Source organism: Cetorhinus maximus, chromosome 16 (genome assembly GCF_964194155.1).
Source record: "Cetorhinus maximus chromosome 16, sCetMax3.hap1.1, whole genome shotgun sequence".
Classification (NCBI taxonomy): Eukaryota; Metazoa; Chordata; class Chondrichthyes; order Lamniformes; family Cetorhinidae; genus Cetorhinus; species Cetorhinus maximus.
In genome coordinates, this window is record NC_135894.1 from 98654941 (window position 1) to 98799119 (window position 144179).

Here is a 144179-nt window from a genome sequence, read left to right on the forward strand (position 1 = left end):
GTGTGCTTTCACTGTCTTGCAGATGATTTTCACAACTTTTTGAAAATTACCTCAGACTTTGCCCATTTTGATCTGATCTTCTCTACAGCATTGGAGCGATGTGCAGCTATACCAGGGAGCCCTGATGAAGAACAAGAGAAGCAGCAACAGCACTCGCAACACCAACAGCACCAGAAACCACAGGAACAGCAACAACACCAACAGCAGCTGCCTTCTCCATGGCCACATGCTGCTCCGCAGGACAGGGGAGATGGAAACAGAGCTCCAGCTCGAAGGAGGTGAGAGCCCCCAGTGCGAACTATGCAGGCAAAGGATCAGCTTCCTTGACATAATGGAACAACAGCACCTCAGGAGGCTCAGGCTTTCATGGCAGGTTGTTGCTGGCATCTGCACCCTACTGGAACAAGACCTCCTTCCAAGAGGGCCAGGTGGACAGGCATTACTAGTGGCCATCAAGGTCGTCACAGCTCCGAATTTCTTCACCTCTGGGTTCTTCCAGGAATCTGCAGGATTTCACAATCAGGTTCACACAACTGATTCTAGGTGACTTCTAGGTGACTGCCACCTAGATTACCTATCAAACTACCAAGGCTCCTTATGTCCACTTTGACACTGATGAGGCCAGTGTGACCCAGGGTGTTTTCACATTTACTGTACTGGTTGGATTCCCATTGGTACAAGAAGTCATTGGCTGCACATATGTGGAAATCCTCTGAGGACCTGGCTGATATCACCTGGGAGCAGCCCTGCAGAGGGTGGAAATGTAAAACTAGAGCCAGCTGAGCATAACAGCAGTCATATAGCAAGCCACTGAATTACTGAACATGTGTTCAAGTGCCTGGGCAGTTCTGGCGTTGCCCTTCATTATGCACCAGCCAGGGTGTGACGACAGTGATGTGCTGTGACTAGCACATGACGCAACAGAGAGGAATGGGGCAGGGGAAAGCAGAATGCCCTGCATCCTCTGAGGGTGAGGAGGAAGTAGAGGTGGAGGCAGGTGTGGATGTGGATGTGGATGTGGAAGTAGCGAGGGAGTCAGGTGTGGCCAGGGTACCTGCAGCCACTCACCTGGGTGCCAGAGAAGCCTGCGATGGGCACATACAGACACGTATCAGATAAACTGAGTTTGTGAAGCCTTATGGCAATCCAGTGTTAAATCCTCTGCCCACCACCACCCCCAATATAAATCATTCCCACAGTCATAAATATTGGAGGTCTTGTGGCGCAGTGGGTAACATTCCTGCCTCTGAGCTAAAAGCTCTGGGTTCAAGTCCCACTCTAGGACTTGCTGGCCAAGGAAGGCATGTTTATAACATGGCCAAACAGGTTGAGTACCAGCTTGTAAATCCTTCCAACAAATGCCAATAGCAGGTGTTAAGAGCAGGAGAGATTTCTGGTCAGCCATGTGATGGAAAGAAATTGAAGCCTACATCATCACTATCCATAGCTCGAGGCTACAGCACGCATGTAAAAGTGTCTGTTGCTACAGCAACCCAGATTCCTTCAGAGGGGGGTGGTGGGTCAGTTGGCGGGATGGCTGGCGTGAATCAGATTGGTGTCAACAGCACAGGGTTTGATGGCGCTCCAGCTGAGGTGGATTTGAAACCTGTCTCCTTTCCCTACCCTTGCCCATGGTGGAGGATGCAGTTGGACCTGCCTTTGGGCAGAGAACTCAAGAAGAAGTCATAAACCCTTCCATCAGATTCACGCCCTTTGCTTGTCACCCACTCTAATCGTCTCCTCTTCAGCAATCGAGTTGGCTTTGACAGTAAGCCACCTTCCTCCAGTTTTCTGCTTCTCCCTGAGTTGTGCACTCCCTTCTCCTGCAAGGAAAGATGGCAGAGACTATGGTAAATAAACTGGGTGAAGAGAATGGAATGACAACATTTGTGGAGGGAAGGTTTATGAGATGGCACTAAGATGAGGCTAACTGTTGGCTGTTTAGATGAGGAGACGCCTGAAGAGAGGAATAAGTGGAGCTGCAAGGTATGTTGTTCTGAGGACTGCTATGGAGGAGAATACTGAGGAAGCCAATGTCGGGGTGGTTGCCTGGAATCTGTGGTACCCACTCACCTTTCCAGCCCTTATGAGGTCATTGAACATCTTGTGGCACTGAATTCAGGTGCAAGGAACCACATATACCTGCTGCTGACTGCCGTCATGCCTTTTTGGTTTGTGTGACTGGCCTCTTTGTCCTGTTTGTGCTGATCTGCAGGTGCTCATCGCCTTCAGCATCACCTACAGGGAAGGATCGGAAAACTGAGAATGGGGAGGAAAGGGATGGGGGAAGGTGGTGGGGGCAGCCCATGTCTTGCTTCCATTGTCTTCCTTGCAGCACCGTCCTGATCCAACACAGGATGCAGCCATTCTGATCCCTGCTGGGGTCCCTCTCATTAACTGGTGCCCCTTCATGCCCCTGCACTGTGATTGGATGAAAAATCCAGAGGTGGGAACGCTAATGCCATGGGCGAGCTAAAGAGCCACAGCACATCCCACTGCAGCAATGAACGGATTTCCTACCCCCTGTCGGCCCTCTGTTATGTACAGGCTGGTTCCCTTAAAATTCCTCCCATAAACTCAGAGGGGGTAAGAGCAGCCAGTTTCCTTCCCTAAAGGGACATTGATGAATCGGATGGGGTTTACATCAATCCAACAGCTCCATGGTCACTTTTATTGAGCTTTTTTATTTTCTGATATTCTAAACTGAATTCAAATTTCCAACTCATGATTTATGAACTGTTAGTTCAGGCCTCTGTTTACTAGTTCGGTCACATAACCATGATACCACGGTTTCCTAGTTAAGCAACTGAAGGTTTTTTTTAAAAAAACTGCTCTTAGGATATGGTTGTGGAAAAGACTGGGTTTTATTGCCTATTCCTAGCTGCCCCTTGGTGGTGTTGAGCCACCTTCTTGAACTGCTGTAGTTCATGTGGTGTAGGTACACTCACAGTGCTGTTAGGGAGGGAGTTCCAGGATTTTGGTTCAATGATGATGAAGGAGCAGAGATATATTTCCAAATCAGGATGGTGTATGACTTGGAGGAGAACCTGAAAGTGGTGGTATTCCCATGCAGCTACTTCTCTTGTCCTTCTAGGAGGTGGAGGTCACAGGTTTGGGAGCTTCTGTCAAAGAAGCCTTGGCATCTTGTAGATGGTACACACGACACCCATAATGTGGTGTTGTTTGAGAGAATTCTCTCGATACAAGTCTACACAAAGGAGTTTGTTGGGCCACTTGAGTTAAGCTACGTACACTCATAGCTCAATGAGTGAAACATTTCCCAGATTAGATGCTTTAGAACTGCAAAAGCAGTAGTGTTAGAGGAGGGTCCCAGTATACATTAATTAATGCTAACAGATTCTGATTCCACAAATAGTGCCCACTTTCATCATCATGTTATCCAACCACTATCTTCTAAAAATATAAAAGGAAAATATATCCTCATTTAAAAAATATATAAAATTGTCCTCAGGATGTCACAAGCCCAAATTTGTTACCCATCAACCACATGAATGTCATTCAAATTAATCAGGACAAGTCGAGCCTATGGACACTATTAGGATTAAATTGGCATTTGTCTATGTTTAGCTAGCGAAACTCACAATGTGGCAGACTGTACCCGGAATAACCATCCAATCCAGCATTCTTTAAGAGACGAGCAAGCTCGCACCTTTCAAAAGTTTTGGTGCTTGCGGTCATGAGGAGGGTGCTCAGAATTAAAAGCGTCTTCATTCTGGTGGTTTTGGCTTTGGTGGGAGTTTCTTAGACAATTCCACTCTTCTTCATTTGGTCACCAGAAACCTTAAACACGATGCTGGGGACTAAACAGAAAGTGACTGATGTTGTAATTTAATAATGATATGAGCCCTGTTTCCCCATCATGATACTACACAGATCTTCAGTGGTTCAGAAGTCCCCTGATTCAATGCCAATTTTGTGCTTTAATTAGCTGATATTCCCCCAATCCCTGCATATGCTTTAATAGGTGAAAACCAGCTTGGTGTGACTCCTTCTAAGAGAGAAAGAAAATATATCCCTGGTTGCTCCTTCCTGCCTTAAACAATGAAGTGGCATTAGGAATCTTTCAGGCTATTAGCACAAATCCTTATTCTAGAAAGCTTTGGAAAATTGGGACAAATACATTAATGATATGCTTACCTACTTCTTTTCGCACCTTGGGGCAAAAACTATTAGGCCCTTGGAAATTTGTCTAACTTAAGTCCCATTATTTTCTCCATTTCCACTTTTAAAACTTATTTTAAATCCGCAAAGTACCTTAACTGATTGTAATGCTGGCATGTTGTCCTCTTCCTTTACAGCGAAAACAGATACAAAGTACTTGTTAACAAGTCTGCCATTTCATTATGATCCATTATGGTCTCAACTTCATGGCAAGGATTTTTCGCTTGGCGTGCGGGCATGTGCCCGAGCATAAAATGGTGCCCAATGACGTTGGGTGAGCGTCCCGCCAAGGCCATTAATGTATTAATTAACCTGGATTTTTTGCTGCACATCCAACATTTCGGCTGGTGGGCGGGTGTGCGAATCGGCCAGGCGGTCTTTGGATTTTTCAGGAAACCTCATCCAAGGCTGGGATGAGGTTTCCGATATTAATTTAAGAAAAATAAAAATGTTTGGGCAGAACTTTTATAATCTATATGTTTTCAGGTGAGTGCGTCTGATGTCTTTTGCAATTTAAAATCTTGATTTGATGGTTTCAAATTCTTCAGCTGCGTGAGGCAGCTCTCTGCCTTCAGGGAGCTTTCATTCCGCGCTCCCCCATCCCCCACCCCCCCACGCTGACTTCAGTGCTCGCCTTCCCCATCCTCCCCCCCCTGGCAGCGCTGATCCTTTCATCGCGTCTTTCACACTGGCTGACCGGTAACTGGCCAGCCAGCGTGAAATCGTGGTCGGGGGCCAATCATGAGCGGCAGGCCATTTCCTAGCCCCCTCCCGGGCTCGTCCACCGTGCCCGCTCGATGACCTCAAAATTCAGCCCCATCTGTTATTCATGGGCCCACATCCCTCTTCACCATCCTCTTTCTTAATATGGTTATGAAGGTTTTTGCTGTTAGCTTTGATATCCTTGGCAAGTTTTTTCTTTAATTCTTTTTTTTTTCTCACCTTTTATTACGTAGAATTACACAGTATTTTTGCTCAGGGCCATGCAGCTCAAAATGTCCACGCCAGGGTTTAAGCTCCTTGTGAGCCTCCTCTCGTCCATCTTCAACTCACCTTCTCAGCATATCCTTCTACTTCTTTCTCCCTCATGTGTTTATTTAGCTTCCCTTAAATACACCTTTGCTATTTGCACCAACCTCTCCGAGTAGGACTGAGTTCCACAACCTAACCGCTCCTGGGTGAAGAAGGTTTTCCTGAGTTTATGATTGGATTTATTAGTGAGCGTCTTGCGAGTTTGGACACCCCCCCAACAAATGGAAAAATTTTCTTTGCATCTGCCCAGAAGAACTCCTTTACCATTTTAATGACCTCTGCTTTCTCTTTTTTTTTAGAGGAAAGTGCTCCAACTCATTCAGAATGTTATAATTGGTATAACTTCTCATCAATTACTTTGTTGCTTTTTACGGCCTTTCTTTATCGGCTGGATTTTTACTTCTTCTTGTTTCTTGTATAAGACTTTTCTTTGACCTTGATACTGTCTCTTATCACATTTGTTCATGGACCAAGGTTCCCTGTGGAACCTGTTTTACAATATCTCTATGAGAAAATACTGCAGTGTTGAGTTTATTGTACTTTATATGACTGACATTACTGCCCTTGCGTCCAAGGGCAGTCTGGACTGGAGAACTAATTAAAATGTGCCACTGTTGGAACTGACCCTTTAATTGTGTTTCAATTTCTGGCAATTTTGTCCTTGTCTCATGACCAGAAGTTTGACCCTTCGAAGGCAGATCTGTCATTCTAATACCTCCAAACCCCCCACCCCCATCCAGTAGAGCTATTCTGCAGGACAAACAATTAGTGCTAGAATTACACTTACACAAGGAGAGCCTTTGTCTTTAGGTGTATGTGCTGGTTTTGTCAAGTATTCCTGATTTGTTTTGTTCTGTTCTGTTCCACCATAGGCTATCCCATTAACAGGACTACCCAGTTTACTTCGGTCAAATAATTTCCCATCTCACTGAGGTTTGCCTTTCTCAAGTTTAAAATTTTGGTGTTTGACTCGCCTTTCTCCATCCCAAACCTAATATCCAATCCAATCATGTTAACAATAATCAATTAATGAGTTACATAGCTTCTAAATTTACTCCCTTGGCTGATGAAGATGGAAGGTACCATTGATTTGCTTTCTGTGTTAATTGTCGGAACTGACAAGTGACCGTACACGGATTCAGGATTCCTGCCATCTGTCCCCCACACTTAAATTTCAGTTACAGCCTTACTGTCCCTTCCTCCTCCATTTTCAAAATGACATTCAGAAATTCCTCACAACTTTGTGACGTTGGTGATTGATGTGTGATCTTCAGCTTGTCCTTCTGAGCATCGTTTTCTGCTCCGAGCAAGTCAACTTACGTTTGACAGTCTCTTTACCAATCTGATTCAGCTTTCCAAGTGCCCTTGAAACTTCAACATATTCACAGAAACTTGTACCCATCACTTCCTCCAGGGTTTTAATTCAATGTTACCAGCCACAAGGTCACGAAGAATAAATCCCTTTTGTTGTGGTTATGTCGCTCGCTCACCATTCCTGATAGGACTGTCTTAACATTATCTGTAATTTGCTATTGAAATAGTTTGGATGCATCAATCCCGTAATTTCAGTTCCTTATATATCCCTTATACATCCCTCAAGAGGTGTTTGATGGGACAGTGTAGAGGGAGCTTTACTCTGTATCTAACCCCGTGCTGTACCTGCCCTGGGAGTGTTTGATGGGGACAGTGTAGGGGGAGCTTTACTCTGTATCTAACCCCTTGCTGTACCTGTCCTGGGAGTGTTTGATGGGGACAGTGTAGAGGGAGCTTTACTCTGTATCTAACCCGGTGCTGTACCTGCCCTGGGAGTGTTTGATGGAGCTTTGCAGAGGCAAGTACAGCATGTATTAGATACAGTGTAAAGCTCCCTCTACACTGTCCCATCAAACTCTCGGGCATGTACAGCACAGGTTTTAGTTGAAGGCCTTAATGAGACTGCACTTGGAACTCTGTGTACAGTTTTGGCCTTCTTAAGAAAGGATATAATTGCTTTAGAGGCTCTTCAGAGAAGGTTCACTTGACTGATTTCTTGGATGAAGGGATTGGGTTATGAGGAATGGGTGAACAGTTTGAGCCTATACCCATTTGAGTTTAGAAGAATGAGAGGTGATTTTATTGAAACATGTAAGATACTGATGGGACTTGAAAGGATGGGTGCTAAGAGAATGTTTCCCCTTGTAGGGGAGTCTAGGGCTAGGAGACACAGTTTAAATATTAAGGATCTCTGATTTAAAATTGAGATGAGGAGAATTATTTTCTCTCAAAGGGTTGTTAGTGTGTGAAATTCTCTTCACCAGAGAGCAGTGGAGAATGTATTCAAGGCTGAGAGAGACAGATATTTAATTGACAAGGGAGTCAAGGGTTATGGGGATGGGGACAGAGGAAAGTGGAGTTGAATCCACAATCAGAACAGCCATAATCTTATTGAATGGCAGAGCGGAATCGAGGGGCCGAATGGCCTACTCCTCCTCCTAGATCTTGTGTTCTTGTGGAGTAAAGCTCGCTCAACACCAGGCTTGCCCAACCCCCAGCCCGCAGGCCACAACCCAACCTGCGAAGGCTCTGTCTCCAGCCCGCGGACTCACTGTTCAAACTACGGGTGACCTCAATGAAAGATCTGCAAGGAGCTACCCCTCAAATCAGTGGTCATTTCGCACCCTTATTTGCTGCTGTTGCACTCGCCAGGCCCACGGTAGCTGGAGTCTCTGACAGGGAGGAGTGAGGAAGTGCAATTCGGCACCATCACAGCCATTGCACTTTCTTACAAAGTGTAGTTGTTTAAGTCTGGTTCATTTTGGGAAATCTAACACCAAACAGCAGCTAGCCCACAGCCTCACCTGAGCATAGACCTTTGGCTGTGTCTCTCTCGTTGTTGTTTGTTTATTTAATTGATCACAGATACATCTTTTTTTTAAAAAAAAACTTAATTAAAGTATCAAAATCTGCAAATACACACCGAGTTGGCTGAGAACATGAGGTGAAATCATGCTTCTTCCTGACAGTGTTGATTGGCTGATTGCTCGGCCGCCGTCCCAAACAAGGGAAACAAGCAACAGCTTGGGAGAGGGGATGTGAGAAGGGTGGCAAGCAGGGAGCAACAAGTGTTCAACAGTCAGGAGGAGGTCGGGAAGGCCTGCGGAGCGGGAAGCAGCGGCATGGTCTGCGGAGCGGGGAGAGGTTGGGAAGGCCCATCAGACAGGAGGAGGCCTGCCACCTGCTGGTTGATTCCTCCAGAGGTAAAGTGCCCAAACTTGGTGGGCTCAGGTGGGGAGTGAGTCTGCATGAGTGAGTGAGTTAGTCTCTGTGAGTAAGTGAGTCTGTGTGAGTGAGTCTGTGTGAGCAAGCGTGTGAGTGAATCTGTCTGACTGAGTAAATTTGCGTAAAAATGAGTGACTCTGTGTGAATGAGTGAGTCTGTGAATGAGTCTGAGTGAGAGAGAGTGAGTCTGTCTGAATGAGTGAGTCTGTGTGAGAGATTGAGTTTATATGAGTGAGTGAGTGAATCTGGGTGAGTGAGTGAGTCTGGGTGAGTGAGTGAGTGAGTCTGTCCGAATGAGTGAGTCTGTGAGTGAATGCGTGTGATAGAGTGAGTGACTGAGTTTGTGTGAGAGAGTGAGTCTGGGCGAGTGAGTGAGTCTGGAAGAGTGAGTGAGTCTGGGTGAGTGAGTGAGTCTGGAAGAGTGAGTGAGTCTGGGTGAGTGAGTGAGTCTGGAAGAGTGAGTGAGTCTGGGTGAGTGAGTGAGTCTGGGTGAGTGAGTGAGTCTGGAAGAGTGAGTGAGTCTGGCTGAGTGAGTATGCGAGAGTGAGAACCTTGAGACTGGGAGTGAGCCGGACGTACACACTCCCTGCCTTCATCCTCCTCCCTCCCCAAAATACTATCCACGAAGCAGGCCAGGAGAAGAGAAAAACCCAAGCTGAAAGGCAACCCACTTATGACCTCGGCTTTCGTATGAATTCCTCCCAGGCCAGCTCGGACTGTGAGCCACTGGAGGCGATTGCAAGGTCAGTGTTAATTAAACACAACTCCTTGGCTCGGCCCCAGACCCACCCCTTCCCTGGTGATCAGGGTTTGGAGCCTAGTCTGTCTCTCTCTAGCTCTGCTTGTTAAGCGAAAAGGCAAAAAAAACACATTTTATTGATTAATTCTGCGGCTTGGCACTTTTTAATGGTCATTTTTATTAATTACCCTTTTTCAAAAATTACCAATTTATTGCTTTGACGCTGTTTTTTAAAAATTCATGTTGAATGTTGTGCCAAACGATATCTTGCTGAAATAAAAACAAAAAACTACTGTGGATGCTGGAAATCCAAAGCAAAAACAGAATTACCTGGAAAAGCTCAGCAGGTCTGGCAGCATCGGCGGAGAAGAAAAGAGTTGACGTTTCGAGTCCTCATGACCCTTCAACAGAAACTTGGTCATCGACCCCTTGAGTGAGAAAAAAAATTCAAATGCGGACAGCCACATGAAAAGGTTGGACAAGCTTGCTCTACACTGTCCCATCAAATACTCTCGGGGTAGATGCAGAGTAGACCTCCCTTTACAGAGAGTCGTAAAGTGTCAAGGAACAAGGGGACATTGGAGTGTATGTCTGCAGGTCCCTGAAGGTAGCAGGACAGGTAGATAAGATATAGATAAGAAACCATATGGGATACTTTCCTTTATTTTCCAAGGCCTAGAGTATAAGAGCAGGAAGATTATTAATTATATAAGACTTTAGTGAAACTGCAGCTAGGGTGGTGAGCACGTGCAGTACTGGTCGCTGCACTACAGGAAGGGGTCACACTAGAGAGAGTACAGAGGAGATTTACAAGGATGTTGCCAGGGCTGGTGAAGTTAAATCGTGAGGAAAGATTAGGTAGGCTGAGATTGTTTTCTTTGAAACAGAGGAGCAGAGGAGGCTGAGGGGAGATTTAATTGAGGTGTATGAAATTATGAGGGGCCTAAATAGCATGGATAGGAAGGAACTAATTTCCCCTTGCAGAGGGGTCAATAACCAGGGGCATAGATGTAAAGTAATTGGTAGAAAGATTAGGGGGGAGTTGACGTGTAAACTTTTCACCCAGAGAGCGCTGAGGACCTGGAACTCAGTGTCTGAAAGGGTGGGTGAGGCAGTAACCTGCATTGCATTTGAGAAAATACTTTGAAGTGCTGTAATCTACAGGGCCTCAGACCAAGAGCCGGAAAGTGAGATGAGACTGGATAGCACTTCCTGGGTCTGCAGTGATTTGAGGGTCCATATGGTCTCCTTCATTGCTGTAAATCTTTCTGTTTTCTTCTATGTTACACTGTTCCATTAAACACACCTGGGATAGGTACAGCGCTATCCCATCAAACACTCTCAGGGCAGGTACAGCACGGGGTAGATACAGAGTAAAGCTCCCTCTACACTGTCCCCATCAAACATGCCCAGGACAGGTACAGCACGGGGTTAGATACAGAGTAAAGCTCCCTCTACACTGTCCCCGTCAAACACTCCCAGGACAGGTACAGCACGGGGTTAGATACAGAGTAAAGTTCCCTCTACACTGTCCCCGTCAAACACTCCCAGGACAGGTACAGCACGGGGTTAGATACAAAGTAAAGCTCCCTCTACACTGTCCCCATCAAACACTCCCAGGACAGGTACAACACGGGGTTAGATACAGAGTAAAGCTCCCTCTACACTCTCCCCATGAAACACTCCCAGGACAGGTACAGCACAGGGTTGGATACAGAGTAAAACTCCCTCACTGTCCCCATCAAACATTCCCAGGACAGGTACAGCATGGGGTTAGATACAGAGAAAAGCTCCCTCTACACTGTCTCCATCAAATACTCTCAGGACAGGGACAGCACAGGTTTGGATGCAGAGTAAAGCTCCCTCTACACTGTCCCCATCAAACACTCCCAGGACAGGTACAGCACAGGGTTAGATACAGAGTAAAGCTCCTTCTACACTGTCCCCATCAAACACTCCCAGGGCAGGTACAGTACAGGGTTAGATACAGAGTAAAGCACCCTCCACACTGTCCCCATCAAACACTCCCAGCGCAGGTACAGCACAGGGTTAGATACAGAGTAAAGCTCCCTCTACACTGTCTCCATCAAACACTCCCAGCGCAGGTACAGCACAGGGTTAGATACAGAGTAAAGCTCCCTCTACACTGTCTCCATCAAACACTCCCAGGTCAGGTACAGCACGGGGTTTGGTACAGAGTAAAGCTCCCTCTACACTGTCCCCCATCAAACACTCCCAGCGCAGGTACAGCACAGGGTTAGATACAGAGTAAAGCTCCCTCTACACTGTCCCCATCAAACATTCCCAGGACAGGTACAGCATGGGGTTACATACAGAGTAAAGCTCCCTCTACACTGTCTCCATCAAATACTCTCAGGACAGGGACAGCACAGGTTTGGATGCAGAGTAAAGCTCCCTCTACACTGTCCCCATCAAACACTCCCAGGACAGGTACAGCACAGGGTTAGATACAGAGTAAAGCTCCTTCTACACTGTCCCCATCAAACACTCCCAGGGCAGGTACAGTACAGGGTTAGATACAGAGTAAAGCACCCTCCACACTGTCCCCATCAAACACTCCCAGCGCAGGTACAGCACGGGGTTTGGTACAGAGTAAAGCTCCCTCTACACTGTCCCCCATCAAACACTCCCAGCGCAGGTACAGCACAGGGTTAGATACAGAGTAAAGTTCCCTCTACACTGTCCCCATCAAACACTCCCAGGACAGGTACAGCACGGGGTTAGATAAAGTTCGCTTTACTCTGTCCAGCAAAGTCCCTTAACTCACAGCAGTAGAACAGCACACATACTGTACCAAAACAGATGATAACTTGGAAAACTCTCTCAAACAGCTTTACCAAAGATTCAAACTGGTATATATGCCCTTCTGCCAATTGAGGCTGGCACTTTCCCCCACACTGATACTCTCCTCTCTTACCTCCTCAGACCAGCTCCTAGCCCCTTCCTGTTTCCATTGCTTTGGCTGACTGAAGAGCCTAATGACCTGATCTCACAGGAATTTCTGCTCACAGTGTACAACTGTCTTTGATAACCTAAAGCAGTGGACTGAGGGGAGGAGTCAAGAAGAGGCACTAAGAGGAGGAGGCGGGGATAGGACTGAGGGGTGGAAACAGGATCGGGAAAGAGGGAGGAGCTGGGGATAGGACTGAGGGGAGAATGGGAGGTGGGATAGAGGAGAGAAGGGAAAAGGATGATTGGGTAGGAGCTAGGAGTGGGACTGAGAAGGGGTGCAGGGAACAAGACTAAGAGAAGGAGGTGGGGAGGGTCCCCGGGAAGAAGCGAAGAGTGCACTGAAACCTGAATTTCAATCAGATAAAAGGCACATTTGTGCATACTCTCTGTTTTCTGCCAGCCAGCCAATCTTCTACCCATACTGATATGTTACCACATACACCATGCACTTTTATTTTCTGTAATATCTCCAGCCTATCCACATAACTTGGTAGGGAGATGACATTGGCATAGTGGTAATTGTAACTAGACTAGTAATCTTGGGGATGTGGGTTCAAATCTCCACCACTGCAGCTGGTGGAATTTAAATTCAATTAATGAAAATCTGGAATACAAAGCTAGTCTCACATCAACCTGGTTCATCATTGCCCTTTAGGGAAGGAAATACAAATGCTAGAACAGAATATTGAGTTCAACAGGCAGGTGCACACGCAAACCAGCTGAGCGTGCAATGACATCAGCAAGCATCCCAACGTCATCGCATAGTCCCACAATATTTTGTTCGGCGTGCACCTGCCGACAATTAAAAGGCCTATTCAGGCCGTTAAAAAGGTAATTAATTTCAAATTTACGTTGCCTGTCCAACCTCACAGTTGGTGGACAGGCAACAACGCCAAGCAGCCTTTGCACTTTTTAGGAAACCTCATCCACGGGCGGGATGAGATTTCCTAAAGAAAATAAAAATAAAATAAAAATTTCACACTTGAATTAAAAACAGGTCCCTGCTCATGTGACAGAGTCACACGAGGGGACATGTTTTATGACATTTTTATTTTCTTCATTAATGTTTTTTAAACAAGGCATTATCTCCCTGAGGCAGCTCCGAACCTCAGGGAGATTGAAGCGCTCTTTCGCGCGCCTGTTCCTCCCCCCGTCCGCACAGGCGGTGCTGAATGCTGCTGCTCGCGTTCCACCCTGGGTGGGCCTTAATTGGCCCGTCTGCATAAAATCGCGGTGCAGTGCCGATCGCGGGCAGCGGTCGGCTTCTCGACCGCCCCCACCCACCAAGCACCTCCGCCAAGAACAAAATTCTGCCCCTGGTCTTGACAGTGACATCCACATCCCACAAAAGAATGAATTTTTAAAAAAAGTCCTGGATCTTCTTACCTCACAACATGCTGGGAGCACCATGACCGCATAGAATGCAGCAATTCAAGAAGGTAACACAATAACACCCCTTTCTGAAAGGAAAATAGGGGTGGACAATAAATGCTGGCCTTACCACACCCAACAATAAATTTTAAAAGCAGGGTCAGGAGTACTTTTAAGACCCAAGGAACCCAATAGATGACCCCCTAGGAAACCAGTGCTACCTTCTCAAGCCTGGTTAATCATCTATCTCCTCAAGAAATCTCAAATAGCAACTGAATGCAAATATTCGGAACAAGCCTAAAATAAAGATTGAACCAATCGGATTTTTTTTATTCATTCACGGGATTTGGGCGTCACTGGTGAGACCAGCATTCATTGGCCATCCTTAATTGCCCTTGAGAAGGTAGTGGTGAGCTGCCTTCTTGAGCCGCTACAGTCCGTGTGGTGTAGGATCTCAGTCTCAGGACGTCACCGCAGGCCCTGGTATCCTCGGCCCAAGCATCTTCAGCTGCTTCATCAATGCCCTTCCATCCATCATGAGGTTAGAAGTGGGGATGCTTGCTGATGATTGAATGAACTGATGCACACTTTAAAAAGAAAGGGTCTACGATTTAAGGTGAAGATGAGGAGACATTTTTTCTCTGAGGGTTGTGAGTCTTTGGAACTCTCTTCCTCAGAGAGCGGTGGAGGCGGGGTCATTGAATTTTTTAAGGCAGAGGTAGATAGATTCTTGACTAACAAGGGAGTCATAGGTCATCGGAGATGGCAGGAATGTGGAGTTGGGGCCACAATCAGATCAGCCACGATCTTATTAAAAGGCGCAGCAGGCTCAAGGGGCCAAATTGCCTACTCCTGCTCCTAATTTGTATGTTCATATTGCAGGATTGGAATCCCGCCAAGTGGGAAATTTATGGAACATAATTTCAAACCCATGGACATGTTTTGATCTCATAGTTGGAACTGTAAATTACGAAAAATAAGCTGCAGTCAGTAGTACAGGGCTTTGCAGCAAGGGGTTAATTCGGACATTTAGTAAAAAAAGTGACCCATCAAAGGCGATTACCTGCCACCAACTAATGCAATCAAAAAGTCAGATTACCCAATACAATGGCACAAAGGACGCATCGTCAATACAACACACTCAAGGAATTATGTAACTAAGGTCTGCACCAATGACAATAGTACTGGAATAGGGTCATTCAAGTCCTCATTAACTTTGGAGCCAGGAGCTGTTACTGTGCCACCCCAAACAGCAGGAGAATTACTCATACAATGAGAACTGATAATACTCGTCTGGATACATCTTCCGTGGATAACTCCATATTGTTTCAACCAGCAGGAGCTGATGACATTTGTCTGGACTGTGTGTGGAATCAAATAAATGGACATTGGAACAATAGGAAATATGTTTTGACATGTCTCAGTTAAACTATTATTATATAAGAGCAGGTCTAAGTATCTGGGCTGCCTTTGGAAGGAGGGTCAGGGCTGGTCGCCTTGACTCAGGCCTACACTCAGCACCGGACAGACCAGCCATGTTGGGGATTGTAAGTGTTTTCAGGCATATCGTAGTGATATTTTCTGAGAGTTTTGTGAAGGTTTGGGGTGAAAACCTGGTGCTTTTTGCTGGTACCTTGTAACTTGTTTCAGCCATATCTTAGTGATATTGGTCTGATGGTTTTGTCCTTAAGGTTTCAGAATAAGGCATGGTGTTTGGCCTGTGTTTTTTGTAAGTTTAAACTGAGTCGTGGTGACTTCATGCCAGGTATTGGGAACGGGTTGTTTTAAATTTTGGGGTTTTGTGTTGTGGGTGATTCAATAATGCAATTGTGAATTATCACAAAAAGTTTATCTCGCTGGTCCTTCAAGCCATGCACTTGTGAATCTGGTGTCACAAACTTGAATGTGGGGGGTCCACTGAGGGAAAAGGAGAGCCCCTACAGTATATTCATATTGCACAATGTTCAGTACTGTTTGAGATTCCTCAGATACTGAAGCAGTCCGTGTCCATATACAGGAAGATCTGGAAAGCATTCAGGCTTATGCTGATAAGTAGCCCCACACACACCTCTCCCCAACCCCTCAGCTGATGAATCAATACTCCTGTGTGTTGAACACCACTTGGAAGAGCAGTGCAGTTGGCAAGAGCGCAGAATGTACTCTGGCTGGGGGGTTTCAAAGTCCATCACCAAGAGTGGCTCAGTAGCACCACTACAGACCGAGCTGGCCGAGTCCGAAATGACATAGCTGCTAGACTGGGTCTGTGGCAGGTGGTGAGGGAACCAACAAGAGGGATAAACATACTTGACCTCATCCTCACTAACATGCCTGCCGCAGATTCATCTGTCCATGACAGTATCGGAAGGAGTAACCACCACACAGTCATTGTGGCAACGTAAGTCTTGTCTTCACATTGAGTATACCCTTTATCATGTTGTGTGGCACTACCACAGTGCTAAGTGGGATAGATTTGGAAAAGATCTAGCAATTCAAGACTGAGCAACCATGAGGCACTGTGGGCCATCATCAGCAGCAGAATTGTACTCAAACGGATCAGATCTAAGCTCTGCAATCCTGCCACATCCAGTCGTGAATGTTGGTGGGCAATTAAACAACTCACTGAAGGAGGAGGCTCCATAAATATCCCCATCCTCAATGAAGGAGGAGCCCAGCACAGCAGTGCAAAAGATAAGGCTGAAACATTCACAACAATCTTCAGCCACAAGTGCCAAATGGATGATCCATCTCCGCCTCCTCCGGAGGTCCCCAGCATCACAGATGCCAGTCTTCAGCCCATTTGATTCACTCCACATGATATTAAGAAATGGCTGAAGGCATTGGATATTGCAACGGCTATGGGCCCTGACAATATTCCAGCAATAGGACTGAAGGCATGTACTCCAGATCTTGCTACGCCTCAAGCCAAGCTGGTCCAGGACAGCTACAAAGCTGGCACTGGCAATGTGGAAAATTGCCCAGGTATGTCACGTACACAAAAAGCAGGACAAATCCAACCAGGCTAATTACCTCTCGATCATCAGTAAAGTGATGGAAGGGGTCATCAACAGTCCTATCAAGTGGCACTTGCTTAGCAATTAACGTGCCCAGTTTGGGTTTTGGCAGGGTCACTCAGATGCTGACCTCATCACAACCTTGCTTCAAACATGGACAAAAAGAGTTAAACTCCAGAGGTGAGGAGATTAGCTGGCTATGATATCAAGGCAGCATTTGACCGAGTGTGGCATCCAAGTGCCCTACCAAAACTGGAGTCAATAGGAATCAGGGGAAAACTCTCCACTAGTTGGATTCATACCTAACACAAAGGAAGGTGGCTGTGGTTGTTGGAGGTCAATTATCTTAGTCCCACGACATCACTGTAGGAGTTCCTCAGGGTAATGTCCCAGGCCCAACCATCTTCAGCTGCTTCATCAATGACCTTCCTTCCATCATAAAGAAGGAAGTTCCAGGATTTTGTTCCTTCACTGTCGCTGGGTCAAGATCTTGGAACTCCCTCCCTAACAGCACTGTGGGTGTACCTATACCACATGGACTAAAGCGGTTCAAGAAGGTAGTTCACCATCACATTCTCAAGGGCAATTAGGGATGGGCAATAAATGCTGGCCTAGCCAACAACGCCCATATCCCATGATTGAATAGAAAATGGTCACAAGAGGGGATGTTCGCTGATGATTGCACAATGTTCAGTACCATCCGCGACACCTCAGATACTGAAGCAGTCCATGTCCAAATGCAGCAAGATCTGGACAATATCCAGGCTTGGGCTAACAAGTCACAAGTATCATTCACACCACACAAGTGCCAGGCAATGTCCATCTCCAACAAGAGAGAATCTAAACATCGCTCCTTGACATTCAATAGCATTACCATTGCTGAATCCCCTACGATCAACATCCTGGGAGTTACTATTGACCAGACACTGAACTGGGCTAGCCATATAAATACTGCGGCTACTAGAGCAGGTCAGAGGCTAGGAATCGTACGGTGAGTAAATCACCTCCTGACTCCCCAGAGCCTGTCCACCATCTACAAGGCACAAGTCAGGAATGTGATGGAATATTCTCCACTTGCCAGCTCCAACAACACTCAAGAGGCTTGACACCATCAAGGACAAAGCAGCCCACTTCATTGGCACTCCATCCACCATCTTAAACATTATCTCCCTCCACCACCGATGCACAGCGGCAGCAGTATGTAGCATCTACAAGATGCACTTCAGGAATCTACCAAGGCTCCATAGGCAGCCCCTTCCAAACCCATGACCACTATCATCTAGAAGGACAAGGGTAGCAGATGTATGGGAACACCGCCGCTTGCAAGATCCCCTCCAAGTCACACAACATCCTGACTTGGAACTATATCGCCGTTCCTTCGCTGTCACTGGGTCAAAATCCTGGAATTACTTCCTAATAGCACTGCAGGTGTACCTACAGCACATGGACTGCAGCGGTTCAAGGAGGTTCATCATTGCCATCTCAAGGGCAAGCTATGAGCAGTAAATGCTGGCCTAGCCAGCAATGCCCACATCTCGTGAAAGAATAAATAAAAGAACATCATTCAGAAAATTATCGATTTGTTATTTCATTAATGTTCTTGGAATCTTGTTAAATGCCTGCCATGTTTCCTTACTTTACACCAGTGACTACAATTTCAAAACTACTTTAATGATTGTAAAGCATTTTGGGACTGCCTGAAGTTGTGGAAGGTGATGTCTTTCTTTCTGTAGTTCTTCTTCTGGAAGCATCCCAGATTGTTCAAATTCCTGGCACATTTGATGATAAGAAAACTCCACGAAAGCAGTGATAACAAATGTAAGATGACATTAATCCAAGAATGAACAAGTACATTGACAACATCTGTTACAATGTCTCTAATATTCAGGGATCCAAAAAATACTTTTTTTCAATTGTTCATCAGATGCAAATGTTACTAGCAAGGCCAGTATTTGTTGCCCATCCTTAACTGCGCACGAGAAGTTGGTGAACTGCTGCTTCAATATCTGAGGAGTTGCAAATGGTGCTGAACATTGTGCAATCATCAGTGAACATCCCCACTTTTGACCTTATTACAGAGGGAAGGTCATCAACGAAGCAGCTGAAGATTGTTCTACTAAGGGCACTACTCTGAGGAACCCCTGCAGCGATGTCCTGGGGCTGAGATGATTGGCCTAATAACCACAACTATCTTTCTTTGTGCTGGGTATGACTCCAACCATTGGATGGTTTTCCCAATTCCCACTGACCAGTTTTGCCAGGGATCCTTGATGCCACACACGTTCAAATGTTGCCTTAATGTAGTCACTTTCACCTTGCCTCTTGAATTCAGCTATTTTGTCCAATTTTGAATCAAGGCTATAATTAAGTCTGTAGACAAGAGCTGGTTATTGCTGAGTGTCGCTTGATACACTAAGAGTGACACCTTCCATCACTTTGCTGATGATTGAGAGTGGACTGGTGGGACAATAATTATCTGAATTGGATTTGTCCTGCATTTTGTGTACAGGACATATCTGAGCAATTTTTCACGTTGTCAGGTAGATGCCAACATTGTAGCTATACTGTAACAGCTTGGCTTGCAGCAAGACTAATTCTGGAGCACAAGTCATCCGTACTACAGCCACAAAGTTGTCAGGGCTCATAGGCATTGCTGTATCCAGTGCCTTCAGCCATTTCTTGGTATCAAGTGGATTAAATGGAATTGTCTTAAAACTGGCATCTTTGATGCTATGGACCTCAAGGGGAAACCGATATGGATCATTCACTCGGCACTCCTGACTGAAGATTGTTGCAAATACTTCAGCCTTGTCTTGTGCACTGATGTGCTGGACTCCCCTATCATTGGGGATGGGGATATTTGTGGAATCTCCTCCTTCAGTTAGTTAATTGTTCATCACCATTCTCAACTGGGTGTGGCAGGACTGCAGACCTTTGATCTGATCTGTTGGTTGTGGGATTGTTTAGTTCTATCTTCTGCTGTTTAGCATGTAGTCCTATGTTATAGTTTCACCAGGTTAGCATCTCAATTTCATGCCTGGTGCTGCTCCTGGCATGTTTTCCTGCACTGTTCATTGAGCCAGGATTGATCACCTGGCTTGATGGCAATGGTAGAGTGAGGGCTATACCAAGCCTTGAGATTACAGGCTGTACTTGAACACAAATCTGTGGATGCACAGCACCTCATGGATGTCCAACTTTTGAGCTTCTAGATCTGTTCTTAATCCATCCCATTTAGCACGGTGCAGGTGCCAAACATGATGGAGTAGCCTCAATGTGAAGACAGAAATTCATCTCCACAAGGACTGTGCAGCAGTCACTCCTACCAATACTGTCATGGACAGATGTATCTGTGACAAGTAGATAGGCAAGGCTGAGATTTTTCCCTTTATTTGGCTCCCTCATCATCTGCCGTAGGCTGAGTCTTGCAGTGGTCCTACCGAGCCACTCTTTGTGCCCTTGTTATCCTGTGTTTCTTCAAAGGAGCATTCAACATAGAAGAGTACTGAGTCACCAGTTGAGGGAGGGTTTTTAAAATTTATTCTTTCACAGGGTATGATTGTCACTGGCTAGGCAGCATTTATTGGCTATCCCTAATTGCCCTTGAGGTGTGGTGGTGAGTTGCCTTCTTGAGCCGCTGCAGTCCATGTGGTGTAGGTACACCCACTGTGCTGAAAGGAAGGAGTTCCAGGATTTTGACCCAGCGACAGTGAAGGAATGGCGATATGGTTCCAAGTTAGGATGGTATGTTGCTTGGAGAGGAACTTGCAGAAGGTGGTGTTCCCATATATCTGCTGCCCTTGTCTTTCTAGGTGGTAGATAGTAATCAGCAGGAGGTTCCAGGAAATGGTAATAGAAGAGTCTGGGACTTTGAGTGTAAGGTACGATTCAGTGAGTGTGACTATGTCACATTGATTAGTCTGTGGGTCAGCTCTCCCAATTTTGGTACAAGTTCCCAGATAGTAGTGTGGAGGACTTTGCAGGGTGGACTGGACAGGGTGTGCCTTTGTCACTTTTGGTGCCTAGGTTGATGCAGGGTGGTCTATCCCGTTTTATTCCTCCTGCTGAGGTTACAATATCTCTAATACAGTGCGACTCAAGGAATCTTTCCCACTCTGGTTACAATGTCTCTAAGAGGCGTTCAACGTATACAACAAAATAACTTTTCAAGGTGAGTACGGAACTGTGTGCAAAAGCATTTAATTTGCTGAAGAGACAAAAAGTTAGCCAACAATGAATTTATTGGTATTCTCATATTCACAGCGAGAATCCACAGTTGCAGGCAGTGTGAATCAGAGACAGGCCTAGAACACTGCCAAACCATTTAACCCACACCACCTTCAAACGCAGTTCCCTGCTGATGGCAAATTGTTGGGTGGTTTACCATAGTTTCCCTAAGTGCAAGTTAATTACATATCATTCAGTCATATTAGTTACACAGAAACCAATGAAGTATAAAGTGGCGCAATGCACTACTATTAACTCATCAACTCAAATTGCTCCCATTTGTGCTACCACCCGAGAGAAGTGAGCAGAAATTTACTCCAATTGCAGTCAGTTCTGGAGCTTCTCTCAAGATGCATCCCAAGTTTGGAGTGGCGTTAAATATATTTCACAGTACGGGTGGATGGGCATGAAATGTTTTAGACATCCATCAATAAATACTTGACTAAATCCCCTGCGATTACACTATCACCATTAATCCGTGTGAGACGGATTACAACACTCTCAAAGCCATACCCTCCACCTTCCTAATTTTAGATCAGACATGTGGATTTGAGCATCCAATCCAATTGCCACCTGAAAATTTGTCAGGGTATCTGTTTCCTGTTTAATGTAAGTGTATAGTAAACTGGTCTGATTTCTCTCAAGTCTTTCACACATCTTTCTCAGAGGGCAAAATGTTAGAACCTCTACATTTGGCTCACTCAAAGCCCTCCCCTCCTCCTCCTCCCCCACCCCCCCCATCAGTATTTCTTCTTTTTGGATTTGTGCTTTTTGTACTGGCGCTCCTGCTGTTTGCTGGTGGTCTGAAGTTTCTCCCGGCTTCTGCTGTCGCTGTCGCTGTCTGACTCCTTCGCCTGCCCTCCGCCGCCACTGCTGCTGCAGCAGTTTCCATGGAGTGGGTCCCTCTGTTGCCAATTATCCCAGGCAGGCTCATACGGCCTGGCCATAAAGTCCGGCATTGGACTGAAATGAGGAGCCTGAGCCGTGAGTCCCACCTGCTGTGCCATTGCCTGGTAATATTGCTGCTGCTGCTGCTGAACCATCTGCGAATTGATGTGGTACTGCTGCAGCGCGTAAGTGTTCATCTGAAAAGAAAAGCAAACCACCTTAAGAATGGTGAAACACCTGAAGATTTCTGCACCCATCCACCTCCCCAGCACCCCCACACCATGTTTTCCCTTCCTCACTGCAGGCGCTGAATCCTGCCAGAGTCCGGTTCTGCAGGCACCTTTGCCGTGGGACTGAGGCTGCTGTTCTTCCAGCGAGCATCAACCAGCTGTCCAACAGTGGAGGGTGTCACACAGTCCAGGCCCTCTGCTCGGTGGTATTCCCAATGTCAGCACAAAGTGCAGTGGTGGTGAAAGTGGTAAACATGATTGTGGAATGGAAGCTGGGGAGACAAGAACACAAGGTGCAGGGAGGGTTAATTTTACATGTGCAAAACGCAGGCACACAACCAACCCTCAGGTACAGTACTGAACTGTGTTAGAGGGCTTTGAAAGGTAAGCAATGAAGTACAAGGCAAGCTGATTAATGGGACTGCACACCCAATGCCGTGAGGAACGAAAAAGAAAAGACTTGCATTTATATAGCGGCTTGCACAAGCTCGGGATGTCCCAAAGCGTTCTACAGCGAGTGAAGTGTAATCCCTGTTGTAATATAGGAAATGCAGGTATATAACTGCAGCACAGGTGCACTAGAATAATACTGAATCTAAAAGGGTTAAATTTTGAAGTAAGGTTGCACAAATTAAATTAAATCAGTAAAGATTTAGAGATAATCTAATTGAGCTGCTTTAAATAATTTAAAGGATGGGTAGGATCGATGGAGAGGAACTATTTCCTGCAGTGGAGAGGATTCACAGCAAGGGGGCATAACCATAAAATTAGGCCATTCAGGGGTGATGTCAAGAAGCACTTCTCCTCCCAAAGGCTAATGGAAATCCAGAACTCTCTCCCCCAGAAAAGCTGCTGAGGTTGGGGAGTCAATTGAAAATTACAAACCAAGTTAGATTTTGTTATGGAAGGGTATAAACAATCACTGAACAAGGCGAGTACACTCAACTGCTTCCTGGGATGAAGGGCTTGTCCAATGAGGAAAGGTTGGGCAGGTTGGGCCTGTATCCATTGGAGTTTAGAAGAATGAGGGGTGATCTTATAAGACATAAGATCACATATAAGATCCTGAGGGAACTTGACAGGCTGGATGCTGGATGCTGAAAGGATAGTCTCTCCCCTTGTGGGAGAGACTAGAACTAGGGGACACAGTTTAAAAATAAGGGGTTTCCCATTTATCACAGAGGTGAAGAGTTTTTTTTTTCTCTCAGATGGTCGTGTGTCTGTGGAACACTCTTCCCCAGAGAGCAGTGGAGGCAGGGTCTTTGAATGTTTTTATGGCTGAGTTTGATAAATTCTTGATTGACAAGGGAGGCAAAAGGTATAGGGGGTAGGCAGGAGAGTGGAGTTGAGGCCCCAATCAGATGAGGCATGATCTTATCGAATGGCGGAGCAGGCTCGAGAGGCCAAATGGCCTGCTCCTAATTCGTACGTTTGCATGGATGAGTCAGTGGAGTTAGGATACAGATCAGTCATGATCTAACTGAATGGTGAAACAGGTTTGAGGGGATGAATGGCCTTCTCCCTCCTATGTTCCTTTCTAGATCAGAACACAGAGGAGAACTCCCCTGCTCTTCATCAAATGATGCCACATGGTCTTTACAGGGTCTCAGTATAAAGTCTCACCTGAAAGCTGCACCTCCAACAGTGCAACACTCCTTCAGTACTGGAGTGTCAGCCTAGATTTTGTGATCAAGCATCCAATGACTATAGATACTTGGGGGAAAAATAGGTGCGCTTGAGTCATTTAACAAGTTAAGGACAACGGGTAGCAGGATCCCACAGAGATACTCAATACATAGTCCAGCTTTCCACTTCCTCCGCCCCAACCCTATGCCAGTGTGACTGAAATCCTCATCCATGCTTTGGGTCACCATGAAACTCCACGTCTCCAATGCCTTCCATCATAGACAAATACCAACTTGCCCAACAATAAACTACACGTGTTCATCATATCGGCTCTTGCTGGGAATCTCTGGCTGCCTAAACCCATCGCTTAATGCACTGGATTTGAAACTTACCCTCTCCTCGGCCTTGCATCCATCCTAACTCTGCGTACCACATTCTTGGGTCCACCAGCACTGATCTCAATTGCCTCCTCTCTCCTACCATCAGCCATCTTATTTCCCATTACACTTTAGGTGCCAGGCTCAAGATGTCAATGCAAATTTCTATGTAAATTTTTAAAAAGGCTTAAAAAAACCCCAAAAGCTATCATTTTAAATATTGAAGCCATCCTGCAATAAAATACTGTTCTACTTCAATGACCTGTTTATGAGTTCACCATGTTTACTTAACAACAATTTGATTTTATTGCCTTAAAGAAACATGCTTCAGCAACAGAACCATGTTGTGCTTACAGCTTTTAATGTTCCTATCCTTTTAAAATTGTGTAGCCTCTAATAAGTGTGCTCCTCCAATAAAACAGTGAAAGCCTCTGACATAACGGTGATAAAATAAGTGTACCCCCTGGCCTGATGGTGTAACCCCTGGCCTGATGGTGTACCCCCTGGCCTGATGATGTACCCCCTTAATATGTGTACCCTCTGATAAAATAAGTGTACCCTCTGATAAAATAAGTGTACCCTCTTATAAAATAAGTGTACCCTCTTATAAAATAAGTGTACCCTCTGATAAAATAAGTGTACCCTCTCAGTGTACCCTGAAACGGTGCACCCTCTGATAAAATAGTGTACCCACTGACTTACCAATAGCAGCATCACGGAGGGTTTTCTAGTATATGTAAAAATGGTACATGTGCGTGCATTTTGTCCATCATACTCCAGATGTCACACTTTGTTACAGGTGCAAAACAAGCTTTAAAAAAGAGAAAGAAAGCCAGTCACCTAATGGTTCTGACCTAGGGCCTGAAACTGATGAGCATTTTCCAATCTTCACTGTTCCCTCACGCAACAATTAAACTCAAATTGATCTTCCAACCTGCATTTACTTAACAATAATTAAACTTTGTGGCCTTCACTGGTTGAACTTAGCAGCACAATAATACATTTGAGTATCACAGTCTGGTCTTCATAAAACAGCATTTTGTCATTGAGTATTATTCAGCAAAAGAAAAGTCTTAAGGCTCTCATTTGTCATTTATTTCAATCTTAGCTTTGGTTTCTTTTCACTAGCTCACTTTACTTCTGCTTCCAGGCCTTGGTTAGTGCTGCTGGTGGATCACCTGTGGGTTTTTTTTAAGATTCAGAGGCTAAAGGTGAGGTAAATTAAGAAAATCATGTTTAGGTAATGTTACGTTGCGTTTTTGAAAACCAATGAAAGGAGGTAGATTTAGGAGGTAAATTCCTAGGAACAAAAGAAAGAGTAAGGAAACTCTATGTTGGGAAGGTGGAGTATTTCAGCACCATTGCATTTTAAACATCCGGAGGGTTACTATTGACCAGAAACTGAACTGGTCCAGCCATATAAATACTGTGACTGCATGGGCTGGTCAGAGGCTGAGAATTTTGCAGTGAGTAACTCACCTCCTGACTCGCCAAAGCCTGTCCACCATCTACAAAGTACAAGTCAGGAGTATGAAGGAATACTCTCCACTTGCTTGGATGAGTGCAGCTTCAACACTCAAAAAGCTCAACACCATCCAAGACAAAGCATACTGCTTGACTGGCACCCCATCCATCACCTTCAACATCCACTCCCTCCACCAGTGGCAGCTGTGCGTACCATCTACAAGATGCACTGCAGCAGCTGACCAAGGCTCCTTTGACAACACCTTCCGAACCCATGACCTCCACCATCTCGAAGGACAAGGGCAGCAGATGCTTGGGAACGCTACCACTTGCAAATTCCCTTCCAAGCCACAGACCATCTGGGCTTGGGACTATATTGCTGTCCCTTCACTGTCGCTGGTCAAAATCCTGGAACTCCCTTCCTAACAGCGCTGTGAGTGCACTTACACCACATGGACCACGGGAGTTCAAGAAGGTGGCTCATCGCCACCTTCTCAAGGGCAGTTAGGGATGGGCAAAATTGCCAGCATAGCCAGCGAGGCCCAGACCCCATGAACAAATAAATTTTAAAAAATCTCTGGAGTGGTGACTGACTCAGATTTGACAGGGTCAAGGATCCACAGCTGGGCCACAGTCTGCATGTTTCTCCAAGACTGACAGACCAACCTGCTCTGCATTTTCTGTTTTTTGCCTAATGCTGTCCAGCATCCCGACTGCTTGGAAAGCACGTGTCTGGACCCTCACTACTGATTCCACCCTCAGCAATTTGCTCAGGCTGAACCAGGCTGCTTGCAATATTGCACCCTGTTCAAATCGAGATTACAACCCCAGATTCTCATCACAAAAATCACCTCCTTGCGCTGCCTTCCCCCACCTCAGCACAGCTGCTACTGCAACTCTCATCCATGCCTGTCACCTTCAGATAATACTATTCCAGCAGACTCTACTCCCTTGGCAGGCCTCCCATTGTCCAACTTTCATGAACTTCAGCTCACCTGGAACTCTGTCACCCATAATCCTAACTTGCAACAAGTCCCGTTCATCTTGTGCTCCCTTGCCTGCCACTGGCTCTTGGTCCAATGCTTCCATTTTAAAATTCCCATTCTTGAGTTAATATTTCCTCATGTCCTCACCCTTCCTACTCTTTGTAACCTTGGCTGGCTCGAGAACAATCCCCACAAAATTCTCCACGTTCTGCCTCTTTGTGCACATCAAACCCTTTGCCCCACCAGTGAGGCTCTTTAGACCTCAAGCTCTGAAACTCCTCTTTAAACCTCTCTTTCCTCCTTTAAAGATCCTCCTTCCAACCAACTTCTTTGAACAAGCTTTTGATCGCCCACCCTAACAGCTCCTTCTTTGTCTCAACCAATTTGGCCTGATTATGCCTGTGCAAAGCGCCTAGGCATGTTTCTCTACATTAACGTCGCTATATAAATGCAAGTTACTGTTGTAGGAAACACTTTCTGCATCCTTGGAAGTGGCTGGTTACCTACTGAACGAGGCTTTAGGCCTGACAGACCTCGAGTTTCCAATCCACAGGGCTTCATAACTTCATACTCACTATAGCTTGCCAGTAGTAAGGGTCAGGGCTGCTGAAGTTGTTGTTCATGGTGTATGGTGGAGTCAGACACAGCGAAGAACTTGGTCTATCTTGGAATGGAGTGTTCCTAAAACAACATACAGTGAATATATTAACAGGAGACTGAGGGAGGCAAGGGCAGACTTGTGCATCATCCTCTGTGCACTGTATTACAATGCCTCCAAGATTTAAAAATATTCATCCAGTGTTTTCAAATCCCTCCATGATCTCACCATTCCCTTTCTCTGTAATGTTCTCCAAGATATCTGTCCTCCTCCAATTCTGGCCTATAGCACAGCCCTGATTGTCATTGCTCCATCACTGGCAGTCATGCCTTCAGCTGTTGGGTCCCAAGGTCTGGAATTCTCTCTCCAAACCTCTCTGCCCCTCTTTCTTCTTTCAAGATGCTCCTTAAAACCTATCTCTTTGACCAAGCTTCTGGACACCTGGCCTCATATCAACTTTACCATGTTAAAGGTGCTACATAAATGAAAGTTGCTTGACATATATAGAATTACATTAGAATGTACAGCGCAGAAACAGGCCATTTGGCCAAACTACTTTATGCTGGTGTTTAAACTCCAGATAATTTCCTCATCGCAGCCTTTCACAATATCTTCCTATGCCTTTTTTTCTTAGCAATCATCCAGATTCCTTTTGAAAGCATCCAAGCTATTTGCCTGAATGATTCCTGTGGTGATTAAGTTCCACAGTCTAAGTAGTGAGTAAGGAAATTGCTCCTTATTTCCCTGACTCAGAAGTCAGCAACCTGCAGCTCCAGAGCCGCAGGCAGCTTGTTAACAGCCTATTTGTGGCTCTCAGCCTTTTCCAGCTGAATTGAAAAACACCTTTAAAAAAGTTAGTCAAGAAAGGTAAGAGCAGCGTTTTTATTGTAGGGATAAGAGGCTAATCATTATGTAGCGCTTTATGATTTTAAATCATTTTAACAAAAACATTACTGTGCTCTAAGTAAACCAGTTTGAGTGCTGTAGCCAAACCATGGTTCTAGATAATGCCTCTGGTTCCAGGAACAGGTTTTATGGTTGCAACCATTATTGTTTTTAATACAGCCAAGAATAAAAATTATTCTGAATATGCTAACAGAAGCTATTTGTTCGTCATGAGCATCAATAGCCAAAAAATTGCCTTAATTCTATGCATCTTAAGTAAAAGTTTATTTTAAAGATCATTTTACTGGCAACATTATAGTTAAAAAGTCAAACAATGCAATAATTAAGAAGTAGGTCTAGTTTAATTTTGATATTTTTCTATTTATTATATATGCAACCTATGCACTCTACCGGAGACACTTGGCAATTTGCCAAGGATTTGGTATAGTAACGGCGAATAATGCTTTTATTTTAGGCATTTTTTTTAAAAAGCTCTTCAGGTAAAATAGGCTATCAATCTATTCTCTGCCCTCTTGGATTTATTAGTAACTATCTTGTCCCAATGAACCCTAGTTTTGGATTGGCTATGGGCCTAGTGCTGGAAAATGAGATTAGAATAGTTAGGCACTTGTTTGACCGGCGCAGGCTCAATGGGCCTCTATGACGCCTCCTGTACCAACCTGGGCAGTATCAGCAGGTTATAGGGACAGTGGGAGGCCCCTTACCCAATAATCTCTAGCACATGCAGAAATACCTCCCCTTTCTTTGTACCAATGGAAAAGGTTCATACTATACCTGCTATCTTGTGTCGCTCGGCATTGAGTGTTGTCCACTCCCGGCTGTGTCATGCTTAGGTCCACTGTATGAGAGCTCCCTGGAACACAAGCAAACACAGCTGTCCTGTTACCTTCACAAAACACCTCCTCGCTCAGCTCATAAAAGGTGGTATCAGTTACAATGTGCTGTCAAAAAAACTATTAGCTACTATGTTTTAGCTTTGTACAACGCTCTTCATGTGTTATACACTTAATTTACCCACTCAGATTGTCCAACCGCTAATATAAACAAGTCAGGATTCCTTGTTCCATTTATGTAAAGATTGGACTCTATTTGTGCTCAAATCTGTTTGCTCCCTGAACTTAATTAACATCCTTTGATCGAAAAGAACAAGTTTTACTGTAACACATAATACCCATAGGAGAGAGAGTTCCAGACTTCCATCACCCTTAATGCAAAGAAGTGCTTTTTGACATCACCCTGAATGCCCTAGGTGAATTTTAAGGTTATGACCCCTTGTTCTGATCACCTCCCTCCCTTCACTGCATCCCCCACCAGAGGAAATAGCTTCTATTTACCCTGTCAATTCCTAATAATCACCTTAAACATCTCAACTTAGTCATCCCTTAAATTCCTTCACTGTCACTGGGTCAAAACCCTCCCTAACAGCACTGTAGGTGTACCTACACCACATGGACTGCAACGGTTCAAGTAGGCAGCTCACCACCACCGTCTCAAGGGCAGTTAGGAATGGGTAACAAATGCTGGCCTAGCCAGTGACGCTCACATCGCATCAATGAAATCAAAAATACATATTTAACACAAAATCTGTACTAGTTGTGGGGGTTAACAACAGAGCTTTCAGTCTTGGAGTGCTGAAACAAGAGGAATGGTGCCAGCTAGTTTGGGTAGAGAAGGGGAGTGTGAGGGATGAATAGCTCTCTTTGTAATAAATATCGAAGAAAGATAGGTCAGTGCAGGCCATGTCAGAGAGGTGCGATGAGTCACGTAGAAAGAACAATGAACAAAGGGTGGCGTTGCATGCGTGCTCACTTGGGCAACGAGAGCAATAACATAACTTAACGCAAAGAACACACTGATATAGTAACTTGAGATTAGGGAAATGTAAATTAAGCACAATCAACCCTACAAAGACACAATGCACCAAAGCCCTAAGGGACCTTTAACTTGTTTGCTTAGACTAGCACGAGCACTCAAGATGACATGATTTTAGGTCTCAAAGTGTCCATTGTTCATGACTATTTCTTGGTACCAATTTTACTGATACTGCACACAATGGCTTATATCAACAAAGGATATGATTCAGACAACAACAGAATTACCTGGAAAAACTCAGCAGGTCTGGCAGCATCGGCGGAGAAGAAAAGAGTTGACGTTTCGAGTCCTCATGACCCTTCAACAGAACTGAGTAAAATTAGGAGAGGGGTGAAATATAAACTGGTTTAAGGTGGGGGGGGTGTGGTTGTAGGGAGAAGCAAGCAGTGATAGGAGCAGATAATCAAAAGATGTCACAGACAAAGGAACAAAGAGGTGTTAAAGGTGGTGATATTATCTAAGAGAATGTGCTAATTAAGAATTCAGACATCTCAGTATTCCCTGCTCCATTAACTTGTATTCAAGGGAAATGTTACATGACAATATCTGATAAAACTACCTATCAACCTACCACGCTCTCAGGGGATTAATGGAAATATTGATTTTCACATCCAAACCTCACTTCAACACATAATCATAATGACATTTAAGTGCAGGACTGAAGGAGTGCTGCATTGTTGGAGATGCTGTCTTTCAGATGAGACGTTAAACTGAGGTCCGATTGATCAGATGGATTTAAAAGATTGCCTGGCACTTTTCAAAGAAGGTTCTCCCAGCATTTTGGCCTGCAACTGTCCCTCAACAAACACTAACAAAACACACTAACTAGCCATTTGCTTTTTACTAGCTATTTGTTGTTTCTGGGACACTGCTGTGAACAAGAAGGCTCTTGTGGTTGTCTACTTAACAACAGTGACGATATTTGGTTGTAAATTGCTTTCACACTTGATCTAAAATATAATCAGTTACATATAGGTCAGGATCAAATGCGTCAGCTGAATTTTATCCTCTCAAAATTGAGGCAATTGAGATCAATGGAAGTCCCTAGTGAGCAGCACTCTCACCCCTGAGTCAGAAGGTCGATGGTTTAAGTCCCCCTCCAGAGACTTGAGCACCCGAACTTGGCCATCACTGCAGGCCACTATTGAGGAAGCGTTGTACAATCAGAGGTGTGGTTTTCTGGTGACATGTTAAACTGAGGCTCCCTGTCAGGTGGGTACCATTTCGAAGGAGAGCATGGGAGTTCTCTCTGGTGCACTCGGCCCCTCAACCAAGATCACTAAAACAGGTTATCTGGTCATTATCAGATTCTTATTTGTGGGAGCTTGCTGTGCACAAATTAGCTGCCATATTTCCTACATTACAACAGTAACCACACTTCCAAAGTACTTTATAGGCCGTAAAGTGCTTTGTAATGTCGTCAGGTGGTGAAAGAAGCTATATAAATGCAAGGCTTTCTTTTCTATCTGCCTGCTTTATGGTGGCACAGTCTACATTGGCACTGTCACTCGGCAGGGGAGGAAAGTATGTTTTCTAGTCACAAGAGAACAACTTAAATCTCCTTCCCGACTTCTAGATTTCCTCAAGATACAGAGTATTGACTGATTGCAAAGGCCTCTTGCTCTCTGATTAATGGGGTGCTCTGGCAGAGCTAGGGCACCCTAACACTGAGCTCCTTCCGATACAACAGACATCAGGACCTTGAGAAATCACTGACACAAACCCAGTAGGCCAGCAAATGCTAAAATGCAGAACCAGGCGACATACCAGAGCGATACTGCAGATTCAGCGGTCTACCATATAATCTGATTCCGTTTAGCAAGGTGATGGCATATGGAACGGACTCTGTGTGCTTGAAGCAGACGAACCCATAGGTCTTCTGTCTGCCATCCTTGTCTTTAGCTATGTGCACCTTGGTCAATGGTCCAGCCTGCAATCACACAAGAGCGCCAGTCATAAGGTTACTGACATGTTAGCATCATAAAATCTTGCAGCAAAGGAGGCCATTTGGCCCATCGTGCCTTTGCTGGCTCCTGACCAAAGAGATTTGGTCAAGAACTTTAAAGGGGAAGAATTTGCAGGGCTATGGGTAAAGAACAGAAATAACTGAATAGCTCTACCAAAGAGGCGGCACGAGCACAATGGGCTGAATGGCCTCCTTCTGTACTATATCGCTCCACGATTCTAAGGAATTAGTTAAGTTCCTGTCAGTAAATGGGATTTGGAATTATTAGAAATACACTTGTGGATAGGTGCGATAGATGGGTCGAATGCCTTCTGCCTGAAACTGTTACCACATGCAGTGGATTGTAGTCCCAGTAGGTGAGAGAATGCTAATTTCACAGGTGTTTACTAAAATCTTGAGTCACAGCGCTAGTCTCACAGCACCTTCCTGGGGCCAACAGAGGGGAGGCCAACAGAGGGGAGCTGCCTATCAGAAGCTTTCGAAAGGAAAGAATAATTTTATTTAAAATTATTAAAATACATTATTAAATTATTACAGCAGCACAGAAATCGGTGATTTGGCACAACAGGTTTGAGCTGTAGTTTTTGTACCACACTAGCCTTCTTCCACCTCTCTTTAACTAACCCCATCAACACAATTGCTATTTCTTTCCCCCTAGTGTGTTTGTCTAGTCTCTCCTAAAAAAAACATCTCTGCTGTTCACCTCAGCCACACCCTGTGGTCTCGAGTGCCACGTTCATGTCAGTCTCTGGGCAAAGATACTTCTTTTAAATGCAGAGTACTACAGATGTGAGATGTGAAATAAAAAAAAACAGAAAATGCCGGAAAGACTCAGCAGGTCTGGCAGCATGTGTGGAGAGAGAAACAGAGTTAACGTTTCAAGTCCAATATGATTCCAAAGAAATCAGGGTCTGAAGAAGAGTCATTTTGGACTCGAAACGTTAACTCTGTTTCTCTCTCCACAGGTGCCACCAGACCTCCTGAGTTTTTCTAGCACTTGCTGCTTTTATTACGCTTCACAGACTCACAGGATTGTTACGGTGTAGAAGGAGGCTATTCGGCCCATTGTGTCTGCACCGGCTCTGAGCATTTTAACTTAATGCCAATCTCCCGCCTTTTCCCTGTAACCCTGCACATTGTTTCTATTTAGCTAATCATCTAATGCCCTCTTGAATGCCTCAATGGAACTTGCCTCCACCACGCATTCCAAACCCTAACCGCTCGCTGTGTTTTTTCTCACCTCGGATTTGCTTCTTTTGCAAAACACTTTAAAACTGCCTTCTCTGGTTCTCGATACGTTTACGAGCGGGAAGAGTTTCTCCCCATCTACTCTGTCCAGATCCCTCATGATTTTGAAAACTTCTATCAAGTCTTCTCTTCGATTCTCCTCTCCGAGGAAAACAGTCCCAACTTCTCCAATCTTCCCTCACAACTGAAGTGTCTCATCCCTGGAACCATTCGCGTAAACCTCTTCTGCACTCTCTCCAATGCGTTCACATCCTTCCTATAGTTCCTTCTCGCACCTGTCACCGACCATCCCATATCTATGATCCCATTTCGATCATATATTTAGGGGGCAGCCCCTCTCACAGGTTACTGTCCATTGTTCTCCACCCAGAGTTCAAATGGACACTGAGATTTAAAAAGGAGGGTGCAAGAGAATTTCCAAAACAGGTGTTGAAAGACTGGTTTACTCTCCTCTGTCTTAGTTACTCGGACCACCTCTTTATTCTCAGCAGCATCAAAGCAAACAGCAGAGTTGAAGCTGTAACCGCCCCCCACCTTGCATTTGGACTTATCAAATTCTGCCATGCCCAGAGTGCACACTGGGCAGATACTGGCAAGTAAGTGACTTGTCATGATGTCTATCTGACAGCAAAGCCAACCAGAGAAGTGGAGGTGAAGGGGTGGGTGGGGACTATCTCTTAAAAGACGAGGAAGATTCTCCCTTCTTTAAGTCCCCTGATGGGTACCCCCTCCTATCTCCTCCAGCTGTAAACCCTTCACCTCTATGTCCCTCCAATTCCGGCCCCTTGAGCATCCCAGAATCCCTTCACTTCAACAATGGTAACTCCATGCACACTCTGCTATAATATCTCGCAACCACCCTGCCTCTCTCCTCCTTAAAGAAACCTCTTTGATCAAGATTTTAGCCATCCCCAACGACCTCCTAATCTCCTCCTCTGGTTCAGCACCAAAGTTTTTTCTCGGGGGGTGGATCTGGGAGGTATTTAAAGGGAAGAGGTCAACTTCAAGGGTTTCTCTTCCCCCCCACCCCCCACCCCGGGTTTGGGGATATTTTAAGGGGTATATTGGTATATTTTTTTGGGGGTGAGGTTTTTCTTGGGTATATTTTCCAGGAGTGTTCCAGGGCGGGTTCACAGCGGCTTTGAGGATAAATAGAGTGCAGCGGTTTTACAGGGGCAATCTCTGGGGTAGATTATGTGGGGTAGGTTTATGGGGAACATGTCAGGGATGGGGGCAGCGGGTTTGGGGGTATTCCCAGGGGTATATATTTGAGTGGGAGGATTTTTTTGGGAGGTATATTTTCTTAGGGGTGGGGGGGTAGATTTTCAGCAGCTGATTTTACAGGAATATTTCAGGTTGGGTTCTCCAGGAAAGAATGGGTTTCAGGGGTATTTTCAGGAGGTATATTTGGGAGGAAGGTTTTTCAGGGAGTGGAGTTTCAGGGGTAGGTTTTGAAGGGCAGATTTTCAGGGGTAAATATTCAGGGGTAAATTTTCAGAGGGTATTCGGGGTTGTGCTCTCAGGGGAAGTGAGTTTGACGGGTATTTTGAGGATAAAGCGGGGCTTTCTCCGCGGAATTTTAGGATTATTTACCCACCGTCGCTCCACTGTCTGTCTATTTATTTATTGATTTGGCCTTTTACCTGCAGGAAGAGCTCGAACAGGATCTCCTCCCGGGTGCTGCTGTCCAGGTTCCCCACAAATATCGTCCTGTCCGCCTCGTCCTGTTTACTCATGGCCCCGGGCCCCCTCTCTCTCACTCCGGCTCACCATCAATCCAGGGCCCGAGGCCGCGCTGCCATCCCTCCTCCCCGCCCCCGACCGCTGCAGAGCCCAGATCCGGGAACCCTCCCAGCCACAGGGGGCGCAGGAGCCGGAGGACCGGCTCTCAATGGGCGGTGTGGAGTACTCCCAGCCACAGAGGGCGCAGGAGCCGGAGGACCGGCTCTCAATGGGCGGTGTGGAGTACTCCCAGCCACAGAGGGCGCCGGGGGTGGAGGAACCAGCTCACAGTGAGCGGGGCGGAGTACTCCCAGCCACGGGGGGCGCGGGAGCCGGAGGAACCAGCTAACAGTGAGCGGTGTGTAGTACTCCCAGCCACAGAGGGCGCCGGAGGTGGAGGAATAAGCTCACAGTGAGCGGAGTGGAGTACCCCCAGCCAGTAGGAAGCACTGTCACCGGAGGACTCAGAGCGCCGTTAGCGGGGTGAAGTATTCCTGGTTGATAGGGGCCGAACTATAGGCCAATAGACTGATCGGGGCGCTCCGTTATCAAATTGAATAACTGCCAGCCGGCAGAGGCGCTACAGAGGGAGATCCCACCGCACCGTTTGCTGGGTGACTACTCCCAGCCGCGAGGGGGTGCGACAGCAGGAGGACCAAGCGCACCAGCTGTGGAGTGAGGTACTCCCAGTCAACAGGGAGCGCTGTAGCTGGAGGACTCAGCGCAGCGACAGCAGGGAGAAGCAGCGCTGGTCAGCTGGGGGCGCAATAGCGAGCGTACTCAGCACACCATCGGGTCGGGTCGGTGTGAGGTGAAGTACTCACGCCCAGTGGATGACGCTCTTGCCGGAAGGCTCAACACACCATTAGCAAGATGAAGAACCTCATGGCCAGCAGGGGGTGTTGTAGTGGGAGGTCTCAGCGTACCGTTAGCGAGATTAAGAACCTCCTGACCAGCAGGCGGTGCTGTAGTGGGAGGACTCAGCGCACCGTTAGCGGGGTGGAGTCCGCCAGATTGGCAGGGGGATCTGGAGCCGGACGACTCAGCGCACCGTTAGCGGGGTGAGGCACTCCTGACCGGCACCAAGAGGGGTAGGCGGAGCACTCTGCCAATTGCTTACAGTGGAGGCCGGTGTTGAAGGCCTCCCAGCCGACAGGCGGTCGGTATTGTGGCGGTGAAGCCGGTGCGTTAGGTCCTCCCAGCCCGCAGGGGGCACTGTGCGGCGGAGGACCTTTAAACATGGGTGATGGGCACAAGAGTGGGGGAGTGGGGACAGGGACTCAGATTTAAGGTTTGGGAGAAAAGTTGCAGGGGAAAATGTGAGGAAGAACTTTCTTACACAGTGAGTGATAATGACCTGGAACTCGCATCCTTGGCTGGCAGAGGCAGAGACGATGAATGAGCCCAAAAGGAATTTGAGGGGGAAAAAAACAACTTGTAAGGTTATGGGGATAGAATTGGGATTGATTGGATTGGTTTGACAGAGAGCCGGCATGCACTCGATGGGCTGAGTGGCCTTTCCGGCCTGTTAGTGGGTGAAGCTGGTGCTGAGGTCCTCCAGGCCAGCAGGGGGTGCTGTTGTGGGATGAGTTTGTCAGCTGTCCCTCAATTGGAGAATGACATCAACCCAGAGTCGGCCGTATTTGCCATGGACCTTCATGTGACTGAACAGATCAATTCTTGACCTGTAGATCCTTGGGTACATGGGGCAGGGCCTCCCACAAAGTGATGGGATGTGGGGTGCAGGATTTGCCTCTTTATCGTTCCTTCTCTGCTGCTGCCCTGCTTCATCATTAATTGCTTTTATCATCATTAATGTGTTTGGGCACAAAGCGTGGTGCAGCTTGTTGGAGAAGTTGCCACCATTTTGGAACGATTGGCAGCAAGCTCCTCCCAGTCATTAATGTCAATGCTGCCACGCTTCAAGGAGAGCTTCAGAGTATCTTTGTAGCATTTTCTTCTCCCCCTCCCCCCGGACCATTGGCCTTTTGAGAGTTGAGAAAACAGGACCTGTTAGGGGAACAAAAACAAAAATAGCTGGAAAAACTCAGCAGGTCTGACAGCATCTGTGGAGAGGAACACAGTTAATGTTTCGAGTCCGTATGACTCTTCAACAGAACTAAGGAAGAGGTGAAATATAAGCTGGTTTAAGGGAGGGTGGGACAGGTAGAGCTGGATAGAGGGCCAATGATAGGTGGAGGCAAAGAAGAGATTGCCAAAGATGTCGTAGACAAAAGGACAAAGGGGTGTTGACGGTGGTGATATTACCTAAGGAATGTGCTAATGGTGACATTAAGGTTAGAAAGCAGGACAAATAAGTGGCAGATGGCCCTGGTGGGGTGGGGGGGAAGGAATCGAAATGGGCTAAAAGGTGGAGATAAAACGATAGATTTAAAAATAGGTGGGAAAAGAAAAATATATTTTAAAAATATACATTATTGGAAAAAGGGGGATCGGAAAGGGGGTGGGGATGGAGGAGAGAGTTCATGATCTGAAGTTGTTGAACTCAATGTTAAGTCCGGAAGGCTGTAAAGTACCTAGTCGGAAGATGAGGTGCTGTTCCTCCAGTTAGCATTGAGCTTCACTGGAACATTGCAGCAGGCCAAGGACGGGCATGAGAGCAGGGTGGTGTGTTAAAATGGCAAGCGACAGGGAGGTCTGGGTCATGCTTGCGGGCAGACTGAAGGTGTTCCACAAAGCAGTCACCCAGTCTGCGTTTGGTCTCTCCAAAAATCTTCCTGTTGGGGGAAGATGCTTTTCGTCCATCTGGACACCGTGTCCAGTCCATCAAAGTTGATTTTGGAGGAGTTTTGCCTGAATGCTTGTGGAGCTGCTCCAGGAAGGACACTAGCATTTGTTCATTGGTCCTCCCATTGAATGCGGCAGAGGCATCGTTGGTGGAATTTCACGAGTGCTGTTTTTGTGTGGCTGATACACAGTGTCACAGCAGGACAGGAGTGTGGTGATGACAACCGCCCTGCACACTGTGACTTTTGTTGACTTGAAGCCTTTGTTGTTGTATGTTTTGCTGGCCTTGTGTCCCACACATTGACCCGCCCTTTTAATTGCTGAGGAACTTTCTAAGGATTTCCATTGTTCTCAATTTTTGACTGATTTTCAGTGATTAGCTGTTTCATTTCTGGCCAGTTAGATTCTGCCATCAGCAAATACCCAGTAATCTAGCAGTGAGGCCCTCCCAGCACCAGGGGTACTATTCAGATAAGCACAGGCATGATGGGCTGATTGGCCTTTTTCTGTGCCCATTATTCAATGGCTTGTGCTGCCTCTCAACATTGGTGTGGAAAAGCATGTGAGAACAGAGAAGGTGTGCTGAAAGGTATGCCACCTCATTCGGCCTGGGCTACATGAGAGCAACATCAATATTACAAAACAAACACAGGCTGGTCAGTGTGACTTGTTTCACATCATCCTCACAAGCAGCATGGGCTAAATTCTGGCATCAGCTTGAACATTGCCAGAATTTGGCCCAGGCAGTGGATGCCTTTTTGTCAGCTGACACTACTATTTGGGTAAGCTGAGCAAGATGGAGGACTACCCCAACCCAACAGGGCGTGTTATCTGGAGAGGACTGGCAGGCATTTACTCCCAACAACAGGGTGCGCTGTCTGGGGAGGATTGGAAGGCATGAAGATTTCCCCACCAACATTGGTGGGTACCGCAGGGAACTGCTGACAGTATTAACATCCCTTTTCGGATGCTGACTGGCCCTGTGTGTATCTCCAGAAATTACTCAGATAATTTGCTGAATTACAGCATAGAAGGAGATCATTCGGCCCATCAAGCCTTTGCTGTCTCTCTGCAAGAGCAATTGAACGAAGTCGCACTCCGCTGCCTTCTCCTCATAGCCCTGCAATTTTTTTCTTAAGTTCTTATTCAATTCGCTTTTTAAAAAGCACAATTGAATCTGCCTCCACCACACACTCAATTATTCATAGGCTCGTATTGATTTGTTTGTACAACAAATTGGACTCTGTGTTGACAGACTGAGTTAGGCAGATTTTGGATAGACGAGAGAGTCGAGGGTTATGGTGGGGAGGCAGATAGGAAAGACCACAATCAGGTCAGTCATGACCTTATTGAATGGCAGAGTAGGCTTGAAGGGCTGAATGGCCCACTCCTGCTCCTAAGTCCTGTGTTTCTATCACTGCCCTCCAATTCTGGCCTCTTGTGCATCCCCAATTTTCATCGCTCCACCACTGGTGGCCATGCCCTCAGCTTTCTGAGCCTCCAGCTCTGAAATTCCCCCCCTGAGTCTCAGTCATCGAGTTTGTTCAAGACAGAGATCGATAGATTTCTAATTATTAAAAATATCAAGAGATATGGGGATAGTGTGGGAAAGTAGCTTTTGAGGTGGAAGATCAGCCATGATCGTGTTTAAAGGTGGAGCAGGCTTGAGGGGTCGAATGGCTTTCTGGTCCTATTCCCTACGTTCCTAAACCTCTCTGCCCTCTTTCATCTTTTAAGACCCTTCTTGAAATCTGTCTCTTTGGCCAGGCTTGAGGTCACCTGATCGAATGTCACCTGTGTCTCAGTGCCAAATTTTGCTCGATAACACTCCCGCAAAATACCTGGGGTGTTTTTTTTTCTACACTAAAAGGGTGACATAAATGCAAGTTGTTGTTGAAACACATGCGATAGATTTACCTCAGGAGCTGTCCTCCCCTGACAACTTTATTCTAGAATAGTACCCCCCCCACCCCACCTTCCTTACTTTGTTAACTCTGCTCCCGCCAAGAAACGTGTCCAGTTAGTGACGAACAGATAGGATAATTAGACCGGCTGAGGAGAAGAATGGAAGATGCCTGAGATTAAATGTTAAATACTGCACACGGCAAAACTAATGGAAACTCAAGGATGCGGAACAATAATTGCAGTTATTTATTTAATAGATTATTTCAGAGAGTGAGTGAAGTGCCATTTATTTTCTGCAATGGCACAGCTAAGTTGAACCATATTGTAAAAGAGTGAGGACCTTTTAGCTTTATGTGGTTCGAGATGCTGCTTTAAACCTGGGAAGTACAATCATTTAAAACTATATTCAAATGGCAGATACAACTTGAGTTGCCACCTCTGGTTGGAAATATCCCTGGGAATTTTGTCATGTGATCTCCTTTCATCAATCCTGCCGACCTTTCCATCCATTTTTATTTTTACTTCTGTAAGGGATCACAGAAAATGGAAAAGAAATGATCCAATTTTTTTATTTTTTAACTGCTCCCCGTGATTCCTCTCCCTGGGCGTTTTGGTCACAGCAGCGTACTGGAGCTTAGTCGAAGGGTCATGAGGACTCGAAACGTCAACTGTTTTCTTCTCCACCGATGCTGCCAGACCTGCTGAGTTTTTCCAGGTAATTCTGTTTTTGTGCTGGAGATTAGTCTTTCATTCCTGGAAGTTCCAGGACAATCCTGGAGAGGTTGCAAATATCACCTGCTTGTTACTGACTGGATTGAATATTACACCATCGTCCAGAGAAGTGTCAGTTCTTTTTTCTTTCCGGGAGTGGGACATGAACCCACAACCTTCTGACTCAAAGGCGAGGGTGCTATGAACTGAGCCACAGCTGACACCTCCCTTGTTACTGACTGGCGCTATTTTTATCGACTCTGGTGGGACTCGAACCTACAACCTTTGAATCTCTTATACAACAGCAGCTAGAAATCCAACACGCTATCCGTTGCGCCACAGAGGCCAACCCCGCCCCAAAGAATTCTCCGCCTCTTTCAGCTTCAGTAACAACACAGGAAAGTGCAGAAGGACATGATATCTGATACACCAATAGCCCAAAGTAACACTCTCTCTCTCTCTCAAATATTTATCCAACTGATCCTTAAATTGTCCCACACCACTATTCTCCCTGTGCAGTCAATCTCCATGTAATGTAAATTTAAAGTGGTGTCAAGATTTCTGACAGTTTTGAACATACCACCAGGGCTCAACATTTGCATAGATTACACAGAATTTACATTTTGCCACACTCTCTTTCTCAAAAGGTGGTGGAAACAGAGCCTTTGAATATTTTTAAGGCAGAGCTGGATAGATTCTTGATTAACGAGGGACTGAAAGGTTATCGGGGGTAGGCAGGAATGTGGGGTTGAGGTTACAATCAGATCAGCCATGATCTTATTGAATGGCGGAGCAGGCTCGATGCCGAGTGGCCTACTCCTCCTAATTCGTATGTAACCACTATTTATGCTCCACACGAACCTGCTCCCACTCCACTCCTTTTCACCTTGTGAGTGTAATTATATTGACATAATGGCAGTAGACATTTGCAAGGCACTGAAAACAGCCACGTTAGACACGAGATTCACAGAGGGTTATTGAGCGTCCGTTGAGAATTTCCAGGCTGACTGTGAAATTCTGGCCTGAATCTTCTGATGTCAGGAGCAGTGAAATCTGGACTTAAGCCTGTGTCGTGCTTCGGGAACCTGTGAAAGCCCCGGCGTGTGGACATGCGCTGAAATTGCCCGGGAAGCTTAAACTTCCGATGGGCTGATCTGCATTGCGCATTCCGCAAAAATCTCCGACACTGATTCCTGTCTCAGAAACTTGGGCCAGTCACGTGGAACTTAGCTGGCTACTTCCCCTGGAAATGTTACGCTGGTTAATTTCTGACCTAACTAGTGACTCACCAGTGTAACTGAACTAAGTACCACAACTGATGCAGCCCCCATCACCCCACCAAACCAGCCCACAATCACCCTGCCGACCTGACCCGACTACCCTCCCAAACTGACTACCCCCAACCTAAACCAACTACAGCCCTGACACCTACTACTCCCCCAACTCGACCCAACTATCCCTCCCCACCCGACTAACACCCCCAGACCCGAACTGGCTACCCAACCCCCGACAATCCTGTGAACGCAACTACTCACGACCCGATTACAACCCTCCCCCAGCCAGCCCCCCCATATGACTATCCCCTGATCCAACCCAATGGCCCAGCTAACCTAACTATCCCCCAACCTGACTATCCTCCAACCCGATTACCCCCCAAACCAACCTCACTACCCACATGACCCAACCCAACCCAACTATCCCATCCCAACCTGACTACACTGACACTGACTAGTCTGACCCAACTACCTCCCCAGATCTGTCTACCCCACCTCAAGACCCGACTACCCCCAAGACCCAAATAACCCCCGACCCAACTACGCCCCCAGACCTGACTACCCCCCAGCCCAACCTGACTGCGCACACAACCTGACCAGATTCAACTATCCCCCGCCCCAACAACCCTCCAACCCGATTACCCCCCATCCCAACCCCACTACCCGATCCAACCCAACTATACCCCCCACCACAACCCAACTACCCTCCAATCCGACTATCCCCCAACCCATCATCACTACCCAAATAACCCCCATCCCAACTGCATTACCCAACCCACCCAACTACCCCCTCCCCCCCCCCCCCCCCCACACCCTCCTGACCTGACTACCCACACGACCTGAACCGACCAAGCTATCCCACCCCAATCTGACCCAATTACTCCGCGCCCCCCCCCACCCCTTCTTTCTGGCTGATCTTGTATTTAAACAGAGGGCAGAGGCCCATTTAAGAAGCTCTTGGCACTGAGCACACGAAAGTTCATGTAACCCATATTATGCTCCAATTGCTCAGTGCCTTGGCAACCCTCACAAACCTATTGAAGGCAGAGGCATGCCTAGCTGTGCCTTGCCTTCGTCCAGCCCAGTGTGTGTTAAATAGTATATTGACTGCTGCTGGTGTGTTTCAGGGCGTTACCAGGATTTGAGTCTCAAGCGGGCAGCATCAGGAGGGAACTTCAACATGGAATTGAGCGAAAGGAAACTTGGTGCAGCGAGAGTCGAGGAGGCCTCAAAAGCAGAGCACAGCCCCAGAGGTAACGAGAATACAAATAATAAATGCAACAACAGGCGTGTCTGCGTCTCTCTCTCGCTCTCTCTTTCTCTTTCTCTCTCCCCCTCCCTCCCTCCCTTTTCCTCTCCCATTGCTGATTGCAATGTGTCTCATTTTAACAATCTGCCTTTCTCTGCAGGGTTTGGATGTTTTGGTTGGATTCTCATCATCTTCTCATTCATCTTTATTTTTGCAACGTTCCCCCTCTCAATCTGGTTTTGCTTGAAGGTAATTTTACTCATTTTTATTCTGCTGCAGGTTTTGGAATTATTTAGGAACACCCAGCTTCTCTCCCCAGTTAATCCTCAACAAAACTCACTGCTAACTGAGAAAGTTCACTGTTGTTTTGCACTGGCTTGCAACAGGCTTGGTGAAGCTTAACTCTGTTTTCATATTTTTTTTAAAAAATCCTCAAAAGCATGTGCTGTCAGGTTAATCTATTGAACCATCTGGATTAAAGAAAGCTGTTTATGTGCTGGTGCGTGAGTGGGGTTTGGGTGTCAGTTGCCAGCAATGGTACAGTTCTGAAGGGTGTGCATGTTCAAAGAAAGTGGGGGTGTATGTGCACAAATCTCTGAAGATGAAGGGACAAGTTGAGAAGGCTTTGTTTAAAAAAAAAGATAGGATTGTTGCCTCTATCAATGAAGGAATAAAGCACACAAGCGAGGAGGTTCTACGAAATCTTTGTAAGACACTGCTTTAGGCCTCAGCTGGTGTGTTCAATACTTGACACCACGCTTTAGGAAGGGTGGCGAGGCACTGTGTGCAGAGATTTACTAGAACGGCACCAGTTGTGAGAGGCTTCAGTTGTGCGGAGAGACTGGAGAGGCCGAGATTGTTCTCCTTAAAGTAGGGAAGGTTAAGAGATGTGGAAATCGCATGTGTTAGGGGTGTTGAAAATCATTGAGTCAGTCTGATTGAGTAAATCAGGAGAAACTAGCTGCTTCCTCCGGCAATCAGATATAAAAGCAAAATGACTGCGGCTGCTGTAAATCTGAATCAAAAACAAAAAAAAATGCTGCAAATACTCAGCAGGTCGGGAGGCACCTGTGGAAAGAGAAACAAAGTTGACGTTTCGAGTGATCACCTTCCGTCAGAACGGGAAGAAGTCACAGGTGTAACAGGATTTAAGCAAGTACAGAGGCAGGAAAAGAGGGGACGAAAGGAGGTCTGTGATATGGGTGGGCATAGATTTAAGGCTGTTGGCAAAAGAGCCAGAGGTGGCATGGGTTAACATTTCCTTAAGCAGCGAGTTGATCTGGAGTGCACTGCCTGAAAGGGTGGTGGAAGTTCAAAATTTGAAGGGAACTAGGCCATTGGGAAAGAGCAGGGATGTGGGATTAATTGGATGGCTCTTCCAAAGAGCTGACAGGCACGATGGACCGAATGACCTCCTGTGGTATATTATTCCTCGACTAAGCTGTGTGGCACATACCATGTAGTTGAATAGTCCCGCCAGTGGTCACGGTATCAAGCTCATAATTGGGCAACATTCCAGAGGACAACATTTGTTCACACATGGAGAGGATGCAGGGGAGAATATCAAACAACACACTGACAAAGGCAGAAAAAGATATGAAGCCAAGGCAGATGGATGGAATTGAGATACAGATCAGCCTGATCTCATTAAATATATGGAACATGCTTGTGGGGCTGAATGGCCTCCTCCTGTTCTGAGATTCCTAAAAGATAACAGCCTTGAGTTTAAGTTTGTGACCTGCCTCATTCAATTTGATCAATATCAAACATTATCACTAAAACAGATTGGTCATTTCTCACATTACTGATTGTGGAAGCTTGCTGTACACAAACTGACAGCTGTGTTTCCTGCATTACGACAGTGACTAGATTCCAAGGGAAGGTGTAGCTGAGTAGGAAATCTTGACTGTGGCTCGTACTCCTATTTGTTCAAAAAGTGCTTCATTGGCTGTGAACTGCTTTGGGAGGTCTTGAGATCGTGAAAAGCACACTAGAGACCAAAGTTCTACCTTTATGAAGCACGGGCATAGGAGACCTACTCATGATCAATTAAATTGCAACGAGAGTTTTCCCTAGTGACTGACAAGTAACTGTATTAGTCAGTTTGTAAACTGAACCATAAGAGCTAAAATCAAGGTTCACTCACTGATCTGCTGTAGATAATTTGGTCTTATCTGTGATCACATTGGAGACACTGCAGTTGGTTGTGGGGGGTGCGGTTGATTACGTGATGAGGGTTAAAGTCCTGCCCAGTTCCTGTCCACTGACCCTTGCTCGAAGGTTTGTAGGTAAGGTCAGTGTCGGCCTCAGCTCTCTTGCCGATTAATTTCCCAACCATCAGTCACTGGGCTTACAAAAAGAATACGTGCATTTATACAGTGTCTTTTATGACTTCAGGATGTCCCAAATCATGTTATAACAAATAGAAGTACCGTGTTTCTGAAGCATAATCACTGCTGCAATGTTGGAAAGGTGGCATGGCATTTATACACAGCAAGTTCCCACAAGCAATAACGTGATATTGGCCAGATCATCTGCTTTTAGGTTTTGGTTGAGGGATGAATATTGGCTAAGACACTGGAAAGAACTGCCCTGCTCCTCTTTAAAATAATGCCATTGGATCGTTTTGGTCCACCTGAAAGAGTAGCCATGGCCTGGGTTTAATGTCTTCTGTGAAGATAGGGCTTCTGACAGTGCAGCTGTCCCTCAGTACTGGCACCAGCTGTGCCAGACACTCCAGTATCTGGAGTAGGACTCAAACCCACAACCTTCTGACTCAGCGGCAAGAGCTTGGGTTATAGCACCAAAGTGCATTAATACAGCACTGCCCTTGGTCATGGACCCTTGCAGAAAGTCGAGATAAATGGGAAACTGTGTTATAGGGAGTGGTGATTGTTAAGAGGAGATATTGTCAGACTTAGCTTAGTTGGTAACCTCTGAGTCAAAAGTCTGTGGGTCCCAGGCCTGCCCTAGAGGCTTGAATGCAAAATCTAGGAAGGCACTGCAGTTCAGTACTGTGGAAGTGCTACATTGTCAGAGATGCCACCTTTTGATTGGAACGTTAAACAGAGGTCTCCATCTGACCTCTCGGGTGGATGTAAAAGATATTGATGGCAAAATTTCAAAGAAGAGCAGGAGAGTTCTCCATTGTGTCCTGGCCAATATTTATCCCCCCAACATTACTAAAACAAATTATCTTATCATTTATCCCAGTGCTGTTTGTGGGAGCTTACCACGTTTTCCACATTACAACAGTGATTCAAAGTGTACTTGATTGGTTGTAAAAAACATGGTCCTGTCCTGAGTTCATGAAAGGTGCTATAAAAATGTAGGTCTTCCTTCCTTAAATTGTTTTCAAATTAGCTAGTTTGCTGGTTGGGAGGTTAAGCTGTGAAATAATTGCTTTTGTACTTGTTTTTAAAAAAAAAAGTACCTTGAACTAATGTAACTCAGCAGGAATTCAGTTCACCAGACACACTGGCTTCAAGCCAACCCAGAAAGAAAAATTGTTTACCTGATTAATTTTCAATGTATGTAATCAGAATACATCCTGTGAACACAACATATGATTCATGCCCCTCCACATTCTATTCCACTGGGATCAGTGCTGCGGCCTCAACTTTTTACAATTTATATAAATGACTTGGATGAAGGGACCGAAGGGACGGTTGCTAAATTTGCTGACGACACAAAGATAGACGGGAAAGTAAATTGTGAGGGGGACGTAAGGAGGCTACAAGGTGACATAGACAGGTTAAGTGAGTGGGCAAAAATCTGGCAAGTGGAGTATAATGTGGGAAAATGTGAAATCATTCATTTTGGCAGGAAGAATAAAAAAGGAGCAGATCATCTAAATGGTGAGAGATTACAGAGCTCTGAGATTCATAGGGACCTGGGTGTCCTAGTGCATGAATCACAAGAGGTTAGTATGCAGGTACAGCAGGTAATTAGGAAAGCTAATAGAATGTTATCGTTTATTATGAAGGGAATTGATTACAAAAGTAGGGAGGTTATGCTTCAGTTGTACAGGGCGTATATGAGACCACATCTGGATATTGTATACAGTACTGGTCTCCTTATTTAAAGAAAGATGTAAATGCGTAAGAAGCAGTTCGGAGAAGTTTTACTAGACTAGTACCAGGAATATAAAAGCAAAAAACTGCGGATGCTGGAAATCCAAAACAAAAATAAAAATACCTGGAAAAACTCAGCAGGTCTGGCAGCATCTGCGGAGAGGAACACAGTTAACGTTTCCAGTCCGTATGACTCTTCAACAGAACTAAGTAAAAATAGAAAAGAAGTGAAATATAAACTGGTTTAATGAGAGGGGGGAGGGGTGGGACAGGTAGAGCTGGATAGAGGGAGTGATAGGTAGAGATAACCAAAAAATGTCATAGACAAAAGGACAAAGAGGTGTTGAAGCTGGTGATATTATCTAAGGAATGTGATAATAGGTGACATTAAGGGTAGAAAGCAGGACAAGCAAGGTACAGATAGCCCTAGTGGGGATGGGGTGAAGGGAAGGGATCGAAATAGGCTAAAAGGTAGAGATAAAACAATGGATGGAAATACATTTTAAAATAATAGAAATAGGTGGGAAAAGAAAAATCTATATAAATTATTGGGGAAAGAAAAGGAGGATCGGAAAGGGGGTGGGGATGGAGGAGAGAGTTCATGATCTAAAATTGTTGAACTCAATATTCAGTCCGGAAGGCTGTAAAGTGCCTAGTCGGAAGATGAGGTGCTGTTCATCCAGTTTGCGTTGAGCTTCACTGGAACAATGCAGCAGGCCATGGACGGACATGTGGGCATGAGAGCAGGGTGGAGTGTTGAAATGGCAAGCGACAGGGAGGTCTGGATCATGCTTGTGGACAGACCAAAGATATTCTGCAAAGCAGTCACCCAGTCTGCGTTTGGCCTCTCCAATGTAGAGGAAACCGCATTGGGAGCAACGAATGCAGTAGACTAAATTGAGGAAAGTGCAAGTGAAATGCTGCTTCACTTGAAAGGAGTGTTTGGGCCCTTGGACGGTGAGGAGGGAGGAAGTGAAGGGGCAGGTGTTGCATCTTCTGCGTGGGCATAGGGAGATGCCATAGGTGGGGGTTGAGGAGTAGGGGGTGATGGAGGAGTGGACCAGGGTGTCCCGGAGGGAACGATCCCTGCGGAATGCCGCCGGGGGGATGAAGGGAAGATGTGTTTGGTGGTGGCATCATGCTGGAGTTGGCGGAAATGGCGGAGGATGATTCTTTGAATGCGGAGGCTGGTGGGGTGGTAAGTGAGGACAAGGGGGACCCTAACATGGTTCTGGGAGGGAGAGGAAGGTGTGAGGGCGGATGCACGGGAGATGGGCCGGACACGGTTGAGGGCCCTGTCAACCACCATGGGTGGAAAACCTCGGTTAAGGAAGAAGGAAGACATGTCAGAGGAACTGTTTTTGAAAGTAGCATCATCAGAACAGATGCGACGGAGGCGAAGGAACTGAGAGAATGGGATGGAGTCCTTACATGAAGCGGGGTGTGAGGAGCTGTAGTTGAGGTAGCTGTGGGAGTCAGTAGGCTTGTAATGAATATTGGTGGACAGTCTATCACCAGAAATTGAGACAGAGAGGTCAAGGAAAGGAAGGGAAGTGTCAGAGATGGACCATGTGAAAATGATGGAGGGGTGGAAATTGGAAGCAAAATTAATAAATTTTTCAGGTCCAGGAATAGGTGGGTTGTCTTATAAGGAAAGGCTGGACAGGTTAGGCTTGTATCCACTGGAATTTAGAAGAGTAAGACGCGACTTAATTGAAACCTTTAAGATCCTGACGGGTCTTGACAGGGTGGATGTTTTTTTTATGCATTCACAGCATGTGGGCTTCTCTGGCTGGGTCAGCATTTATTGCCCATCCCTAGTTGCCCTTGAGAAGATTATGGTGAGTGGTTTGATACAAGTGAGTGGCACGCTAGACCATTTCAGAGGGCATTTAAGAGTCAACCACATTGCTGTGGGTCTGGAGTCACATGTAGGCCAGACCAGGTAAGAATGGCGGATTTCCTTCCCAGGTACCAGGGCCAGATGGATTGTTTCCGAGGCTGCTGAAGGAAGTCAGGGAGGAGATAGCAGATGCTCTGAGGACGATTTTCCAATCTTCACTATATACAAGGGAGGTACCGGAGGACTGGAGAAATGCAAACGTAGTTCCATTGTTTAAAAAGGGATCAAAGGAAATGCCAAACAATTATAGGCCAGTTAGTCTTACATCGGTGGTGAGCAAATTAGTAGAATCAATCCTGAGAGATAGGATTAACTGTCATGTGGAAAGGCATGGACTGGTCAGGGATGGTTAGCATGGATTTGTTAAAGGAAGGTCTTGCCTCACAAATTTGATTGAATTCTTTGAGGAAGTGACAAGAGGGGTTGATGAAGTTAGTGCAGTGGATGTTGTGTACATGGATTTTAGCAAGGCATTTAACAAGGTCCCACATGACAGATTGGTCAGGAAAGTAAAAGCCCATGGGATTCAGGGTAATGTGGCAAACTGGATAAAAGGTTGGCTTTGTAACAGGAAACAAAGGGTAATGATTGATGGATGCCCTTGCGAATGGAAAGTTGTCTCAAGTTGTGTTCCACAGGGCTCGGTGTTGGGACCTTGCTGTTTGTATTATATATTAACGATTTGGACGTGAACGTGGGGGCCATGATTGGGAAATTTGCAGATGACACAAAGATTGGCCGAGTAGTGGATAGTGTAGAGGATAGCCATAATCTCCAAAACGATATAGATGGGTTGGTGGAGTGGGCGGTAAAGTGGCAGGTGGATTATAACATAGAGAAATGTGAGGTCATACATTAAGGGAGGTCAAAGAGTTACAGGGATTACACAATAAATGGGAATATACTAAGAGGGGTAGATGAAGTGAGAGATCTTGGTGTACAAGTGCACAGGTCCCTGAAGGCAGCAGTTCAAGTAGACAAGGTTGTAAAGAAGGCATATGGAATGCTCTCCTACATTGGCAGAGGTATAGAATATAAAAGCAAGGATATAATGTTGGAATTGTATAAAACACTTGTGAGGCCACAACTGGAGTATTGTGTGCAGTTCTGGTCACCACATTACAGGAAGGACGTAATAGCTCTGGAGAGAGTGCAGAGGAGGTTTACAAGAATGTTGCCAAGGTTAGAAAAGTGTAGCTATGAGGAGAGATTGGATAGGTTGGGGTTATTTTCCTTCGAACAAAGAAGGCTGAGAGGTGACCTGATTGAGGTGTACAAAATGATGAGGGGAATAGATAGAGTGGACAGGATAAAATTGTTTCCCTTGGTGGAGAATTCTAGAACCAGGGGACAGATTCAAAATAAGTGGCAGAAGGTGTAGGGGGGACATGAGGAAGAACTTTTTTACGCAGAGGGTAGTGGGTGCCTGGAATTTGCTGCCCAAGTTGGTGGTAGAGGCAGAAACTCTAAACTCTTTTAACAAGTACCTGGATCTGCACCTTAAGTGCTGTAAGCTGCAGGGCTATGGGCCGGGTGCAGGAAGGTGGGATTAGAAAGGGCACCTGGGTGTCCTTGGGCTGGCATGGACAAGATGGGCCAAATGGCCTCCTCCTGTGCCATAACTTTCCTATGGTTCTATGGACAGTGAAGCTGGGTTTAAAATGGGTACAAGTGGGAGGTTATGTTTCCTGTTTACTGTATAACTTAGTGCTGTGTCTTTTTTAATGTCGGAAAAGATAAATGCCCCCTCCAACATTCTTCTACCATTAAAAGTAGTCACCAGGGGAGCATAAATCTACCAAATGAGAAGGATTCAGAGCAAGATGCAGGCTACAGTCGAAGTTGCCTATGGTGTTTTACACGTTAGGCTAATAGAGACGCCTGTGGTACAATGTATCTCCAGACTTACCTTTAGAAGAGATTTTGTGTTACATGAATTTGAGGTTGAGCTCACATCATAAGATCAAACGAAATAGGAGCAAAGTAGGCCCCCCGGCCCATCAAGCCCGCTCCGCCACTTAAGACCATGTCCGATCCAACCGCGGCCCTAACTCCACCTCCCCGCCCGGCCCCCCCCAACGACCCCTGGTTCCCTCCGTCTAACTCAGCCCCGAACACATTCAACGACCCAGCCACCACCGCCCTCCAGAAAAGAGAATTCCAAACACCGACGACCCTCCGAGAGAAGAAACTCCCCCCCCGCATCTCAGCCCCAAATAGGAAAAACCCCCATCTTTAAACCATGCCTCGTAGTTCCAGACCCCCCCAACCCACAAGGGGAAACCTCCTCCCAGCCTCCACCCTATCAAGCTCCCTTCATCACCAGATTGCTGGAAACACTAACATGTGCATAAAATTACACACAATATATAGCACAGAAACAGGCCATTCGACCCAACAGTCCATACTGTTGTTCATGTTCCATTCGAGCATCCTCTTATCCTTACTTATCTAATTCTATCTGCATAACCCTCTATTTTATTCTCCCTCACATGCTTATCTAGTTTCCTCTTAAATCCATCTACACTATTCACTTCAGCTACTCCCTGTGGTAGTGAGTTCCACATTTTCACCATCCTGAATAAAGAAGTTTCTTCTCAATTGTTTAATTGATTTCTTGATGACTATCTTATATTGATTGCCTATTTTTCCCCCCCCCCCCCCCGATAAATATTCATAAAATGTTGAGAGAAAAACAATATTGACGTTTCAGGTCAATGGCCTTCGATGTGGAGAGGATGTTTCCTCTTGTGGGAGGATCTAGAACTAGGGGTCACTGTTTAAACAGAAGGGGTCACTCATTTAAGACAGAGATGAGAAATGTTTTCTCTGAGTGTTTGGAACTCTCTTGCTCAAAAGGCGGTGGAAGCAGAGCCTTTGAATATTTTTAAGACAGAGCTAGATAGATTCTTGATTAACAAGGGGGTGAAAGGTTATCAGGGGTAGACATGAATGTGGGATTGAGGTTACAATCAGATCAGCCACTATCTTATTGAATGGTGGAGTAGGCTCAAGGGGCCGAGTGACCTCCTCCTGCTCCTAACTCGTATGTTCACTTGTAGTTTCACCTCTCGTATATTATCGAGGCATCTCGATCTTGTGTCATCTCGACTATGTGAAGGTCTCTTTCATGCTCGAGGCATTAACTATGTCAACATTCGAGATTAGGTAGGTGGATGAAGGTGACAAAGGGAGACTTGGACCATGCAGGGTGGGTAAATAGGATTAGGGCTATATGCTTTCATGGAGGCTAAATGCCAACATGGACACGATGGGCTGAATGGACTGCTTCTGTATTGTAATGTCAGTATAGAATCATACTGCACAGGCGGAAGCCTTTCGGCCCATCATGCCTGTACTGGCTCTTTGAAAGCACTATCGAATTAGTTATATTCCCCTGCTCTTTCCCCACAGCCCAGCAATTTTTACTTCTCAAATTTATATCCACTTTCCTTTTGAAAGTTACTATTGAATCTGCTTTGACCGCCCTTTCAGGCTCCTCCACTGACTCCTTTGCAAATGATCTTAAATCTGTGATCTCTGGTTACTGACCCTCCTGCCCACGGGAATGTTTTCTCTTATTTACGCTGTGAGGTAGTGCGTATGCAGGTACAGTGTCCCGAAACAGGCACCCCGGGACTGAGTCGGTGCCGGTTTTTGGATCTGGCTGGTTTTCGGGTCGGGTGGTTTGGGCCGGGTCCGATTGGTCAGATCAGGCCGAGCCAGGTTGGGTGGGGCCAAGGGTAGCTCAGACCACTCGGAACGCAGGAAAAGCCCCGCCCGCAAAGCCGATAACTAGTCTGTGCCAATGCAGCACCTAGCCGATGAAGTCAGTCAGTTATTTTACTCATGTAACAAGAATAAAAATTCACACTTGGCAGCTTATAAACATGTCCAGTTTTCAGATAGCCAGATTTGAGCCACTGCACCTGTATAACCTCTCAACTATGGTATTATCATTATAAATGTTTGTAGCTTTTCCAGTGCTTGTATGATATGGAGACCAATCATTCACAAATCCCTCTCTATATAAGTTTAACATAACTTCACACAATAAAAAAACAAAATACTGTAGATACTGGAAAGCAGAAATAAAAACAGAACATGTTAGAAATATTCATCAGGTCAGGCAGCATCTGTGGAGAGATAAACAGAGTTAATGGCTGGGATTTTGCGACCCTGCCAGTCAAGTGACTTTTGGCCGCTCTCCAAATTTTCCCGACCGACCTGCCCGCCCGCCCTTGATGATGACGCCCACCGCTGTCGGGGCCGGAAAATCCCACCCAACGTTTCAGGTCAATGACCCTTCTATTTTTATTATTTTTATTTTAACATAACTTCTCTGCTTTTCAATTCTGTCTCTCTAGAAACGAACTTCACTTCTGGGTTTTGCTTTTTTTTAAGCCCTCATGAATCTATTGCTGCTTTTAATGATTTGTCTATCTGTACCCTTTGCTCCTCTAATGGATGTAGATTCCAATTTTCCAAGGATTTTTGACCTCATTATCCTTTCCACCAAAATACACCGCCTCACACTTAACTGTATTAAAATTAATGTATGTGAAGGGTGTTGTGATGTTTGACACATAAGGAGCTCATTGTCAAAATACATGTCTTTCTTATAAATACAAGTCTTACTGACCATGCAAATGTCATTTTGCTGTCTTGACACAAGGGGCTCATTCATTTCTCATCTAGCTGAGCTTGAGCTGTAAGCAAGAACATTGAAACCACAATTCAGTCAGTGGGTCATTTCTTTTCTTTATTCTTTCATGTGGTTTTGCTGGCAAGGCCATCCTTAATTGCCCTTGAACTGAGTGGCTTGCAAGGCCATTTCAGAGGGCAGCTAAGAGTCAACCACATTGCTGTGGGTCTGGAGTCACATGTAGGCCAGACCACGTAAGGATGGCAGATTTCCTTTTCTAAAGGACATTAGTGAACCAGATGGGTTACATGAATCAAAGGTAGTTGTCATGGTCACCCTTACTGAAGCTAGCTTTCAATCCGAATTTATTAATTGAATTTAAATTCCACTAGCTGCCGTGGTGGGATTTGAACCCATGACCCACAGAGCATTAGTCTGGGCCCCTGGATTATTAGGCCAGTGACATTTCCACTACACCATCCCACATTTCCATTCTCAATCATTTCCCAATGATTAATTCTAAACCCTCCCGCTTTAGAGGGAAGAAAAATATTTGGACAACAATTTAGTTTAGCATTTTCTTAATCATGCAGTCATAGAATGGATACTGCAAAGAATAAAGCCATTTGGCCCATCGTCTCTGTGCCGGCCCTCTGAAGGAGCGATTCACCTAGTACCACTCCCCCTTGCCTTGCCTGTTTTTCCTTTTCATCAATCATGAAAGAGGGAAGGCCCTGACTCAGGGAATTCCCCCTCGCCGGGGGCGACGATTGGGTTCGCGCACACCGCCGCCTGCCCCCACACAACCCCCCCAATGGGGGAAAATTCAGCCCAGTCTCTTAGTATCTACTCTGTCCAGACCCCTCATGATTCTGAACACTTCTATCAAATCTCCTCTCAACTTTCACTGCTCCAAGGAAAAGAGTCCCATCTTCTCCAATCTGTCAACATACCTGAAGTTCCTAATTCCTGGAACCATTCTTGTCAATCATTTCTGCACTCTTTCTAATGCCTTCTCATCTTTCCTTAAAAGCCAATTTTATGAGTTTCTGGTATTCGCAACAGGTCCATGCCTGTGTTGCTGCACCACAGAAGCCTCTTCCCACTATCTAACTCCATCGATGTATCTTTCTATTCCCTTCTGCCTAATGTACTTCCCTAGTTTCCCTAGGAGTGCATCATATAAAAAGCTGAGTCAGTAAAAGTGGCCATGAAGCTGTTGAATTTTCGAAAAAATTCAATCAGCTCACTAACATCTGAGAGATGGAAGCAAATGAACATAGGAGCAGGAGGAGGCCATTCGGCCCCTTGAATCTAATGTTCAACTATCCAGTTAAGTCACGGCTGAGCTGTATATTAACTCTATTTATTCCCCCCCCCACCGCCGCCCCCCCAAGGTTCTGTATCCCTTAATACCCTTTCCGAACAAAAATCTATCAGTCTCAGTTTTGAAATGTTCAGTTGACCCTCAGCCTCAACTGTTCTTTGGAGAAGAGAGCCCCAGATTTCCACGACCTTTTTGTGTGAAGGAGTGCTTCCTGGCATCACCCCTGAATGGCCTAGTTCTAATTTACCCCTTGTTCTGGCCTCCCACAGAATCACAGAATTTTTACAGTTTAGAAGGAAGCCATTCAGCCCATTGTGTCTGTTCCGGCTCTCCAAATGAGCAGTTCATTTAGTGCCTTTCACCCGCCTATACCTGCACGTTCTTCATTTTCAAATAACAGGCTAATTCCCTTTTCAATACCTCCACAAAAGGAAATGATTCCCCTCCATCTATCCTGGGAAATCTGCCATCCTTATCCAGTCCGCTCTAATATGTGACTCTAGTTAACAACAAAGTGGTTGGCCGCAGTTTTGATTTAAGATGATGCTAGACATAGGAACATTGGACTTAAGGAGCAAGAGTAGGCCATTCAGTCCTTCAAACCTGCTCCTCCATTCAATAAGATCATGAATGATCTGGTTGTGGTCTCAACTCCACTTCGCTATCTGTCCCCTATAACCCTTGACTCCCTTATCTATCAAAAATCTGTCTAACTCTGTCTTGAATAAGTACAATGACCCAGCCTCCACTACTTTCTGGGGAAGAGAATTCCACATACTAACAACCTTCTGAGAGAAAAAAAGGTTCTCCTCATCTCTGTCCTAAACGGTAGACCTCTTACTCTTAAACTCTGTCCCCCTGGTTCTAGTCTCTCCCACAAGTGGAAACCTTCTCCAGTTATCTACCCTATCAAATCCCCTCAGGATCTTATATGTTTCAGTAAGATTACCTCTCATTCTTCTAAACTCCAATGGGTATAGGCCCAACCTGTTCAACCTTTCTTCAAAAGATAAGCCCCTCACCCCAGAATGACTAGTGAGTCAGCAGCCCATTTTCACAATTCCCCTGATTTCAGTGTGCGTTGACGTTATATTGCACGAAGTCAAGATTACTCCCATTGACTGTGAATTTCCCTCAGAAGTGGCCCAGCAAGTCATTTAGCATTTTGTCACTTAATCCCTCCTGCCTTTCATCCGATCCACAGACTTTCCCTTTTGTTCTCCCCCATCCCAACCCCCAAACTTGCGCTGCCTAGGTATTTGCTAAAAACATCATAGCGGGTCCCACATTCTCGCCACTCGCTGCGAAAGGAAATATCTCCCATATTCTTCACTCGATCTGTTAGTACAAGAATTCTGTACACTTAGTGCCTTGGCTGTTACAATGTCTGAATTATCTGTATCTTTTTGCAGGTGCTAAACTGCATTCCACAAAGCAAGGCTGTAAAAATTGAACAGAAGCCTGCCCTTTTTCCCCGAATGGGGTTAAAGTTTCATATCCCATTACTCACTCTGAAGAGATTTGGCAATTTCATCCTTTTTAAAAAAAAAACATTCTTGGGATGTGGGCATCGCTGGCAAGGCTGACATTTATTGCCCATTCCCTGGCTGCAGCCTGGAGAAGGTGTGGGGGCGGGGGGGTGCTGTAAAGGGCCACCTTCTTGAACCGCTGATTGAAGATGTTTGATCTGACTGAGGGGCTTGCTAGGTCACTTTGGAGGGCATTTAAGTGTCATCCACGTTCCTCCTAAACCTGCTGCATATTCCCAGTGTCCTCCGCTTTTATTTCAGATTTCCAGCATCCACAGTATTTTGCTTTTGTATTTTTTTGTTTGGGTCTGGAGTCACGTGTATGGCCAAACCAGATCAGGACGGCAGGTTTCCTTCCATATAGCTTGCTAGGAATTGTTGAGGCAAATAGCTTAGGCACATTTGATGCAGGGCTTCCCAAACTGTGGACCGTGACCCCACTGAAATTCCTGGGGTCGCGAGCTCGAAGCAGAACAGATGCTTCTGTGAATAGGTTAGTGTTTGTTTGTTTTTTTTGGAGAAACCTTACCTTTTCGTCAACTCCCCCCATGCTCAGATAGACCAATTGAACCAAATGGCCTATTTTTCGTAACACTAATAAGAACAAAGTGAACCGGTTGGGCTTATATGAGAATCGTTGTGGCTTTTACTGATACCAACTTTTTATATCCAGATTTTTTTTAAACTGAATTCAATTTTAGCATTCTCTGGATTTCTTGTCCAATATCCAGGTGCTTAATACTGCAATTTAAAAATGCTGGTGAACCATTGTCAGCGGTTCTAATTTTGTGACACCCCATAACACTGAAAAATTTCTCCGACAAGGAACATACAGGCCAGGGGGCACTGAGTTATCAACTAGACAGTTTCCATTCCAGTTAAGACGAAGGCTGTTATTAAAATTGACAAGCCTACAAGCACTGACAGCACAATTGGGCAGTGATCCAACAAGAAACTTAATAAATCAATGCCACGATCTTGGCTCATCAACAACTTATATTTATAAAGTGCCTTTAACATAATAAAATATCCCAAGGCACTTATCGGAACATTGTAATGCAAAATTTGTCACTAAACCAAATTAGGATCAATGACCAAAAACCTGGTCAAAGAGGTAGGGTTCAAGGAAGTCTTCAAGGAGGAAAGTGGAGTACAGGCAAAGAGGTTTAGGGAAGGATTTCCGGAGAGTGGGGCCTAGGCAGCTAATGGCACGGCCACCAATAGCGGAGCGATTAAAATCGGGAATGCTCAAGAGGCCAGAATTACTGAGGCAGGTCACTAAATGTTCATGGGGGTGGGGGAGGTGGGAGGGTCGTGGTGGAGTTCTGGAATTGGGTGGTGGGAGCATAACCTTAAAATGAGCAATTCTTAACACTAAGGGTAGTGAAAATCTGGAACACTCTCCCCGATAAAGGTGTTGAGACTGAGGATCTACTGAAAATTTCAAAACTGGGATTGGTAGAGTTCTGTTAGACAAGCGTATTGAAGGTTGTAAAACCAGGGCGAGTGGATGGAGTTAAGGTACATGTCAGCCATGATCTCATTAAATGATGGAACGGGCTCAAGGGGCTGGAATGGCCTCCTCCTATTCCTATGTTCTTATGCTTGGTCAAAGAAAGTTTTAAGCAGCATTTTATACGAGGTGAGATAGGTGGAGAGAATTAGGGAGAGAATTAAGTTAAAAGTGGTGGCTTAAGCCCCACACCTGGATTTCTGTTGAGTGCTCCAATAGTTCATACCCGGAGACTGGGAAGCATTTCACTAGAGGCAATGCGAAAGTTAATTATTAGCATCAAATTAGGTCAGGGTAGATGAGTTAAGCGTGGGTGAGCAGCTCGGGGGTAATTAGCTCAATATAATGAGGGTTAGGGTCCAGTTGGAAGGGGAAAAGTTAGAACAGTGATCGGAACATGAGATTGGAATAGGGACAAAGTTGAGGATTGAGCCACCTGATGTGAGGTGGAAAGAGAAATGAGCACACCACACTGTAGATCAACCATTTAGATATTTTTAAAACAGAGGTTGCGACATTTTAGAATAATTATTTACCGTTAAATCAAATTTCAGATTTCCATGGATAAATCAAGCGGTTAGACACAAACTAAAATTGAAGAAGGCGGCATATAGAGCCTAACGATATGATTAGAAAGAAGAGAGAATATGGGAAAACAAGAGAAGAGATTAAGAAAGGGATAAGAAAAGCAAGAAGGGTGTATAACTCTGCCATTTTTAAAATATTTATTCACAGACAGTATATGGGCATCACTAGTAAGGCCAGCATTCATTGCCAATCCATAAGTGTCCTTCAGAAAGTGGCCGTTGTTGTATTTTCAGTAGGTCTCGTGAAGAGGTTCTGAGTCTTATATGGTTGAACATTAAGTGTTTATTAATAACTCAGAACTTTGTACATAAATATAGAGCATAGCCCAAGCTAGGAGTGGACTCCATGCCTGCTTCTACACAGATCTCTGTCCAGTCCACAACACTCTCTAGTCTCAGGCATGTGTCTGTCTACATCACACTGTGGGCAGCACTGTTTCCCAGTCTCACAATTCTGTGTCAGACTACATCAAAAACAGAAAATCCTGGAAAAACTCAGCAGCAAGTAGAACGAGACTTAGAGAAACTAGAAAGTTTTTTCCTTCCATTCCCGCTTAGTGTAAACATTGTAGAGATGTCCATTGACTCTGCAAACAAGTGAGAGGTTGTTCGTGAATGCTGAAGTGTTGATATTCATATAATCATATAACTTTCCTTTCAGATTGTTAAAGAATATGAAAGAGCTGTGATATTTCGATTAGGTCGTATTGTTCGTGGTGGAGCCAAAGGCCCAGGTATGTTTTAAAATTCATTGCAAAGAATTTACAGCACAGAAACAGGCCATTCAGCTCAACTGGGCAATGCCGGTGTTTATATTCCTCCCACATGAAACTCCTTCCACATTGTCTGTGTTTGCTGAACTACACTGACTCCACTTTGACATCATCTCAGCTGTAAAATGCTCATCCTTGTTATTAAATCCCTCCGTAGCCTCCCTCCTCCCTATCCCTGTTATCTCCCTCAATCCTACACCTTCCAAGATCTCTGTGCTCCTCTAATTCTGGCCTTTTGCGCGTCCTTGGTTTTCATCATTCAACCTTTGACCCTATATGACTCACCACCTAGGCCTTAAGCTCTGGAATTACATCCATAAATCTCTTCATCTCTCTACCTCTCTCTCCTCCTTTAAGACACTCCTTCAAGCCTAGCTCTTTGACCAAGCTTTTGGTCACCTATCCTTAAGTGACCTTGTGTCAAATTTTATTTGATTATCGCTTCTGTGAAGCGTCTTGGGACATTTACTACATTAAAGTGCTATATAAATGCAAGCTGTTGTTGACTTAAAAACCTAACAATATTTATTCCTAACTTTAGGTATTTTCTGGATGATACCTTGTACTGATTCATTTAGCCTTGTTGATTTGAGGACAGTCTCATTCTCTGTACCACCACAAGAGGTAGGTCTCACCAGTTGATTGGTATTGGGTAATTCATCAGTGTGAAATGTTTCCCCTGTCATAAGGTGTTCATGCAGCTCTAGTTATCAACTGTAAGTAGAGTTGCCCTCCAGGACTGATCTGGTACCTCCAGCACAATCTACCTGCAAGTAAAATCCAGGAGAAAAATTGTCAGGGCATTTAATAAATGCATTTTCATTTTTGTTGAATGCTGTCTTTTATGTAGAGCTAAAACAATGGAGATGGGAGGTTCCACTCCAAGTTACACACCATCCTGACTTGGAACTGTATAGCCGTTCCTTCACTGTCGCTGGATCAAAATCCTGGAACTCCCTCCCTAACCGCGGGTGTATCTACACCCATGGACTGCAGCGGGTCACCACCACCTTCTCAAGGGCAATTAGGGATGGGCAGCAAATGGGACCCTCCATGAATGTCTCCAAGTTAGAGTCGGAGACTTCGGACAGTTCCGCGGTAATTACCTGTGCCATGCACAGTACGGGGATAAAGATACTTACACGTTTTGAAGCTATATTTTTAAAAAGTGGACACCAAAAGCTGTTTGAGATAGTTGTAGCATATCATGTGACTTGGCAATTAACAGCTCCAGACAGTACTAAAGCTCAAGCAAATAACTAATTGCTTCTGGACAATCACAGCCACTTGTGAAATTCACACATCCCTTTTAAGGATGGACTGTCAACAGAAAGGACCACGGACAATAGAGATATTGAAACTCAATGGGTGCTAGACGAATATGAATCGATCTCATTGACCTTTCATTGTATTGTAATGGCTCTTCATCCCAAACAGAAGGACCTTGGTTGTCTAAAACTGTGTGTGTGTGAAAAGCCACAACACAGGATCTTTGTTACCTGCTTTTAAAAATAACAGCAGAAGCCGTTCTGGAACAGATACCACCAGAAAGGCCATCTGAAGAGGCACTGGACCAGCAGATATATGTTGAAAATGGGAGAAGCACTTTTCCCCCAACTGTACCAACCTCAAGTTCATCTGAAAGCTGACTTTCTGACAATTCAACTACAAGAAGCCTCACAGCTTACTGAGAATCCTCTGATTTTATAAGACTTTCACTCCAGCTAAAACATCAATTCATCCAAGAAACAACAGGCTTGCTATGAAAGAGACTGAAATAATTCCATGTTGTAATCTTTTTTTTTTCTTCATCTGCATCTAATCTTTGAATGTGTGGTAGTATGTGTGAGACATTGCATTTTCAACCTCGAGGGCAGGTATGCAATAATAAATAATCTTTTTTATTTTTATATTCACAAAAGCTTGCTGCTGGAAATCATTTAAATTGGGACAAATCACTCTGAGAATAAGAAAACACAGTAACCTTACACATTAAAACACTTTGATCACTGACAATGATAAACAGCATAAACTCTGTCCATGACACCTGGGTAGTTACCCAGGAAATGTTAGACAGATTAAACCTAATCTAGCACGTGGGTAACTACACAACTGACCCTTAATTCCCCCCTCCCACTATGCCCGTCACCGCCCCCCCACCCACTTGCCGAGGGACCCTGTGCTGCGCATTTCTGTGAAAGCCAGGCTTGGAAGGTCCCAGTTGAAATGCGCAGCAGCATCAAGTTGGGGGAAATTCTCCATCAAAGTGGAAATTTGACAATCATTGCTGCTGCTAGGAATATCCGAGCCATAGTCCTGGGAATGTGAGAGTGTTGTCACAGCCACATTGGACAGACCCAACTCTACATAATTTAACTGGCCCTGATTTTAATGTGGTGGATGAGAGGCTGTGATAGGAAAGGGCATGGTGCGAGTGCCCAGAAAGAGCAACAAGCTGGCACGCTGAGGAGGTATTTTAACTCTCCCGGGTTTTGTACAGATGCGAGATCAGACTCCCACCCATGCTTGGCCATTAGGAACTCAGGTAGCAGGAGGCCAATTCCGAATGCGGGCAAGGATCAGTCCCCGGTAAAGGCGAGTCCACGGGAGGGCCTCTGGGAGGGAATTTCCCATCGAGTGAGATGGGGGAAGCCTAAGGCCTGAGAGGTGCACAATTTCCTCGTGGAGCCGGGAGGATAATATTTTTAAAAGTCACCTCGCTGGGCTCCAGCTTCTGTTTGCAGCGAGTAGCGGAAGAATAAGGACAGGAGATATAAATTAAATGTCACAATTTTAAAGAGGGTGCAGGCACAGAATGACCTGGGAGTGTGTGGGCATGAAGATGGCAGAAGTAGAGAAGGCTGTTCAAAAAGCATATAGGAGTTTTTAGTTTATGAATAGAGGCCTAGAATAAAAAAGCAGGAGAATTATGCGAAACTTTTCTAAATGCTGGTTAAGCCCCAGCTGGGGTATTGTGTCCAATTCCGGGCACCAAACTATAGGAAGGTCATAAAGGTTTTAAGGAAGATGCAGAAGAGATTTACTGCAATATTAGTGGAGATGAATGCCCTCAGAGAGAGACTTGAGAAACTGCATTGTTCTACACGTGGGCAGAGAAGGTGAAGGGAAAACCTGTTGGAGGTGTTCAAAACCATGAAGGACTATATTAAGCAAGAGGGCATGTATTTAAGGTGATTGACAAAAGAACCAGAGACAATATGAGGGGAGGACAAAATACACAACGATTTGGAATTTGCTGCCTGAAAGGGTGATGGAAGCAGGTTCAATAACTCTCAAAAGGGAATTGGGTAACTAATTGAAAGGGAATTATTTGCAGTGCTAGGGGCGAGTAATTGAATAGCTCTTTCAAAGTGCTGTACAGAAACAATGGGCCGAATGGCCATCTTCCTATATCATTTTATAATGGGAACAAAGACAATCCCACCTGTGCCCTCCTCACCTTATTTTCACATGTAGACGTGAATGTGCGGAGATGGGGGAGTGGGGGTGGGTAGGGGGGTTCTCTCGATGCCAATTGAGAACGGGAGGAATGACTGACCCATCACAGCAATGCTAATTTTAAAAAATTTATTTACGGGATGTGGGAGTCGCCGGCTAGGCCACCATTTATTGCCCATCCCTAATTGCCCTTGAGAAGGTGGTGGTGAGCTACCTTATTGAACCACTGCAGTCCATGTGGCATAGGCACACCCACAGTGCTGTTAGGGAGGGAGTTCTAGGATTGTGACCCAGTGACAGTGAAGGAACAGCGATATATTTCCAAGTCAGGATGATGAGTGGCTTGGAGGGGAACTTCCAGGTGGTGGTGTTCCTGTGCATCTGCTGCCCTTGTCCTTCTAGATGGTAGCAGTTGTGGGTTTGGAAGGTGCTGTCTAAGGAGCCTTGGTGAGTTTTTGCAGTGAATCTTGTAGATGGTACTCACTGCTGCTACTGTGCGTTGGTGGCAGAGGAAGTGAATGTTTGTGGATGTGGTGTCAATCAAGCAGGCTGCTTTATCCTGGATGGTGTCAAGCTTCTTGAGTGTTGTTGGAGCTGCACTCATCCAAGCAAGTGAAGAGTATTTCATCACACTTCTGACTTGTGCCTTATAATTGGTGGACAGGCTTTGGGGAGTCAGGAGTTGAGTTACTCGCTGAAGGATTCCTAGCCTCTGACCTGCTCTTGTCGCCACAGTATTTATATGACTAGTCCAGTTCAGTTTCTGGTCAGTGGTAACCCCCAGGACACTGATAGTAGGGGTTTCAGGATGGTACTGCCATTAAAAATCAAAGGACAATGGTTAGCTTCTCTTTTGTTGGAGATGGTCAATGCCTGGTACTTGTGTGGAATGAATGTTACTCACCACTTGTTAGCCCAAGACTGGATATTGTCCAGGTCTTGCTTCGGTATCGGAGGAGTCACGAATAGTGCTGAAAATTGTGCGAACATACTCACTTCTGGCCTTATTATGCAAGGAAGGTCATTGATGATGGTTGAGCCTAGGACACTAGCCTGAGTAACTCCTGCAGTGATGTCCGGGAACTAGGTATGACTCCATTGGCTCCAGTTTTGCCAGGGCTCCTCGATGCCACACTTGATCGAATGCAGCCATGATATCAAGGGCGGTCACTCTCACTTCACCTCTGGAGTTCAGCTCTTTTGTCCACGTTTGAACCAAGGCTGTAATGAGGTCGGAAACTGAGTGATCCTGGTGGAACCCACATCAATGAGCAGGTTATTGCTAAGCAAGTGCCACTTGGTAGAACTGTTGATGGCCCTTTCCATCACTTTACTGATGATGGAGAGTAGACTGATAGGGCGATAATTGGCTGGGGTTGGATTCTTTTTTTTATTTATTCATTCATGGGATGTGGGCATCGCTGGCTAGGTCAGCATTTATTGCCCATCCCAAATTGCCCTTGTTCAGAGAGATGAATCACCCACTCGGCACTTCCGGCTGAAGGTTGTTGCGAATGCTTCAACCTTATCTTTTGCACTGCTGTGCTGGGCCTTCATCGTTGATGATGGAAATATTTGTGGAGCCTCCTCCTCCAGTGAGTTGTTTAATTGTCCACCACCATTCATGACTGGATGTGGCAGGATTGCAGAGCTTAGATCTGATCCGTTAGATGTGGAATCACTTAGCTCTGTCTATCACTTGCTGCTTATGCTGTTTGGCATGCAAGTAGCCCTGTGTTGTAGCTTCACCAGGTTGACACCCCATATTTAGGTATGCCTGGTGCTGCTTCTGGCATGCCCTCCTGCGCTCTTCATTGAACTAGAGTTGATCCCCTGGTTTGGTGGTAATGGTAGAGTGGGGGATATGCCAGGCCATGAGGTTACAGATTGTGGTTGAGTACAATTCTGCTGCTGATGGCCCACAGTGCCTCATGGATGCCCAGTTGTGAGTTGCTAGATCTGTTCAAAATCTATCCCATTTAGCACGGTGGTAGTGCCACACAACATGCTGGAGGGTATCCTCATGTGAAGACGGGACTTAGTCTCCACAAGGTCTGTGCTGTGGTCACTCCTACTGATACTGTCATGGACATATGCACCGGCAGCAGGCAGGTTGGTGAGGATAGGTCAAGTATGTTTTTCCCTCTCATTGGTTCCCTCGCCACCTGCCGCAGACCCAATCTAGGACTCGGCCAGCTCGGTCAGTAGTGGTGTTACTGAGCCACTTGTGGTGATGGACCTTGAAGTCCCCCACCCAGAGTACATTCTGTGCCCTTGCCACCCTTGGTGCTTCCTCCAAGTTATGTTCAACATGGAGAAGCACAGATTCATCAGCTGAGCAGGGGCGATACATGGTAATCAGCGGGAGGTTTCCATGCCCATGTTTGACCTGATGCCATGAGACTTCATGGGGTCCGGAGTCGATGTTGAGGACTCCCAGGGCAACTCCCTCCTGACTGTATACAACTGCCGCCACCTCTGTGGGCCTGGCCTGCTGTTAGGGCAGGACTTACCCCAGGATGATGATGGTGGTGTCTGGGACATTGTCTGTGAGGTATGATTCCGTGAATATGAATATGTCAGGCTGTTGCTTGACTAGTCTGTGGGGCAGCTCTCCCAATTTTGGCACAAGCCCCCAGATGTTCGTAAGGAGGACTTTGCAGGGTCGACAGGGCTGGGTTTGCCATTGTTGTTTTTGGCGTCAAGGTCGATGCCAGGTGGTCTGTCTAGTTTTGTTCCTTTTTATTGATTTTTTAGCAGTTTGACACAACTGAGTGGCTTGCTAGGCCATTTCAAAGGGTATTTACGAGGCTACCACATTGCTGCAGATCTGGAGTCACATGTAGGCCAAGCCAAGTGAGGAAGACAGATTTCCTTCCCTGAAGGGCATTAGTGAACCCCAGCTGGTTTTTATGACAATCGACAATGGTTTCGTGGTCATCATTAGACTTTTTAAGTTCAAGATTTTTATTGAATTCAATTCAAATTCCACCATCTGCCATTGTGGGATTCAGACCCAGGTCCCCAGAGCATTGCCCTGGGTCTCTGGATTACCAGTCCAGTGACAATACCACTACGCTACCGCCTCCCCCTATTAAATTGAAGCACCAAACTGCTGCTCTAGCTGAGAGGAGTCAGTCCAGTCATATGGCACCTTTGACCATTTGTTTAATTCCTCAGAGTCGTACGGACTCCAAATGTTAATTCTGTTTCTCTCTCCACCGATGCTGCCAGACCTGCTGAGTTTTTCCACCATTTTTTGTTTTTATTTTAGATTTCCAGCACCCGCAATATTTTGCTTTCATCATTAACAAGCAGATTAACTGGGTCATTTATCACATTGCAGCTTGTGGGAGCTTGCTGTGTGCAATTTGGCTGCTGCACTTTCCTACATAACAACAGTGGCTGCACTTCAAATAGTATTCCATTGGCTGTAAAAGTACTTTGGAGTGTCTTGAAGTTGTGAAAGCATAGAAATGTAAATCTAATTGTTTTGCCGCTATGCACTTATCCCAGAGATATCTAAAAGTGCTCTGTCCCAATGAGTTAAATTCGAAATGCAATCACAAACTGACATGCATACATGACCAGTTAATCTAATTTTATTTGTGCAAGGACACTGGCACTGAAGAACATAAAGTTCTTTTTAAAATGGTGTTAGAATCATCTACAAATACCTCTGTGGGGATTTGTTTAATCCCAGGTGAGACGACAACACATTAATATTAATTAAAGACTGATATTAGTTAAACACTGGTGTTAATTAAGCCAGTTTATTGGCTGTCATTTAATCGTATAAATAGTTAATAGCAATGCTCACAGCTGTGGAGCATAATCTGAAATGTAAATGATCCAGTAGTTTTCCTGGCAGAACTGGAGTGACTATCTTGGGGATTTGTTCAGTTTTCTTTGTGCTTCCAGTTGATAGTTCTCAGCTCTCGGTGGTTAGCTGCCTCCATCACAACACCCTTCTGTTTTCCTCACTGCAATGCCATACCTTTTTCAAACAGTGTCTAATCAGTTATTGTCTGTCTAGTCATCTATGGATCCTCCTTTTCGCACTAGACACAGTTATCTGTTGGTCAAAACAGTTAACCCATTTTACGGGCTTTACCTGCAGGTGTTAACGAAAGACTCTGTCACAATTATGGTGGATGCTATTGTCTACTATCGTGTCTTCGATCCCGTGATGTCTGTCATCAGTGTGATCAATGTGGCTAATGTTACTCACCTGCTGGCTCAGACAACACTACGGAACATGCTGGGCACCAAGACCCTGACGAGCATCCTTACCGACCGGGAAAACATGGCACAGGAGATGGAGGTACACCAAAAATAGGCAATTACCTGAACGTAAACAATTATACACTGTCAGGACAAACAAACGCGCTCCAACCTCAGTATAAGGTTTTCAGTTTATAACGCTGTTGCTCATATCACCCTCAGTCTAAAGCTGTCAATTAAAACACTGTCTATAACATGGTTCACCCTCTGTAAAAGGTTCACAATTTATAACACTCTCTCTGTTGCTCCACCCTCGATACAGGGTGCTCAGTTATAACACACTCTAATTGCACATGCCAGCCACAGTCTCATGCTATCGGTACAACACTCTCTGTTCCACTCCACTTTCAATATAGGGCTCTCACTTTTGGCATTGTCCTACCCTGTTCATAATGTTCTTAGTTATAACACTTACAGATACGCACCCCAGTATAAGGCCCAGCTTTATAACTCTCTCTGTTACACACACCCCAACCTCAACCTAAGTCCCTCGGACCGCTCTCTAACCCAGTGCAGCAATTGTATCACATCTTCCCAATCTGATTGTCTTGTCCTTGCCCCCCCCACCATTCAGAAATTCCTGTTTGATGTGTCGAAGCAATGGGGAATCAGGGTGGAACGAGTGGAAATCAAAAACGTGTGCCTGCCGGTGGCTTTACAAAGGGCGATGGCAGCAGAAGCTGAAGCTGTGAGGGACGCCAAAGCCAAGGTGAGGGATGCAAGCCTTGCTCAGTTATGTGTTGGAAATTTGGAAGAATATTAGGGCTGGTTTTCATCTTTAGACAAGTTTAAAAAGAACATAACGCTACAACCAGGTGAGAAAGGGTGAACTGGCTCCCCTCTATTCAACTTCCTCGGTTGGTCACAACAAAGGTTAAGTTTATTTTTTTTATGAGGAAATGCTTTTTCCAAATCAGAATGTATTTAACTAGTTAAGCTGGGAGCAATAAGGAGCCAATCAAACATGGTTTTCTTGAGTCAAAGAGCAAATTTATTCCGCACCAACCCCATCAAGAATAATAAAAACGCAATGTCGAGCACATACACACACACATACGCGTGTGTGTATCAGAAATAAGGGGAATTAGAGGCAGTAAAAAACATAAACGAATACACAGTTAAATGTCTTGATTGTCCTTGAGGCATAGATTTTAAACATGGCAGACGATTTGGGTTAGCTGGTTTCTTGCTTGCAATCAGTTTCAGAAGATGTTGCAAATATGACAAGATCTTGAGTCACTGGTAGGTTTCTGGTAGAGTTGACTTCTCAAACCAGGCAACACACTCATTCCAAAAGAGAGCGCAGGAGAGAGAGCAACCTTTAGCCTATTTCCTCTGCTGAAGGCTTTCTTGACATGGCCTGTGTCATTTACATTCTTTCTATGGCTGGGTAGCCTTGTCTTGAAATACTTCACCCATTGTGTATTTCCAAGAGGTTTTTTTTGGTGTGTCTGTCTGCGCAGCCATTAATTCAATATCCAGTATTTTGTATTTTTCATGTCCCTTCCTTAGACAGCTATGAGTTTTGATGGGTGCCTGGATTAGAGGAAACGTCTCTGTCTTCACACTCCCCTTAGGGTGATTTGTTTGTTTTTCACCTTCACCTTTGAATGTGGCCTTGCATTTTTAAACAGTTTGCTCTGTCTCAGTTCAAATTTTAAAAATTCTACTCAGTTGAAAATTTAAAAGTTATATTTTTTAAAATAAAGGGGCATAGCCTCATAAACCATAAGAAACAGGAGAAGGATTAGGCTGTTCAGCCCTCGTGATAGCTCTACTACTCACTAAGACCATGGCTGATCTGATTGTGGCCTCGACTCCACCTTCTTGCCTACCCCCCACCATAACCCTTGTCTCCCTTGTAGATCAAAAATCTAACAAAACATCATTGATATTCAGCTGGTCTCCCTGGCCTTAGTTTGACTGGATGTAATCCTAGAGTTTTCATCACATGACCTCCTCCCTCACCCCCAACCCTTTTTCCATTGGTTGTCCAACACATCCATTCAGATGGGGAAGCCCTTTCCCATCATGGACAGTCAGAAGCAAATTGATTCCTCGTTACCCAATTGCCTTTTCATTGCCAAATCCAGCATCATTGCAATTGATAAACAAAAGCATTGGAAGTAAGTTATCTTTTAATGTTCCCTGTCATTTTTTTCCTCCCTTGGATCTCTAGTACCCTGGAGATTAATCTTAAATTTTGGGAGATTCCAGGATGACCCTGGAGGGTTGACACCCCTGGTTACTGTTCACTAACCTTGACACCAATGCTGCTTTTGACTGCCCAATTCAGCTACCAATTCCAGGGAGATGAAGATCAGCTGTAGTGACATCTCTTGGTTGAACATACCCCCCTGGCCTCTAGGGCTGAGTGCTGTATCCCACAAAGCGTTTATTCAATCAGCAGAGGCAAAATGCAACAATATTATGTGGTCTTTTAATTTGCATTGGGGTGGGTGCAGTGCTGAGTCACCAGAATTATGCAGGGGCTTGGAGTCTAAATTATGAAGACAGGCTGCATTAAGTTGGCATGTATGTCCCTGATGATTAAGGAGTGACCTGATCCAGGTGTTTAAAATGATAAAAAGATTTGTTCGAGTTCAAATGGAAAAACGATTTCTCCTAGTAGAGGAAATTCAGAACAAGGGCATATAATGTTAAAACTGAGTAGTGGTGGCAGCCTTCTGTCTTGTAAGACGATGGTTTGAACCATGGTGGTCAACTCTGTATTAAGAATTGCCTGGCATGGTTCAGGAGCCCCACTCTGGCATGACAGTCTCTGCTGCATTTGCTGCAGAGGTAGACAGTGGGCTGAGAAGGTGCACGATCCACTGGCCTCTGTTTTCTCTGGATCCTCTTCTCAGCCAGCTGAGCTTTTCATTTCTGCTCTTCTCTTCCAACCCCCTTCCAAACAATCAGCCTCCAGAGGTCACAGAGGTCTCCTGGTTGTTACTTGTCTCAATTAACATTGACAAATGTTAAAATTAGAGCTGGTCATTCAGGAGAGAAACCGAGAAGCACTTTTTCACACAAAAGTTGGTGAAAATCAAGAACTCTTGTAAGGCTGTGGATGCCGGGTCAGTTGGAGCTTTTGTAACTGAGGTCAATAGATTTTTGTTAGATAAGGATATGGATAAAGGGAGTTGATATGCAGAGCAGTTGAATGGCAGGTTCATTGGGAGTGAACAATCCGCTCATGTTCTTAATATTCCTCTGCATTTCCTTTCCATTTCCCCAGGTGATTGCTGCAGAAGGTGAGATGAATGCCTCCCGTGCCCTCAAAGAGGCAGCTATGGTGTTGGCGTTGAGTCCAAACGCCCTGCAGCTCCGTTACCTCCAGACACTTGCCGAGGTTGCTACAGAGCGGAGCTCTACCATCCTCTTCCCGGTGCCGATCGACATCATGCCAACGTTCAGAAAGAAGTGAAGTGGGCTTATTGCAACAGGCATTTGGGGGAACTATTCTTTCTGTACGTAGTGTTACAAGTGGACTATGGTACACATCATGTTAAAAGCTGACCTATTATCCATCTCATTGGACTGTCCAAGGAGTCTGTACCATTAGATGTTGGTCGTTTATGTAGGTCTGCCATTCACCCTGTCCCCCAAGTGGCCAGGCTTCTGTGAACCGTCTCCTCAGTGCATGGCTCTTAGTCTTTGTGTTCTGTGTCTGTCGCTGTACAGGTCTCCAATCATGGCTGTGGCCTAATTGGCTCTGGAACATCAATTCAGCTGGGAATCCACATAACTCTCTTTCCTTAACTTATTTTTAAGCGGAAGAAAATAACCTTTTCATGCCAAGTATATCAGGTTACAACAGTGTGAGCGGTCCTTACTGTTAACCCTGGTGATTTCTTTCTCTTCTTCTCATGGGCAAGTGTTTGGTTTCCAGTTGGCAACTGTTAACAGTAGGATGAAATCACTATACCCCTCTGTCTCATTAATCTGCGTTGTAATATTCCTGAACCTGCCTCTTGATCAAAAACACTAGCTGGGACTGACAAAAAAAAGGCTAATAAATGCAAACAGAAGGTGGTAAATAAATACCAGGTTTGCAGTCACAAATGCAGTTTGCCTACCCCCAACTACTTATTCTGTGCAAAGAGGGGTGGAATTGGCACTGTGCCATATCTACAAAGCCTGAATTGCCACTTATTCTCAGACTGTACGTAACACTGGTACCTCTCACCAGATGGATATGAACAAGTTGTCAACTTTTACCAAGAACGTATGTAACTAGCTTCATTCTCTGTAAGCCTTTCACTTGTGCTGTGTTCTGGTTGTTTAAACTATGTCAGACATTGAAGCTTTTTTTTAAGGTTTGTTGACTATTTTTTTTAACGCTGACAATTAAAACATTTCTAAACAAAGTTTTAAAGAAATTTGTTGTCCACCCGCACTGCATTCGAGTCAATGTTTAATTACCAATATTCACCTTTCTTCATCCGGAGGCCTTGACCTCTGTTGGGCACAATCTATGGTTAGGTCCCCATCATTTGACAGCGGAGGAGTGTTTGGGCAGCTTTAGAACCTAGCAGGAGGTTTCCTGCCACTGGTATGCCTGAACTTTTAACAGTGCTACAGTGAAATCATCACCATTGCACCCGGAAACAGGGATAACCCATTTAAAGAGGAGCAGAAGAGCGCTGAAGAAAAGGAGGAACTTTCAGCTTTTAGGCCTTTTTTGGTCCTGATCAAAAATGGGAGACCGAGGTGTTGACAATGAGGCTCTCTCCCTTCAAAAAATGGCAGCTGCATCAAACCCTTCCAGGATGCAGCGATATGAGATAGCTTACTGGCTGCTGCCTCCCTGACAATTTACACGTCTCAGGCGATCTATCTCGAGATAAGAGCAGGTGGATGTACTGTGGCAGTGGGAGTGTGGCGCAAGAGGAGAGCATGAAGGGCGGGGTCAGGAACACAGTGTTAGGTCCCACCTTCCAATTTGAGACAGGACAATAGAGCAGAATCCAGGTACATCGACTGGCTAATCAAATCTAAAGGTGCAGTCACTGTTGTCATGTAAGGAAATGGAGAAGCCACTTTGCGCACAGCAAATTCTACAAACAGATGAGATGGCACGGTGGTAATGCCACTGGATTAATAACACAGAGGCCCATGCTAATGGTCTGGCGGCATGGGTGCAAATGCTACCACAGCAGCTCATGGAATTTAAATGCAATTATATAATAAATTAATTAATTTTAAACATCTGGAATTGAAGGCTAGCCTCTGTAATGGCGTCATGAAACCATCATCGATTGTCCTAAAAACCCATCTGGTTCATGAATGTCCTTTAGGGAGGAAAATTTGCTGCCCTTATCCATTCTGGCTTACATGTGACTCTTAACTGCCCTCTGAAATGAACAAGGAAGGCAAATAGCTGTACCAAACCACTAAGTCAAAAAGTAATAAAACTGGATGGACCACCAGGCTTTGAACTAGCCACTGGAGATGACAATGGTACACGCGGCTGTGTTGACCCTGCAAAGTTCTCTTTGCAAACACCTGGGGGCTGGTGCAAAAATTGGGAGAGTTGTCCCACAGACTAGTCAAGAAACAGCCTGATATAGTCATACGCAACAAATCATATGCAACAAATCATACCTTACAGACAATGTCTCATCATCAGCCCTGGGTATGCCCTGACCCACCTGCAGGACAGACCCACCAGAGGCGGTGGCACAGTGGTACAGAGTCAGAAGGGAGTTTCCTGAGGAGTCCTCAACACTGGCTCTGGGCCCCATGAAGGCTCATGGCATCAGTTCAAACACAAGCAAGGAAAAATGATAGAAAATGAGCCTGGGGAATTAATAATGGGAAAAAAGGAGACGGCAGATGAATTGAACAAATTGAATTTGCTTAAATCTTCACTATAGAGGATACAAGTAACATCCCAGATAAAGCTGTAAATCAGGAATTGAAAGGGGGTGGGTGGGAGGAACTCAAGAAAATTACAATCACCAGGGGAGTGGTACTCAGCAAATTGTTGGAACTGCGGGTTTTCAAGTCCCCAGTTCCTGATGGGTTTCATCCTAGGACCTTAAAAGAAGTGGCAAGTGAAATAGTTGATGCATTGGTTTTAATTTTCCAAAATTGCCTAGATTCAAGGCAGGTTCCATTGTTGCAGAGAATTGACACAGAGACAGTGTGCTGAATGGCCTCCTTCTGTGCTGTAACCATTCTATGGTTCTAGAATAGATACATTCAAGGAAGTTGATAAACACGTGAGGAAGAAAGAAGCTGCAGGTTACCCTGATTGTGTGATCAAGCAGGGTGGGAGGAGGCTTGTGTGGAACATAAACGCCAACATAGATGGGGTGAGCCAAATGGCCTGTTTCTGTGCTGTAAATTCCATGTAAAGCTGCCTCAGGCCATCACAGGCAAGGACTTAATGTGAATCACCCTCTCCTCACCCTCTTTTCCCCCACCACACACTCTCTCCCGCCATGCTCTCCCCCCCACCACCCCCCACACATTCTCACTCCCCCCAAACACTCTCCCCCGACACTGTCCTCCTTCACACTCTCTGCCACCCCACACATTCTCTACCCCCGACACATTCTCTCTCCCCCCTCCAACACTCCTTCCCCAATAGTCTCCCCCCTCCATACTGTCTCTCCCATACTCTCCTCCCAAACTCTATCTCCCCTACACGCTCTCTCCTACTACCCCTCTTAACTCTCCCCGACTCCCTCTAACACTCTCCCCCCATCCATCCTCTCAAACTCTCACCCTCCCATCAATCCCCTCACACTCTTTCTCCCACTATCCATCCCTCCACATTCCCTCCCCACCCATCCCCTCTCTCTCTCTCTCTCCCCCAACCCCTTACACTCTCTGTCTTGCGCAATCTCTAGCCACTCGCTCACTCAGATGCCAGTGGTCTCCACTGCTCCGGCTGCCTCACCTGGGCCTCACATCGCGGCTCCGGCTGCCTCACGCTCCGGGCCCTGAAACTTAACCTTCAAAATTTGCCTTCGCACTCTTTGCTGCTCATCCAATCACACGCTGGTCTCTCTCTGTTTTGCTGCTGATAGGCTCACTATTGAGCCGATCAACAGCAAATGCAGGGAGGAACCATCCTGTGATTGGATCTGAGCATCTTTACAGCATTTTTTAAGAATCATTCACTTGAATGTCAGGGATTGGCGGGCCTCAGTGAATTTACGAGTCTGCGTGAAATCAAAGGTGCCGGAGCATCGCTCCAGTGCACTCCAGCAGCACGACACCACTGAGGTTAGGCAGGAATGTGAAGTTCAGGTTAAAATCAGATCAGCCATGAACTTATTGAATGGCGGAGCAGGCTGGGGGGGGCGGCGGCGAGTGATCTACTCCTGCTCCTTTCAGGTTTTTCAGATGTCAAGCTATCAAGCGGCACTTACATGGTGATAACCTGCTCACTAATGCTCCTGATGATCAGTTTGGGTTCCACCAGAGCCACTCAGCTCCTGACCTTATTACAGCCTTGGTACAAACATGGACAAAAGAGCTGAAGTTAAGAGATGAGATGATAGTGGCTGCCCTTGACATCAGGGCAGCATTAGACCAATTGTGGCATCAAGGAGCCCTGGAAAAATTAAAGTCAATGGGAATCAGGGGCAAAACTCCCCACTGGTTGGAGTCATACCTAGCACAAAGGAAGATGGTTGTAGTTGCTGAAGGCAATTCATCCCAGTCCCAAGTCATCACTGCAGGAGTTCCTCAAGCTAGTGTTCTATCTTCAGCTGCTATATCAATGACCTTCCCTCCATCATAAGGTCAGAACTGGAGATGTTCGCTGATGATTGCACAATGTTCAGCACCATTTGCGACTCCTCAGACACTGAAGCAGTCCATGTCCAAATGCAGAAAGACCTAGCTGGGAAAAATTCAGGATTGAGATGATAACTGGCAAGCGACATTCATGCCACACAAGTGCCAGGCAATGGTCATTTCCAACAAGACAGAATCACCCCTTGACATTCAATGGCATTACCATCTACCCATTATCAGCAACCCGGGGCGTTATCATTGAGCAGAAACTGAACTGGACCAGCCATATAAATACTGGCTACAAGAGCAGGTCAGAGGCTGGAAATCCTGCGGTGAGTAATTCACCTCCTGACTCCCCAAAGCCTGTCCACCAACTATACGGTGCTGTAGGAGTGTGATGGAACTGTACAAGAAAGCGATGGAATACTCTCCACTTGTCTGGATAGTGCAGATCCGACAACTTTCAAGAAATTCCACTATCCAGGACAAAGCAGTACGCTTGATCAATCAACAACCCATCTGCCACCTTCAACATTCACTCCCTCCACCAACGGCATGTAGTGGCAGCAGTGTGTACCTTCTACAAGATGCACAGCAGTAACTCATCAAAGCTCCTTCGACAGCGCCTTCCAATCCGCGACCTCTACCACCTGGAAGGACTAAGGCAGCAGATGCATGGGAGGACCACCACCTGCAAGGTCCCCTTCAAGTGAAAGAATTCATGGAAGAATTAATAAAGAGCTGCCTGTTAATCTATAATTCATTCTTGGGCTGTGGGTGTCACTGGCAAGGCTAGCATTTGTTGTCCATCCTTAATTGCCCTTGAGAAGATGGTGATTTTCAAGTTGCCTTGAACTGTTGCAGTGCATGTGATGATAAATTGGATAGGCTAGAGTTGTTTTCCTTACAGCAGAGAAGGCTGAGGGGGGATTTTATAGAGATATACAAAATTATGAGGGGCATAGATAGGGGAGATAGGAAGAAACTTTTCCACTTAGCAAAGGTGTCAATAACCAGGGGCAATAGATTTAAGGTAAGGGGCAGGAGGTTTGGAGGGGATTTGAGAAATTTTTTTTCACCCAGATGGAGTGGTAGAGGCAGGAATCCTCACAACATTTAACAAGTATTTAGATGAGCAGACAGGGCTATGGCTCAAGTGTTGGAAAATGGGATTAGAATAGGTAGGTGCTGGATGGCCAGCATGGACACAAGGGGCTGAAGGGCCAGTTTCTGTGCTGCATGACTCTATGACTATGTCAACAGGATAAGATTCCAAACATTTTCAGCTTGCTGGAAAACAGCAGCACGTTTCATTGATTAATGTTTTCATCCTCGGGAGTTCCCACAATGCCTTTATTTTAAGGCTGCCAGGCACAAGTCAATGGTGAATGGCACCAGTGAAAGGGAGAACCAGGAGTGACTATATAAATGGGGTAATTGGGCAAAGTGCAGTAATTAGTGGAGGGACAACAGCAACTGGGAAAGTGGGATAAAGCTGCATTTTACTTTTGATCCTAAAATAAAGTAACATTGGCACTATTCTCTGCTAAAACATTTGACTCAAAATGTCTGTGCCGTTTCAACAGCATTGGAATCAAAAATCAGTGCCATTATGTTAACTTGTAGAAGTCAACCCATTCATGTTGCCATACCCCTCAACTCCACCTAGCCACATTCTCACCATATCTCTCAATCAATTAACCTCCACAGAAAATTCAACTTGGCTTGTTAAATATGAATACAGTTCACAACTTTAGGCAGTATCTCTGTGCAGCCCATATTTGTCCACGTGCTCAGTTGCTCTGTTCCCAATGATATTTTCTCGTACCTTCTCTACAACTGACATTAGACTAATAGGCATAAAGTTTCCTAGCTTATCACTCCTACCCTTCTTAAATAATTGAGAGCCATTTGCAGTTTTCTATTCCGAGGGGACAATTCCTGAATCGAGAGCATTTTGAAAGATCATGACAAATGCATTTACAATTTCTTCATCTCGCCCCCGGGGTGAAAACCATTGGGTTCTGGGGATTTGTCTATCTCTAATCTCATTAGTTTCTGCATCATCATTTTTCTTACCTTATCGTTGAATCTGTTCAGCTACTGCTCCTGGTTTATTTTTAGATTTCCAGGTATCCCTGGCAATTTATCCTCATCCTCTCTAGTGAAGGCCAGTACAAATTAGTTATTTAGTACGTGCTAGTGGCAGATTTCCAATTACAGTATCAGCTGTGTCTGTAATTAAAAGGATCACATTACTCATAGGTATCCGTTTTCTTTGAGATCTTTGTTAATATCATTAGTATTGTCATCGATTTCCCTGCAAGCTTTTTCTTGTAATGCCTTTGTGCAACGCTTACCAATTTCATTGTATCCCTTTGCAGTTCTTTATATCTCTCCTAAACCACGGAATCTTTACTATTCTTTACCTATGTGTAAGCTCCCCTAGTTTAATACCATCTGTCATTGCCCTTATTGGCCAAGATTTCTTAATTATGCACGCAGTTTATGGGCTGAGTTTTACGCCCTATGGGCGGGCGCGCGCCCGACCTGATCGGGCGTAAAATCGCGCGAGATGATGTTGGGCGAGCGTCCCGACGTCATTGGGCACTCGTGCGATATTTCGCTCAGCGGACACACACAAAAGCTAGCAGCGCACCCACCAACAATTAAGAGGGCAATTAAGCCCATTAACAGCACAACAGTCTCCAATTTTTCATGGCCCGTCCAACTTTACCGTTGGCGGACGGGCGAATCGGCCAGGCGGCCTTCGTATTTTTCATCAAACCTCATCCAAGGGCGGGGTGAGGTCTCCATTATGAAATAAAATATAAATAAGTATCTGTGGGCAGCGTTTTTATCAGTTACATTTTCAGGTGATTGAATGTGATGCATGGACATTTTTTTTTTGCAGCCTTTTAAACCTTTATTTTAGCTTTTTCGGGTCTGCAGCTCCCTGAGGCAGCTTTCTCTCAGCTCACCCGCGTCCGCGGAAACATCATCACCCACCATCTTCCTGCCCCCACTCTGGCAGCGATGAGCTTTTCAGCACGCGTTTCATGCTGGTTGGCTGTTAATTGGCCAGCTAGCGTGAAATTGCGGCTGGGGGCTGATCTCAGTCAGGAGCCCGTTTCCCGATCCCTCTCGGGCCCGCTGATCACATGCGCCTGCCAACGGTAAAATTCAGCCCTACGAGTATGTACAATCTTGTATTCTATAAAATACTTTTTTTGAACAGCTCCACTGATCATCCATAGTTTTTTTTCCATTAATAGTTCTTCCCTATCTATTGTAGACGATTTCTGCCCCCACTCATCAAAAGTCTGTCTTACCTAGCTTATTCTTCCCCCTCTCAAACTGGATACTGAGTTCTATCCCATTGTGGTCACTGTTAGCTAGGCGTTCTCTTACCGTTAGATTATTGATTAATTCAGGTGCAAGTTATGAAATCTATGATCGCCTGTCCTCTTCTTCAAGAATAGATTATTCTAGAAAACCACCCCGAATAAACTTAATAAGTTTTTTGCTTAATTAGGACTTGTGTTGTTTTGCTGCTCCTAGACTAGGTGAAAATTACAGAGTCTCCGTTTTTGCACCAACCTTCTCTAATCTCTGCTTTTATATATCCTGTTACTTTAACTGCTATCTGGGAGTGCATAAAAAATTCCCACCAAAGCCTTTCATCCTTCTCTATTTTTCATCTCCACCCATAGGCCAGGATTTTACAGCCTCTCCACGTCGTGTCTCCCCTGGCGGATGCCGCGAGATATTTAAATCTCCACTCAGCTCCGCGGGACCGTAATATCCCGCCAGGCTGTAAAATCCTGGCCATAGCGTTTCTACTACCTGCTCACTTTTACTAATATCCTCTATTTCTAATGCTGCAATTGTACCTTTGAGGTGTCTTATGACACAGTGGGTAGCTCCCCTCCCTCTGAGCCAGGAGCCCTGGGTTCAAGTCCCACCCTAGGACTTGATGGACCAAGGAAGGAGCATTCATAATGTTGCCAAAAAGGGTGATTGTCAACTTGCAAATCTTTCCAACACATGCCAATGGCAGGCAGTCAGAGCGGGAGAGACTCCTGGCCAACCATGTGGTGGAAAGAGTGTTGGAGTCTCTACCATCCCTAGCTCCAGACTACAACATGCATGTAGAAAGTGCAGCTCAGACTCCCTGAGTGAACTGAAACACACCACCAATTGTGTATTGAAGCAGTATTGTTATCCCTTCTTTTCCAATGTCCCTGCCCTTTCTACACACTTTATAATCCGAATTATTTATCTACCAGTCATACCTGGTTTGCAGCCAGATCAGTTATGGCCAGTACATCAGACTCTTTAAACTGAATTTGTGACTTTAATTCACTTGCTTTTTAAAAAAATGAGGTGGCATTTATTGCCCATCACTAATTGCCCTTGAATGATAGCGGTGCTCTGCTGCACTCAGTGTTGATTAGAGTTTTTTGGAGCAGTTTTGATACAACTGGGTGTCTTGTTGGGTTAATTCAGAGTGCAGTTAAAAGTCAGCCACATTGCCTAGGTCCTAGAGTCACATATAAACCAGACCAGGTAATAACAGCAGGTTTCCTTGCCTCAAAAGCATTAGTGCACCAGGTAGGTTTTTATGACAATTAGGTAGTTTCTTGGCCACCATTACTGATACTAGCTTTTTATTTCAGAATTCTTCAATTACTGGGTTAAAATTCCTCAGCTGTCCCTCACCCCAGCTGCTCTTACCATCCTCCTGGTTTAAAGTCCTTTCCACAGCCCCTGTCGGACCTTGGAATGGAAGATTATGCTCCTGGTTGGATAAAGAAATCTGAGAGGAGGCTTCTATACAGAAAAGACCGCTCGTGATGAGAGGCTTGTTTCTGTGTTGTGAATTCTATGTAGGTTTGGTGCGGAAGTTACAATTCTGATAGAATCAGAGAATTTTACATCAGAGGAGGAGGCCATTTGCCCTGTTTTATCCTTGCTGGCTCCTTGAAGGAATACAAAATAAAAACAGAATTACCTGGAAAAACTCAGCAGGTCTGGCAGCATCGGCGGAGAAGAAAAGAGTTGACGTTTCGAGTCCTCATGACCCTTCAACAGAACTGAGTAATATTAGGAGAGGGGTGAAATATAAACTGGTTTAAGGTGGGGGGTGGGGGGGGTGTGATTGTAGGGACAAGCAAGCAGTGATAGGAGCAGATAATCAAAAGATGTCACAGACAAAAGAACAAAGAGGTGTTGAAGGTGGTGATATTATCTAAACAAATGTGCTAATTAAGAATGGATGGCAGGACACTCAAGGTACAGCTCTAGTGGGGCTGGGGTGGAAAGACTAACAGGGCATTACAGGTATAGATTTAAAAATAATGGAAAAAGGTGGGAAAAGAAAAATCTATATAAATTATTGGAAAAAACAAAAGGAAGGGGGAAGAAACGGATAGGGGGTGGGGATGGAGGGGGGAGTTCCAGATCTAAAATTGTTGAATTCAATATTCAGTCCGGAAGGCTGTGAAGTACCTAGTCGGAAGATGAGGTGCTGTTCCTCCAGTTTGCGTTGGGCTTCACTGGAACAATGCAGCAAGCCAAGGACAGACATGTGGGCAAGAGAGCATGATGGAGTGTTAAAATGGCAAGCGACAGGGAGGTTTGGGTCTTTCTTGCGGACAGACCGCAGGTGTTCTGCAAAGCGGTCACCCAGTTTACGTTTGGTCTCTCCAATGTAGAGGAGACCGCATTGGGAGCAACGAATGCAGTAGACTAAGTTAGGGGAAATGCAAATGAAATGCTGCTTCACTTGAAAGGAATGTTTGGGCCCTTGGACGGTGAGGAGAGAGGAAGTGAAGGGGCAGGTGTTGCATCTTTTGCATGAGCATGGGGAGGTGCCATAGGTGGGGGTTGAGGAGTAGGGGGTGATGGAGGAGTGGACCAGGGTGTCCCGGAGGGAACGATCCCTATGGAATGCCGCCAGGGCGGGTGAAGGGAAGATGTGTTTGGTGGTGGCATCATGCTGGAGTTGGCAGAAATGGCGGAGGATGATCCTTTGAATGCGGAGGCTGGTGGGGTGATAAGTAAGGACAAGGGGAACCCTATCATGTTTCTGGGAGGGAGGAGAAGGCGTAAGGGCGGATACGAAGTGTTCAATTATCACATCCTATAATATTCTAGTAATTTCCCGACTACTGATGTCACACTAACAGGTCTGTACTTCTCCATTTTCCCTCTCCCTCCTTTCTTAAATAGCGGGGTTGCATTTGCTACCTTCCAAGAACCATTCCAGAATCTATAGAATTTTGCAAGATGACCACCAATGCATCCACTATCCCTATAGCCACCTCTTTCAACACTCTGGGGTGTAGATTATAAGGTCCAGGGGATTTCTCAAATTGCAGTCACTTAATTTCTCTTGTACTACTTTTTACTAATATTAATTTCTTTCAGTTCCTCATTCACTCTAGTCCCTTGGTTCTCTAGTGTTCCTGGGAGGTTTTTTTGTATTTTCCTCTGTGAAGACAGAGGCAAAATATTTGTTTAATTTCTCTGCCATTTCCTTATTCCCGTCTCTGCCTGTAATGGGCCCAATTTTGCCTTGGCTAATATTGAAGGAATACTTCGATTTAGTGCTGAGATATCCTCTGCCTGGCTGTTTTAAGAGACATCACAACACTCAAACGGCCCTGGAAAAGTGACCAAAAGATGAACTGACAGAGGTCTGTAAAATGATTCCTTTTTGTAAGTTAGTGTTGAATCTGCATCCACCAGCTCTTCAGGTGAAGAATTCCAAATTACAATATCTCTCTTAAGTAAAACAATGCCACTTCTTAATTCTTTTGCCATATGCCTGTAACCATCCCAAAACACCTCCAAGGGGAGTTATCAGTGCACCAACTAGGACTATCTTGCACCATTGAACTCGTTCCTCTGGTTTTTTCCTCCCTCCCCCCCCACTTCACACTACCACTGGGGACCATGGCTTCAACTATCTAGCCCCCCTGTGATTCCCTCCCATAGCCCCTTATAAGGCCATTCTTTGAAAACGCACCCTTTTATCCAAGCTCTTGATCAGCCATCCTAAACCTCTCCTTTTGCTCTGATTCACACGCTGCCCATTCCCTCCTGCCTCCTGTGCCTTGAATTAACTTTTCTACATGAAAAGGCCTCACATTGATACAGATACAGGTACTGTATCAGCTGCAGCTGGTAGCTGCTAATTCCACAGCCATATAGCAGGGTTAGGCTGAAATGGCCTTACTACCAATGCAAGTATTTATCAGTACACCCCTCTCTGCCCACCACACCATATTGGCTGAATTGTTGTCATGTTTGTCTCTGTCAATCAGTTTAATTCACACGCTCTTTTCAATCCTGTCTCTATGGTAACCCTAGTTGATATTTAACTGTCTATTGACCCTGTTTGAAGTTTGTTTTTTTTGCTGTTTGTCTTTTGCAAGCAGGCTTTGCATTCCAGGCCGCAGATGAACAGAACTCTTCATTTGAATGTTTTGCTACCAGCTGTGGCCTGATTGTTTTTGTATTCATCTTTTTATTTCACGACCCCGAGGACAATGTTCTGCTGGTTAACACTCTTTCTGTGCACCACAGTCGTCATACCAGGTAACTATCTCTGGTTCCTTTCTCCAGATTATCTTGCAGTGAAGTCACTAAATGTACAGTTTGTTGCGTAGAATGTTGAAAAGAAGAGCAGAATGATACAGGGCAATGTCCTAGATTCCATCACAGACTGAATTCGAGGATGCAGAGCAACACCAGAGCTGAGCAATTGGAATGATTTGCCAGTCTATCCAGTGGCCTGGTGTACTGAGCCATGCAACCTAGTTAATTCAATTCCCAGTCACGGCTGAGTTAGTTGGTCTCAGCAGGACTGGATACAAAGTGCTGTAGCCAACATAAATAATCCTGGGCCGAAAAAGGGTAAGGGAGGTGCAGGAGAGCAGTGACGAGGATTTCTCCTGATATCAAGTAATGACTGGGGGATACAATTTCCAGGATAGGTAGGGTTTTTATTCTAACTCCCTTCACTGTTAATCAGAGGTAAGATTGACCAAATGTTTAAACGTCTCTGATGATTCATGTTATTAATTAGAGGTGCAACTTGAAGTACAGAATGGTTTGTTGTACTTTGGGAGACTGAAGTTAATTCAATGTCAGCACCCTGCATGGCCTCCTCCTCCTCATCTATCCAGCCTGTCTCAGGATTGTCTGCAGACTGTCTCTGAGATGTCTGGGGACTGTTTGTGATCTGTCTGCAGTTGAATGGACCGTTGCCGATTGTTGTAAAAACCCATCTGGTTCACTAATGTCCTTTCAGGAAGGAAATCTGCTGTTCTTACCTGATCTGGACTCCAGACCCACAGCAATGCGGTTGACTCTTAAAAAGAAATGCCCTCTGAATGAGGGCAATTAGGGATGGGCAATAAATGTTGGCCTAGCCAGCGATGCCCACATCCCATGAGCGAATAAAGAAATAGTCTGTCTTCAAACTGACTGAGTTGTCTGTGGACTGCCTGTGAACCTCTTCAGAATGTGTCTGGACTGTTTGGCCTGTCTCAGATCTCTGGACTGTCTTCTCAAACTCAACAAAATATCCATGCTGGCATGCAGCAAGACCTGGACAACATTCAGACTCATGCTGAGAAGTGGCAAGTAACATTCATGCCACTAAAGCTAGGTAATGATCATCTCCAACAAGAGAGGGTTTAACCACCTGACCTTGACATTCAATGACCTCACCATTGATGAAGACCCAACATTAACTTCCTGGGCATCCCCCTTGACCATAAAATTAAATGGACCAGCCACTTAAATATTGTGGCTACAGGAGATGGTCAGCAACTGGGAATTATGTGGCAGATGACTCATCTCCTAGATCTCCAAAGCCTGTCCACCATTTACAAGGCAGATGATAGGAGTGTAATGAAATATTCCCACTTGCCTGGATAAGTGCAACTCCAACATTACTCAGAAACCTTGACACCATTGAGGACAAAGCAGCCCACTTGATCGGCACCCTGTCCACCACCTTACACATTTACTCCTTCCACCACCGACGCACAGTGGCAGCAGTGTGTTCCAAGTACAAGATGGACTGCGCAACTCGCCAAAGCTCCTTTGATAGCACCTTTCAAACTCACCAACCACTGCCATCTAGAAGGACAAGGGCAGCAGACACATGGGAACATCACCTCCTGGAAGTTCCCCTCCAAGCCACTCACCACCCTGACTTGGAAATATATCGCCGTTCCTTCACTGTCGCTGGGTCCTGGAACTCCCTTCCTAACGGCACTGTGGGTGTACCTACACCACATGGACCTCAGCGGTTCAAGATGGCAGCTCAGCACCACCTTCTCAAGGGCAGTTAGGGATGGGCAATAAATGCTGGCCTGACCAGTGATGCTCACATCCCATCAATGAATAAATAAACTAAAAAACATGCTGTTGACAATTTTTCACACTCCTTCTCCCATCCCGTGGTTTAAAGCAAGTTGATTACTACAGCATTTAATAATTACAGAAGCCTTATTACAGACTTTCAAAATCTTGCAGTTATCGTTCCTTTAACCTTTTAGTCTAAGGCCTTTTTAATATGGTCAATCTTTCCAGCATGCCATCAAATTAACAATTCCTTTATTAAATTAGTACATTTAACCAAGCTGAACTTCTTTGCCACTGAACTTCTTTCCACCACCTCTCCGGATTTTCCACTGATTTTATGACAAATCATTGGAATGATCCAGCTTTTGTTTTATTCATTCATGGGATGTGGGCATCGCTGGCTGGACCAGCATTTGTTGCCCATCCCTAATTGCCCTTGAGAAGGTGGTGGTGAGCTGCCTTCTTGAACTGCTGCAGGCCATGTGGCGTAGGTACACCCACAGTACTGTTAGAGAGGAAGCTGAGGAAGTTCCTGTTCAGATCAGGCCTGGCTAGGTTTCCTGCACTCGTCTCCTTCCAGTCACTACATATGTTGATTATCGAGATGCATGTAGCAATAGCTGTGGACTTTGACTTTAAACATTTTGAATGTTCGAAGAAAATCTCCCACAAGTTGTCCTGAAGCACTTAAGGAAGAGGATTAGAATATGTAGCTGGTAAGATTACGTGAATGTATATTTGAAGGTGCAGGCTGGGTGGATCAAAAGACCTTTTCTCATGCCACACGTTTTCTTTAGTTTTATGTTTTCGCACCATTCTATTTCCATTCAGTAGCGAGCCAAGTACCAGAATGCCACACTTTCACAAAACTGCCAGTGACCGATACAATCATTGGCACGGACCTGGTGGTGAGACTTCTGCTCTACACAGGGAGGAACTCAAGCTGTGCCACCTTGATCAACACCACCCACAGTAGTCTGCTGGACATCACCAAGAAGACAATCTTCCTTATCCATGGATACAGGCCATTTGGATCCCCACCCAATTGGTTGAATAAGATGATAACGACTTTACAAATGGTGGATGACATAAATATCATCATTGTTGACTGGAACAGAGGAGCAACCACCATTAACTATTCAGTTGCCGTCTCCAACACCAAGAAAGTTGCTGATATTTTGGTACCTGTTATTTCCAACATACTGGTGAGAGTTTTTGGTTTATTGTTAAAAGAATCCCTTTGGAGCAATCCAAGTGACTATAATGGCTGTGCGTCTGCTGATTGTTGGGTTCTAGGGGTGCAATTTTATGGCTCCCTCGAGGTGGGGGCGGGGCCGCAAAATGCGGCGAGCCGTTCAAAAGTCCGTTGACTTTGGCGGGATCGGAAAATCCCGCTGGTGGGGGGTGGGGGTGGTGGGGGGTGGGGGGTGGCGTAGAATTCCAGCCTGTAAGTTCATTTTTTTTGTGGTCCCAGCAAGGGCAGGGGAACTGTTCAGCATGGCAACATTTGTGAAGAAAATGAATGCGCTGAGCCCCTCTGTCCTCCAGTCTCATAGCTCCTGAGCTCAGGCGCTGAAGCATTGGAATATGATTGACTCCTTTCCGCTCAGGGCTAGCTTGCACCCTGTATAGGTGGGAAGTCTATCAGAATGCATTATACAGGGTCTTAACCGCTATACATAAGAGCAGCACACAGAGGAGACAAGAGCTTTGTCTGCTGCATTAACCCTTGAACTCAAGTAGGAATTGGGTGTGGGAGAAATATATAATGGTAAAAGTGGGGGAGGGGGAAGAATGAATGGTAGTGAAAGGAGGAGAATGGAAGGCAGGGAAAGGGAAATGAATAGTAATGATGGAGAAAGACAAGAGGGTAGAAGCTGGGATCGCTGGTTTGGAGGGACATGGAGAAGTTGGAAGAGGAAGAGGAGAGTTAGCATTAGTTGAAAGGGAATGGGGATGAAGAGAGGGATAGCGTTAACAGAAAGTGGATTAAGAATGCCAGCCTGGCAGGAGTGGGGAGGATGGGAAGGGGATGAGGGGCAGTCTGAATTGGGGAAGTAGAAGACTGAGTGAGAACCAATTGTTCATGCTAACAAAGTTCCAGCTACAAAGTCCATCAAACCACTTAGTTTCATGTGTTAGGTCTGTTTTTGAGTTGTCTGCTTTCTGGAGGTTCTTACAGATTTTTTGGAGCTGCCCAACAACTCTGGTTACTTTCCTAGCTTGATGCGTATGTAGTTATCGAGGAGTTTGAGCATTGGAGCAGATAAGTAGATATCAGATTCCTGGTGATTCAATTGGAGAGACGATTCTTGATGCTTTTAAGGAAGGGAAAGAGCTTGCATTTATATTGTGCATTTCACCTGTCCCAAAACACTTTACAGCCAATTAAGCACTTTTGAAGTGTAGTCACCATTTTAATGTAGGAATGCAGCAGCCAATTTACATACAGCAAACTCTCATAAACAGGAAAGAGATAAATGGTCGAATAATCGGTTTTGGGTAATGATCATTGAAGAATAAATGTTGGCCAGGGCACTGGGGAAACTGCCCTGCTCTCCTTTGAATATTGCCGTGGGACTTGAGAAGGCAAAGGGATCTATGGTTTAATGTCTCATCTGAAGGACAGCACCTCTGACAGTGCAGTGCTCTCTCAGTGCAACACTGGTGCTTATGTGCTGGGCTTCAGTTACAACAACAGCTCCAACCACATTCAAGAAGCTTGACGCAATCCAGGACAAAGCAGCCGCTTGATTGGCACCCGATTCACAAACATTCACTCCCTCCACCACCAACGCACAATAGCAGCAGTGTGTACCATCTACAAGATGCACTGCAGAAACTCACCTAGGCTCTTTAGGCAGCACCTTCAAAATCCATGACCTTTACCATGTAGAAGGACAAGGGCAGCAGACACATGGGAACACCACCACCTGGAAGTTCCCCTCCAAGCCAGTCACCATCCTGACTTGGAAATATTCGCCGTTCTTTCACTGTCTCTGGGCCCAAATCCTGGAACTCCCTCCCTAACCGTGGGTGTACCTACACCACAGGGACTGTGGTGGTTCAAGAAGGCAGCTCACCACCACATTCTCAAGGGCAATTAGGGATGGGCAATAAATGCTGGCCCAGCCAGCGATGCCCACACCCCACGCATGAGTACAAAAAAATCCAATGTTAACATCTTGGAAATAGAAAATAAACCAAGCCTGAAAGCCCCCAGAGTTACACTTGGAGTTTTGATCTGTATTTATAGCTTTAAGCTAATGATTCATTATTGTTCATCAGTTATACTGTTTCCTTAGAAAATCGGAGGTTCCCTCAACATGATTCATATGATTGGTGTGAGCCTTGGCGCACACATATCTGGCTTCGTTGGAAGTAGGTTTAATGGACAGATTGGACAAATAACTGGTGAGGAAAGTTAACTTATTTCCTTGTCAAAATACTGTGGATGCTCAAATTTCTGAAATTTAAGCAGAAAATAAGAATCAGGTCGGGCATTATCTGTGGAGAGAGAAACAGAGTTAACATTTTAGGTTGGTGACCTTTCCTCAGAACTGGAAAACGTACCAGGTTTAAGCCAATAGAGGGGCAGAACCCATGCCCTTTCCCCTCCTCCAATACAAGGCCCCAAACATACTTTCCAGAGCTGCTCACAATGCAATCTCTTCTAAACAGGGGAAGCTAAACTCTGATCGATGACCGCTTTGCGGAACACCTCCATTCAGTCTGCAAACGTGATCCTGAGCTGTCACTTGCCTGTCGTTTTGAGTTTCTACCTTCCTCCCACTCTGACCACTCTGGTCCTTGACCTTCGACACTCTTCCTGTGTAGCCCAACACAAGCACAAAGGACAGCACCTCATTTTTCGATTAGGCACTTTACACCCTTCCCCATTCAGCATTGTTCAACAATTTTAGATCATAATCGTCATGCTAATTTTTTCAGACAGCAGGATGCTGGTAATGATTTGGCTATTGATATTTATACCTCCTGCAGCCCCATCTTTTGTTTCTTTACTTGCTCCATTACCACCCCCTTTTGCCTTGTGCCACCATCCCTTTTGTCATTTAATCCCTCCTACCTGCCACCCTATCAAAGACCACCTCTTTTGTTCTTTCCCGCCCTCCCTCCTTTCTGTACTTGCTTACCAGCTATACCTCACTTTTATCAATTCTAACGTAAGGTCATCGACCTGAAACATTAATTCTGGTTTTCTCCTCATGAATGCTGCCTGACCTGCTGAGTATTTCCTGCTTTTCCTGTTTATATGATGCATTTCATTGGTTGCTATAGGAAGTTTATGTGAGGGGACTTTCCCTGTTGCACTCCAGTTTCTCTTCTGTTTCTTTGGCAATGTTCCTGAACATTTCCTTTTTTAATTCAAACCCAGGCAAGAGTTGTAGATCAGTCCAAGTGGGCAGCCTATAGAGTGGTATCAATAATTTTAAATGACCAGGTACAATTGGCCACACCCAGCAACAAAGCAGTAAATACAAAAAGATGGAAATTACCTCCGATCCTTTGAGAAGCAGGATTCAATCTGTCAGTCTCTTTGCCCTGAAAGTAGCTCTTTAAAAGCAAGACTTGCATTTATATGGCGCCTTCCACAAACTCAGGGTGTCCAAAAGTGCTTTACAGCTAATGAAGTAATTTTTAGTCACCGCTGTAATTCGCACACAGCAAGTTCCCACAAGCAACAATGAGATAATGATCAGATAATCTGCTTCTAGTGATGTTGGTTGAGGGATAAATACTGATCAGGCTACCCACTGTTCCTCAAAATAGTGCCTATTGTTGACCTGAGAGGGCAGACAGGGCCTCAGTTTGATATCTCATTTGTAAGACAGCACCCCCAAGAGTATACCCTCGGTACTGCACTGCAGTGTGGGGTTAGAGTACATACTCAAAGTGAGGCACAGGACTAGGACAGGAGCAGAAGGAGACCATTCAACCCTTTGAGCCTGCTCCGTCATTTCAAAAGATCATGGCTGATCTGAACTGATCTGGGACCTGCGCCACAAACTTTTGACTCAGAGGTAAAAGTGCTACCAATGATGGTATCCCCCTTAACATTCACTGTCCCCTATAACCCAGTTTCTTCCCCTTGTCAATTGGCTATTTACTATGGCCCGGTACTAAGGGATGCAGCTATGGCACTATAGCCCAGACCCTTGACACTGAGTCAGAAGGTCGTGGATTCAAATCCCAATCCAGAATCTTGATTAGAAAAATCAACGTTGACACGTGACTTGTCAATACCAAACACTGGACTGGAGTATGAGCCTAGAGTTTTGTACTTATGTCTCAGGAGCAAGACTTGAACCCACAACGTTTGGGCTCGAGACTAGAGTATTACCTACTGAACTGCGGCTGATACTTTATATGCCTGAAACACCATGTGCTACTCGTGACTCTGACTACAATAGCCCAAATGGCCTTCTTCTGTGCTGTATGGTTCAGCCTACCTATTTCTGCTTAATGACCCTTGTGGCGAGTGTAGTATACACACTGGGGTATCAGAGTTAAGGTACAGCAGTGACACTGTTGGTGATCAATTAATCTGTTGGCATTAACTGATCAGACTCCTGCCTGAACTATGATCGCAGAGGGACTGAATACTGCTAGTGTCAGTAGGAATGTATTTCTGCCGCCTTCATAAAAAGAGGGATAAATTAGGCAAGCAGTCAGAAATTTGTTGGTTCATTTTACATTTTCTTTGTAGGCCTTGATCCGGCTGGACCTCTGTTTAGAGGAAAAGGAAAAGGAGACAGACTGGATCCTTCTGATGCTCAGCTTGTTGATGTCCTGCACACAGACATAGATGGTATTCCTACTCATTTCATTCTCTACACATTTATTTAGAAGGTGGCACATTGATATGAATTTGAAGCATCAACATATTTGTGATCTAGTTACACAGTGAGTTCCTAATTTCAGCCCATGCCCAACTCTTCTAGCAAAGCCCATTCTTCTGATGCACACACTGCCCCAATGGTGTCCATCCCACTAGCACCCTGACTCTCACATTGGAATCTACCCCACTCCTAGCCCCTTAATTCTCCCATCAAAATTCATCCCCAAGTCCCCTGATTTTCCCATTGAAATCCATCCTCTAACATTTTTGCCAAAGCCCATTCCTCTAGCTCTATCTAGTACCCTAATTAATTCATCAAAGTCCATCCTGCTAGTGCCCCAATTCTTCACTTAAAGTCCATCTGTCCAGTACCCCATCTCTCTCGAAATCTATTCGCCCAATAGCATAAATCGCCTGTCAAAAATCTCTCTTGTATCCTAACTCTCCCATCAAAGCCCACCCTTTGAGTACCCTTCTTCTCTCATGAGATATTTTTATATTGGTGGGATAACTATTACAAAAATAACATTTAAAAAATAATGTTTCTTCCTGCAGCTCTTGGCTACGAAGAAATTTTGGGGAATATAGATTATTATGCCAATGGAGGGACCGACCAACCAGGGTGCCCTGCTACTATAATAAGTGGTTTGTATTGGCACTCAGCTTTATTCCTGTTTTTGGTTTCTTTTCAAATTGTCGATAATTTGTTGCTCAAGCAGTTCGACCAACTCTTGTGAACCTGATCAGAGTCTCTCATGATATCACATTTCCCTGTCTGAAAATCACTCTCTTCTGCATGCAAACATGGGCCATTGGAATCCCCAATACCTCTCTTGCTGTCTCTCAGTGGAAAGTGAGAGAAAGTAAGGAATTGTGGCGGGGGTGGAGCTATCTCCATTAAAAAGATGGGAACCATTATTTTAACAGAAGGCTTTTACCACTGCCATGAATGCCAAGTTAGGCCCATCGTCACGTGGTCAGCCTTGGCTCTGCGGGTAAGCACCCTTGTCTTGCAGTCGGAAGTTTGTGGGTCCTAAACCCCACAACAGAGACTCAAGTGCATAACTCAGACTGACGCTCCCATTGCCAGTACTGAGGGAGTGCTACACTGTTGGAGGCACTAGGTGGAATTTTACAGGGGCAAGGGCCTGAAAATGGAGCGAGCCATTCAAAGCTCCACTGACATTGTCAGGATGGGAAGATCCCACCAGTGGGAGGGGGCCATAAAATTCCATCCACTATCTTTCCGATGGGACATTAACTGAAGACCCCTCTGCTCTCTCAGGTAGACATTCAAGAACCTGTCACACCCCTAAAAGAAAAACAGAGGCGTTCTCCCCAGTGTTGTCTGATGGAATTCTTTACCGCAGAGGGCTGTAGAGGCTGGGTCGTTAAGTATATTCAAGGCCGAGATAGACAGGTTTTTCATCAGTAAGGGATTCAAGGGTTATGGGGAAAAGGCAGGAAAGTGGAGTTGAGGATTATCAGATCAGCCATGATCTCATTGAATGGCGGAGCAGACTCGATGGGCCGAATGGCCTACTCCTGCTCCTACGTCTTATGGTCAATCTGCCCTCAACCAACAAATTATCAATTTATTTTGCTCATTGCTGTTTGTGGGACTTTACCAAGTGTAAATTGTGTTTTGCTACATTATAACAGTGGTTATGCATCAAAAGTATTTGAACTGACAGTGAAGTGCTTGGGCCACTCTGAGGTTGTTCTCCCTCATTTTCCAGCAGGGTAAAATGACCACAGGCAATGTTAACATTTTGTTTTGCTCCTCTGTGACCGGCCGAAAATAATTAATTTTGCCTTTTTACCCATGTTTATATATCTCACATCGGTTTAAGCTGGTGTGTAAAGGTGTCACCTTGCCCTTGGACGCAGCTCTGCTTAAAGTTAAATTTCTAGTCAAATGATGTGAGTAGGATTTTTGTTTCCCTTAATTTGACTGTGAAAAAGATGATTCTTTCACTGACTTCTTCTTTCTAGTTCCGTTAAGTGCTTGGTTACTATATCTCCATCAGTTCAATATTCCATTAGAAGGAGCAGCAGAGACATAATTATCGTGGCTCAGGGTTTCTCCCAAACACTCCTATTTGTGAACATAGATAATCACAACTTTGGTGAACTAGTTCCTGTCCTCTATAATTATAAACTTACAGCCTGAGAACAAACATTACATTATGTTGGGCAGATTGCAGGGCAAACGTTGCACATGATCCCATCAATTTCCTGGTGTGTTAGGTCAAAATTGCCCCCATTAACTCTGTGGGAAAAGTTGTAGCAGATGGAGATCACTGTTGAGAAGGATTGAAGTCATTCACTTTGGAACAAAGAAATACAAATTGGAATATAGAATCACATACGAATTAGGAGCAGGAGTAGGTCACTTGGCTCCTCGAGCCTGCTCCGCCATTCAATAAGATCATGGCTGATCTGATCGTATCCTCAACTCTACATTCCCACCTACCTCTGATGACCTTTCACCCCCTTTCTTATCAACAATCTACCTAGCTCTGCCTTAAAAATATTCAAAGACTCTGCTTCCACTGCCTTTTGAGGAAGAGCGTTCCAAAGACTCGCTACTCTTTGGGAAAAAAACATTTCTCCTCATCTCTGTGCACTGAAAGACCTATTTGGTTTCATACCTTTGCTGGCTCTTTAAAAAGCTATCCAGATAGCCCCACTTTCCTTGCTCTTTCCTGCAACTTGTTCCTTTGACAAATATATTCAATTCTTTTTTTTTAAGCTATTACTGACTCTGCTTCCACCATCATTTCAGGTGGTGCACTATATATCACAACCACTAGCTCTGAGAAGTCACTTCCCCTTTGGCTCTTTCTTAATGGCAAGAACTGGAGGAGTAAAGGGATTTGGGAGCTCCAGGTACACTGAAGGCTCATGCACTGTTACAAAATGTAATCAAAAAGGTGAATGATATTTGGAACACACTACTGCGGGAAGTGGTGGAGGCAAAGACTGGGATTTAATATGGAGGCAGTGGCTCAGGACACCGGCTAGAAAATCAGTGGGAAGCCCACCTCCAGTGGTCCTGGAAGCCCTGATGCTATTTTGCATGGTTCAGGCAATTCGTTGTCTGAGGTCATGGCTTCCGCCCATCCTGAGGCAGGATGTCCACACCTCCAAGAGCTGCTGGCCAATCAGAGGAGAGTTGAACTGTCCACGGTATTTGTAGTGTGACCTCACCAATGTATGATGCAATTTGAACATGGCTGCTTTGTTTTTCTTGTGTATGGCTTTGTTTCTCTATTCTGTTACCTCCAGGAAAAAGGTATATGGTGTGTGACCATCAAAGATCTGTCTATCTGTATATAAACTCCCTTCACTCAACCTGTAATATCACCGTTTATCCTTGTGCATCATATGAAGAATTCCTGGATGCCCATTGCACACAGCTTGACAGTACTTATCCTATATTTGGTAAGAAGCGTCTTTCTAGATCCTACGTTTTTGTTGCTGTCAATTGTCTCTCCTCACCTGACAGTGCTAATCCCTGTTTGAGTATTGGTTAGATACACACAAGACTGTCCCATGCTCTCTCACCCAACCAGTCATCCTTCCTATGTCAACCCAGATGGAGACTAGAGTGGAGAGAATGAAAATTGTTCTCCTCTGAGTAGAGAAGATTAAGTGGAGAAGTAATAGAGGTATTCAAAATAACGAAGGATTTTGATAGAGCAGACAAGGTAGAGTAGATAGAGGAGATGATATATCAAGTGGCAGGAGGGTCAGTATCAGAGGACAGAGATTGGAGATAATTGGCAAAAGAACCAGCTGGAGATGAGGAGAATTTTGTTAATGTAGCGAGTTCTAATGATCTGAAATGCGCGTCTGAAAGGGCGGTGGAAGTAGATTCAATAATTAGATAACTACCTGAAAGGAGAAAGAATGCATGACTCCAGAGAAAGTGCCAGGGAGTGGGACAAATTTGATAGTGCTTTCAAAGAGCTGTCTTAGAAATGATGGCTCGAATTATTTTATGGTGTGTTGGACACCACAATCTAGCTGGACTAGAACAATGCGTCGAGATTAGAGCAGAATAGAACCTTGAGCCTGCTTTGCCATTTAATAAGATCATGAATAATATTCTCCCTAAACTCCGGCTTTCTTCTTCTATTTCCAAATCCGCTGCCTCGCTTAGTGTTCGTATATCTCAAACTTGAATATGCTCAACAACTGAGCGTCCACAGCGCTCAGGGGTAGAGAATTCCAAAGTTTCACAATCCTCTGAGTGAAGAAGTTCCTCCTCATCTCAGTCCCCTATCCGGAAACTGTGAGCCCAAGTTCTAGTTCTTACCTGCTGGTCACATGTGCCCACTTCCCAGTAAAGCTGAGTGAAAGGTAGTCAGTGGGTGGGGAGGGGGGCAGGGGACAGTGGGGGTGGGTGGGAGGGGGAGGTTGCCAGTGGGGTGAGTGGGGGGGGGGGGCAGCTGACAGATTTTATCCCTCCCCGCAGATAAACTGCAGTGAGAACCATTCTAGCGCCCATGACAGCCACACCAACCAGAATCGGCTAACTCCTCATTGCCTGATCAAACCAGGAGCCGCTGGCTTGTGTTTGAGCAATGAGTGAAATCAGAATGCTTCTCGGGTGTCAGTGTAGGTCAGTGGCAGCTAGCTTGCCTAACTGGGTTGGAAGGTTAAGGATTTAACCCCACCTTGTGTGTTTTGAGCATTTAATCTAGGCCAATGTTTCACTGCAGTACGGAGTGGGGTGCGGCACTGTTGGAGGTGCGGAGACATTAAACCAAGTCCCTCATCTGCGCCCTATGGGTGGACACCAGAGATCCCCTGACTAGTGCAGAATCATAGAATGGTTATAGCGCTGAAGTTTGTGCTGGCTCACCACAAAGACAAATCAGCTAGTCCCACCATACCGCACCCCCTGCCCCTCCACCTTTCCTCATAACTCTGCTCATTTTTTCATTCCATTTCTAATCTAATTCCTTTTTGATCACCTCAATTGAACCCACCTGCACCACACTGTCAAGCAGTGCATTCCAGATCCTAACTGTTTGTTGCATGAAATGATTTTCTTCATGTTACCATTGTTTCTTTTGCCAATCACCTTACTGAGGTATCCTCCAGTTCTCGACCATTCCAAACACACCGTGTCCATGGCAGGCGGGCTCTCCTTCACCCACCACACCATCACCTCACCACTTCATCACGCTAGGCACAACATTTAAAGTACAACCACATTCAATACTTCCAACCCAGAACTGCAGCAATAAAGACATGGCCCCAAAAGGCAAGAAAAATGCAGCCCTCGAGCACCTTTTAGCTGCCATGGAGGGCTGCTGTGATGTCCTCTAACCCCGCTCTGGCTGCAGGAGGGGTAGCTATATTACCACTCTGGCTTGGTAGGTGATGACAGTGATGATCAGTGTCAATGCTGCACAGAAGAGGTTGGCCATCCAATGCAGATAGAAGGTGAATGATCTCATCCATGCAGACAGGGTAAGGCAAACATCTCATCACTCCATACTCACACACTCAAGCCCATCACACATTCACTGGCATCTCACTCACTGACAGCTCAAGGGACATCACCACTCAGTCTCTTACACAATCCCTCACATGTCCGTCTAGCCTCATCTCCTCTGGAGACGGCAACCTCAGCCCTCACCATCTTGAAGGCACTTGCACAGATCAACATGTGGCCCCACACACACCCTGGGATACCCTCTTTCCCCAGTACAGCCCTCGCCCTGCAGCCTCTCCCCTTGCCTGAGGCCACCTCCCCTCCTTCCCCAAGCAAGCCCTAGCCCTGCAGTTGCTGAAAAGCCACCAACATACGGCTGGTCTGGTAGGTAGAGACCTACCTGTGAGCCCCCTCAAAGTGATGTGGTGCTGTCAGTGACACCTGGCGCTGATGGCCGCAAGTGCTGACTGAAGCAAGGTAGGCAAACAAACCTTGAAGTCCCAAGCGAAGTGCAGCTCACCAAATGCACTCCTTATATCTGCTGTTGTGAAACACATTGGCGTGTTTTCGGGGGGTGGTGGAGATCAGTCCAGCAGGCTGGCCTTAAAGTGATATGCTGATGTGTTACAATGAGGTTCCCGACGCCTGTTGGCAGGGAACGCGGGCCGCCAGCGGCGGGTGGAACAGATGATCGCAAACTAGTTTCACGATGTCGTGAAACTGATTTTTGGCCTTCTCACCATACTGCCAGTTCACACCACCGAACACGCCCGACACTGGCCGGCATGGAAAATCTCGGCCTGTAGCTGTGAAGATAGATTGGAGAGGTTGGGACTCTTTTCCTTGGGGAAAAGAAGGCTCAGAGGAGACCTGATAGAGGTATTCAAGATCCTGAGGGGTATGGACAGGGTAAATAATGAGAAACTGTTCCCACTCAAGAGAACATCAAGAACTTGAGGACACACATTCAAAATAATTGGCAAAAGGAGTAAATGTAACGTGAGGAAAAATATTTTCACCCAGAGGGTGGTTGGAGTCTGCAACAAACTTCCTGAAGGCAGGTTCAATCAAGGTGTTCAGAAGGGAATTGGATTGCTACCTGAAAAGAAAGAATGTGCAAAGTTACAGGGATAAGGCAGGGGAGTGGGAGTAGGTGGAATGCTCTTTCAGAGAGCCAGTGTAGACTTGATGGGTGGAATGGCCTCCTCCTGCACTGTAGAGATACTGTGACTGTGATACGACTGGGATGGGATGAGTGCACAGTTTATCTAGCCCCTCTACTCCGCAGGTCGCACCATTAGTTTAATTCACTCACCAAATTGGCTAATTACTTACCTTCACTACTGTTCAACCCAGGCTTCTTTCAATAAACTCAAAATGATTGATTTATTGTAAAATGAAACTTCTTTTTAAAACAAGTTGCAAGAACTGGTTAACACACAATTCGTAATCTGGAAGTGTAACTATCTATTCCTTTTAAAATACCCCAGCACACGCACACATGCAAACACACACACACACACACACACACACACAAACAAGGACAAACAAATAGGGTCTCTGAAGATATTGGCAGGTAAAGAAAAGTTCGCAGGGTTTTGAAGCTGTTGATCCAGTGCTCCCTCATGTGAAGGCAGAACGTTAGTCCCAGTAGATGTCTGGAGGTTCTCATCAATGGAGCTTCAGCATGGAGGAGAATAGACCAATAGATCAATCCTTGGGACCTCCCTACCATCTTAGCCTTTCGGGTTTCCAAATACAGCCAAGTTCCACTGAGATGCAAATTGCTAGCTGGATACTGATATCCGCACTGTATTTCAGGCAAGGCAAGGAGTGTGCAAGTTGGGCAGCTTTACCCCTTCTCAATTTATCCCCAACTGAGTTCAAAAAAACAAGTCCAAAACATAAAGCTCATCTTCGTCAGGTGATTTCCAGTACATCACCAGGCCTCTGCCTTTAAAACAGTTTTTTCCTAGCCATTAAAGTAATTACAGCTGAAATAAGCTAATAGCTCTCCTCCTCAAGTGCGATGATAGTCATGCTATTTCTTGGAAAAGGCATGCTTGCTCAAAGTTCAAAGTGAACTTATGACCTTTTTTCAAAAAAAATCCAAGTCAGTTCCCAAATGTCTAAATAATGTAATGTCCTCCCAAATTAAGATAATATAGTTCTTGAAGATATGGTTTCCCAGCATAGTCTAAAACTATTCGCATGTAGCTTAAGCAGGCTACACTTTCAGGAGCTCTGGGGTCTGATCTACATAGAACCAGAGAAAAGTTACAGCACAGAAAGAGACCATTCAGCCCATCGCGTCTGCACCTGCCGAAAAAGAAAAAATAAAAGAAGCTAGCTGCCTGTTTTAATCCCACCTTCAAGCATCCGGTCCGTAGCCTTGCAGGTCACAGTGCTTCAGGTGCAGATCCAGGTACCTTTTAAATGAGTTGGGGGTTTCTGCCTCCACCACCAAACCAGACAGCAAATTCCAAACACCCACCACACTCTGGGTGCAGAAGCTTTTCCTCATGTCCCCTCTAATCCTTCTGCCAATCACCTTAAATCTATGCCCCCTGGTAACTGACCTTTCCACTAGGGGAAACAGGGCATCTCTGTCTACTCCATCTAGGCCCCTCACAATCTTGTACACTTCAATCAGTTTTCCCCAGACTCCTCAGTTCCATGAGAAACAATACCAGCCTATCCAATCTTTCCTCCTAGCTGCAATTTTCAAGTCCTGGCAGCATTCTTGTAAATCTCCTCTGAACTCTCTCCAGAGCAACTACTTCCTTCCTGTAATGTGGCGACCAGAACTGTACACAAAATTCCAGCTCTGGCCTAACCAGCGTTTTATACAGTTCCATCATTACATCCCTGCTTTTGTATTCTATGCCTCATCCAATAAAGGAAAGCATTCCATATGCTTTCTTTACCTCCTTATCCACCTGTCTTGCCACCTTCAGGGACCTGTGGATATGTACTCCAAGGTCTGTCACTTCCTTAACCCCTCCCAATATCCTCCCATTGAGTATTCCTTTGCTATGTTTGCCTTCCCCAAATGTGTTACCTCACACTTCTCTAGGTTGAATTCCATCTGCCACTTTTCGGCCCACTCAACCAAAACATTGATATCATTCTGGAGACAAAAACTATCCTTTTCACTATCAACTACACGGGCAATTTTTGTGTCATTTGCAAATTTCCTAATCATGGCACCCATATTTAAGTGCAAATCATTAATATATACAACAAACAGCAAGGGACCCAACACTGAGCCCTGTGGAACGCCACTGGAAACCACTTTCCATTCGCAAAAACATCCATCGACATTATCCTTTGTTTCCTGTTGCTGAGGCAATTTTGAATCCAACTTGCCACATTCCCATGGGCTTTTATTTTTCTGAGCAGTCTACCAAGTGGGACCTTGTCAAATGCCTTGCTAAAATCTATGTACACAACATCCACTGCACTACTTTGATCAATCCTCCTTGTCCCTTCCTCAAAGTTTCGATTAAATTAGTAAGACACAATCTTCCCTGAACAAAACCATGGTGGCTATTCCTGATTAATCCATTCCTTTCTGTCTCTCAGAATTTTTGTTTTTATTAATTCATTCAAGGAACGTGGGCTTTGCTGGCTGGGCCAGCATTTATTGCTCATCCCTAGTTGCCCTTGAGAAAGTGGTGGTGAGCTGCCTTCTTGAACTGCTGCAGTCCATGTGGTGTAGGTACACCCACAGTGCTGTTAGGAAGAGAGTTCTAGGATTTTGACCCAGCGACAGTGAAGGAACGGTGATATATTTCCAAGTCAGGATGGTGAGGGACTTTGAGGGAAACTTCCAGATGGCGGTGTTCCCATCTATCTGCTGCCCTTGTCCTAGATGGTAGTGGTCGTGGATTTAGAAGGTGCTGTCTAAGGAGCCTTGGTGAATTCCTGCAGTGCACCTTGTAGATGTTACACACTGCTGCTACTGTGCGTCAGTGGTGGAGGGAGTGAATGTTTGTGGATGTGGTGCCAACCAAGCTGGCTGCTTTGTCCTGGACAGTGTCAAACTTCTTGAGTGTTGTGGGAGCTGCACTCATCCAGATAAATGGGGAGTATTCTATCACACTCCTGACTTGTGCCTTGTAGATGGTGGACAGGCTTTGGGGAGTCAGGAGGTGAGTTACTCCTCGCAGGATTCCTGGCTTATGACCTGGTCTTGTAGCCACAGTATTTATATGGCTAGTCCAGTTCAGCTTCTGGTGAATGGCAACCCTCACACTATTGATAGTGGGGGATTCAGTGATGGTAATGCCATTGAACGTCAAGGGGCGATGGTTATATTCTCTCTTGTTGGAGATGGTCATTGCCTGGCACTTTTGTGGCATGAATGTTACTTGCCACTTGTCAGCCCAAGCCTGGATATTGTCCCAGTCTTGCTGCACTTGGACATGGACTGCTTCAGTATCTGAGGAGCCACGAATGGTGCTGAACATTGTGCAATCATCCGTGAACATCCCCAGTTCTGACCTTATGATGGAAGGATGGTCAATGATGAAGCAGCTGAAGATGATTGGGCCTAGGACACTACCCTGAGGAACCCCTGTAGTGATGTATTGGAGCTGAGATGACTGACCTGAAAAAACTACAACCATCTTCTTTTGTGCTAGGTATGAATCCAAACAGTGGAGAATTTTCCCCCTGATTCACATTGACTGCAGATTTGCTAGGGCTCCTTGATGCCACACTCAGCCAAATGCTGTCTTGATGTCAGGGGCAGTCACTCTCATCTCACCTCGGGAGTTCAGCTCAAATTGATTCTAATAATTTGCTCACCACCGAATTCAGACTGACCAGCTTATAACTACTTGGTCTATCCCTCGCACCCTTTGTAAATAATGGTACAATGTTTGCAGACCTCCAATCCTCTGGTACCTCACCTATATCTAGTGAGGATTGGAAAATGATCCTCAGAGCATCTGCTATTTCCTCCCTGGCTTCCTTTAACAGCCTTGGATACAATCCATCCGGCCCTGTTGACTTATCCACATTCAAGGATGTCAGTCCCTCCAGGACATCCTCTCTCACTATGCTTATTGTATCTAATATTTCATACTCCTCCTCTTTAACTAGAATATCTGCTTCATCCCTCTCCTTAGTGAAGACAGAGACAAAGTACTCATTGAGAACTCTGCCCACATCTTCAGCATCAGAGCACAAGTCACCATGTATATCTCTGATAGGCCCTACCCTTTCCTTAGTTATTCTCTTGCTCTTAATGTGCTGGTAAAACGTCTTTGGGTTTTCTTTGATTTTACCTTCCAATGTTTTTTCATATCCTCTCTTTGCTTTCCCAATGATCTTTTTTTTTACCTCACCCTGTACTTTCTATACTCCTCTAGGCTTTCTACAGTATTAATTTTTTGTGACTGTCACAAGCTTTCTTTTTCTGCTTTATCTTACTTTGTATACTTCTAGATAACCAGGGGGCTCTAGATTTGGCCGTACCACCCTTTTTCTTTTTGGGGACATGTCTACATTGTGCCTGTAGAATCTCGCTTTTGAATGCCTCCCACTGGTCTGTCACTGATTTCCCTTCAAGTAGCTGTAACTAATCCACTTTCGCCAGATCACCTCTCAGCTTCATAAAACTTGTCTTTCCCCAATTTAGAACTTTTACTCCTGTTCTATCTTTATCCTTTTCTATAATTATATTAAATCTAACTGTATTACCTCCAAAATGGTCACCAAAATGCTACTTCATCCACCCAGCTTCATTTCCTAGGACTAAGTCTAGAATTGCATTCCCTCTGATTGGGCTTGTTACGTGCTGGATAAAAATGTTATCCTTAATGCAGTTGAAGGATCTTGTGCCCTCTGTGCCTATTACACTGTTCGTATCCCAACTGATATTAGGGTAGTCAAAGTCCCCAACTATTATTGCCCTATTGTTTTTGCAGTCAGAAATTTGCCTACATATTTGCTCTTCTATCTCCCTCTCTCTATTTGGGCCCTATGGTACACTCCTAGCAGTGTGGCTGCCCCCTTTTTATTTCTGAGCCCAACCCATGTGGTCTCATTTGATGCTTCATTTAGCATATTATCCCTCCTCACAGCTGTAATTGATCCTTTAACCAATGATGCTACACCCCCACTTTTTTTATCCCCCTCCCTATCCTGCCTGAAAACTCTATATTCAGAGACGTTGAGCTGCCATTTTTGCCCCTCTTTAAGCTAAGTTTCCATTATAGCTATGATATCATGCTGCCATGTGTCTATCTGTGCCCTCAGCTCATCGGCTTTGTTTGGTATTCTCCTCGCATTTAAATAAATACCTTTAAACATTGCCAAATTCCTGGGTTATAAACCTTTTAACTTGCACTTCTTTTGTCTTTCAGAGTCACACGCTAATTTTCTGTCTCCTGTTCCCTGCTCTGAATTTGTCCCATCTGAATCTGCCCTTGGGTCCCCACCCCCCTGCCAATCTAATTTAAATCCTCCCCAACAACACTAGCAAATCTCCCTGGCAAGGACATTCATCCCGATCCTTCAGGTGTAGATTGTCCAGCTTGTACAGACCCCACCTTTCCCAGAACCAGTCCCAATGCCCCAGAAATCTTTGTACATCCCTCGCGAGGTGATGACTGTAACACAGAATAGAACATTTTTATTTGCCATTGTCTCCTCATGTATTCTTCACTAATTCTCAATGTTCAACTTCTCCACACTGAAATGCAGGGTATCACATTCACAAGTGGGCAAACTCCAGCAGTTTAATGAGGTTTCCAAATAAGGTGTTCTTTCAGACCTCCACGGATGAACCATATTGCAGTAAGTCATTTTCTAATGCATATTTTGTATTGTAGGAATGTCACAACTCAAGGATTTTTAGAAACAGGAAAAGGCCCAACAACCTTTCTCCTTTATCATGGACAAACCCTGGCCACCTTCTCCCCATATCCCTCAATCCCACCTTCTCCCCATATTCCTCAATCCCACCTATTCTACTTCTCCCCATATCCCTCAATCCTACCAACCCACCTTCCCCCCGTATCCCTCAATCCCACCAACCCATCTTCCCCCCAACACAGAAACAGAAAATGCTAAGAAAACTCAGGTCTAGCAGCATCTGTGGAGAGAGAAACAGAATTAATGTTTCGAGCCGAAGAAGGGTCATATGGATTTAAAACGTTAACTCTGTTTCTCTCTCCACAGATGCTGCCAGACCTGCTGAGTTTTTCCAGCATTTTCTGTTTTTGTTTCAGATTTTCAGAATCTGCAGCATTTTGCTTTTATCCGCCTTCTCCCCATATCCCTCAATCGCACCCACCTACCTTCACCCCGTATCCCTCAATCCCACCTACCCACATTCTCCCTATATCCTTCAATTCCACCTACACTTTCTTAGCATGTACCTCCGGCCTATTTGACCATACTCTCATCATTTTCCCTCACACCCACCCACCCACTTTCTTATATATTTCAATCCTATCTAGGCACCTTGCTCCCTCTTCTCAATCTAATTTACCCATCCCAGCTACCATGTCCATCAATCCCACTCCACTACCTACCTTTTCCCCATATCACTCAATTCAATCTATTTAACTTCACACCTATCAAACTTTTCTCTTCTTGAAAGTACATCCAATTATCTTAAATGAATTTATGCTGTCTGTTCAGGTCATCTTGGCTGATGATTTATCCTAAAACTATATTTTCCTTAGCATCCCTAATTGCCCCTTGAGAAGGTGGTGGTGAGCCGCCTTCTTGAACCGCTGTAGTCCATGTGGTGTAGGTACACCCACAGTGCTGTTAGGAGGGGAGTTCCAGGATTTTGTTCCAGCCTAATTGATGACGGTTAAAATCAAGGTTAACTCAACATAGGTAAGGAACTAAACCTAACTCTAGTTCATCCTGGCAGTATATTTAATCCCTGGGAAAATGGAACACAGAAGGCTTGCTTTTAAATTTCAGATCCAATGGCAATCCACACTGGCAAAGAGTCTTTACAGATGAATCCACAACTTGTATTTATTGAGACCCTTTAACAACAGAACATCCCAAAGCCCGTCACAGGAATGTCATCAGAAATAATAATTTCACACCAAGCAAGGTTGCCAAATGTAATTAATTGTATTCCTGGAGGGTTTATCACATCACTTGCCCTCATGTTCTTGTCATTAGTCGGCCAACACTTCCATCCTTGTGAAGCACTGCCTTCCGACACCAATTGGAAATGAAAGAGGCTCATTACCCAATTGGATGATGCTTGACTGTCGGCCAAACAACTTTTAGTCCCATTTTCAATATTTTAATATCTAGTAAAGGGAATGAAAATGACAAAAACACAATCTTTTTTAATGGCCCGATGATTTTTCTCCAATATTGCACGCAGCAGTGCCCTGGGGATTAATCTTCAATTGCTGGGGGCTCCAGACCAATCCTAACACCGAGCGACATAAGGAGATAATGGAGCTAAACTTCAGAGGTGCGATGAGAGTGACTGCCCTTGATAACCAGGTCTTATCTGGACGAGTGTGGCATCAAGGAGCCCGAGCAAAACTGGAGTCAATGCAAATGGGTGGGAAAACACTCCGCTGGTTGGAGTCATACCTAGCACAAAGGAAGATGGTTGTGGTTGTTGGAAGCCAATCATCTCAGTCCCAGTACATCACTGCAGGAGTTCCTCAGGGTAGTGCCCTCGGCCCAACCATATTCAGCTGCTTCATCAATGACCTTCCTTCCATCATAAGGTCTGAAGTGGCAATGTTCACTGATGATTGTACAATGTTCAGCACCATTCGTGACTCCTCAGATACTGAAGCAGTCCATGTCCAAATGCAGCAAGACCTGGACAATATCCAGGCTTGACCTGACAAGTGGCAAGTAAAATTTGCACCACACAAGTGCCAGGCAATGACCATCTCCAACAACAGAGAATCTAACCATCACCCCTTGACATTCAATAGCATTACCATCACTGAATCCCCCATTATTAATATCCTGGGGTAACCATTTACCCGAAACTGAACTGGACCAGCCATATAAATGCTGTGGCTACTAGAGCAGGTCAGAGGTTAGGAATCCAGCAGCGAGTAAATCATCTCCTGATTCCCCAAAGTCTGTCCACCATCTACAAGGCACAAGTCAGGAGTGTGATGGAATACTCGCCACTTGCCTGGATGAGTGCAGTTCCAACAACACTCAAGAAGCTTTACACCATCCAGGACAAAGCAGTCACTTGATTGGCACCACATCCAGAAACAGTCACTCCCTCCACCACTGACACACAGTAGCAGCAGTGTGTACCATCTACAAGATGCACTGCAGAAACTCACCAAGGCTCCTTAGACAGCACATTCCTTAGCCATGACTACTACCATCTAGAAGGACAAGGGCAGCAGATTGATGGGAACATCACTATCTGGAAGTTCGCCTCCAAGTCACTCACCATCCTGACTTGGAAATATATCACCATTCCTTCACTGTCACTGGGTCAAGTCCTTGGAACTCCCTCCCTAACAGCACTGTGGGTGTACCCATACCACATGGATTGCAGCAGTTCAAGAGGTAGCTCACCACCATTTTTTCAAGGGTAATGAGGGATGGGCAATAATTGCTGGCCTAACCAGTGATGCTCACATCCCATGAACGAATAATAAATTTTTTTTTAAAAGATTGGTGACAAAAGTTTGCTTAAAGAAGTACGTCTTAAGGACTGTCTTAGGAAGGAGAGAGAGGTAGACAGGTGAGGAGTTTTAGGAGCATAGGAAGTAGGAATAGGAGTAAACCATTCAGCCCCTCAAGCCTAACTAATTTATGGCTGATCTTCTACCTGAACGCCATTTTCTGACACTATCCCCATATCCATTGATATCTTTAATATCTTTAATATTTAGGGATGTAATTCCAGAACTTAGGACCAGTATGTTTCAGTAGTACCCTCTGAAGATGAAAATTGGATTGACTTTACCCAACAAGGAAAGACAAGTCCTTCCCTGGAGAAATAAAGAGAAATATTTGAAGAAAATTGATTCTTAGTTCACCAGTTAACAGGTCAGTGATGGTAGGTCAAAATCTGAGGGTGATGCATGATAAGGTTCATTTATTAGCTATCCTTAATGATCATAAAAAAGCCATCTCCTTAAAGGATTTTAATTTTTATGACTGAGTGATTTTCTAGGGCATTGAGACTATACCATGCAATGAAGATGGCACTGGGTAGTACCGGTTAGACCAGGCAGAAATGGCACATTCCATTTCTAGCAGCTCCCTGTCATTAACTCAAAAAATGACCAGACTTGTTGAATTCAATTTGAAAAGTTGCCATGTTGAGATTTCAACTCTTAACCTCTGGATCTCTGGGAAAAAGAAGAGAAATCATTATGAGAAAAGGGAACGGACTCAAAAAAGTCTTATAAACCTCCCACTTTTGTCCATTCATGGCCATGCTTTTAGCCTTTGTAGGCCGTTGAGTGGAGGCTCATGGATCCTGCTTAAGTATGTTTTTTTTAAGCACAAGTTTCTTCAAGAGACTTAGCTCACTAACTGTACTTCAGGGCGATAGACAAGGCTTAGAGTCAGAGACTCAGAAGGAGACCAGTTGTCCCATCGGGTCCATGTCAGCTCTCCGTAGAGCAATCCAGTCAATCCTATTCTCCAACTCTGCCCCCGTCGCCTTGCAAGTTTATTTCTTCAAGTGCCCATCCAAATTCCTTTAGAAATCACTCATCATCTCCACTACCTCATAGGCCAGGAGTTCCAGGTCATTGTCACTTGCACTGACCTATGTTAGTTCCCCATCCCCCAATCTTCCAAGTTTAAATCCCTCTGTGGCCTTACCATCTCTAACCTCTTCCAGCCCCACGACCTCACTCCCTTCCCCCCTCCCTCCCCACAGGCAAACTGTTTCTCTGATGCAGCCATCATCTTTTGCCTCACCTTCAGCCTTCTTCCATTATAACCATCATCATGTACAATACCTTGAATCCCAGAGTGGGACCTTCTCCTGTTCACCACTCTCACTTCTTCATTGTCTTTTCCTATTCTTCTATGAACCCCCAACTATGTTGTGGTCACTACTTCACCCAGAAGGCTTATCCACCAACCAGAGAACAACCCTTTTCAAACTTACAAACCCTTTTAAACCAGTGAATAAGAAATTTAAGTGCAAATAAGACTGTGACTTCAAGGGCCAGATTGCCACTAGCCAGATTTGACTCATAGATCATGGTTTAGGCAACCCTATCAAAATCCGCACTGTGCAGTACCACTTTTGGACCTGAAAAGCGCTCAAATTATGCTGGAAAGGCAAAGTATCTCAAACATATCAACACCAGGTTAAGCTATTTCACGCTGCTACTATGTAGTAGCAACATGAGTGGTATTTACCACTAACAGGATGCTGCCATCAGTCTAAAAAGACGTTCTGCCTAACTTACGATTGAGCAATGTTCTGTAAGGGAGTGAAGTGCGATGCCAGGTATAGGCTGTAAGTCCCAATGATTGACTGATGGGATCAAACGGCATGTTCCTTCAGTTGTTTGCATTAGGCAGAGTACAGACTGTACTCAACCAGCCCTCACTTGCGAAACCCAAAACAAAACACCTACTGTTAATGGCAATTCCACGACTGGGAAGCACTTGCTGAACAATCCTGAGTGCGCCAACAGCTACACCAACAAATAATTTAAGATAATTAGCCGAGTTCATACCGTGACTCATTTACGCTTGGTAGAAGCGACATACATTCATATTCAGGGACCCATTCTCTGCAAACAAAAGGAATATGTTCAAGCCTTGCACATTTTTTGAATTACCCAGGAGAAGCCTATAGTCTCCCATTGTTTTCTCCATGGTAACACCTTGGCCAATAAAGTCGACTTGCCAGTCAATCAGCACCTTTTTCTCTTGTGGTATAAATTGGTGTGATTGTTTGAAATTTGACTTTCTTGAATTTGTCCTGATGAGTGCAAGATGAAAAGCTTCAGCAACATGCCTCTCTTTTCAGCAACATTCAGCTGCTGCACTCTCATGCAACTGTGACTATTTATGTAGAATTTACAGCACAGAAACAGACCGTTCAACCCAGTTGATCTATGCTGGTGATTATGTTTGATGCCAGCCTCCTCCCTAAATTAAATTATGTTCACATATGTTTCTACTCCTTTCTTCCTCATGTATTTATCTAGCTTTCCCTTTAAATGCATCTCAACCACTCCCTGTGGTAGCAAGTTACACATTCTCACCACTCACTGGGTAAATAAGTTTCCCCTGAATTTCCTATTGAATTTATTAGTGACTATCTTATATTTATGCCCCAGAGCTTTGGATTCTCCCACAAGCAGAAACACCTTCTCCACGTGCAACCTATCAACTCTTTTTATAATTTTAAAGACTTCTGTCAGGTCACCCCTCAGTCTTCTCTTTTCTAGAGAAAAGTTTCCCAGCCTAATCACTCCTTCCTGACATTTAAAACCCCTCAGTTCCAGTGAGCTGGTGGCATAGTGGTATTGTCACTGGACTGGTAATCCAGAGACCCAAGATAATTCTCTGGGGACCTGGATTTGAATCCCATGACAGCAGATGGTGGATTTGAATTCAATAAAAATCTGGAATTTATTCTGATGAAACCATTGTTGATTGTCATAAAAACCCATCTGGTTCACTAATGTCTTTTAGGGAAGGAAATCTGCTGTCCTTACCTGGCCTGGCCTACATGTGACTCTAGATCTGCAATAATGTGATTGGCTCTTAAATGCCCTCTGATCAAGGGCAATTAGGGATGAGTAATAAATGCTGGCCCAGCCAGCGATGCCCACATCCAGTGAATAAAGAAAAAATAGTTCTTGTAAATCCATTTTTGTGCCATTTCCAGTGCCTCAATATCCCTTTAGTAATTTGGAGAGCAGAAATGTCCTTTCTCCCTTCACATCATTGCAGTGTATTATTACCTTCTGGACATCGTCACTTGGAACAGGAATACCCGGAAAGGCTACATTACGGTTGGGTTAATTGGAGAGAATGGAGTCACGGCGAAATCACAAGCCAATCGGTGAGTATAATGAACCATCTACTTGGAAACTTCCACCACACGGGAACTTTTCCCAACGATGTGAATCACCTTTTCATTCATTTTTGTTTGGCATCCCTCATTTCATTCGGACGACTCCGCTGGATAATGCTGTGACGCAATGCAAGACCAGATGCAGTGACGCAGAATATTACAATACCAGAAAATGATGTGCGTGCAGATATTGCCCTCTTTGTTTCAGTACACTCCTGATAATTAAATAGGGTCACAGCAGAGAAACAGACTATTAAGCCCAACTGGTCCATCCTCCTCCCACCTTATTTCATCTCACCCTATCAGCATTTCTTTACTTTTCTAGCTTCCCCTTAAATGTTATGTTATTCACCTCAACCATTCTGTATGGCAGCTGGTTCCACATTCTAACCGCTCTCTGGGTAAAGGTATTTCCTATTAGTGACTATCTAATATTTATGGCCCCTAGTTTTGGACTCTCCTGCAAGTAGAAACATCTTCTCTATGTCGGCCCTATCAAATGTTAATAGGATCCAAGCCGGTTAGTGAAGCAAAAACCAAGACACAGAGCTTTTCTTTATTAAGAGAGCTTATTGGCTTGTTCGGTCTCACAGCTTTCCTCTCACTCAACTCACTGTTCCAGCTATCTCCTATTTATAGACTCTTTTGAGGAACAAAATCAATAAATTAAACTGAAAATCAATGAATCGGAGGGGGTGACAGCCCCTGGGGGGGGCGCTGTAGCTAAAACAAAAACATGAAAGGAAATTTACAAAATCAAATCAAAATATCATTTCTGAGGCTGATGATGCAAGACAGCCAACACCCCCCCCCCACCCCCGCCGCCCCCCAGTGTCCACTGATCGCAGAAGCCCTCTAGCGTACCAATGGACACCACATGCTCCCTCTCCAGGGCCACCTGGCTGTGAACATAGCCACCTCCCCTATTTATATGCGCTCAAAAACAATTAATACCCATCACCTGTTTCCCTTAACCTTAACAATGTAATTAACAAAAGTTGTTTGGTAGTACAGAGCTTGAGTATTGCTGAAAAAAGAGAGACAAGCTGTTGAATCTTTTTGACTTGCGCTCATCAGGGCAGATTCACAAGACTATCAATTGCAAAGGGAACAACAATTGTTGTTCCTTTGAGGTTTGGTATTCTTGTGAGTCTGCCCTGATGAGCGCAAGATGAAAAGCTTTGACAGTATGTCTCTTTAGTCAGCAACAATGAACAAACCTTAACAATGTAATTTGACAAGACATTAACATTAAACACTTTCATCATTTTTGAGAGGTGTCAGCTGTGGCTCAGTTCATAGCACCCTTACCTTTGAATCAGAGGGTTGTGGGTTCATGTCCCACTCCCGGAAACTAAGAACTGTGATTGTACTCGAAAGAGTTGCAATCTGTGACTGTTGATAACTCGAAAGAGTTTCATCATTTTTGCGACCTCTATCAGGACACTGCTCAGTCTTCTGTTTTCCAGAGAAAAGAGCCCCAGCCTGTTCAATCTTCCCTGATTGTTGTAGTGATGAGGAGTGTCCTTACTCGAACAAATCTAACTCCTACAGCTTACGAGCCCCTTCCTGTGTAGTTGCAGATTGAAACTACAGTGCGTCCAGGTCACCCAAAAAAAAATGTCCACCTCCACCACCTCCCTCCAAACGCCCAACTTAGCACTGTGACCAATGCTGATGCAGGCAGGGCTGCGCGACAGGTACAATAGCGCGTGCAGTAACACAGACATTGCAGCAGGGCGTCTCACTACTAAATTGCTTTGTTTAGCCTCAGTTTTATGCCAGGGAAAAACAGGTGCGACGCACACCAGCTCCTACACTGACAATTCTTTCCATTCTGAAGCTACAGCAGCCACGCTGAAACTATTTGCGTTCTCATGGATAATCCCGGGCTTTACCTTCAAAAGATGTCGCAGCTCCGATCCCTGTTTTGTTTCTTTTTCAGATATGCAAAATCGTTCGAAAAGTTCAAAGAAGTCACCCTCCTTGTCAGTGTCGATAAAGACGTGGGGAATATCGCCAGTGTTTCACTGATGTTCAGTTCAGCCAATCTAGTAGAACCCAAACTGAAACTGGGAATACTTCGAATGAAGTTGAAGTCATTGACCTATCCCGACAGGTGAGTTACAGGAAATTCTTGGAAATGTAATAATTTGAGGTGGCAGATAAAGAGAGAAAGAGAGAGAGAGAGAGAGAGAGTAATGGAAATAAGGATTTATATTTATATAGGATTTTTCAGGGCATCTCAAAGCACTTTGCAGCCAATGAAATATTTTTTTGTAGTATAGTCACTGTTATAGAGGGAAGGATAGGAAGAATAATTCTTGGCATTGGAGTGAAGAGTGAAAGATAAGAAGGGAGAAAGATAGACAGAGGAAGGGAAGGAGATATGATGATTGAGGGAAGTGGAAGGAGAGAGGGGGGTGAAAACAGTCAAGAAATATGAAAGAATCCCAGTAGATAGGAAAGAGAGAAAGCAAGAGGAAAGAGGAAGAAAAAGAGACTGAATACATGCCACAAGAATTATTTAGAGATTTAGGTGCTTGTCAATGATAAGTAAATGCATTAATTGACCAGAGAACTAGGACTCATTTCATTAAAGCGGAAAAGATTAAGAGGAGGTCTGATAGAGATGTTCAAAATTATGAGAGGTTGCAATAAGGTATTTTGAGAAAAAAAGATTGCCGCTGGTTGGTGACCAACCAGAAATCATAATTTTAAGGTAATCATATGAATTGGGGAGTTGGGAACTTTTTTTACGTAGAGGATGATAGTGTAGTGGTATTGTTACTGAACTAATAACCTAGAGGCCTGGAGTAATGCCCTGGAAACATGGGGCTAAATTTTCCCCCCATTAGGGGGGAACGTTGATGGGCGGGCGCGCACAGGCACACTTCCGATCAGCGCCCCCGATCAGAGGTGATGCGCCATTTTATGTGGGCGGGCCTTAATTGGCCCGCCCAGCATGACGTCCGCACAGAAGGGGGGGGGAAATCCCAAAATCGAGAGTGCGCTCTTTAACGCATGCACACGAAAGAGCGAACTCATCTCCCTGAGGCTAAGTGCAGCCTCAGGGAGATCGGCTCCAAATGTTAAAAACCTAAAAATAGAAATGTAAAATTTCCCTAACGTGTCCCCTCATGTGACATTGTCACATGAGTTGGGACATGTCCATAAATTTCCCAAAAACTTTATTAAACTTTTTTAAAGGCTACATGAAACCTCAACCCGCCCATGGATGAGGTTTCATGCTTTTCCTAGTTCCTGCCGGGGCTCCTGGCCTGCCCATCAGCATTAAGGTTGGACAGGCAGGTCCACTAATTACATAATTGACTCTGTCAATGGCCTCAATTGGCCAATGACAGGTCGGCGGGCGCGCAGCTGATTTGGCTGCGCCCCTGCCTTCCTGAAAATTTAAATGGGGCGCGGTGATGTCGGGAGTTCCGCCCAATGTCACCGCGCGTCACTTTATGCATCGCCGAGGCGTAAAATCCTGCCCATGAGTTCAAATCCCAACGTGGCTGCTGGAGGAATATGAACTTTAATGGGCAGGATCTTTTAGGATAGAGGTGGTTCAAACCCTGTCACCCAAGGAGATGGCAGGGATCGCACCCCGGTGGCTCTGTAGTCCCAGCAGCGCCAGTGGCAGATGTGGCCAGGACTGGGACTACAAGCAGTCCTCAGATTCTAAGGTGCAGAGTACAGGACCAGGTAAATGTGGGGAGAGGGGCGGGGTGGTCTCATGGTGGGGGTTTTGATAGAGATGTTGGGAGGTGGAGGGATCAACCGCGGGGTGCAGACCTTGTGGGGGGTGGGGTCGGCGGGGGTTTGGGTGCCTGACGTGGAAAGGGGGCCCTGGAAAGAGGCATCCTTAAGGCCCGGACAGGGTGACCTGCTAGGCTTGCCCCTGTCCCTGAACTCCACCCGCCAGCCTCAAAGCTGAAGCCAGGTGGGAAGCGGCCCTTAAGTAGCTGCCCTAGGCCTCACTAACCACCCTCGCAGACATGTCACGATGGGGTGGGGAGTTTGTTGACAGGAGGGCAGTGGTAAGGCCACCCGGGGGATTATACTGGCCTCTCTGCCTGCAAACCTGCCAGCAGGGGACTGTAAAATTCTGACCAGTTAACTAATAAATTTATTCCCCTTAATAATGATCATTGAAACTACTGAATTGTCGTAAAAACTCCATGTCCTTTAATTCCTTGAGAAGCCAAAAATCTATTCATCTCAGTCTTCAGTATACTCTATATTTGACCATGAGGTGTAGGTAATGTTGACAAAGTGCTCTTTATTGATCTCTGCTGGGAGGTGGGTGGTCCACAGGTGAGTGATAGAGTCTGCGATGTCCTTTACACATGGAGCCCACTGGCACTCATCTCTGAAGGATGGTCACTTGGGGGACAGACTAATGGTCAACACTGGAAATCCCCAATGAGAGTGAGAGCCTTCTCAACTCGAAGAAGAAAAATAATTTAGAAACAAGTCAAAAGTTGCCAAATAAAACAGTCGTCTTATTCAATTTATTTTACTCAAAGGCCTCATATGTGCCGATATGATATAGCCCTGCAGAAGGACTTGGAGGAGAGGTTTCAACCAATCGAATGTCAAGTGCAGGAAATGTAGTGTGGACTCATTGCCTCCATTGTTTGTTGTGCGTCCGACAAACCTTGTTCTTCAATACGGCATGGACTCTATGGGCTGAATGGCCTCCTTCTGTGCTGTAATAACTCTGTGAAGTTTCCGTTTATACTCAGCAGTCCATGCTGCATGTTACATTTGATGTGTAAAATGATCAGTAAAGTCCTATTGCCACCTGAATTTTGGCTGTAATTGTAAATCCACACTTCCCACTTGCACTTCCAGCACTAGTTTTCAGCCTGGGGCCTGGGAAGGGATTAATTTTCCACTCCGGCGGACTCAGAATGGGGCTTGGTTACCCTCGCTGCCCTGTGAACACCAGCCATGTTTCCAGCACTTTCTTTCTGATAGTGGTCGACTGCATTAAAGTGGATGTCATCATTCTCCGATGTGAATAGGACCCCAATTGCCAATTTAGGTGGGAACTGGTTGGAGACTGGACAATGCACGGCAACCTAGGAACAGGAGTAGCCCTCAAGTCTGTTCCACCATTCCATTAGATTGTGGCTGACCTGCATCTTAACTCCACCTTTCTCCTTTGGCCCTGAAGCCCTTAATACCCTTACCTAACCAAAGCCTATCATCCAGTTTTGAAATTCTAAATCAGTCTCAAGTCTCATTTGCTTTTTGGGGGGGAGAGTTCCAGACTTCCACGACCCCTTTGTGTGAAGAAGTGTTTCCCGACCACACCCCCGAAGGGCCTGGCTTTAATTTTAAGGTCATAGCTCTTTGTTTGGGACTTCCACAATGGAGGAAATTGTTTCTGCTCACCCTATCAAACCCTTTGAGCATTTTAAACCTGATCTCTTGTCCTCCTAAATTTTCAGTGTGGGGTTCGGAACCCAAAACCTGGATGAATCCTGCGACCCAATCCTGTGCCTGAGCCTCGGGGCTCCTGCGACGTTATTTATAAACTAAATTAGCCTAATTGGCTAGGAGACGAGATCAGTGCTTAATTAATGATCCCGAGCGTCTCCAGGAAGCAGGAGCTGCCTGCCTGACACCAGAAGCAAAGGCAGGTGGCAGCCATGTTAGGACCTGCCATTGCTTTGCTGAAGCGAGGAGACAGCTCCCTAAAGGGCCGGCAGCATCCACAGCAATGAAAGGGGCCATACAGGCAAGATGGGAGTGGAGCACAATGAGGTCCAGGAAAGTTCTACTTTAAATAAACGGAGAGAAAGTTTTCAATGACCTCACAGCGAACCCAACCACTTTGCACGACCATGCATCGGGCTGATTCGGGTTCGCCGAATTCAAGATTGACAATTACAACTGGGAACAGACAGGCCCCTTAACCAGCTCATTAAGGAGCTTAAGGGGTGGTTAACTGGTGGGAGCAGGTGCACCATCCCCACCACCGGCCCTTTGAACATTTAAATCTGCCTGGAAGTGTTGGGATCCTGAGGTGATCTCCATCATCGGAATTTTGAATTCCTGCCATCACTGAATTCGCAGTCCTTTGAAAATCCAGCCCAAGTTTTATTTTATTCTTTCACGGGATGTGGCTGTAACTGGCGAGGCCAACATTTATTTCCCATCCTTAATTGCTCTTGAGAAGGTGGTGGTGAGCTACCTTCTTGAACCACTGCAGTCCATGTGGTGTAGGTACACCCACAGTGCTGTTAGGGAGGGAGTTCTAGGATTGTGACCCAGCGACAGTGAAGGAACGGCCGATATATTTCCAAGCCAGGATTGTGTGTGGCTTGGAGGGGAACTTCCAGGTGGTGGTGTTCCCATGTATCTGCTGCCCTTGTCCTTCTGGTGGTAGAGGTCACAGTTTTGGAAGGTGCTGTCGAAGGTGTTTAAATCTTGGGGACGCTGTATGGAAAAGCAAGGGATAATAAACCAAGATCCCAATAAAGAAATGGGCTACAAGAGGTTTTAAAGAGCTTTGAATTTTAAATACATAAAAACGTGATCACAAGTGAGAAGATATGCTGATTGTTACCACATGGGGGCAGTAGATGTACACAATAAATACCAAGCGCCGTGTATTGTGAAGGCTGGAACTACAAGAAAGAATTTGCATTTTTCACAATCTTGGGATACCCCAAAGTGATTTACAGTAAATGAAGTGACTTTTAAAGTGTAGTAATTTAGGAATCACACCAGCTAATTTGGCACAGCAAGCTCCCACAAGTAGCAATGACCAGATCATCTGTTTTTGTGATATTGAGGGAGAAATATTGGCCAGGGCTCCCCAGCTATTGTCGAAAGAGAGCAGGTGGCACCTCAGTTTAACATCTTATTCAAAAAATGGCTCCTCTGACAGTGCAGCGCTCCCTCAGTACTGCAGTGGGGCTTGCCAAACTGGATTTTGTGCTCAAGTCTCCAGAGTGAGACTTGAACCCCCAACGTCTATCGCTCAGAGGCAAGGGTGGTACCACTGACTCACAGCCAGCTCAGAAGTCAATGCTTTTATAATTACTCCCTATTTTCTGTTACCTTTTGGTTACACACCACCCCCCCCCCCTCCTCCAGCCCTGCTCTTAAGTTGCTGAGGTGATTTTAAGGTGCAGCCTCCACCCACTATGACCTGATGGCCCAAATTACAAAACAGCCCATGGTTAAATCTTTGGTGATTTAATGCCTGCAGTTCAGGGAAGAGCAGGAGAACACTCAGCGCTTGACTTGGGCCACTACCACACTGGGAATGTATCCCAACTCCTCACTTCCTGATCTTCCCTGGAGAAGGAGCAGGCCAATATGCTATTCAACTGCAGAGGCATTGTCACCACATCCAACCCGCTGGCCAAACTTTTTTTTAATTCTTTCGTGGGATGTGGACATCACTGGCAAGGCCAGCATTTGTTGCCCACTGAGGGGCTTGCTCGGCCATTTCAGAGGGCAGACAAGAGTCAACCACATTGCCGTGGGGTCTGGAGTCACATGTAAGCCAGACCAGGTAAGGACGGCAGATTTCCTTCCCTAAAGGACATTAGTGAATTCGATTGAATTCACTCTATTGTCCATATAGAAATTAATTTTAGGTACATAGCTCATTAATTTAAAAGTTACATATAAATGAATGATAGCAATTAAAGAAAGAAAATGACCCTATCAAAGCGATCTAACCTTAATTAAAATATGTGTTAAAAACTATCCCAATACATTAAAATAAATCAGTCAGTGAATCCCACCTTGAGTGCATATCCCCATCCAGATGGGCTTTTATAGTCACCTCCTGACCATCCGCTTTTTCCTATTATAATTGTAAATTTGTGTTGATTTCCATATCCCTTGTGAGTGACTATTGTCACAACCCCAGCTGATGTTAATACTGGACAAGTCAGATCCCAGAGTGAAAACTGACTTGATAGATTCTAGCTTTCTTTTAGAAACCATGGAGTAAAGTTACTGAACAGATTCACAGGAGTCTGCTGATGTACTTCCAATACAAAGAATTAAATATTTATTAAACAAGGAAAGTGAACTATATTACACCAGACACAAAGTTTGGAAAGATCTCAATACAAACACAAGAAGATGCTTCAAGTTCACACTATTGCTTTACCCAGTGATATCTGTAAAGGCATATAAACCAGTGAAGGTTTATCTTGACACAAAGGCTTCTCGCTTGGGACTGGCACAGTTACAAATGGTTTTCTTCCAGTGAATTCCTGAGCATTCACTTGACACCCAACTCGTAGCTCTCACTGAGGCACCCAAAACTGCACTCTAAGGGTGGAATCGTCCCAGGTTTGCACTAAGTGCACTAGCGGGTGGGTTAAACGACGTTTTACCCGTCGGCCGCAATGGTGGGTTTTCACGCTATATCATCACAAACCCACTGTATTGGCTATGCATTCCCGGGAAACACGCTGTTTCGATAACAGGCGGGCTCTCATTCACCCACAATGCCATCACCTCACCAACACTCCGGCCACTATATCTAAAGTCCAGCTGTGCGCACACGTTTCAGTGCTTCCAGCCCACGACTACTGCAGGGTAGATGACCGCAAAAGGCAAAAAGACTGCAGCCCTCCCAGTTTAGTGACATGTCACGTGTCTCACGCCATTTGGAAGCCATGGAGGCCGCCGCAATATCCTCAACCCCTACTCTGGCCGCAGGATGGGCAGCAGCCTGACCAACCAGGCTTGGGAGGCGGTGGCAGTGGTGGTCAGTGCCAATGCTGCACAGAAGAGGTTGGCCATCCAATGCAGATAGAGGATGAATGATCTCATCTGTGCAGTCAGGGTATGGCAACCATCTCATCACTCTAAACTCACACACTCACAAGGCCATCACACATTCACTGGCATCTCACTCACTGCCAGCTCAAGGGACATCACCACCCATTCTCACACACACCCTCACATGTCCATCGGGCCTCATCTCCTCTGGACTCTGCCTCCTCAGCCCTCACCATCTTGAGGCCACTTGCACAGATCAGCATGTGCCCCCCACACACACCCTGGGATACCCTCCTTCCCCAGTACAGCCCTCGCCCTGCAGCCTCTTCCCTTGCCTGAGGTCACTTCTCCCCCTTCCCCAAGCAAGCTCTAGCCCTGCAGCTATTGAAAAGCCTCCCACATATGGCTGATCTGGTAGGTAGAGACCTGCCATGAGCTCCCCTAAAAGTGATGTGGTGGTGTCTGTGACACCTGGCGCTGATGACTGCGAGTGCTGCCCGAGGCGAGGTAGGCAAATAAACCTTGAAGTCCCGAGTGAAGTGCAGCCCGCCAGGTGCACGTCGCTTATGTGCTGTTGTGAAACACATCGGCGTGTTTTCCTGCTGATGTGGGCAACCGACCCAGTGGGGTGGGGTGGGGTGAGGACAATTCCGGCGGGCTGGCCTAGTAATGATATGCAGATGTATTACAGTGAGGTTCCTGACGTCCAATGGCGGGAAACATGGCCTGGCATTGGCAGGCTGAGCGGACGATCGCAAACTGGTATCCTGCTGTTGTGAAACTGGTCACGCCAAATTGTCCACTCATGCTGCTGAACATGCCCAATGCCAACAGGCTTGGAAAATCCTGGCCTAAGTCTCCCAGTAGCACCTTTGATCACATTACTGAGTTCTATAACTGACTATCCAGTCAACTACTGTCCCAATAGTATTGGAATATGTTCTTCTCAGACAGCGGAAAATCCCTGTCTTCAGTCTCCGACACACACTCAACTCTCTCCTTTTCTCTAAGATAAAAACAAAAAGCTAAAAGCTACTGCGGATGCTGGAAATCCAGAACAAAATAAAAACAGAATTACCTGGAAAAACTCAGCAAGTCTGGCAGCATCGGCGGAGAAGAAATCAGTCAACGTTTCGAGCCCTCATGGCCCTTCAGCAGAACTGAAGCATAGTTTCAACAAGGGAGAAATATAAATTGGTTTAAGGTGGGTGGGGGGGAAGAGACACATTGAGGGTGTGGTGTGAGCAGATAATCAAAAGATGTCAGAGACAAAAGGGTCAAAGAGGTGTTGAAGGTGGTGGTCTTTGTCTGAGAAAAGTGCTAATTAAGAATGCAAGACAGGATATTCAAAGTACAGCTCTAGTGGGGGTGGGGTGGAAAGACTAAAGGTTTTAGTTTTAGATTTAAAAATAATGGAAATAGGTGGGGAAAGAAGAATCTATATAAATTATTGAAAAAAAAGGCGGGTGGGGGTGGGAAAGGGATCTTAAATGATCTTAAACTCCCCCTCCCCCCATCCCCACCCCGTTTCTTTTCCCCCCCCACCCGCCTTTTTTTTCAATAATTTATATAGATTCTTCTTTCCCCACCTATTTCCATTATTTTTAAATCTAAAACTAAAACCTTTAGTCTTTCCACCCCACCCCCACTAGAGCTGTACTTTGAATATCCTGTCTTGCATTCTTAATTAGCACTTTTCTCAGACAAAGACCACCACCTTCAACACCTCTTTGACCCTTTTGTCTCTGACATCTTTTGATTATCTGCTCACACCACACCCTCAATGTGTCTCTTCCCCCCACCCACCTTAAACCAATTTATATTTCTCCCTTGTTGAAACTATGCTTCAGTTCTGCTGAAGGGCCATGAGGGCTCGAAACGTTGACTGATTTCTTCTCCGCCGATGCTGCCAGACTTGCTGAGTTTTTCCAGGTAATTCTGTTTTTATTTTGTCTCTCCTTTTCTCACTCTCTTTTCTGTGTCTGTGTCACTTGACCACCGTCACTAGGCAACAATAAAGCTTTTTTTCTACTTAGTGTTTTTATTTTCCCCAGAATCGCTAAACTTTTAACCCATCTCTTTAACTTCAGAGGTGTAAAACCTCATTAAAAATGTACATATACAAACAAACCCAAAAGCCTGACCATTCAATCAGATGTCCATCCAGACATCCTGGCACTAAGGTTCATACACAAAACCTAAATGAAACTGGAATTGCTTCTACCTTACTTAACACACAAATATAAATATTCAACCTGAAAATTATATATTGTTCGTGACACTTTGCATGATTCCATTTTGTTGCATTTTGCCACCTGCTTTGTCACTATTTTCAGTTTTTTGTATCTTCCCCATTCACCAGAAACTGTGCTTTTGCCATATTTTTATCCAATGAGAATGAGGAACCTCAAGGAATCAATGAAGTAAAGAAATAATACCAGAGAAATCAACGTGACGGATAATCCCTTGGACCTGATTATCTGCATCCTACAATTTAAGTGCTGCAGACCCTGCGGTGTAGATACACCCACATTCCTGATAGGGGTGCTGGGGCCAGGGGTAGTTCCAGGGTTTTGATCAGTGACCAGTGCAGGAATGGTAATTTAGTTCCAAGTCAGGATGGTCTGTGGCTTGGAGGGGAACTTGCAGGCAGTGGTGTTCCCATTCATCTGCTGCTCTTCTTTCTAGGTGGTAAAGGTCGTGAGTTTGGAAGGTGCTGAAGAGGGAGCCTTGGTGAGTTGCTGCAGTGTATCTTGTAGATGGTACACACTGCTGCCACTGTGCGTCGATGGTGGAAGGAGTGGATGTTGAAGGTGGTGGATGGGTTGCCAATCAAGCGGGCTGCTTTGTCCTGGATGGTGTTAAGCTTCTTGAGTATTGTTGGAGCTACACTCATCCAGGCAAGTGGAGAGTATTCCATCACACTCCTGACTTGAGTCTTGTAGATGGTGGACAGGCTTTGGGGAGTCAGAAGGTGAGTTACTTGCAGCAGGATTCTTAGTCTCTGACCTGCTCTTGTAGCAACAGTAATTGTATGGCTGGTCCAATTCAGTTTCAGGTCAATGGTAACCCCAAGGTGTTGATAGAAGGGGATTCAGCGATGGTAATGCCATTGAATGTTGAAGGGAGGAGGTTAGATTCTCTCTTGTTGGAGATGGTCATAGCCTGGAACTTGTTTGGTGCAAACGTTATTTGCTACTTATCAGCCCAAGTCTGAATGTTGTCCAGGTCTTGATGCATGCAGGCATGGACTACTTCAGTACCTGAGGAGTTGCGAATGGTGCTGAACATTGTGCAATCATCAGTGAACATCCCCACTTCTGACTTTATGATGGAGAGAAGGTTATTGATGAAAAGCCTGAAGATGGATGGGCCGAAGACACTACCCTGAGGAACTCTTGCAACATGTTCTTGGGCCTGGGATGATTGGCTTCCCACAACCACCTTGCAGCCACGCCACAGTAATGATTATCATATCATACCCTCCTGGTTAAATTTGCTCCTGTAAGCCATTTCATTTGTTCCTTATAGTCTGTGTCTTTTTTATAAAGAACACTTATTAGACCACATATCCTAATCTGTTCTGCTGCCCGAATGTTTGACTCACGTTTCTTATTTCATTCTCCTGGTTTAATTACATCTTTTACTTTCCCCTCTATCAGTTGTACCTTAAACACAGTTTTCTGACTGTTGCTCTACTCTCTTCCCTTTTGTTTGTTTTCACGCTATCCACCCAAGCCCTTCTCCCAGTTACTCTTATAAGTCCTTGTGACTTCCTTATTTATCATTTCTGCTAGGACCCTGGTCCCAGCCCAGTTCAGGCAGAGCCTGTCCCAATAGTACAATTCTGGTGCCAATGTCCCATGGAATGGAACCTCTCTTTCTTATACCACTCCTTCAGCCACATGTTTACCTTTTTAATTTGCTATCCCTATGGTAATTTGTATGTGGTTTGGGTAATAATCCATTGATTATAACCCTTGAAGTCATGTTCTTTAGTCCAGCTCCTACTCCCTGGCAGTCTCCAAACAAGATTTCTTGCCTACTCTTCCCAATGTTGTGAGGCCCACCATTGGACCACAGCAACTGGATCCATCCCCTCCCACTCTGATCCTTTCAAACCAGTTCGGGTGCCCCCTACCCTGGCGCCTGCTTACAAAGAATGCTGTCTGTCCCTCTAATTATTGAATCCTCTACAGCCGCCACATTAACCTTCCCATCCTCCACCTCCTGCTGCTCCAAGATGCCATGGTCCACATTCTGGCTATCCTTCAGACAGTCCTCACCCTTATCCTCACAGGCAGCAATTACAGGTAGTAGATTCATGAATCTCTTTTCCCTGTTTCACCTGGGTTCCCTTTACTCTTCACACTAACCATCATGCCAAACCCCATTTGAACCTGCAGCTCTTTATGAGGTATGACCAACAGCTGATACAGACTGTCCAGATACTGTTCCATCTCTCTAATCTGTCACTGTGTCTCCAACATGTACTCTAGCTGATCAACTCTGAGCCTGAGGTTTGAAATGGAGGCATTTATACTGCACATGTGACCGTTCAGAACAACCTCACTGTCTATAAACTCCAGCATCCTGCAGTCCAGACACACAATCTGATCTGCCATATCTTTGTCTAGATTATTTATATTCTTGATATCCCCTTTTGTTCAACCATTTTCTCCTGCTTAGCACATGTTGTCCAGGTCTCACTACTGTAGAGGAGGGCGCTGACGTTGCAGGCTTAGTAGACTCACAGTTTGGTGTTCTCAGTCAGGTAGCTGTTGTCCCACACTCTCTCACTCAGCTGGAAAAGAACAGCTACAGCTTTTATAATATGTGTGATGATTTCAGCATCAAGTGACAGATTGCTGGTGATGGTGGAGCCTAGATATGTGAATCCACCAACAACCTCCCGCGTCACATTGTCAATGTTGATAGATAGCAATATGGCAACATCTTGGACCGTGCTATTTATCTTCCTAATGCTGATGGTCAAACCAAACTCTTCACAGGTGTGAGAGAGTCTGTCCATTTACCAGTGAAGGTTTTCCTCGGTATGGAACGCTAGTGCGGCATTGTCAGTGTAGAGGAACTCTCTGACAAGAACTTGGCACACCTTTGTCTTGCATCTCAGAGGAACAAGGCTGAACAACTTTCCGCCAGTTCTGGCCTGTAAGTAGATGCCCTCTGTAGATGACCTGGAGGCATATGACAGCAGCAAAGAGAACAAAATGCCAAAGAGTGTGAGTGCTCGATCACAACCCTGTTTAACCCCACTGTGGATCTCAAAGAGTTCCAACCTGGACAACATATGCTGGGCAGGAGAAAAAACGGAACAGTTTCCACCTTTACCATCTTAGGTGTATCTTTGGCATCTCTTGGCAGGACAAGGTCATCAACTCAAGGGTCCTGGAGTGTACTAATTTTATCAGCATTCACTCATCTCTAAGCTGATGATGTCAGCACTGCCTCGGCCACGTTTATCAGATGGATGACAGCCGTATACTCCAAGACCTTCTGCACAATGAACAGGTCACTGGGTCATGACCTCCTGGGTATCCATACTCCACTACAAGGACACCTGCAAGTGAGATATGAAGATGGTGAACATTGACACTGACAGCTGGGAGACAGTCGCTGACGGCCGTATCCTCCGGAGGCTGACTGTTTGGAAGAGGCGAGCAGAAACAAAAAGCTCAGCTGGGGGAGAAGAGGGCCAGAGAAAGCTGGGGCTAGCGAATCCGACATCTTCTCAGGCCATTGTCTAACTCCGCAGCAAATGTAGCAGAGGCTGCCATGCCAGAGCAGGGCTCCTGAGTCACATCAGGCGATGTTTAACACGGAGTTGACCACCACGGTGTAAACCATCATCTTATGAGACGCAAGACTATTTACCCCATGGTATCTACTTTTTAGTTTAGTGTCATCTTTTTGTTTCTTTTTCTATATATTTGTTCGTCTTGGACTCGTGGTCTATTTGGGGTTTCTTTAGGGTTCGACTGTTACCCTAACAATGCTACCATAGATTGTTACTTGTAAAAACAAAATTCTTGTTTATTTACAGATCAATGTACATCTCACAAGGTTGTACTTCTGCTTCCCACCAGGTCTCAGTCTCTTCATCATGTGACATTGCATCATGGTTACATCAGTAGTTACTTCAGTATCAGGTGTTCCTGATGTTAACCCTTTACTCTACATCTGCCCTGAAGTCTTTATCCCGACTATATACATCCCCCTACAGCACTCCTCCCACCCGCAAAGTCTCAGACTTCACTGTTTGTCTCCGTGTTGCCTTGACCAATCCCCCAGATCTGGTCCTGATTTCGTTTTGAGGTTGAGGTTGAACTGCTCTCTCCCATCGTTCGATTGGAGTGTCTTCCACCTGGGTGAGAGTTTCTACTTGTTTCTGGTTCCCTGTCTCCATCTGGAACTAAATATTACAGCCAAGATTCCACTGGTTTCCTTCCCAATGATATCAAGGCTCTTTGGTTCCTTCTGTTCCTTCCCTGGTCTGTCTCAATTCTATAAGATCTCATTTGTGGATCTCTTTCTATTACTCTGCCTTCTTTCTGTTGATCTCATATCCACACTTTTAAAAAATTCATTCCTGGGATGTGGGCTTCGCTGGCTGGGCCAGCATTTATTGCCCAGCCCTAGTTGCCTTTGAGAAGGTGGTGGTGAGCTGCCTTCTTGAACCGGTGCAGTCCATGTGGTGTAGGTACACCCACAGTGCTGTTAGGGAGGGAGTTCCAGGAATTTGACCCAGCGACAGGGAAGGAACGGTGATATATTTCCAAGTCAGGATGGCGAGTGGCTTGGAGGGGAACTTCCAGGTGGCGGTGTTCCCATCTATCTGCTGCCCTCCTTCTAGATGGTAGTGGTCGTGGGTTTGTAGGTAGGTTCCTGGGCTGCAGCAATTTCAAGTCTTGTCCTCGCTTTTGACTTCACTTAACAGGACCCTTTCCAGATTCCTATTCATTCCCTTTGACTAGAAGGTCTTCTCAGGACCCCTCTTCTTCTGTACTTTGGGGAAACCTGCTTCCAGCTTCTCTTGGCAACTCCTTTCACCTTTAGTTTGGGACTTGCTATCTGTCCCTCTCCTAAACTGCTTCTGCTGGCAACTCCTTTCAACTTTAGAGCACACTGACCAACTGAACTCACATTGCTTTCGGTTTCTGTGCGTGTGCGTGTTTGTGTGTGTGTGGGCCTCTCTCTCTGGACCCGTGTTGCTAGGCAACAGCACAGTTTTCTTCTACCTTGTTTGTTTTATCTCCCTTTCAAGTGCCATCAACCTAATTAAAATGCAGGCATCTTTTAAAATGAAACTAAAACTCAGGTTTCATCCACAAATACAGAAATAAAAATCAAACCTAAACATTAAAGATAAAACTCATTCCTAGCATATAGGGAGGTGATGGTGTTGTCACTGTGCTAGTAATCCAGAGACCCAGGGTAATGCTCTGGGGATCTGGGTTTGAATCTCGCCATGGCAGATGGTGGAATTTGAATTCAATAAAAATCCATTGTTGATTGTTGTAAAAACCCATCTGGTTCACTAATGTCCTTTAGAGAAGGAAATCTGACTTAAAATACCTAGGAACCCACTCAGTTGTATCAATCCACTACGAAGCCTCCAAAAAGAAATGAAACTGGATGGACCACCCGGTATTGACTGAGGCACCGGAAACGACAATGGCAATCGTAGCCCTGTCGACCCTGCAAAGTCTTCCTCATTAATTGGGAGAGCTGTCTCACAGACCAGTCAAGCAACAGCCTGGCATTGTCATTCCTCACGGAATAAATCTTACAGATATTGTCCCAGACGCCACCATCACCGTCCCTGGGTATGTCCCGTCCCACTGAAAGGACAGACCCAGCAGAGGTGTCGACACAGTGGTAGGGAGGGAGTTGCCCTGTGAGCCCTCAACATTGATTCCGGACCCCATGAAGGGCAAGGAAATCTCCTGCTGATTACCACGTACCGCCCTCTCTCAGCTGGAGAATCAGTGCTCCTCCAAGTTGAACAGCACTTGGAGGAAGCACTGAGGGTGGCAAGGGCACAGAATGTACTCTGGGTGGGGGACTTCAAAGTCCATCACCAAGAGTGGCTTGGTAGCACCACTACTGACTGAGCTGGCCGAGTCTTAAATGACATAGCTGCTAGACTGGGTCTGCGGCAGGTGGTGAGGGAACCAACAAGAGGGAAAAACAAACTTGACCTCATCTTCACCAACCTGCCTGCTGCAGATACATCTGTCCATGACAGTATCGGTAGGAGTGACCAACACAGTCCTTGTGGAGATGAAACCCCGCCTTCACATTGAGGATACCCTCCACCGTGTTGTGTGGCACTACCACTACGCTAAATGGGATAGATTTGGAATAGATCCAGCAACTCAAGACTGGGCATCCATGAGGCGCTGTGGGCCATCAGCAGCAGCAGAATTGTACTCAAACACAATCTGTAACCTCATGGCGCGGCATACCCCCCATTCCATCATTACCATCCAGTCAGGGGATCAACCCTGGTTCAATGCTAGGAGCAACGCCAGGCATACCTAAAAATGAGGTGTCAACCTGGTGAAGCTATAAAACAGGACTACTTGTGTGCCAAACAGCATAAGCAGCAAGTGATAGACAGAGCTAAGCAATCCCACAACCAATGGATCAGATCTAAGCTCTGCAGTCCTGCCACATCCAGTCATGAATGGTGGTGGACAATTAAACAACTCACTGGAGGAGGAAGCTCCACAAATATCCCCATCCTCAATGAAGGAGGAGCCCAGCACATCGATGCACATGTGCATTTGCTACAATCTTCAGCCAGAAGTGCCGAGTGGATGATCCATCTCGGCCTTTTCTGGATCGACAAGGCACAAGTCAGGAGTGTGATGGAATACTCTCCACTTGCCTGGATGAGTACAGCTCCAACAACACTCAAGAAGCTTGACACCATCCAGGACAAAGCAGCCCACTTGATTGGCACCCCATCCACAAACTTCCTCCACCACCAAGGCACATTGGCAGCAGTGTGTACCATCTACAAGATGCACTGCAGAAATTCACCAAGGCTCCTTAGGCAGCACCTTCCAAACCCAGGACCACTACCATCTAGAAGGACAAGGGCAGCAGATAGATAGGAACACCACCACCTGGAAGTTCCCCTCCAAGTCACTCACCATCCTGACTTGGAAATATATCGCCGTTCCTTCACTGTCGCTGGGTCAAAATCCTGGAACTCCCTCCCTAAAAGCACTGTGGGTGTACCTACACCACATGGACTGCAGCGGTTCAAGAAGGCAGCTCACTACCACCTTCTCAAGGGCACCTAGAAATGTGCAATAAATGCTGGCCTAGCCAACGAAGTCCACATCCCATGAATGAATAAAAAAAATATACAAAAGATGCAACTTACTTAAACTATCTCTAGTTCCTATCACTAGTCTGGCATTAAAAACCGAGAAATCGTTAAATATTGTGAGATGTTTTCTCTGTTTGAAGTTTTGGCGAAGTACTGGGTTGTTAGGAGCATACTCTGGCCAACCATTCTGGCAATACTCTTATTTTAATGCATTCACCATCCTGCTATTGTACTTGCTTAAGTTCTTGCAATATCTTTTCTCAGTGAAGGTACGTGTTTGGTAATGAGCAAAGTACTCCCTTCCACTTCCTCAATAAAATTTAGATCTTTCAGCCTGACTTCTTCCACTGGTAATCTTGCTAATGCCTGTTGCCTGGCACTTGCTTTGAGCATACTCAGTAACAGAATTGTATCTCATGAGTCCCAGTCTGAAACTTTGAATTCTAGGCGGCATTTTTGCAATTGCCTCTAGGTTAAGAAGAGTAACCAAAGATTTGTGGTCGATTTCAGTTTGAAACTTTAATCCCATGACATCATCTGAGAACTTCTCACAGGCCCATGTGGCTGCTGATGTTTTTTTTCTCAATGGTTGCATACCTCTTCTCTGTGTCTGTGAGGGATCTTGAGGCATAATAAACTGGTCTTCTTTGTCCATCTTTTTGAACTTGAAAATGCTCAAGCATGTAGATGACACATCCGCTGCTATAGTTGTTGGCAACTCTGGATCACAGTGCACTAGAATTTCTGGTGATATTAAGAGGTTTTTAACCTTGTCGGAAGCATTTGTTTGGCCCACATTCCAACACCATTGTTGACCTTGTCTCAACAGCTGTGGTAACGGTGCATTGATTTCCGCCAAGTTTGGTAGGAACTTGCCTGCTTGGTTTACCAGTGTTAGGGCAGGGTGGATGGTAATTGCCAAGCTGCTCAAATCCCAGAGGCAAACTTGAAACAGCTGCCAAAACAGTTTTTGCAATTTGTATGGTGTGAGGAGCAGTTCCGAAAATCAGGAAATGATTTCCTCGACTCCTTGTGATGATTTTATAGTGAAATAAACATTTATTAAAAGAATAAAGATAAACACACAAAACACAATTACACTCCACACAGTAAACAGTGCTTTGAAGCAGTCCCACAAATCTCAACTACCCTCAGGGCTAACCTTCCCCTTTTCCATTCAGCAACTATCCTTATAGATTTTAATATCTATACAAGTCCAGTATTTTTTACCACACAGTGGTTTTTCCTTAGGTTGTCCTCTTAGGCTGACAGCAACTGGGTCTCCCAGTCTGGCCTTGTTCACGCTGTCTTCTAGGAGATCTGGCCAGCTATCCTGCTGTCTTCTGGGAGACCTAAGCAGTTACCTCCTCACATAGGCTTCAGTATTTCCTTAAATGCATTCCTTCCCTTTGATCTCTCTATTATCTCAACCAATCTCTTCAGAAATGCTTTCTTCCCAGAATTGATTAAATCGTTCTTTACTTTAGCTCAGACTTATAAAAACAAACTTACCCTATCTTTACCTTATTTCCTTACACCTTTTTACGGCCTGCGTATACCCCCTTTGAACTAAAACAACTCAATTCAAAACTGCTCCTGTTATTGCTTTAGGTAAAACTGTGATTGATCCCAAGGAATGTTTGTAACTCTGGGATGTTTTTAGGCTGTGGGAACTCTCTAATGACTTTCTGTGAGTTGGCTGCAATTCCCAAATCTGGCATAATGTGCCCTAAGAATTTTATCATAGACTTTACAAATTCACATTTGTTGTTTAATGTCAAATCTGCTTCTGGTGGGACTTTGACGACTGCTGTCTCTTGACAGTCATGTTCTGTCCTCGGAGAACCACGTAGCAAAATGTCGTCCCTGTGGCATTTTACTCCTCCCATGCCTTCCAGGGTCTCAGACATTGCTCTTTGGAATATCTTAGGTACAGGAGCAATTCTGAATGGTAACCTGTTAAAACATAGTGACCAAATGGGGTGATAAAAGTAGTCAGCAATCTGATTCTTTGTCCAGAGGGAACTGCAAAAAGCTACCATTTCAATTGTTCCATCCAATTTTGTGAAGAGCATGTGTGAGAAAAGGATTTTTAAAAAAATATCTTTGGGAGATTTTGTGTTATTCTGTGAAAAGGTTGTGTGTGTGTGTGTGTGTGTGTCTGTGTGTGTGTGTGTGTGTGTGTCTGTGTATGTGTGTGTGTGTGTGTGTGTGTGTCTGTGTATGTGTCTGTGTGTGCGTGTGTGTGTCTGTGTGTGTGTGTGTGTGTGTCTGTGTATGTGTGTGTGTGTGTCTGTGTATGTGTGTGTGTGTGTGTGTCTGCGTATGTGTGTGTGTGTGTGTGTGTGTGTATGATTTAATTAAGCTGGGCAGAGATTAATAGGAGACAGGTTGTCTGCGGTATAAAACATGAAAAGGGTAGAGCTGTTAGGTTTGAGGTACAAGTGAATAGGTTAGATCTAACATTCAAATTTTAGATACATGGAGAGTTTGTTTGAATATCAAAGGGGAGTCAGAGAATAAAAGAGACATGTTTGCATCATGCAGGAGTTCATAGGTAAATAAAGGGGGGTATTGTATTTTTTATTGACCTGGAAGTAAAGGCAAAATGGAAACATGAAGGATCTTATATTTGGAAGGATTTGAGTTTCAAAGAGGTATGAAAACACTGGAACCTGAGATGAAAGGGGGAAAAAAAGTGTTTTAGAGTTGCTGCGGAGATCTTAGATGGGCTGCAGCTATTTTGAACTGTTGGGCTGTTGAGCTGTGAGATGTGAACTGCATCAGCTGGAGCTACAGATGGGGCTGTAGCTGAGACAGGATATAGTTTGAATCAACCATCCAGTCAAGCCATGAACGTCTTGGCCTGCAAAAAGCAGGTTTAATCTGAAGCTTGTATTTTCACAGCAGAGTGGGAGGAAGTTATAGGTCATGTGGTATGCCTTTATTGAAGCTACAGCAGTTTGACTTGGGTAATATTACTGGATTTTTAAAAGTTAAACATCTATAAGGGAACGTTGCCTGGAAGGCATTTACTTGTGGATCTGACCAATTAGAGAGTCTTTTTGAGGAAATGTTCTGTAAGACTAAGTTTAACCTTATATCTGTAATCTTGTGTGCTTAAGTTTTGTTTTATTCTTGTTAATAAAGCTTTTACTTTTAATTTTTAAAATCCCAAAAGTGTTACTGGGCTTCTTGCTGCTGAGATCAGTACGTCCTTTTCTCATTTTCAGAGTACGAAAAGTCAAGCTTCGCTCTGGGATTTGGTTGGCGCAGCAATTAACATCAGCTGCGGTCATAACAGATGCTTTTTGCTAATTTGAGATGCTATTCATCCACTGATACCATCGGGTGGATTCCACGCTCCATTAACTTGTTTAATGAGTCAACCTCACACAATTCTAATTGTACTGTGACCATTTCAGAGCACCACTTCCTCGGTATGGTTACTGGAGAGATGGCCCCTTGTTGTAACATGTGCTCAATCTCGCTCTTGACTTTGTCTAAGAGTGGGTGAGAGACCTTTCTCACTGTGAAAAGGCATATAGGCTTAGCATCCACCTTTAGAATTATGTGATATTCTGTTATCAGCTTTCTTAAGCCCGAAAAAAGGGATGGAAATTCATTCCTGAATACTTCACTTGATTGCTTGTCAGTCATTTTACCAAACTTGTAAATGAGTCTCAGCTGCAAACATGCTTTTCTGCTCAGTAATGATGACTCAGAATCACAGAATCACAGTGCAGAAGAGGCCCTTCGGCCCATCGAGTCTGCACTGACATATGAGAAACACCTGACCTACCTACCTAATCCCATTTACCAGCACTTGGCCCATAGCCTTGAATGTTATGACATGCCAAGTGCTCATCCAGGTACTTTTTAAAGGATGTGAGGCAACCCGCCTCCACCACCCTGCCAGACAGTGCGTTCCAGACCGTCACCACCCTCTGGGTAAAAAATGTTTTTCCTTACATCCCCCCTAAACCTCCTACCCCTCACCTTGAACTTATGCCCCCTTGTGACTGACCCTTCAACTAAGGGGAACAGCTGCTCCCTATCCACCTTGTCAATGCCCCTCATAATCTTGTACGCCTCGATCAGGTCACCCCTCCATCTTCTCTGCTCCAACGAAAACAACCCAATCTATCCAACCTCTCTTCACAACTTAAATGTTTCATCCCAGGCAACATCCTGGTGAATCTCCTCTGCACCCCCTCCAGTGCAATCACATCCTTCCTATAATGTGGTGACCAGAACTACACACAGTACTCCAGCTGTGGCCTCTCTAAGGTTCTATACAACTCCAACATAACCTCCCTACTTTTGTAAGCTATGCCTCGATTGATAAAGGCAAGTGTCCCATATGCCTTTTTCACCACACCACTAATGTGACTCCTGGTTCTTTACCACATACAGGAGCTCCACAATTTCTTTACTCTTGTATCTTACAAGTGTCGGCCTATTACTTTCAGCATAGCCCCTCTTGGACCTTGTAACTGGATGGAGGGTGGCTGTAATGTGATATTTTTAAGCCATTTTATTTCATCAGATAATACTGAAACACCTGCTCCAGTGTCTAGCTCGAATTCCGTGGGGTGACCATCAACTTCAAATTTACTGTTCCAATAATTATTTTCTGTTCCGTTAACTTCTCCCAGGAATGTTATTTGTTTTGTTCAGTGGCCCTTCCACTCCTTGGATTTGTTTTGGCCTTGTTACGCTGTGTTTCTTCCTGTGAGATATTTGTAGTTTAGATCGGCAGGCATTTTTAACTTGTCTTGGATTTCCAGAGTTGTGGCACTCAGCTCTCCCTGCTGGGCATTCTCCCCTCCTGTGCAAGGTTTACCCGCCACACCGAGGGCATCTCAACATGGCGGTGTGTGCAATTTTCCCCAAATTTCACAGGCTTTTGGGTCACTGCGCTTTCTCTTTTCTGTCCAACATATCGAGTGGCTTCACTTATTTTTTTTCCAAGGAACATCTTTTTCCCCATGAACAACTGCTCTGTTTTGCTCCCCAAGCTCCTCGTTTGCAAAAGATCTGATAGGGTTTAATCTAAGACCCCAACCGTATATGATCGTGTATTAATTCATCTCTGAGGATCCCGTAGCCACAATTCTCCACGAGTCTTTACAGGTCATTTATCAAGGAATCCATGGACTCACCCAGTTTTTGCCTCTTCTTATTAAATCTTGCTTGCTCAATGATAACATTTTTTTTGAACACTGAAGGACAAATCGAACGCCTGGAGGACTTCCTCGTTTGAGCCTGAAGCCTCCTCTATGCCCTGTTTTGCAATAATATTGTCTGCTATAGCTCTTCCTGCATAGAACAAAGCACTGACATGATCCCTCTGGTTCTTCTAATGCAAACCTGGAGAATCTCCTTCTCCAGTTGTCCCAGTGTTGAGCCTGTTGTGAGCCATCAGTGCTTCTGAAAGGCCCTGGGAGTGGCAGTGTAGACTCTATGTTTACCCTAAGCTCTGGTCCTGTTGCTGCTTCAGTAGTATAGCTTGTAGATTATGATCTGTACTCGCTGCTGAATGGACTCCGGTTCTGTGTGTCTGCTTGAATCTGCTACACCCACAATTCTCTGTTCTCAGGTGAATCTTTAATCGTTTTTCTTCTTGTTCTTTTTCCAAGGATTTGTAGGTCTTTCCAGTCTGCAGCCTTCTCCTGGAGTTTTTCTGGATCTATACACTCTATCTGCTGCCACCATGTTGTGTCTTGAGTTCAGGATCTAGATGGGGTTTCTTTAGGGTGTGCCTGTTACCCTAAGAATGATACCATACACTGTTATTCATTTATTTATTTTCTATAAATAAACTAATCCTTGTTTATTTACAGATCTATATACATCTCAGCACTCTACAAACATTGTACTTCTGCTTTCCTCCAGATCTCAGTTACTTAATCATGTGACATTGCATCATTGTTTCATTAGTAGTTACCTCCATTAATCCTTTATTCTACAACACTAACTTGTACTAAGTACCAAAACACTTCACAAAAGATTTAAATACTTTCTGCCTCAAATTTAGATGAACCACTACAAGTACTGAGGACAACTACAAGAACTCCTTCCCCCACTGCACCAAATTCCCACTCTCACCAAATTCCAAAATTTTTACACTCTCTTTACATTGAATCCCTTCTCCGACTCCTCTGTGCATCAGCAGATATTGTTTATTCCTAAACACCTTTTTGACACACACACACACACACGAGTTACAATGGCTCACAGTAATTAGTACAGCTCACTGCCTCTATCAGGCAGTTTCTGTTAACTAACTTGCAGTGTCTTCTACAGTTTTCAAAGCCCTAAGCTAAATTCAATATGTTAAACTACATTTCAGTTTACAATATACTCACCCAGTACTAACAAGGCAATTCCCATTCTTACCAAATTCACAATTTGTATACTCCATAATGCTGCACTCCATTTAGAACCATTGGGACCAAAAGCTGGTATAGGGGCTTACTACTGACCAGGGACTGAACTGGACCAGCCATATAAATACTGTAGTTACAAGAGCAGGTCAGAGGCTGGGAATTCTGCAGTGCATAAGTCACTTCCTGACTCCCCAAAGTCTGTCACCATCTACAAGTCACAAGTCAGGAGTGTGATAGAATACTCTCCACTTGCCTGGATGAGTCAAGCCCTAACAACACTCAAGAAGTTTGACACCATCCAGGACAAAGCAACCTGCTTGACTGGCACCCCATCCGCCACCTTCAACATTTACTCCCTCCACCACTGACACACAGTAGCAGCAGTGTGTACCATCTACAAGATGCCCTGCAGCAACTCACCAAGGCTCCTTTGACAGTACCTTCCAAACCTGTGACCTCTACCACCTAGAAGGACAAGGGCAGTCCATAGATGGGAATGCCACCACCTGCAAGTTCCCCTCCAAGCCACCCACTATCCTGACTTGGAAATATATCGCCGTCCCTTCACTGTCGCTGGGTCAAAATCCTGAATCTCCCTCCCTAACAGCGCTGTGGTACAGCGGTTTAAGAAGGCAGCTCGCCACCACCTTCTCAAGGGCAATTAGGGACGGGCAATAAACGCTGGCCGAGCCAGTGACGCCCACGTCCTGTAAAAGAATAAATAAAAAAAAAATGATAGACTGAATGGCCTCTCTGCCTGATATATCACCTACATTTAAATAGAAGAAATAGCTGTTAGTCCTTTGACCTTTTAATAAAGATTGAATGAAGAGGCTCTTGATAAATCCAGGGATTTGGCACAAAAGAAAATGAAGAATAGAGAAAGTACTTGAAACATGAGAAAGAAAAGGTGTGAAAGGCATACAGGGGATTGAGCTTTGCTGGCCAGATCACGTTTTTTTATCCATGCCTAGTTTTCTAAGAAGGGCCCTCTATGAACTGCTGATGTTTATGTTGATGGTGACACTCCCACCAGGGTGTCAGGTGCGGTTTGAGAAATAAGACCGACAAGGGAACATAAAAAGAAAATTGTAAAAGATTTTATTGGAACATAAAGGGTAAAAGATTGTTAAAGACCCAGAACAGAGATGAGCTTAAAGCAATCCTGTGCCCTCTGAAGTACATTTTATTGACACACTAGTGCTTGTTCACTGTCTTATTTTATAGTTACCTGCACAGATGATTCACATCAATGATTAAGCACACACTCTATCTCTGAAGATACAGGGTCCCCTGTAAATTCCCTTGCAGAGAGGGTCTTGATCAATCAGAGCCTTAACACATTTTATAGCCTTTGCTGTCTCGAGCCAGGCTGAGCAGATTATAACTCTCTATTGATCTGAGAAACACTCTGCGTCACTAACTCCCTTGGCCCCCTCTCGGTTTGCTCCTTTCCTGTGGCTCTGCATTTCCAATTCCCCTCTTTCCCGAGGTTGATTTTTCCTCTCCCTATCATTGACCATCTGCCCTCTGTCCTTAAAGCTATCCAGTTATGTCTGTTAATTCTACTCAACAACAACTTGCATTTATATAGCATCGTTAATGTGATAAAGCATCCGGGAGGGGGCTTCACAGGAGTGAATGTCAATTCACAGCGAGCCACACAGCTGACCAAAAGCTTGGTCAAGGAAGTCGGTATAAAGGAGAAGGTTCAAAGCACTTTACAGCCAATTAACTACTTTTGAAGTGTAAACACTTGTAACGGGGGAAATGCGGCAGCCAATTTGCGCACAGTAAGCTCCCTCAAACAGAAGTGTGATAATGACCTGCCTTTTTGATGGCGATTGAGTGATAAACATATTGGCCAGGACACAGGGAGAAGAATTCCCCTCTTCTTCATCACAATAGTGTCATAGGATTTTTTTACATCCGCTGGTGTGGGCAATCCTGCTTAATGTCTCTCTCTTAGTAATGACTTGGGTGCCAACCTTGATTTTTGTGCTGAAGTCCTGCAGTGGGACAACAATGCTGCATCTTGTGAGCCAGAGGCAAGACTTCTATCAACTGAGCCACAGACACATAGTCGTGCTTGAGGAGGTTAGGGGGAGGCGAGGCCATGGTGGGATTTAGATACAAGGATGAGAATTTTAAAACGGAGGTGTTTCCAGATCAGGAGTCAATGTGGGTTATCCATTATATCGTTTTTCTTTGCTGTGTCTTCCAGCCGATCATATTTACCTGAAATTGAGCTTAAATCATTGACACAGGTATGGGGCCGCTTTGTGCATGGGGGTTAAGTGAATAGATGGATATGGGGGGCAGGGTTTAGTTAGGAGACGAGTGGGAGGAGGCTCATGTGGAATATAGTCAGTAGCATTGCTCACATTGACCAAATAGTCTATTTCTGTGCTACAGACACTATGGCATTGATCATTTGAGCCCACCAGACATGGCTTTCTACTTGGCCCAGGGAACAATCCCTTCATTTGAATGGTTTGGTCTGTGGAGCACCTGATAATGGACCTCAGACCTCAGTCACTGAATCGGTAGGCTGCGCATACTAATGGATACCCCCAGACAGCTCGCCGGAGAAAACTTGACAATCAGGCCAATTTGATACTGGAGTGGACCGCATGTAAGTTATTATGGGACCGGTAGGTGGGGGCATCAGTGAGAATCGATGGAGAGAACAAGCATCTTTCAAAAGGCAATGTGCATGTGCGTGTGAGTGCCTGTGTGCTTATGTCTGTGGTGGGTGTGTGTGTGTGAATGTCTTTTTATTCACTGGCTGGGCCAGAATTTATTACTCATCTCTAATTGCCCTTGAGAAGGTTGTGGTGAGCCACTGCCTTGAGCCACTGCTATCCATGTGGTGTGGGTACATCCATAGAGTTGAAATGTGTGTGTGTGGTGTTTGAGTGTGAGAAAGAGGGGTATGTGTGTGTGTGTTTCTGTGTATGTGTATATCTGTATGTGTGTGTCTGTGTATACCTGTGTGTGTGTGTGTGTGTGTGTGAGAGAGAGGGGTGTGTGTGTGTGTGTGTTTACCTGTGTATATCTGTGTGTCTGTTAGAGAGAGAGGGATGTGTGTGTGTGTGTGTGTGTGAGAGGGGTGTGTGTGTGTGAGAGAGGGATGTGTGTGTGTGTGAGAGAGGTGTGTGTGTGTGTGTGTGAGAGAGGGATGTGTGTGAGAGAGAGGGTTGTGTGTGTGAGTGAGTGAGAAGCTTGTGCGAGTCTGTGTGAGAGAGGTGTGTGAGTGTATGTGTGAGAGGAATGTGTGTGTGTATATGTGTGATAGTAGGGTGTGTGAGTGTGTGTTTCTTTGTGTGTGTGATAGTGGGGCGTGAGAGTGTGTGACAGGGATGTGTGAGTGTGAGTATGTGTGAGTCTGAGCTTGTGTGGGTATGCAGAGTGTGGTGATTGTGCTTCTCTAAGTAATTTCTTAGTCTATTGCAGTTCTTCACACTCTATCCACCATCTAGCCCAGCATTGACTTTGTTCTCTGTCCTCGCATTCTGCCATTTATTTCTCCTCTTGTCATCTTCACTTTCCTTGACCTCATCTGCAACAAGACCCCCAGTAAATCAGCTTAGTGTTATTGCAGTCTTTCAATTTTTATTTACACAGGGACTTATGAAAACTTTATTACTAACAAGGTCCAGGGTTGTTTAATCAATTCTTTTCTGTTCCCAAGGTTACGATTGTTAGTGCCGCTGAAAGAAATATTTTTTTTCAAGTTTTTCTGCTAGTTTAACAACATGTATTTGTGCAGCATCATTGCTGTCATAAAATATTCCAAGGAGATTCACTGGAACCTTTTCAAATAAAATATGACAGCGAGTCACAGAAGGAGATATTAGGACAGATGACCAAAAGCTTGGTCAAAGAGATAGGTTTTAAGGAAAGTCTTAAAGGAAAAGAAAATGATAAAGAGAAGGAGAGGTTTAGGCAGAATATGCCCGGGCTTCAGTCCCAGGTAGCTGAACGCACATCCACCGGTGATGGAGCAGTAAAAATCGAAGGCACGCAAGAGGCCAGAATTGGAGGAATCCAAAGATCTCAGAGGGTTGTAGGGAAAATAAGACTCGCATTTACATAGCGCCTTTCATAATCTAAAGGTGTCCCAATGCACTGTACAGATGATGAAGTACTTTTGAAGTGAAGTCAATAATGCAGTATAGGCAATCACAAGAAGGGTATTAAAGGGGCGGGGGTGACTTAAAGAGTTGGGCTTTGTGAGCAGAGATCGGGGTGGGGGTGCAGAGGAGGAGAGGGAGGGGTTGAGGGAAGGAGTGCAGAGAGTGGGCCTAGAGTGCTGAAGCCTAGGTTGTCAATTGTGGGATGGAGGGAAGGGAAATAGGGTGCAGTCAGCTGGAAGCTATTTTGCAGGGTTGTAGGGCTGGCAAGGATTATGGAGGTAGGAAGGCTCAAGGCTATCTAAATACAAGGTTGTAAATTTTGGCTTTGGAGGACCAGCAGCCAATGTAGATCAGTGAGCAGAAGCACGACAGGTGAACAGGACTTGGTGCAGAATGGGGTACAAGCAGCGGTGTTTTGTATGAACTGGAGTTTCTGGAGGCTGGAGGATGTGAATGAAGTGCTGGCTAAGGGTTTCGGGAGCCGCTGAGCTGATGCAGGGTCGGAGATGCTGGATATTATGGAGAGGAGAGCAGGCAATCTTTGTGCTGCAGAGGACAGGAGGTTGCACATTTAGCCTGGGAGAAAATAAGACTGCAAAGTTGCAAACAGCTCACTGGGTTAAGAGGGGATGGTGGGTTCGGAAGGACGGGATGGGGCAAAGTTCACGTTGCTTACATTGGACAGAAAGTGACAGCTCAGGTGCTCTGGCTATCACTGGTTGGATAAAGTTGCATCAAAGTGAAGACAGCCCCACTCAGTGGCTAACTGAGGAAGAGGGTGTGTTCGATAGCGTCAAAGGCCACAGGGAGATGGAGAAGAACAAGGAGGGATAATGCACCAAGGTCACAATGAGAGGATGACACTTCTGCGCTTGGCGAGAACCATTTTGATGCTGTAGTCAGGGGGAAAGCCTGATTGGACAGATTCAATCAAGGAATTGCAGGAAACACGGGCACAGACTTGGGAGACGACAGCATCTTCAAGGCAAAGTAAGTTGTCAAAGGGGTGATTATAAAAGGGAAGGAACAAAGGGTGGAGTTTTGTGGAGGGGACTGAAGATTTTAGTTTTGAAAGGGAGGGGCACCACACCTGAGGAGGTCGATTAAAATTGGGTCCAGGAAGGTACGCCGGATGGTCAATAATTGAGTGAAAATGGGGTCAAGACAGAAACAAGTTGTTCTCATGAACAATATAAGCTCAAAACGTACATGGGGGGAGATAGGAGAGAAGCTAGAGACAGCAAACCATGTTCAGGGCAGGAACTTAGAAGGTTAATTGTCTTTGTGGGAAAGAGCATGAATTAGTAACGGCCCCAACCTTCATGACAAAGCCCACGAACAAATCACACTTGTATAGAATCATAGAATAATAGGGCTGAAATATATGAGGAACCCAATTCCCCACCACTGCACCCCAACCACCACCACCCCACCCCTCCCCCACCCGCAGCCTCTCACTAAAAAGTCTGGGGGAGCATGCCGAGGGGAACCGTCAATGGGCGTTAAATAGTCTAGAGGTCGGATTTCCACCCCTAAGGAACAGGAAATCCTGCTTCAAAGAGCTACTGGGCAATCAGAGGCTGATGGTGCTCCAGTACTTCAGGGCACTGGCATGTGGCATTGGGTCGGCCCATTGAAAGGCAGAACGCACACTGCCCACCACCAGCCCATGCAGGGAAACCTGCCAGGCTGACTACTCGGTTAAATCGGCTAAACCCCAGTGACAACCGGATGAGGCCCCTAAGTGGGAATTAATTGCTCCCCGCCCCCCAACCCCCCCAATCGCCTGCAAACCATCCAGGGACAGCATAACATCCAGCCCATAGAATCACAGGACAGTTAGAGCACAGAAGGAGGCCATTTGGCCTGTCGTGTGCATGCCAGCCCTCTGCAAAAGCAACTTCCACTCCTCTGCTTTTTCCCTGTAGCCCTGCAATTTTTTTCTCTTCAGATAATTATCTAATTCCCTTTTAAAAGCCATGATGGAATCCGTCTCCACCACAATCTCAGGTGATACATTCCAGGTCCCAACCACTCGCTGTGTAAGAAATCTTTTCCCCATGTCGCTTTTGGTTCTTTTGTCATTCAACTTAAATCTGTGTACCCTGGTTCTTGATCCTTCCACCAGTGGGAACAGTTTCTCCCTATCTACTCTGTCCAGACCCCTCATGAGTTTGAAATCCTTTCTCAAACCTCTTCTCAACCTTCTCTTCTCCAAGGAGAACAGTCCCAGCTTCTCCAATCTATCTGCGTAACTGAAGTCTCTCCTCCCTGGAACCAACCTCATAAATCTTTCCTGCCCCTTCTCCAGCGACTTCACATCCTTCCTCAGGTGTGGTGCCCAGAAATGAATACTCATATTGAGGCTGGACCAGTTATTTATGAAGGTTCATCGCAACTTCCTTGCTTATTTCCCTATTTATAAAATCCAGGCACCCATAGGCCTTTGTAACCGATTTCTCGACCTGTCCTGTCACCTTCAAGGGTTTGTGCATTTATACCCCCAGGTCCACTGCTCCTGCACCGCTTTAGAACTGTATCCTTTATTTTGTATTGTCTCTCCTCATTCTTCCTACCAAAATGTATCACTTCACATTTCTCTGCATTAATTTCACCAGTTTCACCATTAAATTTCACCATTGAATTCTACCCATTTGACCAACCTGTCTAGGCCCTCTTGAAGTTTATCACCATCCTCCTCACTGTCCACAATACTTCCAAGTTAAACGTCATCAGCAAATTTTGAAATTTTTGCTGCAGGTGGTTAAGAAGAATTGAGAGGTTTAGGAAAGTGTTGGTAGTGGAGAATTTTGGGGGAGGTGGTGGCACAGTGCTAATATCACACGATTAGTAATCCAGAGGTCCCAGCTAATAAATCCAGGGATGTAGGTTCAAATCACATCATGGTAGCTGATAGAATTTAAGTTCCATTAATAAATCTGGAATTAAAAGCTACTCAATAATTATGACCATGGAAACTATCATTGATTAAATAAAAACCCATCTGATTTGCTAATGCCCATTAGGGAAGGAAATATGCTGACCTTTCACCCCCTTGCTTCTCAAGAATTTATATATCTCTGCCTTGAAAAATCTTCAAAGACTCTGCTTCCATTGACTTTTGAGGAAGAGTGTTCCAAAGACTCATGGCCCTCTGAGAGAAAAAAATTCTCCTCACGTCAGTCTTAAATGTGCAACTCCTTACTTTTAAACAATGTACTCTTGGCTGGGGGATACATTGTCCATCACCAAGAGTAGCACCAGAACTGACCAAGTTGGCCACGCCCCAAAAGACATAGCTGCTAGGCTGGGTCTGCGGCAGGTAGCGAGGGAACCACTAAGAGGGAAAAACCTACTTGACCTCTTCGTCATCAATCTGACAGTCACAGATGCATCTGCCCATGACAGTATCGGTAGGAGTGACCGCTGTATATTCCTTGTGGAGGCCAAGTCCTGCCTTCACACTGAGGATAGCTTCCATCGTGTTGTGTGGCACTAACACCATGCTAAATGGGGAAGATTTTGAACAGATCTAGCAACTCGCCACTGGGCATCCATGAGGCGCTGTGAGCCATCGGCAGCAGCAGAATTGTACTCAACCTCAATCTGTAATGTCATGGCCTGGCGTATCCCCCAGTCTACCATTACCAACAAACCAGGAGATCAACCCTGGTTCAATGCCAGAAGCTGCACCAGGCATACCTAAAAATGAGGTGTCAACCTGATGAAGATACAACACAGGACTACTCGCGTGCCAAACAACATAAACAGCAAGTGATAGACAGAGCTAAGCGATTCCACATCTAACGGATCAGATCTAAGCTCTGCAGTCCTGCCACATCCAGTCGTGAAGGGTGGTGGACAGTTAAACAAATAACAGGAAGAGGAATCTCTACAAATTGCCCCATCTTCAATGATGGAGGAGCCCAGCACATCGGTGCAAAAGGTAAGACTGATATATTTGCTACAATCTTCAGCCAGTAGTGCTGAGTAGATGATCCATCTTGGCCTCCTCCAGAGGTCCTCAGCACCACAGATGCCGGTTTTCAACTAATTTGATTCACTCCACGTGATATCAAGAAACAGCTGAAGGCACTGGATGCTGCAAAGGCTATGGGCCCTGATAACGTTCCGGCAATAATACTGAAGACTTGTGCTCCAGAACTTGCCACATCCCTAGCCAAGCTGTTCCAGTACAGCTACAACACTGGCATTTACCCAGCTATGTGGAAAATTGCCCAGGTATGTCCTGTCCACAAAAAGTAAAACAAATCCAACCCGACCAATTATTGCCCCATCAGCCTACTCTCCATCAACAGTAAAGTAATGGAAGGTGTCATCAAGCAGCACTTACTCAGCAATAAGCTGCTCACTGACGTAGCCCAGGACTGCTCCAGTGAAGACATGGCCCTGAAAGCCAAGAAGAGTCCAGTGACCCGTCACTGGAATGTCTTTTGGAGGCCACAGGAGGCCCACCAGTCTCACCACTCTGGCTTGGGAGGTGGTAGCAGAGGTGGTCAGTGCCAATGCTGCACAGAACAGTTTGGCCATCCAGTGCAGAAAGAGGATGAATGATCTTACCCATGCAGCCGGGGTAAGGCAACCACCTCATCACTCTAAACTCACACACTCACAAGGCCGCCACACATTCACTGGCATCTCACTCACTGCCAACCCAAAGGACATCACCACTCACTCTCTCACACGCACCCTCACATCCCCATCTGGCCTCATCTCCTCTGGAGGCTGCCTCCTCAGTCCTGATCACCTTGAAGCCACTTGCACAGATCAACATGTGCCCCCACACACACACCCTGGGATACGCCACTTTCTTAGTTCAGCCCTCGCCCAGCAGCCTCTCCCCTTGCCTGAAGCCACTTCTCCCCCTTTACCAAGCAAGCCTTTGCCCTGCAGCTGTTGAAAAGTCACTCCTGCCTTGTGGCTGGTCTGGTAGGTAGAGACGTGCTGTGAGCCCCTCTAAAAGTGACATGGCGCTGCCTGTGAAGCCTGGCGCTGATGACCCCAAGCGCTGCCCGAAGCAAGGTAGGCAAACAAACCTCAAAGTCCAGAGAGGAGTGGAGCTCGCCAGGTGCACGTCGCTTATGTACAGATGTGAAACACACCGGTGTGCAGTCACACGGACGTGCCTGAATGATCCAGCGTGGGGGAGATGATTCCAGCAAGCAGGACTTATAATGAGATGCTAAAGTATTGAAATTAGGTTCCGGACCTGCGGTGGTAGGTTGGCCGCTATAGACGGGTGGAGCGGACAATGACAATGTGGTTTTACGGTGACATGAAACCAATTTTTGCAATCTCTCGATATTTTCCGCTCCCGCCCGCTATGAAGTCCGTCGCAAACAGGAGTGGACGATTCCGCCCAACGTCCTTAATTCCAGAGAGAAGAGGCATTGAAGGGTTTCAGAAAGCTTGTTTGTCAGTTTGTCTGCCTCAGTAAATCTAATCATTGAGGACAATTTGGAATTTTTTTGTTTGTCTCCTGCATTGTAATTTTGTATCTAACACTTGGTGTTCTATGGATCTTGATGTGGCTTATGGATCCTCTCGTTTTATATCTGAAAATAGTTCTGGAGTATTGATCCACTCCATCTTGTGTATTTGACCTTTAATGAGTCTCTATAATCCATTGCATTCTTTGTACCAGGCTCTGGATGCGCTGTATTGATCCAGTCCATGACACATTGAATATAAAGCACAGAAAGAGGCCATTCAGCCCAACTAGTCTGTGCTAGCGTTTATACTTCACCTTGGTTTCCTCCCATTCCATCCACCTAATCTCAACCTTTCAGCATAACTTTCCATTCCTGTTTTCTCATGTAATCATCTAGTTTCCATTTTGGAAGCAGGCAAGCAATTTGCCTGAACTGTATCCTGTGGTAGCCGTTCCACATTGTAACTACTCTGAGTAAAGGACTTGCTCCTTGTTTCACTATTGGATCCATTAGTAACTATCTTGTCTTTATGGATTTTCCCAAAATGTTTTTCCCATGTCTAGCCTGTCCAGCATTCAGAATGTTAAAGACCTCTATCAGGCCACCCCCTAAGTCTTCCCTTTCCTATAGAAAATAGCCCCAACCTGTTCAATCTTTCTGAATAGCTGTATTCCCTCCATTCTGCTAACATCCTTGTAATGCTATTTTGTAGTTTCTCTAGTGCTCCTACCGCATTTTTCTAGGATGGAGACCAGAGCTGTGGACAATACTCAAGGTGAGACCTGACCAGGGCCCAATAGAAGTTTAACTTAACTTCACTACTTCTAATCTTATACACCTAGAAATAATTCCCAGTGCTTTGTTAGCATTTTAATTGCTTTGCTGACTGATGTTTGTTTTTAATGGTTTGTTCAATGGTTTGTTAGCCCAAGATCACTTTTCCCTTCTACTCCATTCAGTTTCTTAATTTCTACAGTGCAGGCAGTGTTTTTATTTTTCTGATCAAAGTGCGTCACCTCACATTTATCTATGTTAAAGCTCATCTTCCACTCAACCACCCAGTCTGCAAGTGTTCTAATGCCTTCTCGTATTGTATCGCATTCTTCCTCAGTGTCAACTATCAGCAGTTTGAATCACAGAATTGTTACCGTGCAGAGAGAGGCTATTCGGCCCATTGTATCTGTGCCAGCTCTCCATAGGAGCAATTCACCTTGTGCCATTCCCAACTTCCCCCTGTAACCCTGCACATTTTTCCTTTTCGGATAACAATCCAATTCCCTCTTGAGTGCCTCAATTGAACCTGCCCCTCCCTCCGCCACACACTCACAGGCAGCACATTCCTGATCCTAACTACGCGCTGTGTGGACAAGTTTTCCTCATCAGCAAATTTTATATTAAGTTCCTGGTTCCCAAGTGGAAGTTATTCGTATGAATTATGAATAATAGTGCTCCTGCACTGAACCTGCTGAAACATCACTTCTTCCTCCCTCCAATCTGAATAACTACCAATAAACAATAACTACCCCCAATCTCCGCTTTCTATATTTCAGCAAATTGCTATCCACTCATCTATTGCCCTCCTGCTTCCACATGCCTTAACCTTTGCCATGAAACTACCCTGCGTTCAGTATTTGACCCTTGATGAGGTTTATTATTCCATTGCATGTTTTATCTCAGGCCCTTGATGAGGTGTATTGATTTAGCCCACGCTCTGTGTTTTGCCCTTAATGAAGTTCATTAACCAGTGCATGTCTTGTGTTTGCCACTGAGAGAGTCTGAGATTAAACGTTCATGGAGCGACTTGCAGGGACCAGGTAATATCCAAAGAAGCAGTGAAGGTTGTTTGAATAAAATGGGGACAAAATTTGTCTTGGATAATACCTTATACGCAGTACTTGGTATTTCTG

General features: G+C 45.2%; 3 protein-coding genes across 7 annotated transcripts; 2 read left to right on the forward strand and 1 right to left on the reverse strand.

Annotated features, from left to right (window-relative positions):
• Positions 1–20750: 20750 nt before the first annotated feature.
• LOC144691839 (splicing regulator RBM11-like) lies at positions 20751–34823 on the reverse strand. Its single transcript, XM_078560381.1, has 5 exons — positions 34598–34823; positions 31508–31670; positions 28643–28721; positions 26940–27045; positions 20751–21878 (listed from the first exon to the last, which is right to left on the reverse strand). Exons 1-5 carry the CDS (start codon positions 34688–34690, stop codon positions 21534–21536), a joined length of 786 nt encoding a protein of 261 aa, XP_078416507.1. The 5' UTR covers positions 34691–34823; the 3' UTR covers positions 20751–21533.
• A 797-nt stretch (positions 34824–35620) lies between these two features.
• Positions 35621–71029, forward strand: LOC144691845 (stomatin-like). 2 transcript variants are annotated; one of them, XM_078560398.1, is made up of 8 exons: positions 35621–35767; positions 42442–42567; positions 42724–42812; positions 58802–58874; positions 59455–59537; positions 66493–66696; positions 67231–67365; positions 69898–71029. In XM_078560398.1, exons 2-8 carry the CDS (start codon positions 42495–42497, stop codon positions 70084–70086), a joined length of 846 nt encoding a protein of 281 aa, XP_078416524.1. In that variant the 5' UTR covers positions 35621–35767; positions 42442–42494; the 3' UTR covers positions 70087–71029. The 2 variants fall into 2 exon arrangements, with proteins under 2 accessions (XP_078416524.1, XP_078416525.1); XM_078560399.1 differs by having other exon boundaries at positions 35633–35839.
• Positions 71030–81852: 10823 nt separating this feature from the next.
• On the forward strand, positions 81853–112970 carry LOC144691850 (lipase member H-like). Of its 4 annotated transcripts, none has more exons than XM_078560406.1 (10): positions 81853–82019; positions 84630–85003; positions 87104–87212; positions 89527–89628; positions 90214–90303; positions 92950–93105; positions 101825–101917; positions 108029–108140; positions 110098–110271; positions 112688–112970. In XM_078560406.1, the coding sequence occupies exons 1-10, from the start codon at positions 81971–81973 to the stop codon at positions 112773–112775; spliced, it is 1347 nt and encodes a 448-aa protein (XP_078416532.1). In that variant the 5' UTR covers positions 81853–81970; the 3' UTR covers positions 112776–112970. The 4 variants fall into 4 exon arrangements, with proteins under 4 accessions (XP_078416532.1, XP_078416533.1, XP_078416534.1 ...); XM_078560407.1 differs by having other exon boundaries at positions 84633–85003; XM_078560408.1 differs by lacking the exon at positions 101825–101917.
• The last annotated feature ends 31209 nt before the right edge of the window (positions 112971–144179 follow it).

What these genes read in the sequence shown, in the direction of transcription:
- LOC144691850 (XM_078560406.1), top strand. Translation starts at nt 81,971, where the DNA reads ATGTTCTGCTGGTTAACACTCTTTCTGTGCACCACAGTCGTCATACCA. An exon ending in ACAGATTGGACAAATAACTG is followed by an intron (nt 87,213 to 89,526) that starts GTGAGGAAAGTT and finishes TTTTCTTTGTAG; the next exon opens with GCCTTGATCCGGCTGGACCT. An exon ending in CCTGCACACAGACATAGATG is followed by an intron (nt 89,629 to 90,213) that starts GTATTCCTACTC and finishes TTCTTCCTGCAG; the next exon opens with CTCTTGGCTACGAAGAAATT.
- LOC144691845 (XM_078560398.1), top strand. Translation starts at nt 42,495, where the DNA reads ATGGAATTGAGCGAAAGGAAACTTGGTGCAGCGAGAGTCGAGGAGGCC. An exon ending in AGCAGAGCACAGCCCCAGAG is followed by an intron (nt 42,568 to 42,723) that starts GTAACGAGAATA and finishes CTTTCTCTGCAG; the next exon opens with GGTTTGGATGTTTTGGTTGG. An exon ending in TGAGGGACGCCAAAGCCAAG is followed by an intron (nt 67,366 to 69,897) that starts GTGAGGGATGCA and finishes CCATTTCCCCAG; the next exon opens with GTGATTGCTGCAGAAGGTGA.
- LOC144691839 (XM_078560381.1), bottom strand. Translation starts at nt 34,690, where the DNA reads ATGAGTAAACAGGACGAGGCGGACAGGACGATATTTGTGGGGAACCTG. An exon ending in CGAGCGACACAAGATAGCAG is followed by an intron (nt 27,046 to 28,642) that starts GTATAGTATGAA and finishes ATGTTGTTTTAG; the next exon opens with GAACACTCCATTCCAAGATA. An exon ending in CTTACTACTGGCAAGCTATA is followed by an intron (nt 21,879 to 26,939) that starts GTGAGTATGAAG and finishes TTTTCTTTTCAG; the next exon opens with ATGAACACTTACGCGCTGCA.